Source organism: Dermacentor silvarum, chromosome 7, assembly GCF_013339745.2.
Source record: "Dermacentor silvarum isolate Dsil-2018 chromosome 7, BIME_Dsil_1.4, whole genome shotgun sequence".
Taxonomy (NCBI): domain Eukaryota; kingdom Metazoa; phylum Arthropoda; class Arachnida; order Ixodida; family Ixodidae; genus Dermacentor; species Dermacentor silvarum.
In genome coordinates, this window is record NC_051160.1 from 10559098 (window position 1) to 10690285 (window position 131188).

The 131188-nt window shown below is 46.9% G+C and overlaps 7 protein-coding genes across 9 annotated transcripts; 3 read left to right on the top strand and 4 right to left on the bottom strand.

The window, feature by feature from the left end:
* Positions 1–39804: 39804 nt before the first annotated feature.
* LOC119459414 (peptidoglycan-recognition protein SC2) lies at positions 39805–54442 on the bottom strand. The gene is made up of 4 exons (XM_037721202.2): positions 54361–54442; positions 47339–47536; positions 44998–45203; positions 39805–39978 (listed from the first exon to the last, which is right to left on the bottom strand). The coding sequence occupies exons 1-4, from the start codon at positions 54428–54430 to the stop codon at positions 39805–39807; spliced, it is 648 nt and encodes a 215-aa protein (XP_037577130.1). The 5' UTR covers positions 54431–54442.
* Positions 54443–56691: 2249 nt separating this feature from the next.
* On the bottom strand, positions 56692–65336 carry LOC119458472 (peptidoglycan-recognition protein SC1a/b). Of its 2 annotated transcripts, XM_049670164.1 has the most exons (6): positions 65154–65336; positions 61947–62184; positions 59898–60095; positions 57961–58166; positions 57718–57812; positions 56692–56881 (listed from the first exon to the last, which is right to left on the bottom strand). In XM_049670164.1, the coding sequence occupies exons 2-5, from the start codon at positions 62017–62019 to the stop codon at positions 57759–57761; spliced, it is 531 nt and encodes a 176-aa protein (XP_049526121.1). In that variant the 5' UTR covers positions 62020–62184; positions 65154–65336; the 3' UTR covers positions 56692–56881; positions 57718–57758. The 2 variants fall into 2 exon arrangements, with proteins under 2 accessions (XP_049526121.1, XP_049526120.1); XM_049670163.1 differs by lacking the exon at positions 57718–57812 and having other exon boundaries at positions 65154–65331.
* Positions 65337–71934: 6598 nt separating this feature from the next.
* LOC119459415 (uncharacterized) lies at positions 71935–96512 on the bottom strand. Its single transcript, XM_037721204.2, has 8 exons — positions 94597–96512; positions 91010–91258; positions 85176–85381; positions 83897–84096; positions 76854–76948; positions 75300–75563; positions 73554–73759; positions 71935–72623 (listed from the first exon to the last, which is right to left on the bottom strand). The coding sequence occupies exons 1-8, from the start codon at positions 94658–94660 to the stop codon at positions 72489–72491; spliced, it is 1419 nt and encodes a 472-aa protein (XP_037577132.2). The 5' UTR covers positions 94661–96512; the 3' UTR covers positions 71935–72488.
* A 193-nt stretch (positions 96513–96705) lies between these two features.
* On the top strand, positions 96706–98316 carry LOC119458474 (cullin-3). The gene has a single exon (XM_037720316.1). The coding sequence runs from the start codon at positions 96706–96708 to the stop codon at positions 98314–98316; it is 1611 nt and encodes a 536-aa protein (XP_037576244.1).
* Positions 98317–98359: 43 nt separating this feature from the next.
* On the top strand, positions 98360–98986 carry LOC119458475 (cullin-3-A). The gene has a single exon (XM_037720317.1). It carries the CDS (start codon positions 98360–98362, stop codon positions 98984–98986), a length of 627 nt encoding a protein of 208 aa, XP_037576245.1.
* Positions 98987–102085: 3099 nt separating this feature from the next.
* LOC119457538 (peptidoglycan-recognition protein SD) lies at positions 102086–120410 on the bottom strand. The gene is made up of 4 exons (XM_037719140.2): positions 120251–120410; positions 106071–106334; positions 103686–103891; positions 102086–102338 (listed from the first exon to the last, which is right to left on the bottom strand). The coding sequence occupies exons 1-4, from the start codon at positions 120318–120320 to the stop codon at positions 102168–102170; spliced, it is 711 nt and encodes a 236-aa protein (XP_037575068.1). The 5' UTR covers positions 120321–120410; the 3' UTR covers positions 102086–102167.
* Positions 108630–114176, top strand: LOC125946616 (alpha-(1,3)-fucosyltransferase C-like). Of its 2 annotated transcripts, none has more exons than XM_049670162.1 (2): positions 108630–108840; positions 112247–114176. In XM_049670162.1, the coding sequence occupies exon 2, from the start codon at positions 112308–112310 to the stop codon at positions 113688–113690; it is 1383 nt and encodes a 460-aa protein (XP_049526119.1). In that variant the 5' UTR covers positions 108630–108840; positions 112247–112307; the 3' UTR covers positions 113691–114176. The 2 variants fall into 2 exon arrangements, with proteins under 2 accessions (XP_049526119.1, XP_049526118.1); XM_049670161.1 differs by lacking the exon at positions 108630–108840 and adding an exon at positions 110344–111065.
* Positions 120411–131188: the final 10778 nt, after the last annotated feature.

Genomic DNA, 131188 nt, shown 5'->3' on the forward strand with positions numbered 1-131188 from the left:
AGCCAAGGCACGGTGAGGTCGCGCGTAGTCTATGCATATCCGTTCATGAACAACTTAGCTTTGCCAGCGCAATTCATGCACGCGAGAACGAGGGAATATCTAAATTCATTCAGAATGTTCTGAATTGAGTTTTGCTTCTCTACACAGTTCATAGATGGCCTTTTTTCCCATCATATTTTCCCCCGATGTGTGTGTGCAATGTCCAGAGGGGCATTGCGCACACAAAACTAAAGAAGCAAAGAAGGAAAGGCGAGGTATACAAATTGAAGCCTCTTGAGCGGCGGTGACGTAAGCGTTCTCTCAAAGCGCCACGCGTAACCAGATACGCCGCCGACCCGTCGAACCCGTGTTCCCCCCCCCCCCCCCTTCCTTCCACTCCTATCATTGTCTCTTTCATCACAACCAGCGTCGATGACGTGCTTCTCGCGTCTTCGCGAAAAAAGGCTGTGACACGTCGCTCGGCCTGACGGCTGCAGAAGATGTACTGCCATGGAACTGCCACTTTTTACTGATAGATAGATAGATAGATAGATAGATAGATAGATAGATAGATAGATAGATAGATAGATAGATAGATAGATAGATAGATAGATAGATAGATAGATAGATAGATAGATAGATTGATTGATTGATTGATTGATTGATTGATTGATCGACCTTTCCTCTCTGTATCATGGTAGCGCCAGGTGTCACTTAGACACATGAGAAATAACTGTAACCTATATTTCCTTGCCGGCCCCGCAGATCTATTCTACAGCCTTTTCGCAGCCTCCTAGTACTTTTCTCCAGCTTCTGAGTATCGGTCTTTTCGGCTGCCTTTTAAATCGCGAAGTCTCTGGGATCTCAGAGATTGCCTTCTCTGTTTGGATCTGAAAGGCATCAGACTGTAACGAGGTGCAGCGAACGGTTTTTCCAGTTTTGAAATTCAGCAGCGGCCAGATAGGGCACGACGTCGTGCGCGCGCTCTCATGATCGGCCTCCATCACCAGCATGCGCGCGCTTCCCGACAAAACCTGACGCGCTACCCGCCACGCAAGATTCTGGGATTTCTCCGCCGTTTCTCCCCATTTTCCCCACCCCCTCCTCCTTTTCTCGATCACTCTTTCTCCTCCTGCTGAAAGTTCGCTGTTTCCTATACTCCATCAGGCGCCAACGCTGTGGTCGGCGCGCCGGCTATACCTCCTCTCCCTTCCCCCATCCTTCCTTCTTTCCCGCTTTCACGCGCACTCTCCTTCCCTTTCGACCCACGTTTTCCCTGGCGCTCCCCCCTTTGCCATCCCTTGTCATCGATGGTTTCGCTCGCCGCAACGACGAGAACACCGCCGTCAGCGACGTCGGCAAAGCGGGACAAACCGCCACGTGCCGTTCTTTTAACAAAGCGGACACTCGACACCGAGCGACGCTGCCGAGGATAACGCAGTAGGGAGAAAAGGGGAAGAAGGGATGAAGGGGGGGGGGGGAGAAAGACGACGGCTGTCGGCGCTCTCCCATCGTCGGTGCCCGCCGTACCGTACACCGTCGCCGAAGTGAAGTGAGCGCGGAGCCGCGCCACGCGCGCTGGAGAGCGAGGGAAGAGCGGTTCGGGTAGAACCGCGAGCAGGGAGTTTCGCTCGGCGCCACGCCGGGCCACAGCCAACCGCTTCTTCCCGGTGAAAAAGAAGGAAGCAAGGCTCGCTGTCCCTGCTCCTTTTGTCTCCCTATAACCTTCCCGACGTCCCAACCGTCCGTGGCTGAGCTCCCGCGGAACCTATACCTCCGCTCGTGTGCGTGTGGTTGTGTGCTTGTATATGTACAACGCCGCGTGTCTTTATACCTCGTTTGGGTTTTACATGCTCCGTTCCTGGTTTCGAAGCGTGTACGTACGTTGCAGGGAAGCTAGCGCATGCGGGCCGCAATTAATAGACTGGCGCGTCGCGATGTGGGGACGTCGTCTAGATGGTATATACGCTTTGTGGAGCGAGAGTAATGCTGACACGAGGAAGAAAAAAATATAAATGTGGCGCGTGCGTGAGGTCGCATGGCATAGGAAAGAGAACACGGGCTGATAGGTCGCGTAACCGAATATCCTATAGTTTTAGGAAGTTAAAAAAAATGCCAGTTTTTGTTGCTGCGATTTATTCCTTTCATGCTTTGTCTCTCTTTCGGATGCATTCATCTTTAATCGCTTGGCTCTGTTTCAAAATAATGGGACACTGTAGTTAATGTCTAAGAAACGTTGTCATCTACAAGGCGTGGTTAGCGTTCGTGATTGTCCTTGTGAGTAAGTATAGACGACGTCCCGACGTAGAGGGACACGTGACGCCTCACGTGTCTGGGGCCTCACGCTTGATCGCGTTCCCAAGTCGCTGATACCGGCTGTAAACCGAACTCACGCGCAACATTTTCGTTTCTTATGGAACAGAGGAGTACAACTTCGGGTTTTGTAAGTGTGAAGTTGTCCTACCCATCATTTTGCAGCGAGTCAGTCATTCGTCTCGTCTCACTGCAAAATGATGGACAAGTATTGTCGTACAAGTATTGGAGCGTTTATCAAAGCACGAGTATAGACGTCGGTGTTTCGCGTTTCGAAGACCGATGTCGGTCGGCAATCAGTATCATGCACTTAGCAGTCGATGGCTTGTGTGTCTTATACGCTGACCAGACAGAGTCCTGCACACGACGTACTCTCGCAAAGCTATAAGCAATGTAATTCTCCAACATTGCACGCCACTTCGCAAAGCAGATCACCGTTTCTTGGTGTGAGTTTACATAATTCTAAGCATCTAAATACGGGCAGTAAGTTAAACATTTCGACAGAAAAATCTGTCTGGTTTGAATATGTAAAGTTAATGACTTAAAAGCGAGACTTGTTCAGGCCAACGTAACGGGGCCATCTCGCCTGCTTCCTAAGAGCAGAGCAGAGTTGGTCCCCAAACGCCAGGTTCAATAAGTTCAGATTTTTTGGCTCGATTGGTTATTAATTAACTTCATCAATCCTAATGTGTAGTTCGATGATGCCCCAATTAAATAGTATGTAGACGTATGCTGTAACGTGAATATGCCGCGCCGTGACATGAAAGCTATTTTTACTTCAGTATGCCTTCAAGTACCTAAATACCGAATGCAAGAATGTGCACAAATATTGTTAGTGTTTTAGGTATCACAAGGAGAAACACAGTGATTATGCGAGTGCAGATCACCTTGCATTGAAACCGAGCGTAGCGTGGCGGCGGCAGCGTAAGACAAAGCTCTTATGCAGGGAACTAAACAAGTAACACAATAGTTTGTGAACACCCAGATACGAAATATTCAGGTATGTTCAGGTTGCTCTGGTGTGCCGCGGACGCTCTAGATTACGCAATGCTTTCCACCACGGTGCTCTCTGTATATTGAGCCAGTTCGACGGTATGTGCCCAAACATATATGTGACGGTCATAAGAAGTTATGAGGAAAATTAAAAGAGTAGGGTGCGCTCAGTCTTACAGCGTAACTTATCTAAAAAAAAAAAACTCACAGGTCTTCAGGCATCATTCTAGTGATATTATTCTGATATCATACTGTCACTTATCGTTTGCTAATTATCTATATTAATATCTGCATGACTTCTAGCTCAAGGTCATCCATCTGTCAGTTATTGAGACACTAATCTACTGCTTCTGTAGACCTCCTGTCGTCTATTAGACCTCCTGTCATCTAGCTTAACCAAAACACAACAGGTGAACGGGTGCTTTTTGCTCCTTGCTCTCGAACCCCATACTTATACTGAACAGCTATCGCTGTATGACGTATCATGTAGATGTCGATGTATAAGCCACCGCACAGTGACCGTCTAACCACTGTACGTATAACTATACACGCGTACATATACATATGTGGCGGAGAGCAATGCGCAAAGCAGAGCGTCCGCGCCGCCACTCCTCCCATCACGTGACTCTCTACCTCACACCGCTCCGCTTCCCCTCCTTATCCGCTTCGTCGCCCTCACCGCGTCACTCGCTCTGCCCACGTCACCATGTCATGGAACCACGTCGTAACTCCCTACATCGCTCAAGACCGTGTCTCGATCTTTAATATACTACCGCATTAAAATATTTACTAAGACACATGTGCTGGTATCTGGGTCCACCCACCCAAGCACTTGATTGCGCGGTCTGCGGGAGCACAGTGTGTTACAAACCCGGGCACGATGCCTACGGCCCAGTTTTGATCCGTACTTGGCATCAGCAATGTAATAAGATAAGTAAAGGAACTCGCATACAAAGCGTGTATCCCCTGCTCGAGAATACGCGTGATCAAAGCGGTAGTGGTTTCCTGCTGCGCATTTTGATGCCCTCTGCAAGAACGCCCGTGTACCGTGCATTGAGAGCACGTCAGAGAACCCCAGGTGGTCAAAATAATTCCGGAGCCCCTCACTACGGCGTGCCTCATAATCAAATCGTGGTTTTGGTGCGTGACGGCAGAATTTTAAAAATTTTGATGCGCTCTAGCGAACGCAGTCTGTCGCGCCCGGATTGCGGCCACCCCGAAAACCGCTAATGACTACGTTCGCCTCCCAGCTCTTCGCCCACTGCCTAGGTGCCTAGAGTACGACCGTCCTCTGATCACGACGAAAAGAAGTTTGTCTTTACCTCGCACACAGCGGCGCAAGATTTTTCGCCTTAAGTTATGGTACCTTAAATTTGTCACAATGAAACACGGTTGTTCTCGACAGCCTACACCGGTGCTGCCCATCATTATGTTTCATTGCGGAAATGTACCATCAGTTCAAGGTCAGAGGCCACACTATTCCAAGACCGATCTTGTCCCATATTCATATTTTCCGAGGGCTGTCGAAGATTGCAATGATTCAGCTGCGCAGTTGCTTGATCGAACAGTAGAAATGCATAGGATTGTTTATTTGATGCTTCCCCCGAAAAAATGCCGTAATGACATTCTCGTACTCTGCTTTGAATAGGGCAAATCATGATGTGCTGCGGAATTCCGCAAGGTGGAGAAAGTATCATGAAAGGGAAGAATCGTGATCCACCCGAATGTTGCATGAAGCTCAAAGGTCCTTTGTAGGACACGAAGCTCCTTTCTAGCTTCTTGCTACATTCGGGTGGATGACAATTTTTCTCTTTCATGCTTTGGATAGAGTATAACCACTTCCCTTGTGACGAGATACATAACGGCTGTCGCGAATACACGCAGAAAGTGGATTTAATTATTGCTCAACTTAGCGCGTCAGCCCTGTTGGAGAACCGTTGGTCACTTCGTTGTTGGTCACTTTGCATCACAACTTCCTGAAGTTTGACAGATGCTCGTAAGCACGTGCTTATCACCTCGGAGAAAACTGCGGCGTATAGCATTTATGGAGTCCTTCTTTCGCGTTCAACTGGTTTTAGGAGTTATTTCAAGATTCAAATTATCCTCCGTACTACCAGGATACGAGGAAGAGGTTTACAAAGGTATAATTAGTAATAACGCAGAAAATAAAATGCAGCATTAGCGATAACAAACGAATGAATAAACCGACAAAGGCGATCCAAATTGCTCGTCCAGAACGTTTTATCTTTGCATCGTTAGCTCGCTCGTTTGGTTCGCGGATTGCGGGGGCGCAAAAAAGTGAGAAAGGAAGAAACACTCCAACGAGAATGTACTACAAACGCGAGCAGCAAAGCGCCCTCCAACGCCCAGCCCATCGCAATCGATTGAAAGCCGAGGTGGGTCAGGCACCTAGGCAGCGGGCGAAGAGCTGGGAGGCGAACGTAGCCATTAGCGGTTTTCGCGGTGGCCGGAGAAACAGGGGGGCGATGGGGTGGGGGGGTGTGTGTGGTTGGGTGGCTGCGAAGCAGACACTCGCTGCCACCCCCACCACCGCCCACCTCCCTCGGCTCATCGCGCTCCACTCTCTTTGCGGGCGTGCCACGCCAGGGGACGCGGCAGTTACTTCGCCAAGCGCCGCTTGCGCGCCCGGGTTAAGTGGGTGAGGTCGAGGGTATACGATTGTGGCTGCTTATAATGCGCGCGCGCCCTCTACCCTCAGCTCACGCAAGCCGTCGACGCGCGCCTGCCGGCCATGTTTCCTCGGTTCGAACTCCGTGAAAAAAAGCCTTCGTGCGAAGATTTTGTTGTGTTCTTGCAGTTGTAATGAATGAAAGGGGACATGTCTTATATAACGAAGAGCATTTTGCGTGGTTTTTTTTTTTCTAATGCCTTTTTTATTGGCGATTTCGTTGTCGGCTTCGGTTTCTTACTCGTTTCGCCCTCGTATTTAGAGTAAAGAAGCCTTTTTGCATTCTCTTATACGGCGTGGCATGAATGAAAAGTGTGTTTCGTAAGAAGCTACGACTTCCGTAGTTGTTTGGTAAGGGATTCGTGCAATCGTTGATGCGCATTTCGTTATATATACCCTTTACTGTACGTAAATGTCAAATGTGACAACGCTGTATGTTTCTGGGGCGTAAAAAAGCAATTAAAGGAACAACACGTGTGCTACAAAGCGAGCCGACGGTCCCATCCAAAATATTATTGAGACAGTCTAGAGACTATATATGTTTAGCCAATTACATCAAGTTTTTTAAAAGACGAAATAAAGTAATGAAAGGAATTGGTAGGACCTCAACCCCCCCCCCCCCTTCCCTGACGAACTTCCTGTTATTTTTTTACTTCTTGTTTTTACCCTATATCAGGAGTTAGTGAGAACGAAGGTAGAACAAGGAGGAGTGTTTAAAATAGCCGCGGCCTGAATTATAACCACTCTCTTTGCCTCGGATATTCTCGAATAGAGCCTTCGAACTGCTTCGAAGCATGATCGACCACAAATAGGCCAATACATATACATTTGCTAAAAGATCATTGTAGTTCCTCATTAATTGCGGCACAACGGCTAGCCTGATAGTTGTTATACAGACGAATGCTTTACAAACCCGTAGAAAGGTTGAAATAAAGAATGAGAACCGAAGGAAAGGCGTGGAGGTCAACCAGATTCATATCTTGTTTGTTAACCTAGGCAGGGAAAAGGGGATTAAGAGGAAGCTTCAGCTCGGTACCAACTCCGATGTCGCTATTCAAATTGTAAAACCTCGTTATAACGAAGTTAAAGGGGGAACCAGAATTACGTCGTTATATTCATTACTACGTTCTATACATTATTTTGTGTACTGCACTACGAATCTACATGGGGATGGCAAGGGGAATTTCGCTTACTTCGTTATATTCATTATTTCGTTATATACCGTTTCGTTGTAGCGAGGATTGATATGTAAAACGCAGAAATGCTTTTATGAGACAACCACTCGACCGAGTTTATTGAAATTTGTGACGTTTCAGAGATACAATTATTTTCTAGGGACTTTAGGTGGTAGCATAATTTAGATGTAGGGCCTGCAATGCTTTAGAAAACTTAACAAAAATTGGTAAATATACAAATATATAGAAGCACAAAGTTTACCAAATTCCAATCTCTCTGGCATAAATATTGCACTTCTGTACACTCCATCCGTTACTGCAACAAAACATTAAGCGATGTCATATATATATATATATATATATATATATATATATATATATATATAGCTTACGTGAATTCATTAGGAAGAAGCTGCCTTTTAGTAGGAAGCATTAGCTCATGACTCTATCCGATCTAAATCCATGGGACATAGAGCAATCGTTTTTTTTTTCGGCAGCCACAGCACGGAATTTGATGAAGTTTGTTAATGCGAAAGTAAAAGGTAAAAATCTAGTGACTGTTGCAGTTAGATATTCCTTCATTTGATTTATTTTTGAAGAACATTTTTTGACTATTCTTCGGGAAACGTGCTCTAAACTATATATCACAGTTGCGACATCAATGAGATGCCCTGACGTTCGTTTTGAAAATCATGTTTGCACGAAAGTTGAATAAATGTCCGGCTTCGAACATGTGGTCTTTCGGCTTACTGAAATAATCTCGGCCTTTTTTTTTTATTCATTAATCCGAATGCCATTCCCAGGGGCACCTATTATTGTCTATATATAAATGAATGCATGCAATCCTTCGTTGCATAAGAGTATAGAGGTGGCTTATACAACCTAATGTCCACGTATATAAGTGTTCGTTTGTTTAGTAGGTGTTAGTTATATTCACGCAGTAATCGCAGTCTGGTAGTGTTTTTTTTTTCGTTTTTTTTTCTTCTTCTTTTTCTTTTACTAAATGCAGCGTTAAAATAGCAACCGCGCTGATCGCACTTTAGCATTTTGTTCTGGTTTCATCACCCTGCAGTGTGTGGCGTATTGACGCACCTATACGGCGGCATCAAAAGTGTCCCTCTAGAAGTTTGATTGCAGATCCCGCCATTGATGCTTCCCACCAGCTTGTTATTCTAGTTGTGTCTTCACAACTACTCCACTGGAGCTTTTTTTGTATTGCAATAGGAACCATTGGGCCCCTCGAGGCGCGTTCGAGGCCGTTGCCGTCACCGACGCAGTTAGTAAGAAGTTAGTAAAACTGGAACCACACGATGGGAGGGATCAATTACTTATTAGGTTCCCAGATGAGTGTCACGTGACTGAGCTCTATCGAATGGCGCCTCAGGCAGCTTGTCAGCGGCTTCCTTGTGTGGGGGATGATTCGGCGGCACAGAGGATTGTGTGCGGATTGGACCGGCAATCCGTCACCGCCGCGTGAATCCAGCTTAAGCGAAATGTTTATTTCCAGCTTATACTGTACGTCATAAAGCTTCGTAAAATATTCTAGTACCTTGTTACCGCTGTCAATACTTCTTCCTCTTCGTGAAACTGTGAGCTTTTTTTTTCGATTTAAGAACTTCTTCGAAGCTATCCCATTAAAGCGTTTTGTTCTTTCTTAAGTAATGACCATTGCTTGTTTTTTCGTGTCGACGCTGTCCGCTTATGTAATGTCCTCACGTTTTAACAAGCGACAGTAGAGTACTCGTAATGCACTATGGTATGTGGGAGCAAACTGCCTGTGAAATATTTACCTCCATTCTCAATAGCTTTCGTACGTATCGATGCAACGTATTTAATCAACATCCTTGTGCGCAGGCTATTATAGCTCTCGAAAGTGGGGATAAAGCAGCACAACTCCTGCATGAAGGTGGACAATGCTCTAGTTCTTGGAGCATATATTCAATTACCAATTATAAAGATAAAATTAACCTTTTATGGACATCTTAGAGTTTCGTGGACACATTTGCCTTCTCGATGAATTGACCATTGGCTATAAAAAGTCCATTCATTCTGTCCACATACAAAGTTTTAAAGCGACTCGATAAAATATTATGCGTGTTGTATGTAAAAATTCTATATGCGTTGGTCGACCAAAAAATGTAAGCTCCACAAAGACCTGCAAACAGACGATTTGTAGTCGTCACACAATAACAGTTTGTCTGTCGTACTTCTGCTTTGTCTTGTTTAATCATTCAGTCGTAATTGTATTTAAGGTTTTCGGTCACTGTTTTTCATTAATTTCATTCACCTCACTCGGTCGTATACATCCTATCACTTAGATCGCGTAAATGAAAGGCTAAGAATTTAAGTCCCATGGTAACTTTAAAGCTGCATTGTTAAATAAATCGCACATACATCTCGCAGTGTGAACTCTACAGCCCGACGCAAAGACATGCTCTCGTTCTGTGCCTCTATCGAATCAGTCGACGTCTGTAGCCCTTTATGCGCGGCTCGTTTCATCACTTTCATCGGATGCGACAGTCCTATCGTCCGCGAATAATTCATGGCACTCCAATGGCCCCAAGTAGATTATTTGTTGACAGGCGTGCTCAAATCCTGTACGCTGCTTGCCATGGACGCCAGCCGGATGAGGCTCCTCCCCTACAAACAGCCGCTGGCGACAGAGATACACCCACCCGTAAATCCTGTCGACTGGGCCAAATTGTGTAACACGTCCGCACATAATAAACAGATGCGATACTTTTCTCACGACGTCATCGCTGCGTCTACTTCTTTATTCTCATCCGCCCCTTAGTCTCCATACAAAGGATTCAGTGTTCTCGTTTTTGTTTCGTTTTTAGAAGGTGCGAGCACGATAGAATACACACGCGTAATCCTGTCGACTGCGCCAAATTATGTAACAAGCTCACGCATAAAGAACGGAATACACATCCTAACCGCATTTCTTCACTCTCCTTCGCCGCTCCCCCAGCAGGCACCCCAGTGTATATTCTGTTTTACCCTTCTTCCTCAGTCTCTGAGCATGCTTTCATACTTATTCCGGCACACATACACGCGCACAAACTCTCAAAACACGCACACCAAAATAGCTTAGAGGAACCAGGACCGGATGAAAAGAAAGAATGATAGATAGAGGAAGAGAGAAAGAATAAAAGCACTATACACGTTGCACCAAATAGAGATGCGGCGAGATGTGTACCTAATCAGTGCCGACAGTGCGCCAACGGCACGCAAGACATGACCACGCAAGTGCGGTTCATGGAACCCTCTCCGCATCTCTTCCTGCGAGTTACTCCTCGAGCGTCGTTGGAGCCGCAAAATGCTGGTTGCTTCTTTTTCTTCACCCGGCTGCATATATCACCGTGCTCCGAGCGTCGCTGCAACGCGCTGCATTATGTTTCTGACAACTAGCGAGCTGATTTCTTTCTTTCTTATTCAACGTGGGTTTTCCTTGTTCGTTTCTAAACCCAGTGTGATCTTTTATACTTTCTTCTTTCTTTTATTCAGTCCTTTCCTAGCGAGCAGTGTACACGGATACCTCAGGCAAGCGCCCATCCCGACGACGCCTACGTCGGTGCATTATGCAAATCGCATTATACTATTCTCTTCACACGCGCGCGCGCGCGCATGCAAGAACGCGTGCGCGAGGAACATTTCGTGCCGGGGCGAATCGTGAGGCGAGTATGTTTTGCTATGCGCATACTATAGGCATCTGCGCGTACAACTCTTTCTTTAGACGGTATACCGAGTATTCGCGCTTTCAGTGCCCTGACTGCTTAAGCATGCACGCGCAACCCCTGCGCCTACACGCCCTTTCGTTCGTGTACCTCTCTGTTTCGTATACGCTGTTCCGCGAGTGCCGCCTCAAAGTCCATGCATTCTTTATGTTCATCCCATTCCCGTTCTCGTTTCGCGGTATTGCACGTACACGTTCGCGCACTAGAGGGAGCGCACGACGCGACTTCATCATCCGCCATGATACGAGACAACCGCAAGGTGCTCGTAATAGAGGGCGCTGCTTGCTCCTTTCTTCCCGTATTACGTTATACCCTCCGGGTCCTTCTGTACGTCATCTGACAGTGCCTCCACACACAAAAAAAAGAAGATACCTGCGCGCCGCTTGCGACATGGAATATTAAAACGCCGTAGTGTCGACAAAGCGGTGGATACTCTCGGGCCAATCAGGAGAGAGGGATCGAGAGAGCTAGCGTACGCACTGATCTGCAAGCCTTCGAGTTGTCTGCAGCATGGTGGAGCTACGGCAGACGGTATATGCCGCCGTATTTTCGAATATTTGCGCCTGCGCTTTTCTCTCGCTGTATTTGTTCCTGCGTCGACGTTAATCTAACTCGCTCGCACAACGTCGAACGCGCCTGTGCCGCCATTTTGGTTCTCTCGGCCTGCTCTGATGGAATAGAATATGTCGTGCTCTACACGTCATAGCAGCTTGAGGTCGAACCATCATAGAACATGGCGCAGAGACTTGAGAGTTAAGCACAGAAGTGCGGGAAGCGATTCTATTGTGCCTTTGCTGAGTCGAGTTCTGCATTCATCTAGAAATATGATGAATAGCTACAGCTACAAAGCTTCCGCATTAACGGACAAAATTAATAGTGCCAGAGGTGAGTCTTGGTTGTTGTTGGTCCTTTTTATATAATCGCATCGTCTGCCGTTTTATATAACCGCGCGGAGAAGAGACGCTGCTACGAGATGAAAGCTGGCAGATCAAGTTACTATTTTAAAGGATTTTCTGAGCGTAAGCTTTGAACAGTTCTGTGCAGGACGTATGCAAACGTCGTCAAAGCTATTTTGGTAGGCATATAGCGCGAAACCACAAACAGACACCAGGGCCACAGGACGAGTGCTGCGACCTTCCTGTTTCTTTCTGTGACTTTACGCTAGCCTACACAAAAATTTCATAACACTGCACTGTTCTAAAATGGCCAGATCTTCAGGAGAACCACAACATTTCCTTATATAGATCGTGGATACTTGCAATACTTGTTTGGTTCCCGTCCATGGGATCCGTTATGTGCGAATGAAAGATATTCGTGTCCTCTCATTCTGAAGTCCAAAGCAACAAACACAAACTGGAGATAGCGGCTTAGCATGAATGAATAGACCTTCTCGGAACCGACTCACAAATGCTAGCAGCACCGTTGGCGCAACGGTAGTCGCTATACCTGTACATATGCGACGTACGCACGTGCTGCACGTTGATCACGAGACCGCTGACGTCACTTCTTGCGGACGTCCTGGCCTTCCCTCTCATTGGTCCCAACTGCCTATAGTCACGCCCGCACTGAACCGACAAGGAAGAAAGAGCGATTAGAAAAATAAAATAAATAAAGGGTTGCATTTATTTCGCGGAGAAACGTCGCCCTTAAATCATCTGCCTCAACTCCCATGCATATTTCACCGCTCGACCGGCAGATGGAGCTGCTATGAGTAGAGTGGTGGGGGAGAGATACGGCCCCAGTCGGCGGGTCCTCCTCCAAATCAAGCGACGGTCGTGGCTGGTCTGCACTTTGTGGAAGAGAAGCGTTCTTCTCGTGCATATATGCGTGCCGGGCCTGTCTAGAGGTTGAGTAATGGACTGAATAGAAGGGTGAGATGCTTATGCAAATGCATTGCTCACTCAATTTACTGGTCGCACGCGCCCTCTGGAGGTAGCTTCGTAGTACAACCGCTGTCTGCCTGCCGTGCTTGCGGATTCCTTGGGGACATTGCGCTGCATGCCTCATCGCTCAGTAAAGTACGGTGCAACTTGACTCAGTAGTTATACTAGTTATTCGTGGCGTAACCTGTTATGTTTATTACTCGCGCCAAGTGCTTTCCGCGTTGAAAGGCGAAGCTCTCGTCACACACCCCGAAACTTGGATGCTATATTGCCAGGAAGCGCGAGACGTCGTAGATGGTACATATGGTCGGCGTCAAGAATGATATATTCAGTTTTAACCTCTAACCTTTAGCGATGTTACAAAGCTACAAAACGGACTACGGCGTCACCTTGATTGTAATTTAAAAAAAAAGGAGATCTGGCAACTCCTTTTTGGGGGTGTAAAATTTTGTCACGAATTTTACTCTCTTTTCGAGCCGCCGTGCTCAGCCCCCAAGCGGTGCAAGATACAATTATGAAACCTACGGTGTTCGGTTGCCAGGAGTGCGGCAACCGAAAACTTTAGGCCTTAGGATCGTATCTTGCACCATGCCAGCAGCAGCTTGCCTAACGTTAGCTGGGATGTCCTATATAGACGATTAAGTAAACCCGAAGAAATGCTGTCGAAACCTATCACCTCAAACGTTAGCTATAGCTTCAAAACTTCAACGTGTTGTCACCACCCGTGTTTGTGTTTTGTTGCTGTTTTCGTCTTTTCTGGCGTAACCGCCGTTTACGGTAATGCTGGTTTCTCATATTTTTCAGAAGTGAAACTGTAACTATCGAAATTGTCTTAATATTTCTCTTTAGTGTCTCTTTGAGCACGTCATTTGCAGTCGTCTGTGCCAGCACGCAAAAAAAAAAAAATCTTTCGACATTCCAAACTTGTACGGAACGTGGGCCGGTGTTCACAAAGAGCTCTTAGGCTATAGAATCGCTCACCAGATCGAATTCTAATCAATCCCGACGCTTGGCATATAGCCGTACGCGACCCACAATTGACAAATAGCACTTACTTACGGACGTAAAGCTTTTTTTGAATTCGGCCCGAGATGTCTAATGGCTGGCTTAACGTACTAAATGCAACACTCCTGCTAAATAGGAGAGGTGCCGTGGTGGAGGGCTTTCAAATTATATGTGGCCACATGGGGCTGTTTAACGGGCACCTAAAGCACGGTATGCACAAACGTTTCCGCATTCTGTCGCGTGTAGCCATCTTGGCCGCGAAACAAAGTCACCCTCAATGATGCTTGGAAGCAGAACGCTAGATGGACACTGGTCCATCGTGGCGGACGTGAACGAGATGCCGGCATGTTTAAACGACGCCCGCCTCTATACACCCTGCTTTGCACGCAAGAAGCGACAAACAGAAATATTAAACGTAGCGATTAAAGTCGAACCTCGTTATAACGAAGTCGGCCGACACAAAACTACCTACGTTGTATCCAATTTGCAAGAATGAAATCGCTGCGTGCTGATATTGTTGACATATATGTGCGATTCACTTCGTCATATCCGTCTTCGTTATATCGAGGCACGACTTTTACTATGCCAGCTAGACGCAGCACAGCATCGTGCAGTATTATTTGCTGCAAACGTTCACAATGACGCGCAGTCTGTTGTGGTCGAGCTTTCTTATAAGGAAGCCGCATCTAAAAATATTTTCGTTATACCCATCATTTGTTATAAGTATGTATTCGTTACATTCTGATATTGGCGAAGACAGTTTGTATTTGCTTCGTTATATCCAATAATTCATTATATCTGTGTTTGTTATATGGAGCTTAATTCGACTGTATCGCAATGAAATCATGCGCATTTATAATGATGGATGAGCAGTTTCATGATGATCAACCTCTGTACTTGTAATTCCATCACTCGAAATACTTCAAAGCTGCAGTCTTTCACATGAGATAGCTTTAGCGGACAGCAAAACGCCGTTCATTATTACTTCCAGCGGCTCACTTCATTCAAGCACAGGCGTTATATTCCAACAGACTCTAGCATACATGTCACCTCCTTAGTGTTTAGGGCATTTTCATGTTTCTGCGTTTTTATCGCTGTCGGCGTCGCCGTGATGTCCCGCATATAATTATGGATATGTATACCATATGTTTACCTATCCGCCGTATATTCAAGGTCGGTGCTATAATATTCAACTGACAAAGTCGCTCAAACCAGGTCTTACGTTCTTAATCGAATTATTTCTCAGAATTGTTTTTTTTTATAATTGCAATCCGCAAACAAAAGTAATGCATTACGTTCACTGTGCACGCCTTTTATCTTAAATCTTGTCAGACTATTAAAAAAAGTGCCAAAGCATATCAGTTCTCACAATGTGAAAGTGATGTAATTTCACTCTTTACGATCAGCGCAGTGGCGCTTGTGCGTTGCCATTACGGCCCTGCGTTCCCAGTTTTTATGGGTGACATAAATTTTGGCACACCTGCGCGCATGTTGCATGCGCGTATTGTCGCACACACGTCCGAGGAATTGTAGCAAGGTAGGTAGCAGGTGTAGCGCAACGCTACACCTTGCTACTGCTGTCAATGCTTGTCCTTTGAGCGAAACTGCAAATTCTTTATAAGTTACTTTCGCGAGAACTACCCAATTTGCCGCTCGTTGTTGATTCCCAATTCCATCCAAATAACTAAATCAATCAATAAACACAGATAATACAGCGCACTTTCACATTGTGACGTTGTCTATCTTAAGAAGAGTTCACGCAGACCAGGTTATTAAAGGACTCTGCTCAGACTTAGTTAGGATCTATACTGAAAAGCTCTCTTCTGCGGTCATCGCGTATTTTCCTGATTTCGATGAACAACAGGCGTTCGTGAGAGGTTATAGATTGCGTTGTCGCGGCTCAAATAACCTCGCGCGGCGGTGCTCGCTTTTCCTCTCTCGTTACAAACGAATCCTCAGCGCGATGTCGACGTGCTCTTGTTTCAACCGCTATGCAGCTTTGCGCGAGTAGAATACGGTGAACGGCGCCATGTATATTGCCGCAGTTCATTTTCACTGGATACCTTCTTTCTCGTCTTCCTGCTTCTCATTGCCTGTTCACGTCTCTGCCTTATAAATAGCCTCGGTTCAAGTTCGCTCGCTGCGGTTTCGTATCTCCCTCTCACGCCCTAACTCACCCACTCACTTTACCTCATCCTCACATCGGTGTTACGTTCTCCGCAATAACCGCATCGCCTGCTGCTGCTTGCGACCGCGGCAACCGCACAGGCAGAGAGAAGAAACCACGAAAAACCAATGCCCTCATCTTCCTCTGGTCACCGATGTGTATAGCTTGAGCGCGTGCGCGCGCATTCTGCTGCAAATGAACTTGTTCGGCGCCTCCCCCCTTTCACCTTTTCGCCATCTCACCTCGGAGGTTCTTTCTATTCCACAACGCGGTGTCTGGGAAAGAGGAGAACGCCAGCAATGAGAGGATGCGAAGCAGGGTGAAGGGGAGGGGGAGGTTAACAGACGGTGAGCCGAAATGGATGAGAATTTCGTGCCCGTTCCTAATGAAGTTCTGCGCGACCGACCCACCGCTGCCTTCTTCTGTTTTACTTCTGTTGCACTTCTGTTTTACTTCTGCTTTACTTCGGTTGCACTTCTGCTGCTCTTCTGCTGCTCTTCTGCTGTACTTCTGCTGCTACTTCTGCTTCACCACTGCTGCGTATAGTGGTCGTCTGCAGAGCGCGGCCACTCGCTTGTACGCTGCTCATTCGTTTCATCTTCTCCAAAAGCGCACGCCGCAACTGGATATAGTAGGTTCGTTTCGCGGCGTTGCCCCTGGCGCAGCTCGCTTCTCGGATCTCGCCTTTGCAAGAGTGCGTGCGTGCTTCTGTTTCTCGTTCTTATGGTGGCCTTTGCGTTCCGCAGACGACGCCTCTTGTTACTTCTGTTGCTCCGGTGCTGTTTCTGTAGCCGCACCGCTGAGGTGCATGCAGGCTTCGTTTCGAGGGCAGCGCATATTATACAGTAGGAGGGACTGGAAGAGGGGTTGAAGGTTAGGCAGGCGAGAAAGCGAATGTATAACCATTTTGCGAACTCTCAAAAACTCACGAGGGAGAGAAAGACAGAATGAAGAAGGTTAAGAGCGGCGCGTTCAACATTATACAATCTCCCGGTCTCTTGTTTTGTTCCCTCGACCCTCGCCGGTTTGTGCGCTTGCCTGCATCGTTACATTATCCCGGCGCGTTGCGTGGCCCCGGAACGCTGACCCCCGTGTTCTGCGAACTTGGGCCTGCGGGAGAAGAAATGATTAACAAAGGAACGCAATGCGCCTGGCGCTTTAGCTGTGTCCTCTTTCTTTGGTTTGGTTTCACCTCCTCTCTCTCTCTTTCTCTTTGCCCATTTCTATTCTCGTGGTTCTGCGTAACTCAGATATACCTATGCGAGGGTCGTTTGTCTCTCTGCCTGCTAGGTGTTTTCTTAAGTTTCCGTTTCGAGTGGCGCGCCGGGCGCGATCGCTCTTTTGAAACGGATCCTCCCACCTTTTGAAATGGACGCGTGATTAGGCACAGGAACTCTTATTGCCTGTTCGGCAAATGGAGTTTTGCGCGGCGCATGTTTTCGTCGCCTCCTCTTTCGCTCTGCTGCTGCTGCTGTTGCCGCTGATAATGCGGAGCTGCCGTTGTTGCTGCTGGTTTTTGTGGGGCCTTCGGAGGAATCGTGACGCGTCCGTATATACATGTGCGTGTGCGATGACTGAACGCGTGCTTAGCGCAGTCCACGTGGAAATCGAAGCCGCGATCTGGTCGGAGAAAAGAAAGGCGTATCTCGGCACGTCATATATTCTTCGTTGTTTCCTCTCGTCTCTCTCTTCGTTCTTTTTTTTTTCCTTATCTTCTTTCAACTACAGATGAGTAGAAAGAAAAGGAAGACCCATTGCTCTTAGCCGTCGAAAGACGGCAACGCTGTAGTTAAGCAGCGTGCACATGGTGCCGATTGTGCGAGCTTTGGGAACTTATATTTGCGAGCAGGAAACTTCGCAGTTGTGTAATTGTTCGATGAGCCACCGGAGTCTGTATAGATTAAAGGTTTCCACTGGAAGAAGGTCTAAGCGTATAGTTTGTACCAAACTTTCAAATAGATTTCGATCCTGGAAGACCCCGCTGGAGTTCGTGACGCGCAAGCGTTTGGGCGCGCCCGATCTCCGGCCGCACGCAAAGAAGCAACCCCCGCGACACTAACAGGCACCCGAATTTTAATACTTCAAGAAATAATAAAGGCAATGTTCTTGATTGTTCGCACCCAAGGGAAACAAAGCATACAGCACCGCGAGATTAATTAAATTTGATATTTTTTTTCTGTTCTGCTTTGCTGTTCCCACGCTTCGGAAAATGCGAAACAGTCGCACCTGAAAGTTACACTGATTCAGCACCTGCACCAAGAAAGTAAAAGCGCTGTCAAACTCTGCCGTAGTACTTGGCGCAGCAATACATGCAGAAAAGCTGTTCACATGTAGCTTTTCATTGATTGCTACGGAAACATATCCGCGCGAATGCGAGGACATATTTTCTACAGGTCGTATGAATCAACTCTGCCAGTAACAGTTACGTAGCCAGGAATATTTCTTTTTCTTCGAGAAGAAAGGTGGGGAGGGGGGGGGGGGAAGGAAGGTGAGGTGACACGCCCTGTTTGCCCCCCCCCCCCCCCCCCTGCTTATCAACAAGTAGCGATACATCTAACCTTCGGTGACGTCTAGGACGTTAGAGATACCGCAAATCTTAGACACCCAGCAGAACATGGTGGCCTAGCTCCAGTTTCTATCACATACACTACAGCATAAGGAATGCGGGCCCAAACCTATCCCAACTCGTACAGGCTGCAGCGACGTATATATTGCATCGAATTACAACAATCTTTATAGCCACTGACGATACCTTCTCAGTGTTGCAGTCTTCGTTTCGTATACTCGACTCTGACGCACATGTCTTTGTTAGCACATTTGTTAGTAATTTATAAGGAAAAAAAGAAAGCGTGCGTCCTATAACCGAGTAAATTCGTTACACTCTGCACAAAACTTGCTCCAAACAGCATAACATCATCAAGAAAATCTAAAGAAAAAGGTTTTTTTCTCGAAGTATGAAACAAGACGACTACGTGCAGTCTAAGCCAAAGCTGACACGCGCCGCTCTCCTGAGTTGAATGCGACTATTTTATTGTGGATATTCGCGCTTAGAGCTCGAAAACAGGCTGGCTAAAACCAGATCCGATCACGCTCAAACAGCGTAAAGTATTTCTTTTTTTCTCTCGAAATAACCACTCTCAAAAAAAAATTGACAAAATTCAAAGTGGCGTGCGTACCCCGAGCCTACGGTCTTACAATCTAAAAAAGAAGAAAGAAAACGTTGCCGAAACAGAGACACTCCGTAATTAAACCGCGCGCCTTAATTGCTTTTTACATTTTCTTTTCTAGCACTTCCCGATAACGCAGGCTTTCGGTATGTATAAAAAAGGAATTACTTATGATCTCAAGTTCAGCAATGGGAAATCGACGAAAGAAAAATAAAGCGTACTATAAGGGGGCTGCTTACACGTGAACTGCCTGTAGTATATAAAAGTCCAGGTACATCGATTGAGTCGGAGGCCTGCACCAGAACGTTCGGAAGGCATTCGCGTACCGCCGGTATCTTCGGCTGATTCGGATTTCAGTCTCTCAAATAATAATTGCAGCGCGACTTCCCGTTCGCCTCTGCGCAGTAACTCATTTGCGCGAATGGCCTTTTGCGGTTTGCCTATATGAAAGATATTTGCATTTATTTTTTTTTACTTGTTTTCGCTTCGGGAATCAGGGTGCTCGTGCATATAGCTGTTTCGGCGAAATAGATTGCGTGATGCCGCGCATAAATCTTCGCTGATCAGAAAGCTATAGGTTTCGAAAGTTGCACGCATGGGTCTGAGACCGGTTATTGCACCTACTGTATAGGAACGAGCATTTGTAGAATATTCTGATGTTTTCGGACGATTCTGCGCGAAAACCTTTAAAAAAACAATTCTGGGGCTTTTACTTGCCAGAACCACGAGCTGATTATGAGGCATGCCGTAGTCGGGTACTCCGGAGTAATTTTGACCACCCGGGGATCTTCAGCGTGCTCCTAAATGCAGGGGACACGGGCGTTATTGCATTACAAGTACAGTTACGATGGTAGTGGCACATGCCAACTCTGGGGGATCAGCCGAGAACCGGGTAGTTTGATGTAACAATAAGAAAAACAATTACAAAATAATGTAAAGAAAATTTGGGATCAGGTACGTATATGAGAATTAATAGATAGATTATATCTTATGATTTTAATAGAGTGAAGGAGTAAATGAAAACTAAAAAACAGCTAATCTAATCGATTTTGTAGAGATATAGCGGACCCTAAGCTCTGGTTTTATAGTCGGAATCTTTGTGGCCCCGCAATAAAATCCCGGATTACGATGGTGACGATAGCGACTTCCTCCAAAAATGACACAAGCCCACTGTGCGGGACAGGCTAGGATTTACTAGAACAAAAGCACAAAAGATAATACAAAAGATAATAATAAAATAAGAAATGTGTAGTACAGCTAGGAAAAGAAAGAAATTTATGGGAAAGCCTCAGGAGAGCGTTGTAAATTTTGCGGTCGTTTTCGTTGTAGGATATGCTTATGCGTTTGAGGGTTTATGAATGAATGAATGAATGAATGAATGAATGAATGAATGAATGAATGAATGAATGAATGAATGAATGAATGAATGAATGAATGAATGAATGAATGAATGAATGAATGAATGAATGAATGGGTATCTCGCAGATTTCAAGCTCAATTTTTAAATTTAGTATAAGTGGCATTTAAGATTTAATGCTTTATAAAAGAGACATAAATCGTGGAGATATGGAACAAAGTGGTTAAAATATAGAAACCATAACAAACTATTATTGTCCTTTGCTTCGCAGAAGTAATCATAGATGGCTCAGCAAACATTTCTATGCTAGGGAGTTCAGTTGCGACTACTGTGAGCAAGACTTGCACGTATAAACTCATTTGCTACTGGCTGTTTGTACACCGATGCGGTTCACATATCAAAAAAGCACGTTAAATAACAAGACGACTTCATTCTTATTTTGACAACACTGTGTAGTCTATTTGCTACGACGGCGGCTCCATACAGCTCTTCGCATGGGACCAGGTGCCTTGCGGTGTGCCGCGAACAGTGTGAACAACATTCCCAAGTAAACGGCATGACCATGCCGTTGATGGCCATGCCATTGACAGTGCTGTTGGCTACTTCGAAAACGGCATGATCATGCATACTGGTGGCATCTTTTGACTCTACATGACTTCCGGTCAATGCTGAAGCCGGTGATACAAACTTCTTTTATGAAAAGAATGCGACACGGCTGACTGCACAATAAGTGGAGATTTGATTAACGTGCGATTGCGAGGACTCACGAGAAGTTTCACGTATAGTATCATCCCACCAGCTTGATTCTTTGCAGTGGCGTATACGACGCATTTGGATAATATTATGCCGTGTCAGTCAATCTTAATTCGTGACTCTAGGGAGTATTTTTAATTATCTCAGACAGAGGTCGCCAAACCACGTAGTATAGGGGACGAGCGTTCGCTGCCTCTGAGTAGACATACCAAAATATAACTGAAGCAATGCGCCCTGCATATTGAAAAAAAAAAAAGTTTGTTTTACCTCAGTGCGAATGTCGTCCCAAAGCAAGAGAATTTTATTAAGCTCATTCATTGCCCTGCAGTAAATATTATTCGAGTATTGGAGGAGAAACTTGCTTCTATGGCATCTGCGAACTCTTTAAACAGAGTACGTAACAAAATAAATAATATATAACAATAATGCAATATAATATATATAATATACTATAACGGCACGCACCATTTCTTTTATCGCGGATGCGAGCATTGAATGAAGCCTCTCTAGCATTCGTAGCAACGTATATCTTGAACACTGTCCGAAAGTCTGAGCCACACTCTTAAACCTTGCTGTACCCAGCTGTCGAGGCTTCATTGATCATACACGGGCGAAACTACCACATGTTAAGAGAATTTATTTCGACATAGGGATATATAGCGTACAGAAGTCTAAATGTCTAAATACAAGGGCAAATACAATTGTTCCTGTGCTTGTTTTGCTCCCGCACACAGAAGTCGGGTGCAATTGGAACATCGTGAACAGGGCACAACACCCCATATTGCTCATGGCTATTTAGGTGGTTGCACAAATCAGCTCCGCCGCGCACTCGAAATCACTAAGCTAGCTCGGATGGTGTAAACGACGTCGTACAAATCTCTTCCAATCTTACTGGTTGAGACCGAAGGCGTTGAGCATTGTTCAGCTTAAAGATAAGAGACGTTTACTAATACCAGCAACCGCTGTTGTTGAGATAGCGTACAGACTCATGTAAGGGCCGCACATTCCCTGCCCCCCCCCCCCCCCCCTCCAATTTTGACGAGGTGCGGCCCTTACACGGGGACTGAATCTTTTGATCAAAATAGCGCCAGCGCAGCCTTTACTTGGGCTCACCCTGGATCCCCTGATGTACCAGTGCATAAGAGGTCAACGCTCGGCTCTCGCCATCTAGTAGTGGCACGCGGAAGTACGCAGCGCGCGAAAATTCGCTGATGCGCGCGCGTGGCGTTGGGGCACGGAACGCGATTGCTTCTCCGTTGGAATTTTTTTCCCAAAAAATTATGGGCTGCCAAGTTGGGGATGCAGCCCTTACACGGGTGCGGCCATTACACGAGTATATACGGTATCTACATCTGGGGACTGCTGTGTTAAGAAACGCTTAAACTTGGCCGCCACTTTGTAATATGCTGACGGGCGCTCCACAAGTGGGGTTAATGTTACAATGTGGTAAAAAAAAATTTAGCCAGCCGAACCAAGTCATTGCATTAAATGAGATTTTACACGATATGCCTGGTCGAATGCTGGAGTAAAAACAGCTTTTGGCAGATATCAATGAGCGCACACCTGCCACCGATGGCATGCCCGAGCCTCCGAGTTCGTGAGCCAAGCAGAGACCAGGTCTTTAAACAAGGACTGGTTTCCCAACCCATAAAACGTTTCATGTTAAACCTATCAATTTAACGGCAACTTTTCTAGGCATGACCGTAATTCGTGAGACATAAAACGCATAAGCTGCCGCACGTGCTTTAGCCCCAGAAGCTTTGGCACTTAGAGTGAGTTCTATTCCGTTTTATAAGCCGCAAAGCTAATTTCGGCACCACACTACGCTCGAGGTGACACGCCGGTTGGTTCAAGCAAAACTCCAAGAACTAAACAGACGCGGCGTCTCTTGATTGTGTATCACGGAGACTACCAAATCGCACAGCAAATCTCTCTGATGGATTGAGCACTGCACATGAGATAGCCGCACAGTAGGTGAAATCACTAAAGAAATGTTCGAAACTGTGGGAGTCACGAATAAACAAAGAGGTGTGTGCACAGGCAGACGTATGAACAGCGGCTCTTACAGTTTGATGAAAATCCGTTGTAGAAGAGTATCTAGCGACAAAAACAAACCGCGATGGACGCAAATATGACGAGCTCAATGTGTGAAGCGCATGGAGTCGATTGGAGACGCTGTCCGCTGCAGTCGACAAAATCCAACCACGCAGTCGCCACTGCACATATTTGTAAAGACCACGCACGAAAGCCGCTACCCTCTTCCTAATGACCAAACTTTTTCAATGCGTCGCAGTGTTTGCTTTAACCGCATGAAACTTTTATGTTGACTATATGTTTTATCATATTGCAGTAGCTATTAAGGTTGAATCCAGGCTGTCGTTTAAGGCAACATATTCGAAGGGAACAGCGCTAAAGACGATAGTAGTAGTGATTTTATTCAACGATACACGAGTGTGGAAAACACGCACACATAGCACCATGTGTGTGCGTTCGTGTGTTCGTGTTAAATACATATATGATGCTAGTGTGCGTGCCACCAGCTTGCCCTGTCTCTTGCGCTGTTTCAATCAAAAGAATAGCACTCTCGCTTGTCTTCTTTAACGCACGGTTTTTCACCGAGGACTCCCACAGATTTCCGTCGCACGGAAACTATACGTCCTCACATACTCTGACGTGCCAGAACACGTGAAAAGGCTTAATTTCGAGAGATACCATGATAATAGTGCGAAATAAGCAACGACGTAATTAAAGGCAAACGTCCGGCGCTCTACGTGTCTCGGTACTATTGCTAAATTCTCAAGGACGTAGGCGTGGAAGGCATGAACAAATTTCGACCCTTTCGACTTTCCTTTGGTAGTGAGAGGCACGTCTATAGACGGTGACGTCGATCCAACTAGAACACAATTAGCACAGATGCGCCATCCAGTTAGGTTTGCTTCCTTGCCTGACAACAATTAAGAGGCTTCGTGTGAACACAGGTTTCCTATACAGTTTTGTGGCGCAAGGGCTAATGATGGCGAAAGAGCGCCAAGAAATAGGAGTGTCTTTGTGTCACTGGTTTCAGGATGAAACCTAAACGTTTAGGACAAATTTCATGGGTGGTGTTAATACCACTCTCAGTCATAGCTAATATTTCAGTCTGAAACAGCTAGCTTTTATTTTCCAATTAGCCTAGCATTTATATTAGAAGAGCAAAATGATTAAGCTGCGAGCGGCAGGCTCGGCTCACTTTCAGAGGTGAAGGGTATAGTGCACTGCGTGTTTGTGGAAGGAACTTGGTTGGAATTCTCAGGTTGTCACTGCTTGTCACCGACTATAGCGACCCGTGAAACACTCATTTGCATTCGCAAACACGCGAACGCGTCAGGGCGCCTCCATTATTATAATTAAACACACCGTCGGTGATCAGCCCTGACCACGTGGGAGCTATATATATAAGTCCGATATCTGACTTCGAAGCCGCACAGAGAGGTGCGGGCATTTGCAGCGTTTCTACGTACGATGTGTGCACGCGGAATCAAATAGAACATCGGGCATTTATTGTGCCACTGTCCCCGGTTTCATGCGCAAAGACAAACTCTTTCCTACGCGTTAAAGCGACTGAACGACCGGCTAACGACCGGCAAGTGACATGGGCACTTGCGCACGTGGTGCCATCCGTGCGTGTGCGCGCATTAACCATGTGTTTCCTTCCCTGTCAGTCTCTCATCTTTCTGTTTACCTTCCTTGAGACACCGGATTACACTGTCTCTGGTATCAGGCCAATTTACTTTGGACTCTCTCTGCAGGACCCACTTACTTGGCAAGAAGCTGTTTGTTGAGATGCGTAAAACACGGAGAGAAAAGGCATATAAATTTCACTTGAATTAAGTGAATCAGCGCTTGATTGTGTGCATTTGTTGCACCAATAATGTGTAGGTAACAGCATGTAGTTTCACTGCGCAATTAAGTACAGCACAGACCCGGCCACAAGGCCCATCTGTAGGGCTATAGTTCATATAAGCCGACTTGCTGTACGAGTGGCGCCCTGCGAGTATGAGCTGTCAGGCAAAACAGCAGCGGCAGCAGCAACCATGGTCAGCGAAGACCGGAAGGGTTCACCTAGGAATATTCAATTTATTTCCCAAATTTTGTTGATTTTATAAAGTCCATAGAAGACTTCGCCGCTTGACCAAATCGGATTTTTGTTTTCAAATATAGATGTCAAAACGCAGAACTGCTCACGCTACACAACACCTTAACCGATTTGAATGAAATTCAGTGCATTTTTTAAATAGGAAGCTGAATTCTACCTACCGTCAGAAACATAGATCTGATTGGTGGGGGACGGGGGGGGGGGGGGGGGGGGGGTCGCTAAGTTAAGAATAATCAAGAGCACAATGTTTATCAAGCCGTATACCACTGCACCAAAAATAGATATCACAGGCCCGTAAACTGCATCTGTTCAAGCACATCAAGCAGACAAGTGTGATATGCGGGAACTATATAGACGCGTTAGTTAAGCGCCGAGCCATCGCGCTATAGTCGCGCTGAGCAATTTCAACTGGGTTTTGCGTCCCGCGGTGCAGCACGTGACTTCGAGAGTAGTGGGGCCTGTGCAAGTATTTCGGAAGTAATAGCAGCCAACATACTGTGAAACGAACGGAGGCAATTCGTTTTGCGCATCGCAGTGTTCCTGAAATGGTGGCCGGGTCCACCCTGAGGGCAAGCACTCCTGTCGCACAGATAGCTAGAGTTCACTTGTAGCATAAGACCGTGCACTAATACCCCCGTTTGCCCGCTTCCTTCCCCACAACATTTCCTGGACAGCGTAAGTTCGTCTTCGTACGCTTCGGGCTGGAGCATGTACGCTTCGTACGCTTCGGGCTGCAACGTGTCCTAAGTGCCCGGCTCCCCTGTCTACGACGGACACATACATTTCACCTTTTGTGGATAGGCCTGCTTCTCAACATAATGGGCACAATATGCTCAGGGAGGCCACACTTAAGCCTAAATTTCCGGAGGACTATACCCGTTTGATAACGGACGGCAAATGCGGTAAGTCATTGCTGCAGTTTACCTATATACATCAAGCTGGGCTGCATGCATCTAATTTGATGCCCTTTTTGCTCATCTTTTACTGTGCATGCCTTGCGGACAATCCCCCGAATCAGACAAAAAAAAAAAAAAAGCTTAGAGCCAGAGAAATTGATGAAGTGTGCTTCAATGACAAGTCGGTGAGTCGGAACGGACTCGTTATAAACGCCGCGCAAAGAACGATGCACAAGCTAAGTATTCCCGCTTATTATATGTCAACACCGCCCGTGTGTAAGTCCACCCCAATGTGTGAGTCGGCCACTCATTGCGCTGACAGTAAAATATACTTTTTTTTTCTAAGATGTTCCAAACTGTGGGGTTGATCTGATTCATGGTTATCGCCTTATGTTCTGTTGATGACCAAGCGAGAGGTATGCACGTGCTCTTAATATATTTTGGCAATGGGACTGCATCATTTCACATGCAATTTTTCTCGCGCTCGCACCGAAATAAGTTTTCTTCGGTCGTCAGAGCGCTCCGTTCTTGTCGTTCTTTAGCGCATCGCTTATGATGAAGTCTGCTTATTTTTTCGTCTGCACGCGTCCTTATATTTGCTGTCTTTCCGGCCAGGCTCGAGTGTATGAAACGGTACCTGGCATATGTTCATGTGCAAATATAGATCGGCATTTGTAACGCTTCAAGGGGATAGCCAGCTTTGGCAGGGGCTATATCCTCCTAAGACTTCTCGCGCCTTATATTGCACATTACCTTTAATCTTTTTTTCAAAATTTACGCGGAAGCGATTACTCAAATCATTTTTCCCGGTCCCTTGGTATGAAGTCCGGTGCGTGTGGAACTGTACGGAAGTTGCTTACCCATATTCTTTTCATCCGCTTTCGAGAAATTTGACACTAAAGTGGTCTAGACCTCTGGGTTGTCACAGACGTTGGAAAGCAACCTTGAAAGTCTGTTTAAAATTCCTCGAAATTTCGTGAAAATCACGGATGCAACAGCAACATGGCAGTGTACTGCACGTAGTTCCGTCTTTATTTCTGCGTTTAGGCAATGAAATACATTTTTGCCATAAGTTACTTGTTCCATGTAGATGGGGTGCAGCTTTTGTCATCTAACCGTGGCGTTTAAATAGAGAAATGTCTTTCACATTCGTATAGCATGCCAGTAGACAATAAAAACCACATTGAAAAGCGATTATGACCCGTAGCTGTATTCGGGCCACGGGATACTGGAACCGGCGAAAATAACTAAGGAACAACCGCGTTATAACGATAAGCCCGTTCTTATCGCATGCTAACCGCCAGCGTTCGCTCGCCATTGTTTTGTCTCAGCGGCCCCGTCATCTAATTGGCAGCCCAGCGCGGCTTGCGCAGACAGCTGGCGAGCTGGCATGGAGATTAAGTGCTCATGCTCTAAAATATAGTGTGCGTGAGTAACAAGGTGCTGTTCTGAACATTGTCACATTCCGCCGTATTGTTGAATTCCGTAATAGCGTCGTTCATAAGCCAATCAGAGAGGCCGTATAACAGCCCTCTGGGCCGTCCTTGTCTTTTTCATGCGCTATAAGCCTCGCCTCTGGGCCAATCAGAGCTAACAAGATATGGCGAATTTGACAGTATAACGGAATTTGGCGATGTCCAGCACAGCACCCACAGATTCTGATCCATACCGGAAAAAGGTATTTTGGAAATTTTTGCTAGAAAAACGGGATGTGCGTATCTCAGACGTACATGACACGGCGACTTCGATCATGCGTGGCCAGCTTTATAGTTTCATACAGCGGTTGCATCTGTTGCCGTACAAAAAAAAAGAAAAAAAAACACGTTTATGGCAGCTGATGAAAAGATGGTCATGTTCTGAGCATAGCAGTTGTGTACATAAAGATGTACCAGATGCAGTCGCATACCGGGTAACTCGCAAACGATGATATATTATAAGATACACATTTCGAGGCGAATTCCTTTATAACCACAATCTAGCATGCTGGGTCGCTCCCACCTTTCTATATTTAATATCTCTCCGGAGTTCTTCAAGACAGCGATCAATGTTTCCGTCTCCCTGCTTCCAAATTCTTTTTCAGAGGTGAAGAGATGGAAAGAGCGCTTCCAAACGTCATCGCGTCGTCGTTGTGCACGACGAGGTCACTGCAGCTTCTTGCCGACAGTAACTGTCAGCGCGCCTTATCTCTATACCGTATAGTCCTCGTTGACGTCCGTCCAGAAGCGATTTTCAAAATAGAAGGCCCCCGGTTAACGAGGCAGAAGAAAAAAAAAAAACTTCGTTTGAGAGCATTCGTAGGAGAATATTTTAGAGCAGACGTCGACGAAAAAAAAATAAAAGCAAGAAACTGGGGTTTCGAAATGAGATTGAGGGAACGTCGCAGCATGACCTGACGATGCTACGAAGCTCCGCTGCGTGTTCAAAGCGTTCGCACATTCTCGTCCGCGCAACATAATGTGTATGTACAAGCGCTCGACTGCGAGCGCATATGTTCTCCGTCACCTCCTCCTCGTCGTCGGCGACGTCACGCTCCTCAAAGCGGCCCCGTCGCTAAGCCTAGCTGGCGACGTCGGGGCTTAACGACGTGTGTGCCGCCTAATATTTTCCTTTCCAAATATGCCGCGGCGCTGCTATAGCTGTCCGAATCTCTTTGACGAGGACGCCGGGGACAGACGGGACACCGCCGCGCCGTTGTTGTGTAGTTTCTTTCTGTCACTTGACAGACGTGTTTCGGTTGGCCGGTTTTGTCGGTCGCGTCTGCATACGCTATGCAGACGGCGATACTGGGGAGACTAACGAATGCTGTGTTTGCGTGTTGCCTTCTGTTTTTTTTTTTTTCGTTCTTTCACTTCCTTCATTTATGTATTTAATTGGTTCTGTTTTAACATTCTGCTCGAGCTCGTCAGCGCGAGACTGACAGACGGCTCGCTGTGATGCCGCGTTGACACTGCCTTCTTCGCCGTTTTCATTTATTCCTTCGTTCGCCGCCTTGTCAGCGCCCGCTTCGCTCATTAGCGCTTCGTCTGCCGTACACGTATTTGTACCAGTCCTCAGATGGCCTATCGGCAGTGACCTGTCACACCGAACTCGTCACGCTATTCACACGGGAGTAAAAATAAATTCGATAAAACGAAACTTGCGTGGAGCAGCCTACTTGCTGGACAACCTCGTTCCTCTGCAGATACAGCTCCTCCCCCCACACTCCTCCCCCTCAATGTTTTAGAGACACCTGGCGGAATCAGCAAGGAGGTGTGAGGTGTAGGAGGAGAGGATGTAGAGGAGAGGTTATACCCGGCAAGCGAGTGAGAGCTACATAGTGTCAGGGTGAAGGCGTGGTCTCGACGAACACCGCCCTTCAGTATGCAGTTCGTACTCATATACGTCAAACGTTCGGTGCGTCACGTGACGCGTGCGAATGCTGGCACATCACGTCGCTGCCCGTAGTTTTATATCACGTGTTCTCGCAAATAATTAAGAACGATAGATTCGAGACAATGCTGCATCTCTTGCTGAGCAGGCTTCGAACAGCTGCAGTGGACGTCGGAATTTGCTCGGCCGGTAATCGTCAATACGATTATTAAGTAGCGATATTTCACCGATTAGTTCTTTAAGTATAATGACTTTTCGTGGCATCTCGTAACCATAAAAGCGTATATTTTGCCAGAAAAACTGATGTCGAGAGAGAAACTTCAATGGCAGAAAGGTGAAGAGGTAGAAAGGTGGAGAGATATCAGCCTGAGTGAAGTTCTTCTGGCCTGCTACTCCACGCAGGAGAAGGGGTTAGGGGAGCGGCAGGGTTAGGATGTGAACAGGAAGCAGGGTGATATGATATGAAGCTTATGATGAGAGCTGCAAAGTGTACTGTTTTTGTGCAACCTGCAAGTGCACGCTCCAGAGTACGCGCGTCTTCGAGGGTCGAGGCTACTGCAGCGCAGTCATGATGTCGTCGATATAGCGCGCATTGTTTTTGAATTGAATTGAAATAAATTCAATTTTGTTTCTCGTTCACTCAAGCGAGGGTAGACTGAGACTAAAGGCATAAAGCTTGACAAAGTTCTCAGCCCCCGCAAACGACAGATTTAATCGCAGATTACATACATATGCACAATTTTGCAAGTTACAATAGTGTTGATTTCTGTGAAAATTCATGTAACAATGTCCATTGCGATTAGATTCAAATATCTTCAAATTTATAGAGCAATGCACAGTAACGGATAAGTACAGCTAACCATTTCAGATCCTAATAGTGTACTAAAGTTATACAATTATACGCGGAATAAACGTCAGCAAACTTATAGAGCACTATACAGCAACAACATGCGTAACAAAAAAAAAAAGAAAAACAGCCTAATTGTATGCTGAAATAATAAAAATAATAAAAAACTGGAGACAGGACATGGATGCATTCAAATATATTTGTGTTAATACAAAAACGCCTGTTCGGTCACTGACGCCACTGACGTAAACGCCACTGACGTACTTAAACCAGAAAGTACCGATATTTCACCTCAAAATGGGGTCGCGAAATGCACTGTTGTTCCAGTTAACAGATTCACTTACTACATTCTTTTTACAGCGCGGGAATATTAATAAGTATAACAGTAGTGCATACACAGCATGCAGACACAGCATGCAGGCGCACTGACACGACATTTCTTACTTGTCGTTTGTTGCATTAAGCGACGGTCGTATAGTCCTCGAAACCCCAGAACAAATGCTCGAAAGCGTCAGAGAACCTAATATGATTTACTATAATCGTTTTTCTACTAAGCCACACTTTCGGTTTCGTTTCCTCCCAGGAGCTGTCCGTACCGTGACGTCATGACGCAGAAGATGGTCACGTGGGAGAAGGACATCGCGACGTTTTGGCACTCACTCCGTTTTGCTCGGTAGTCTAACATAATGCTACATCATGGGCCATATATATATAGACAGATGCCTTCGCTTGTCTTGCGCTAGCTGCTTCCAACTTGCCCCTGCAAATTTCCTGATTTCCTCACCCTGCCTCATTTTCTGCCGTCCCCGACTGCGCTTCCCTTCTCTTGGTACTCATTCTGTAACTATAAGGGTTCACGGGTTGTCTGCCCTGCGCATTACATGGCTTGCCCAGCTCCATTTTTTCTCTTAAGAATAACTAGAATATCGGATATCTCCGTTTGCTCTATGATCCACACCATGCACTCTCTTCCTGTCTCTTGACGTTACGCCTGACATTTTCGTTCCATCGCTCTTTGCGTTGTCCTTAATTTGTTCTCGAACGTATTTGTTAACCTCCAAGTTTCTGCCCCATATGCCAGCACCGGTAGATGCAATGACTGTACACTTTTCTTGTCAACGACAGTAGTAAGCTCCCATTCAGGATTTGGTAATGCCTGCCACATTCACTCCAACCCAATTTTATCCTTCTGTAACTTTTCTTCTCATAATCAAGGTCCCCTGTGAGTGATTGACCTAGATAAGCGTACTCCTACACGGACTCTAGATGCTGACTGGCGATCATGAATTCTTGTTCCCTTGCCAGGCTATACTGAACATTACCTTTGTCTTCAATCAACCAAGAGAACTGGCTGGCTTCAGGAAGGGATATTCTGCAATGGGTCACGTCCATGCCATCAATCAGGTAATTGAGAAACCTTCGGAGTACAATCAACCTCTCTATATGACTTTCATAAATTATGAAAATGCATTTGATTCAGCAGAGATGCCAGCAGTCATAGAGACACTGCGTAATCAAGGAGTACAAGAGGCATGCGTGAATGTCTAGAGAAATATCTGCAAAGACTCCACAGCTGCTTAATTCTCCACAAGAAAATTGTGGAAAATTACCTATGAAGAAAAGGTTCAGGCAAGGAGCCGCAATTTCTCCAATGCCATTCACTACTTGCTTAGAAGTATTCAAGCTGTTAGACTAGGAAGGATTAGGACTGAAGATTAACGGCGAATATCTCAACAGCCTTCGGTTTGCATATGGCATTGCCCTGTTCAGCAACACTGGGGATAAATTACAACAAATGATTGAGGACCTTAACCGAGAAAGTGTAAGAGTAGGGTTCAAGATTAAGATGCCAATAAGAAGTCAAGTGGTGCCCTTTGATTCTAGTGGAAATAATCGGGGTGAATATATAAATATATATATATATATATATATATATACTGTAAAGGTGTTTCTTTGGCAGAGCTCGGAGCAGCGCGACGTCAACGGTCAGGGCAGTCGCAGCTTCCAAGAACAAGAGCCGTTGCCGAGCAAGAGCGCTCGACCTACTAGCGTTTTGATCCAGTAGCGCTGAAACAACTAGCGGCCCTCTTCTTCGCTACAATCACCCCCGGGTGATATATATATATATATATATATATATATATATGAGTAGCTTGTACGAATTCTTTCAACTTGCGGTTTGTGTATCCTTAAACAGTACCGGAAGCCTATCAAGGGGTCGAAGTGATAACACAACATCAATCAAATGTGAGACATGAAGGCACCGCTCTTGTCAAGGAAACGCCCTCTGATATGACAGTTAATCGGGTATCTAACACTGATTCAATAGGTGATTACGGATTCGCTTGCGCGGTGATCTGCAAATCTTTGCATTCCTTCTTACTGCAGACTTAACGACTGGCTGCGACGTTTACTCGGTGCTAGCTGTAGCGTACAGGTAGCACTCTGTGAACTTAGTATCGGCTGTGCAGACAGTCTGGACATGCGAGGAGTGTGATACACCGAGGACTGCAAAATGCGTATTGTACATTCACCTGTGATCTGCTCTGGAAAGAGAATGACTGCTCAAATCTCTCGGTGTACTTTGGCCGGATCGTTGTCGCTGAGGTGATGTTGTCGAAGCTGTCGGCAAATGTTTTGCGCGCTGGTTGTCTGGATTTGGGACTTTTTAAAAGTCCTCGGTGTTTACCTCCTACCGGTAACCTTGCCCTCCTCAGAATCGCCATTTTTCATATTGTGTATTTTTGCTCCCGTGAAGTTATCTGCCCCCGTCAAGCACCAAAAGCTTTGTCCTCTCATATGCGATGATTGCGAAAAAAATGCGGGGCTCAGATGAGAGACGTGACACGACTTTCACCAATTGTTCCGCAGGAGTTGTGTATACGATTCCTTTGTCATGTGTACCAACTTGCCAAAAAACGAACGGTTAAACTCTCATTCTCCCTCCCTATAAATATCACTAGTTGGGGGACATTTTGATTCAGGCCGACCTCTGACTATTTCTGTCATTATAAATGTATCTTTATCTCCGTTGCTTCTCGCATGGGCTGCTTGGTGCAATCTGCTTATTTATCGCTAATCACTAGTTTGAAACTAAGTCTTTCTTTCGCTTTTCCAAAGATTTCTCACTGTCTTCGGGGATTCCTCACTCGCTTTCTTCGATTAAGCTTCGCTGTGTGGTTTCTAAGTATTCCGGAATCATCACTGCCCTTGGCGCACCGGTACTCTAAGCAACTAAACTCCTCGTACGTGAAAAAAAGGAAAGCGAAAAGGAAAAAAGAAAAAGATGTGGTGGGGTGGGGGGAGGAATTTTCATAAATTACAGCGAAGAAAAACGAGAAGCCGTGGGGGAAGCGAGAACGTGACGACGCGGGAGACAAACGGTTGTCGCAAAATAGCCCCTCACTATACGTCGCGACACCGACTTCGAGAGCACGGCAGCAAGCCCCGGATGAGCGAACGAGACCCCGGGTGCCGCTTAGACAGGGGCTCTAGCTCTTCAAGCGCGCGCTCAAGAAAGCTGAAAGCTACGCGATTTCGACAGCCTCTCACGACCGACCTTCACAACAGCAGCAAGAAGGCACGGAAGCGCGCGAGCCCCTTCACTCAACAGCTCGAGCGAAAAATAGCTGGTGGGAAGCCGAGCTCTCGTTCCTTGAAAGGGACAACGTATAACAGGACTAAAGCCAGTGACGACCTAAGAATACGGCGGTAAATACACCGCTGTCCAACTATCAAGAGAATTTGTACAAATGCGCGGCGCAGTTACGTCCGCTCGTTTTCATGGCGTCCCGGTGGTGGAGGCAAACTGCTAGTTCGTGTCGGCCTCCCTCCGCGGGAACTATATTTTGCAGGGTGCAGGCAGAGAGGACAGTTGCAGGGTACTTTTGTGGGTGGAGCGCATATTGAATTCTGTCGTTGTCAGCGAATAAAAGTGCCTGCGAGGACCTCGGCCTCGTAAGGCTATAACCCCGTGCTGGATCATGTGCCGTTGTGCCAATGCGAGGGAAATTTCGTGTCATATAGAGTTGCTTACGCTAAGTATATCTTCACCCTGTAGATGACTGTTCTTGTCAGACCAAGTCGAATCGAATCAATTCGCTCTAATCGGAATTTGTTTACCCCAGGAAAGAAAAAGATCATTTTGAAGGACCATAGGAAAAAAGATCACCGATGTGTCACCCGAGAGAGTATTGCATGATAGAGTATCGGCGGGAAAGGACCTCGGTCATCCATGAATATTGTATTACATGAATTAAGACTAAAGGCAGCTACTATGATAATGATGACGTAGACAACCACTTTTACACAAGGTCTCGTCGTCGTCGCTGACGTCGATAACGACAAAACAACGAGGGGAACTCTATGGCGGCGCCAGGACGAAGATGTCGGCAAGGCTGAAGTTACCTTGAAGACTGCATGGGCGTTCGCACGACGCAGACCCACGATTTCGAGTCATGTATAGTAGGCAGAAAGGAAGAAAAATAAGGAAATGATGATGATGATGATGACGGTTGTGATGGCGATGGTGGGGGTAGTCTTTATCTATGGCACTCACCCATTGCAGGGGATATATGCCAACTATATCGAGCTTCCAGGAGGAAGCATAAGACTACCTGCTATTCTCTAAGAAGATGGGGAAAATAAAAAACAGCAAAATGAAGGATGCCAGAAACGAAGCACACCGCGTATTTGAAAAATTAGACTAAGTCAACATAAATTACCAAGGAGGGGTAAAAAGGCTGAGAGCTTCGGGACGGCACAAAGTATTGTGTCGCCGACACTACTACCAAGAAAAATTTAAGGTAAAACGGAACAATGATACGTCCATCAGACGCAAAAAAAAAATAAATAAAAATGGGGTGGAAGTGCTGTAATTGCCGCAGCTGTAAAATGGATGCTGCGACAACAATTAAAAGCTCCACCGTAGCATTTTCACAGCTATAGTGCAAACAGCACATATTTTCCCACTATTTTGCAAGTTTTCTAATGAATGAACGCCCAATTATTTCCACTGCGTGATTACTGCCCCGCTCGGACATCGTACACAGCTCTTCGCAACAGCCGACGCAGGTCCCTGTGTATGGCTCTGGAATACGGCCGGTGAATACAGGAGCATCGGTCGTTGCAGTAAAGCGCCATCTACTTTCAGCAAAGAAAAACGCACCCGCATACTTGTGGCCTCCGAGCGCCGCGCGGCGTCCACGCCCGCCGTCCAATTTCGGAGGTCATAGTATGTTCAAAGGGGCTCCTCCCAGGTGGCAGTAACAACCAAAGTTCGTTAAAAAAAGTGAGAGAAATGGAGACCGTGAACTAGATGCAAAGAATGGAAACAAAAAGGACAATGAAGATATACAAGAATGAGAAGAAAGAAATTAGAAGGGAAAATCTGTACGATAACACAAAGGGCAGTGCCTTGCTGTTTGAGGCTCGAGCCGGTTGCCTAAGGACCAAAACATACCGGAGCAAATATTCGGAACTAGATGAGGCATGTGTATGCTGCAGTAAAGATCCAGAGACGACTCAGCACATCCTGATGGAATGCGACGGGATCCACCCAGCGAGAGCCGTAGGTAACATGCAACTCCCAGAAGCGCTTGGGCTTAAAGTGGAAGGAAACATCAACAGATCAGCCGTAGAGATAAGCAAGAGACGATTAGAGTACTGGTGGAAAAAAAGCAGGGAAAAGATGGATACGACCTTATCTTCTATAATCATAGGTAGCGGTACAAGGTAAATTTTTGAAAAATAAAAAGAATAATGAGAGATATACAAAAATGCTTGATAAATAACATGTCTGGCATACCTGATTAAATCAAGCAGGCTAGGTGACTATTTGTCGCCGCCTCGTTTCAAATGGGATGCCAATAAATCATCATCATCATCATCATCATCGTTAAAGAGAGTTACCTTATATAGCCCCCTTTCAGTTAACCCAGTACATGGAAGAGGGATGTCGCGTGCCTCAGGGGCAGTTTCAGACTTAGAACGTTTCCAAGCTGTTACAGGATGACAAATGCTACACACACACTGGTAACTGTCGCAGAGAATAACGGCAAAACGACATTTAAGTAGACTCCGCTTAAAAACGGAACTCGAAGGAACAGAAAAATGTGTTCCGTTTACCCGAAGTTTCATTTAAGCGATGGACACGATATTCACCGAGAATCGTTTTATTCAAAAAGCGACCGAGCGTTTAAATATTACTGTGGTGAAAAAAGAAAGAAAATAGAAAAGAGATTTTACTGCGCTCTGCTTCTAGTATTGTAGCTTCTTTTGCGCAAGGTTGGGTTCATACACGAAAATAATTCCAATAATTCTGCGCAGTCCTCGCATTCAAAGTAGCGCTGCAGATTTTTAACTGCATCTCTCGCCGTCACGTCGTGAACAGCAACGCGTGATAGATCAATAATATCTATGCCTTTGTCAATCGAATCATAGTCTTCGACACGAACTTCACCGATATATTTTCGAACTGTCGCTTCAAAGCCGGTAACAGCCGGCATCGTCTCGGGTCTCTTATTCCAGGTGGTGTGAACGAAGCAGAAGCCGCAGTTTAACTGCAAGATCCTACTTACTTCGTAGTGCTCTCTTTCTGCTCAGTGATAATTAGAGCTAAGTCCTCGTTATCTAAACACCCTTACAACTTCCACGTCTTTCATTTGCATAATCTTTCCCGCGACTGACTGATTGTTCGGATTATTTAGTTATTATAGCATCAACATTTGACATGTTTGGCGGATTTTGGCTCTTCTATATGCTAATGATGTAGCTGATTATTTGTTCCGCTTAAAGTTCCGTTTAACCCGAGTTTACAAAACGATGGGTTCCTTTTAACCGAAATTTGGAAATATTTAGCCTATGAGCCCCCCAAAAACGTTTAATTCATGTATTTATTTAAAAATACCTTCAATCTCCTAGAGTCATTGAGTAAGCGAGAGGGGGGGGGGGGGGGGTGAGAAGCAATGTGAAGGCACTAATAAAATAAATAGCAGTAGTAGCAATTCAATACATAAATAGTAACAATAAAAGTCAAGTACCCCCAGACTATACATACGGTGTTGCAAAGAACTGTTCACATAAACGCAAGCAAAGCAGTTCGAAACGTAGAAATAATAATAATAATAATAATAATAATAATAATAATAATAATAATAATAATAATAATAATAATAATAATAATAATAATAATAATAATAATAATAAGAAGAAGAAGAAGAAGAAGAAGAAGAAGAAGAAGATACGCGGGTGGGTCACGCACACAGTTGCTACCATTGTTCCGCTTACCCGGCATCTCCGATTAAGCAAGTTTCGTTTATTCGAAGTCCATGGTATTTCGCGCACGTGAAATACTCAAAATGGCGAGAGCAGCTGCTTCACTGACATAATTAGGCGCCCATTTCGGTTGTGCTCAGAATTTACTCTCAGAAGTAACTCTGGATGCTGGCAGTACCATTGCATAATTGATTTGACGAATACAGAATATTCGAACACATCTGCCGGCGCCGTGTAGTAAGAGCATGCATCCATCACAAGCTTGAAATCACGGCGTCTACGAACGAGAAACTAACTTCATTTACAATCGGCTACAAAAGTTTGCTGGATCCAAGATTTGCGAAGACAAGCTGAATTACCGAGAAGCTCTGCCACATATGCTCTCGTTTTTTTTTTTTTTTTAATTTTTTTTTTAGAAGTTTGCTCTACGGCTTAAGAAGTGTGAAGCATGCTTGTTAGAGGTGTGTGCACCGCCGCAAGAACCATTATTTACGCAGCGTTGTTGCACGCGACGATTCTCAATTAACAAAGAACGGTCACTGACCAATCACCTCTGTAGTGATGTCGAGAGTGTTAATTGTTCTAAGATGTCTATACGCCGCGATTACGACAGCAAAGGTCAGTGCTCGATCAGAGATTTTGTAACTCTTCGTAAATCCCATCACAGTGGAACTCTGTCGCACGTTTCTGGTGCTATTTTCAGACGGTTCCGCTAGTGTCGTCTCGCTTTCTGGCATGGAATGGCCGCGGAACATGCAACGCTTTTAGTTAATTAACAGAACTCAATGTGGCCTTTCTGTATAAAATAGCATTAACCTGACCCGAGAAGCCGCTGTGGAACTCAATGACGTCACGGAACTCGCCAAGATATTTAATTGCGTGGTGATCGCCGTAATAGCTCTCCGGTAAATCTATTACCTTGAGTTACCATTTTCAATCAAAACCGAATTGCAGAAAACCAACTCGGCGTAACCTTTCGGTTTTTCAGTTCGGTTTTTCCTTTTCCGGTCACGGGACTTCCGGTATCGCTGTTTCATTCCCACAAATGCCGGACATAATCGAGGCGCGCGAGACGCCTACAGCGCCCTCTCTTGGTGGGCGTCCGCTCAGCTTTGCGTAACTGAACGGGCAGCACCGTTAAAAAGAAACTATAATCTTCATGAAATGCGCAATTTCCAATTTCCAAATGGGATGGATATGTGAAGAAGGTCCATTTTGGAACACATTAAGAAGGTTTGAGCTCTGTAGCGATAAAGCTCTACGTACCTGAGCACCCTTGAGTTAGGCAGCGCAAAATTAAGAAAAGACGGAGGGAAAGAAAACACAGACACAGCGTAGAAAGAGCCCAGATAACTAGTAATGTACCTCAGAAGGGTGGTTTGCTAGGCGAGTTGGTGATGCGTCCTTGACTGAGGCAGCGCGAAATAACAATTTATGAGGTTTGCTTAGGTAGTTGCATGGTTCACTGGCGGTTGGTCCCATTTACCTGCCCAGGTACTTCAGAAGGGTGGTTTGGCGAGGGAGTTGATAATGTATCCTTGACTTAGGTAGCGCGAATTAACATGACGTACTGATGCTGTCTCTCCCCTTCCTCTCCTTTCTTACGACGGATCTTTTAAAAGCGGCACACCGCCACCTCCGAAGAATACCCCCTGAAGAAGGAGCCGAATTGGTTCCGAAACGTCGGGCTAGTAAATTTCCTTATTTGGTTGGAGTCAATCTCTAAGTCTTAATCAATTTTCCCAACCAGACAGGTAATTCTGTCGAAATGTTTAGCTTCATGATGTTATTTCGCGCTACCTGTTAATCAAGGATGCATTACCAACTCACCGAGCAAACTACCCTATACTGAAGTACCTGGGCAGGTAGATGGGACCAACTGCCAGTGAACCAACTACCTAAGGAAACCTCATCTACGGTTTCTTTCCTTCATTATCGGACAGCGATCGAGTCATTCAAGCATAAAAGTAGAACAAAATGTATTGCTGTCAGTGATTCTTCTCAAATACAACAATATTCGTCAAATGTTCCAAGAGAAAAAATGTTCCTGGCGCATTAACAGATTTATTGATGTTTTGGCAGGTCACTGACAGAGGAACCTCCTAAGCAGAGGAACCTCCCAAGCTTGCCCTTGAAGTTGGCCCACGTCTTGATGATGTCGTAGAGAACGTTGCCCGGACAAGTAGTGCAGTTGGCGTCTCGGTGACCATGCAGTGAGTACCCTTTCCGGATCATTCCCTACGTCCAAGAGAGATGGAATCAAGTAAATGATACAAGGGATATTTTTTTTTTTCGTTCAGTTTGAAAAATATACATTTCTGTCACCCCACGTGTGCCTGCCGCAGGCTCGCTTCATGCTGTACTATTGATGCTTCTCTGAAGGAATGCAGGTAGGGAAAGTAGCTCGTAAAATAACGTAAGTTTCAGCAAAGTTCTAGAGCTTCATTGTATGGAAATGCAGGCGTCCAATAGGAAAGAGAAGCCATCTTCATTCTTCACGAAAATGCTCCGAGCACAGACTCACTAAATCCGCGGAGCTAAGCGAAAGTACGCACTACAATAATGGTTTAAAGCGCCGTTAACCAGGCTCCATTTTAAAATTTAATTATACACGGGAAGCTTTAGAGCAACGTCTAAGGGGCGTTTTACAGCAAGAATTTGTCAATTTTATGCATTATTAAAGGAGGTAAGAGAAATGGAAATGTCGCGTCGCCACGTTGACAGGAAGCGAGGTTCACTGCAAACGAGGCAAGCATCCACGGGCGTCTTTCCTTTCCAGCGATATTCCATACCGGAAAAGCGTCACGTTTACGTTGCCATCCCCACTTCTTTCTTTTTCTCCCGTCTATTTCTTTCTTGCCGCGCGGTGCGCTTCCAGTGGCGGTACAGCGGTATAGCGCGTTATGCATTGGTTTACTTTCCGAGGTCACGTACCACAATCAGTGACGTAGCAGGCACTGCGTCTCACGTACAGGCGCTTGCGCGTACGACTCTCTGACTAGAAGCACACAGCCGATTGATATCTTGCAGACACGATTGTTACTGTGTGTGCGGCCCTTGTCTTTTGAAAATGCCCAAACCTGGTGAGCGATCCTTTTAAGGGACCGACAGCCGCTTTTCAAGCATTCCCATGTTTCGGACCCGATGGAAAGCCTACTGCCTGAAACATCTGCACCTGCAACAGTTCACCCAGTAAATGTCAGAAAATCCTTAAAACGTATTTTTTTCCGTCAACGAAGTCTCTTCTACTTACTGGGTACGGACGCCGGCTACAGTGATCACTGACATCAATGGCGACAGAAACTAAGCAATTCGAAATACATGCAGCTAAGGCGGCGGAACAGCTGTTGTATCATACGCTGAGATTGCGGCCTCAACACGACTGCAACAACTTTCTATTACTATAGAGATATCACGGACGCGTCTCTATTTTGCGAAATTTCCTGCCGGCGACAGAATAAAACGTGGCAGCCTCGACGTCATAGCCTTCGAGATCTGTGTTTGTGACTCATAGGGGCATCTCAGAGGTAACCGTCGCTGTACCTATGAGTCCGACCAATCGACGAATGGACCGAGTCGACTGATACGGGCAGCGGTGCACGTTGCACGGCTAGTGTGGTCATCGCTAAAACTCGCTGTCGGCTGGCGTGACTGCACGTCATTGCGGTGCAGTCGGTGCTGTACAGTGACTGGTTTTGTACTTGCGAGAAGCTTGCGAGGCGCTCCGTCAATTAATGGCTCCGCTTCCTTGAGCGCAGGCAGCGCCACTTTTCGATAAAACTATTTGCTCATTACAAGTACACAGACACCCGCCGCGGTTGCTCAGTGGCTATGGTGTTGGGCTGCTCAGCACGAGGTCGCGGGATCGAATCCCGGCCACGGCGGCCGCATTTCGATGGGGGTGAAATGCGAAAACACCTGTGTACTTATATTTAGGTGCACGTTAAAGAACCCCAGGTGGTCGAAATTTCCGGAGTCCCCCACTACGGCGTGCCTCATAATCAGAACTGGTTTCGGCACGTAAAACCCCATAATTTAATTAAATTTAATTAAGTACACAGATAAATAGACATAGTTTGCAATAATAGGAAATAAACATTATTGTGACTTTATAGATAGAGCATTCGAAACCAACTAGGCCTGTACATTTATTAAGAAATGTACACGGTTTTCAAAGCATGATGACCCGTTCCGCCGCAGAATGTCGCCCGCCGTCATTCTTTCGTGAGTTTCAGTGCCGATTTAAAAATATAATTCCTCATTTGAAGGATAAAATTATGCTTGTTCCTATCATTGTGAGTTACGATCTTTCCATCGGCACAATAACCTCACGACACACTCCGGACGGCTGCCGGTCCCTTTAAGAAAATGAGAGACAGACAGTGAAAGGCTGCTGACTTTAGTAGTATGTGACTTTAGAAGGTGAAAGGAATGGATATATAAGTGCAGTGCCGTAACTGTCTCTCGCTAGGAGGTCACCTGAACAGCATTGCATGGTAGAATGGTGTGAGGAATGAAAGAAAGAGAAGTAAAAGGGAGGAACCAACGCCGGTAAGAAGTAGAAGGAGGTAGAAGCGAAACGGGTCTTATAGCCGCGTAAGTCAGTTGTAGTCTTCAAAGAACTCAAGCAAGGCTTAAAGCATTCGTGTTCAGTGAATCGATGTCATCGCAATGAGCTATATATACCAACTCCCCCAGGCTTCCGCACTTACAAGTTAAGTGATTAGCTGCGGGTCGCGTCAGCCTATCAGGAGCGAACATCAGCTGCGTGACTCCGAGAAAGGGAGCGAGCTTGCCCACGGTGCGCTCTAATCCTTCCGTAATCCAGCTCTTCCGTTAAACCGGCATCGCGCACAAGGTGATTAGCGGCGGGCATCGGAGGAGCCTTTCTGATTCTTTTTCTTCGTTGGATGACGCGAAGCTAGAGCGCGTTTCGTGGACTGCACGGAGATGGCGAGGAGGAGCATAATATGAATTGATTGATTCATTTATTGATTAAGACAGCGTAACCCAATGCGCCAAGATATGTTGCGCCACCACCACCACCATCATCATCGTCAGCCTATTTTTATGCCCACTGCAGGACAAAGGCCTCTCGCAGCAATCTTCAATTACCCCTGTCTTGCGCTAGCTTAGTCCAAGTTATTCCTGCAAATTGCCTAATTTCGCCACACCACCCTTGGCACCCATTCTGTAAATCTGATAGAGCACCGGTTGTCTGCCTTGCCCATTACATGTCCTACACAGTTGCATTTTAATGCCAAAGCATTATATGCCCCATGAAGCAGAAAGTCCGGGCCTTGGCGTGACCTCACGATGGTCCAAAAAGGCTACGAACTCTCTACCTTTGGCGGCAGCCGAACCCACGCCACTTGGTGTTAATTAAGGCGAATTTAATTAAGGCACTCGAACCCACGACCTTTGGTGGGAGTCATAACCATGACCTTTAGTGTTAATTAAGGCAAAGTTAATTAAGGTAACAGTTAATTAAGGTACTGGAACCCACGACCTTTGGTGGGAGTCGAACCCCGACCTTGCGTTGTGCGCACCTTGTGACGAACACCGCAATGCTTTCGCATTCATCTACGCAGGGATAACTAAGTGCCCTTTGAATTTTGTTTTCCTCTTAATGTCATCTAGAATGCCGGTAACCACGGTGTGCTCTTTTATTCACACCGCTCTCTTCTAGTTTCTTACCGTTACTCTTAATTTTTTTTTCCCATCACTCGTGGCGTAGCCCTTAACATCTTAAGCTTGTCTGTTAACCTCCAAGTTTCTGCCCCATATGTTAGCACCGGTAGAACGCAATGATTGTACACTTTTCTTTTCAACGAGAGTGGTAAGCTTCCAGTCAGGATTTGGTAGTGCCTGCCGTATATGCTCCAACCAATTTTTATTCCTCTGTAAATTTTCTAATCATGATCATGGTCCCCCTGTGAGTAATTGACCCACAGAAACATAATCTTTTACAGATTCTAGAGGCTGACTGCCAATAATAAATTCTTGTTTTCTTGTCAGGCTATTGAATATCACCTTTGTGATATCACCTCTGTTAGCATATTGATCTTCAACTTTACTATAACACTTTATCGGTTAAGGTACTTAATCATTTGTTGCAATTCATCCCCATCGTTGCTGAACAGGACCATGTCAACGGTAAACCTTAGGTTGCTGAAATATTCGCCGTTGATCCTCGTTAAACCTTCCTAATCTAGTAGCTTGAATACTTCTCATAAGCAAGTAGTGAATAGCATTATACAGATTATATGTCTCCTTGCTTCCACCCTTTCTTGATAGGCTTTTATTCCTCATCTCTTGTGGAGAATTCGGGTATAGTTGCGGATATATTGTAGATATTTGCTAAGATATTCACGTATGCTTCCTTGTACTCTTTGACTGTGCAACGCCTCCATGACTGTTGATATCTCTACTAAATCAAATGCATTTTCGTAATCTATGAAAGCCACGCAGATTGGTTGGTTGGTGTTATGGTGAGGGTACAGCTGAAAATACGGTGCTAATGGATAGGGTGAAAACCTGCCGCGGTAGCTTAGGGACAATGGCGTGGCGCTGCTGAGCTCGTGGCTGCGGGTTTGATCCGGGCCACCTTTTCATGGGGGCGACATGCAAATGCGCTCGTATACTTTGGGTTGTGTGCACGGTAAAGGAACCCCGGGGGCCAAAATTAATCTGGTGTCGTCCACTATACGGCATGCTTCCTATTGTGATACTTATTTTAGCAAGTACAACCAAGGAATTTTTATTTTGCCTCTTCCTGCAGAGTGACAAAGGAGGCACCGTGTGGCATTAACGTCAAGAGCAAACGGACGCAGCAAACTATAGTCGGGTGCAACTTAAGGAGGTAGAAGAGGCCCCACCCAGATAACGGAAGTGCGGCAGCCAATTGCCTCCGCGACTAAAGAAAACGTCCCGATGATGCAACACAGCCCAGCTCGAAGCGCGGGCTGCCATGTTCTCTGTCGGTGGGATCACTGGCCGTCCGGCTCATGACGTCAGTCTAGAGGGCGCGCCCATTGGTGGAGGCTCGTGTGTTTCCGCCTTTGAGGGGCGAATGCCGCTGCCTTCTAAAGTTGTACCCGACTATAAGTTCCTAGCTTTCAAGTTACTGTCTAAGTAAAAAAGACGCACGAGTACAAAAGTATGCATTTACGCACTTCACTTATCGTCTGAATTCCCTAACGACGTATTCGCACATGTGCAAATAGTTGGAAATGCCCTCTACCTATCGCAACGTACCTGTCTGACGCCGCAGGAGATCAGCCTCTTGGCCGCAAGGAGCATCCTTTGGCTTGGCTTGGCCCGGTTGTAGTCTCCCACGAAGGCAATGGCGATGCCCACGCGGTTGTAGCCATGAGTATGGGCGCCCTCGCGTCCGAAGCCACGGCCCTCGTAGACGAGGCCGTCACCGCCCACTAGAAAGTTGTAGCTGATATCTGGCCAGCCTGCGCGCAATATGTAACAGCATCTGATGTCAAGTAACCCAATTATAGTATAAACGCCATGCAAGCGATGTTGCGCGCGACGGCGACAAGCGACGCGAAGGAGATAGATGGCTGTCGCGTTCGCTCGTCGCCTGCAAGTCGAACCCCACGCGAGCGACGACTTTAAGCGACGTCTCCCCGTTGTTGCCGGTATGAGGGCAGCAAATACGTGCCGAAACTGGCGTGACGTATGCTTTATTATTTTAAGTTGTGTTTTACTGCAAGGAGCAGCATAAAATATTACTGAAGGTCTATGCAGTAGGTTCTTATCCTTGCACGTATCAAAATTTAGCCGTTTGCTCGTTCCGTGCGACAATCAGTAGTACTTGACTGGTGTACATCTTGTCCCGGCTTCGTGCTATTGACTAGTCGCTCATAGCACTTCCGGGTGACGAGCGACGAATTCGCGATTTCCAGAACCGAGCGATCGAGTGACAACGAGTGATATGTTCATGCGACGGAGCCGTTTCGTCGCTTAAAGCCGTCGCTCGCCACCTTCGCGAACAGAATCGCTGTCATATGGCTTAGGAGTTAGCGAATAATCGTCAATTTGGAATGGAAGGATCGAAGTGTTGTGTATTTAGTTTTGTTTTCGAAGGGAAAAGCTGCTATATATAATTTCACCCTAAAATATTATAGTTGCAGTCGAAATATAAATATTAATATTCATATTGAAATATGAATATTTTTAATAATTCGTATTAAAAGGGAATACAGGAGTAGATTTGAAACTAACTGGTGTTTTATCCCTGGAATGGAAATACGCACCGAGTCAGTCTAACTATAAACATATTCAAAGCTTTGCATGATGTTCAAAACGACTAGAAAATTATTTTAGAACAATTCCATCATGTGCACTCGTTTTTGGATTCCCAGTTCATGCGCTGCCCTAAGCATACTTATTGCATTTGGTGCCTTCGTGATTCGATTCGTGTTCGATTCAGTGTCGTTATTTCCCAATTTTCATTCGATTCGTGCCATAATTTTGTATTTCTATGTGTTTCTTGCAGTGTCTTCAATTCGTATTGAAAACCGCTATTCGCAAACCTCTACATATTGCAAATTCTAGTAATCGATATTGGTTTTCTTGCGGTTCTTGCGAGAAAGCTAGTACGTTTCATCGATTATCTGCTGTACGCTGGTAGATTAAAACTAAACTCCATCCTAATATAACTGCAAAACGTTAAATATTTCAACAAACAAAACCAGGCACACATTTGCGCAGAAGGACTTGCTAAGTAGACTAAGTAAAATACGTCAGTATATAGTTAATCACAACGATTTAAATATCTCCTTCGGGATACGCAACTTAGTGCTAATTCTTCGGTTAGCATGTGGAATACTCAGAAGTAGTGTCAAAGGAATCTAGGGGAATCTGAAGAGAGCCAAGAGGGCGAAGACTTATTCTGGGCATTATAAGATTCCGCCATATTTTCAGATTCTTCAATGTCGGCGTTTTGAGCCACTCAAACAAGCCGCAGCAGAGCTCCTGGCCAATCAGCTGGCAAAGTTGCTAATTCTACAATATGGCAGAATTTCGCCATGTATAAAGTGTCGTCCACGATGCATACAGATATGTTATGGCATCTTAGGCGAGTCGTTGTAGAGCGCTCCTGCAGCACCATACAGATGTCTTCTACTGTCGAAGCAATAAGCTTTATTGCTAAATAAGCCGGTTTGAATGACGATATCTATCATTCTGGATATCGCTGTGAAGACCTTATATATATATATATATATATATATATATATATATATATATATATATATATATATATATATATATACAGCAAAGAATCACAGGAGCCGGCACAGAAGTAGTTCAAAAATAGAAGCACGTAAGAAAAACATAACAGGACATCCGGCCTTCATCAAGAGTGAGCATATATACGAAGAGTGAGAACAACAAGCGTGGGAGAATATATATATATATATATATATATATATATATATATATATATATATATACAGCAGCTTGAATGCCGTGACTGTATGTTGTACTAACCTTTTTAAGCAAACTTCAATTTCCCTGACACAAGCGTGCGCTGTTTCGTGCAACGCCTTTAAAAAAAAAAAGAAGAAAAAATTAACCTTACGGTTGGTGTCCATGTGGTGTTTCTGTTGACTTCGTACGAGTCGGATGCAACTGGTCTTGTGCTTGCACTGTGGCCCCGTGGTGTGGTGGATGAAGACGTGCTCGGCTCGAGGGTCTTTCATGGCCACCTCTACTCGCGGAGGCCGCGCGCCCCAACTATTGCGGGACACGATCGTGATCCCCGGACACTGCAGGGCACCTGCGGGTTAACACTGGTTAAGAAAGGCTCGTTAAGATGGGGTTTTAGCTCGAGGCCAACTGCGATTTCCCTCCTCGAATACATGTGAAGCATATAAGTGCTCTCGTTAGACGACCGCTGAACAAATTTCAATCGAGTCTGTCGCATTTAAGAGAGTGATCAGAATTCTGCCGTCTGTGTGAAGCAGAATCCATGACGTCATTGTTTTTCGCAAGAATTTCCGGAAACCTTAAAGAGACAACAAAGACAAACAGTAAGTCAGTTTAGAGTGACAAAATATATTATTTCAATACTCGATGTTCATTATTTTCGCGGTAAAAGCTTGATTATTAGAAGAGAAAGGGAAGATTAAAGTTATGTTTTTTCTCAGTTTTGCGCTCAAACCTCACGACCCGGACGTCAGAATAACGTCACGGATTTCACAGTAATCTTTTTTTTTTTTTTTGTCATTGTGGCTCAATAAATGTTATTGAAACTTGGTATGTTTAGGGTTTGACATCTCTAGAATACAACGCCGTCCAAAGTTTAGTGATACAAAGTTTACGAGGCCTGAGCAGACGCCTTAAGAATCCATGAGGTCACGATGATCTGGTGCGGAAACTTCAATGCGGCGTCGCCACCCTTTACTACTGCGAAATTATTTGTTGCAATTTATCCCCAGTGTTGCTGAACGGGACAATGTCATCTGCAAACCGAAGGTTGTTGAGATATTCACCGTTGATCCTGACTCCTAAGCCGTCCCAGCCTAATAGCGTGAATGCTTCTTCAATACATTCAGTGAATAGCATTGGATAGATTGTCTCTTTGCCTGACCTCTTTCTTGATAGGCAATTTTCTACTTTTCTTGTGGAGAAGCAAGGCAGCTGTGGAATATTTGTAGATATTTCCCGAGATATTCACGTATGCCTCCTGTACTCCTTGATTACAGTGCCTCCATGACTGCTGGTATATTTTTATTGAATCATATGCCATTTCATATTCTATGAAAGCCATATACAATCAGTGATATAAGTCATTGAGTCAATATATAAAGCCAATCAAGGCATAAGGGCCCATTCACACTTGCGACTAGGCCAGTATGCGCGACCGATTGCGACTGACGACCAGAAAGCTACTCAAGATGAACACACTGACAAATGCGACCGACGAGTCGCTAAACCGAAATGTCGCGCGGTATGCCGTTCACGTCTGCTTGAAATGTCATCGCCGCGTAAAATAAGCGTCAGCGTATACGGACGTCCTGTTCCTTCGCATCTGATTGGTTCAGCTGTTCTGCGGCTGCGGTCGCGCGACTGAAAAATCGAGCAGTGAGCGACTGGCCCGAAACAGTTGCATTTCGAGAAAAGCGACCATTTGCGACTACTTGCGCTTTGGTCGCGCGACCTCGCCTAGTCGCAAGTGTGAATGGGCCCTAACAGTTTACTGGTAAAAGCGACGCCGAGCCACGAACGGTACTACATGGTCTGTTCATGTCTTGGTAACATAGGCGGTAGATGTAGCTGGATATCCTGAGACGACGAATGTAAACGACAGATGGTGAAAGCCTTCGAGTCCCACATTCACGGGCCTTCAAGCGTAGCCCAGCCGCAGCGTCAGTTCGCGAAAGCGGAATCAAAACACATCGACCGCTTTCAAGTGCGGATCAAACGGCCTTAATCGGTATAGTCATTCCCGCTTACAGTACAGGGTCCTGGAAGTCATTAAAATATATGTCATGTCCCTTGTCATGGCTGCGAGAATAGACCTGCCGAGTTTCTTAGGCCAGTTGTTCGTTGGCTCCGTGGTGCATTGCGTTTTCAATGCTTTGGTGGGCTGTTTTGAAATCGCAGAAAACCGTCCATTGTTGCTTTGGATCTTCGCTGATAAAATCAAGTGCAGCACGGAAGGCAGCAAGTTCTGCGCACGTCGATGTGGTCGGACATGATATCTTCAACTTGGCTTGTTCAGATTTTGCCGGGATGATGATTGCAGTCGCCGAGCTGTTGAGTTTCACCGAGGCATTTGTGTAGACAGTTTGCCGTATTTTGGGCACGTTAAAAGTTTTCTAAGGTTGCTTGCTTCAAAGCTTGCAACGGCGCTCCAGCTTCCTTTCTGATATCCGGAATGGCAAATTTTATTTGCGGCTGGTATAGGCACCACATTTGAACTGATAGTCGTGCAGCAGGCGTGAGTTGTGCGTTGGCAAATAGGCTTGATGTCTTACAATAGGTTTGACAAATGTTGAATGTGGCCTCTTTGCTGGCAGGCAAGCAAGATGGTGTTAGCGAAGCCGAGTCAGGTGTCGGATGTGTGCTCTCAGGACATCTGTTGCCGTGTAGACTGTATTAGGATAACCTCTGACAATGGTCGCTATTGCGATTGAAGATTTATCCTTGGGACACCAAGACACGTTCTGTGTGCTTGGGCTTGCGCAATATGAAGTCTGGGAATCTTCGTCCCGCGAGTATTTCCTAGTTCTGGTAAACTGTACCACGGGAAACCCATAAATAGGGCCTTTACATATAAGGGCTGCTTTAATTATAGCGAAGCTCTCCAGGACTTCCCGCCGAGAAACGCGAGAAGGTCAACAATAGTGGTCGAACGCTTTGTCACGTATGAGACATGAGGGCTCCAAGATGCGTAAGACCCTGTCGAGGGTGACGCCAAGAAATTCGGTGCCTGTTTGGTGCAATTTAGCCATTGATCCGCAAAGTGTAGGGGTCATCACTTTACGAATAAAAGCAACCAGTAGAACAGTCGGGTGAAAGCTCGAGGCCTTGACTTCGTAGATATGTTGAAACTGCCGTCGAAGCCTTCTGAAATCGCCCGCGGACTTGTTCGCGTGTCACTCCTGATGCCCATGCGCAAATGTGGTCCGCATATATCGAGATCTGTGCGGTTTGCGGCAACGAACCCGCGAGGCCAATGACCACCAGGTTGGACAGTGTAGGGCTGAGTGATCCGCCTTGCAATACACCACAAGAGGTTTTAATAGACGGCGTTAGTTCGTCTTCATACAAAATAAAGAAATATCTTTCATTGAAACAGCTCTGTATCCAGCGAAAGCTTGTACACGAATTTTCGTAGGTGCCTTTAACATCAAGGAGTAAGGCAACAGTGAGTCGTTTTAGGTGTTTCGGGGGGTGTTTGACCTATAGAAAGGTCAAACACCGGTCCAGCGCTGGACCGGTGTTTCAAGGTCAAAAGCGCTGTCTATCGATTAGCTTTCGCGTTAAAAGACATGCCATTACCTCTGGATGCACGTTGTGTAATTCCATGTACCACACTAACCATATCAGGATCATTCTCTCCATTACCTTGCCGACGCATCTGGCCAGTGCTATTGCACGGTAAGATGGCAATTTCAAGGTAGATTTGCCAGGCTTGAGGAGTGGGACAACGTGACTGGATTTACACGTAGTAGGGACCAAGCCGTCACGCCATAATGCGTTGCATAGGTCATGTAGTGCATCTATAGGGCTTCTTGACTAATGTTTGCAAGCGCAGAGTATATGGCACAGTTATGGTCTTGGTGACGAAGAACGCCTGCACCCAGCGAGAAGCAAGTGCAGCCTCCACTTAATCCACGGCAAAAGGTGCCTCCATACGCGGATCTCGTGGGCCAGAGTAACAATAGGGACAGTGGTGCAAGGCTGGAAAGTGGGACCCGCGATCCTTCCGTAGCATTCTTCTGCTGCGTCGACTTCTCGGCGTCCTTGATGGGAGCTGGAGATTTAGATGGGCTCCGCTGTTGAGGAGCTGTTCGAAGTGCACGAACTGTTCTCCAGACAACCGACAGAGGCTCACGCGGATCGAGAGATTCATAAAAAGGTTCTCAGCGTTGATATTCCAGCCCAGCAATGCGACGCTGAATTTTCTTTTGAATGCGTCTGGCCTCTATATGGTCGTAAACTGATTTAGTCCGTCTGTATCGTAGCTCAGTTCGCCGGCGGATTACGCGAAGGCGCTGTATTTCCGCCTTAAAATATATGTATTTCGCGTATGACCCAAATGAACGCATAGCATCCTGCGTTGCCTTTGCGATCAGAGTTTTCAGTGTAGGTGAAAAGCCTTCGTTGCATGCGCTTTTCATTAATGATTTAAACACTGATCCAATCTATAGGTAGTTGAAGATTTGATGAAGCCGCCTTGGTGAGATCCTTTAGCTTGAGATAGGTACAAATGTGGTCGCTTCCGACGGTTTCTATATCTTCGAACCAATGGATGCTGCCAGTGGGACATCGTGATACAAAAGCTAAGTCTAAACAGCTGCTTAGACGTCCTGCCGCGCAGAAACGAGGAACTGTCATCGATTAAACAGCAATATTCATGGTCACAGGCAAACGAAACTAGTCTTCTTTCTTTGGAAGTTACCTTGGTGCTTCCCCATAATGAATGATGAGTCCCCAACAACAATGTATGGTCAAGAGGTCCTAGCTAAAATGTATCTCAGTCTCTGCCTGTCGAAATGACTGGATGAAGAAAGGTAAGCGCCCACCAGAGTGAACGCAAGGCTGTGTTTTAAATACGTAAGCATTTCTAAGCCTATATGCCCAACGAGTCAACCCGTCCGTCCATTCATCCGTCCGTCCCCCCCGTCCGTCCATGACGTAAGACGATTGCTTGCAAGACAGTGCCCGCAGCAGCGAGCGAATTGACCTTCGTGCTGCCTCTCGCTTCAACGGGAACTAAGCGGCGTCCCCAACGCAGATCGCTTTCATGATATAGGGCCCGAAGGCCGCGCCATACGCAGCCGCCGCCGAAGTATGGTTGATCACGGTTCATAATGGTTCGACGTGGATGGATAAGGCAGTAAAGAGTGATAACGGCGTATAATGATCGGAACGTCATCAGCGCACCTGGCACCGCCACCTGCAGTGTTTGCTTGCGTCATCAATACACCTTGCGCCGCCGTCCGCAGCAGTTCGTGTCGCCATAGCGCTGTCGTTTATACTTTTCAGATCAAGTTTCATAAATAATGACACCAGGCTGGGTAGAGCTGGGCAAGTGTCACAATGCTTGCGCATACTTATAAAACTCCCAGAGGAGTTTCTCCTTGAATTCTTAAGCAGTCAAACAAACATATTGATTACTGTCATGAGTTCGCACTGCATGAAGAACTCTATAGCTCGTTTTATATGGGGATCATAACGTTGCTAATGTCAATACAAATCGATGACACAAAAGGTTCATAGCCTAAGAGCTAGACAGCGTTCTGTAGGTTTGGTTCACAGACAACGAGAAAGGTAAATTGGTTTTGCGATAACGTATTGGCGAAAGTCAGAAATGCGGGACTTCAGTCCGCGGACATTCCACTGCCAAATAAACGCTTCCTTTACTTGTCTGAGGAACAATTTAGGCGTTAGAGCCACAGTGGTTGCAATTCGAGGCTCGCAAGAACCGGATCCTGGCCGTCCGGTACTTTCAATGCATGCATGTCAGTCATCAACACGCGAACGACTTTCATTAGAGACTTTATGATTTCGATTACTTGCTTGTCTTCACCTTGTTCTAGATCTGTGGCGTCATTGGTGCGTCGGTAATCCACTGTGGGCCATTGTTGCGCTGGAGGGCGTAATGCCGGAAGTGCAGGTCACGCATTTCCAGTAGACGTATGCACTGCGTCACCAGGCACCGTGTTTTCAGCGCCGGTAACCTGCTTGACCGATGCCCTCTTACGACGGCATCAGTATTCTTAAGAGACCGTTTGCGGTGGGCACGACGCTGTCGCACTTTGGCGGTGGCCTCTTTGTGCGTTGAGTTGTCTCTCACCATTTGTTTGAGGGCTTTCAGCTCTTTCTTTCGTGTCGGGCAGTTTTTAGACGAGGCTTCATGGATACTGGAGGAATTGGCACAGTTAAAGTCGACGTTCGTTTGCCGTGCCAACGCACGGCAAACGAACGTCGGCATTGTGCTGCCAACAACATTTTAGGCGCTCGGCCGACTTTTTGCCACTGGACCACCTGATTATCCAAACAGTTACGGCACTGAAGAGGTCTCGGAACGAAAAGCCGCACTGCATGTATGGCGATAACAATCTAACTTCCCCGTGTGACGACATGCTGTCTCCCTTGAAGGCAATTTTCACACAAAGTGATTCTCCTAGGCAACTGACCTGTAAAAAAATTTGCTTCCCCTGTCGATGGTTTTACCACGATAGGGAGGTTCGTGTCGATGATTGAGTCATCGACATCATAAATCATGTTTGAGTAAGTATCGCTGCCATGTGATAGAATGCTGCGCACATTTATAGTGTCCAGTACGTTCACTGCATCCAGGATATCTAACGCTCCTCTGTTCTTGACATCGACTGCGAGAATATTCTCGCAGGTGTTACTTCTCACATCTGTAATCTCACTCGAAACAAGATCCTCTAGTGATACAGATAGGGCTTGCCTGTTTGGGCGTTTCAGGTTGTCGATTGACGCCTCGGAAGTGATGAGGATGAGATGGGCCGTAGCATTATTATTTCGCATTGCCGTCGGTCCTTGTTGAAGGCCAGGAAGCAGTGACAATTCTCCTCTTTTTTTCTTTTTGCCGTATAACACTCAAGTAGTCACCGTCATCCGACACATCTTCTGCAATTAAGCAGAATACAGCAGGGTGTCCTCGATGTCTCCGTCACTCATGAGGTGGTTGCGCTTCCTCGAAGCACTTGTCTGTCTGTCTCGTCTGTCTCGTCCGAACGTCTAGCTGGCTTCACTTCCATCGCCGAAGGTGAGGTTGGCGGTGCCTCCCGAAAGCACCCAAAATTACAATTTAATTGTGAGAAGTAGTAAACGGGGTACCACACAAGACTTACTTCGTCGTTCAAGTGGAACACAAAAAAGAGAGCGAGAGATTACCAGTTTCAACGAGCACGTTCGCAAGCAGCAGGAAGGCGACCACGGCGAGCGCGGTGAGTCCCCATGCCATGGTGGGATCTCCAGGGACCGTCCCTCGATAGCGAAGACTTCTCAGCTGCTGCAGTTGGACGTCGTTCACGGGTACGTGTGCGCCCCTGTGGAACACTGAGCTGCCACGTTTGCACAATGCAGAAATTGCCACGCCAGTTTCCACACTGCCCCCTCCCCCCCCCCCCTTGCCTGGACACAGAGACTTTTCAAGCGGACGCTCGCTTGGAGATAATATGCCTTAATCGGAAATATGCAAAAAATAAGCAAAGGATATACGCCAAGTGTTTGGTGAAGGCCATCGCAGGACGTGCCTCGTTGGTGGTGCCTCGTTGGTGGTGCGTCACAAACAGATCTGTTTGAGATAAATATACTCTATCGTGCAGATTAGGCACGTTGGGCATGTTTATTTGCAAGCATGACGTTAAAAATTACGTAATTGTAATTCGAGGAGGGCAGTGCCTTAAAACTTGGCTGGTAAAGCACTACTAATCTGTAAATGGGCGCACTCTGGGGCACAAACAAAGCGAGCACGTGCAACGTTTCTACGAACTGGCCGTGGTTATCGACAGCCAGAAGCGAAAACTGGGCGAGCTGGTATCTGTTGTGCGCAAGACAACACAGGACAAGACAACACGTGAAATCCCGGAAGCATATCCATATCGCATGGAAAAAGAAAACTCCCTCTGCGTCAGTCAGCCGTCCTTGAGCCTTCTTGAAAAGTAAATTGCCTTCATGCATAAAGATCCATGTTGATGACGCACTGCATAATCTATCACTTCTTACAGCGTTTTAGAGCAAGCTGGTGCACATGGCTGTCCTACGGCTTGTTTACAAATGCGCAGGCGTTTGCGATTGCCCTAATAATCGATATTTCTCGAATAAACCTACAGTTGTCCTACAGTTCTTCGTTATCCAAATACTTTTTTCTTTTGTTGCAGAGTTTATTACGTTACTGCAGAATTTTGTATTCAATAGTCACTCCTGCCTAAGGCCTGAAATAGAGGGTGGCAGCACTTGATAAGTAAAATAAAGTAAAAGTTGTTAGCCACTGCTTGTCCTGTCCGCTCCTCTTTGCCTGAGTAGTGTACGTAGTAGTGCGCGCAGTTTTGTAGCATGTGTCAACAAAATGCGCAAACGAAACTCTGTTTGAGGACAGGGAGATCTTTGCTTGAATAGCGACGCTGAATAGGGCAAGACCAAAAGATTCAAACTGGGCATTAATGATTGCTAGCGCATCACGGCGCGAATGCCTCACTAGCGCTGTGCACAAACTTGTTTCAGATAAGATGATTCGATCCATTACGAGATCGCGGGCTGGATCCCGGCCGTCACGCTGGTGTACCGGGATTCGAGTGCACAGTAAAGAACCCCAAAGTGGTAAAACATAATCCTGAGCCATACCCTATATACGGCGTCCCCGATAAATAGGATTCTGCGTTCTCGGAGCTTACACTTGGACAAATTCGAATGGTGTTTTTCGCAGTTTATTTCTTTTTAAAAGAAATTCGTGGTTTTGTGGCGCGTTTCAAGTTAACTTGAGGTTATATGCCCCAAAATCGGAGTTCTTCGTGTTTCATTTATTCCTTCCCAAACTTAAGCAGCTGTTAACCGAATCATTGCCGAATCATTGTCGCTGCTTACAGTTGTAATATACAGGGTGTCCCAAGCTGTCATGCACCAAGATTGAAAAAAAAATGCATATGCCACGTTGCTGGACAAAACAAGGTAATGTTGTTTGCCATCGCTTGGAGATACTCAGATTATTTATTGTCTAGTCTGAAAGGTCGTCCTAGTACGCATTTGGCAATGCATTGTGAAGAACAACATGCGTGCTCACCTTGCCTTGGAAGCACTGCCATTTTGTTTAGGGCATAGAAATCAAACCGCGAGAGAAATTGTGGAAGCTCACTGGATTGCAAATCAAAAGGAAAAATACACCAGTCATCCTTCTGTTTCATTGTTAGATAAAGACGAATTCGGTCCTGTCATCATATCTTTAACGCATTTTCGTTATGTGCTTGTTTTATGCGCATTGTTGTTTTTATGCTGACCGGGTAGCGCTGATACGGGGCATTCTATCACAAGTGTTGTTATATGCGTTATAGACGTGATCTATTGACTGGATTGCACAGATCTGTGGGTATTTAAGCAGGTGGTTCTTCGAAAAAAAAACAGTTGTTAGAAAGCGCTCGTCCTTGTGTTACCCCTTTTCTTCGTCCCTGTTCGTTTGCGATCAAAACTTTTTAAATGATTCTTAAGCACAACAGCGTTCGTCACATGTTCCAAGAGAAAGATGTTGCTTTTGATTTATTGACATTTTGTGGGTCACTGGCCGCTAGCAGAGGAACCTCCTAAGCTTGCCCTTGAAGTGCGCCCACTTCTTGATGATGGCGTAGAGAGAGTTGCCCGGACATGTGGTGCAGTTGGCGTCTCGGTGACCATGCAGTGAGTACCCTTTGTGGATCTTCCCCTGCGTCCAAGGGAGACAGAAAGAAATAAGATAGAGAAAAATTTATTTAAATAAAAAAGGCACATTTCTGTTGCCATGCGTTGGCTTGCTATATAGACCCTTCGCAATTTCCAACCACAAGCCCTTGATAGCTTCCGCTTTTGCCCACTGACATAACCCGCTAAATCTAGAGGACAGAAATGAGAAGGGTCAGTAGTCTCTTCAATGCAGGGCGACAAAGGAAGCGCTATGAGGTGTTAACGGCAAGGACAAAGGGACACAGCAAACCAAGTTTTTCAAGCCTTCAACGTACGGTCGGATTAGAGCGATGCGCGATTCGAATGGATGCGTTTAAGCGCTTCACTTATCGTCTGAATTCACTTACCACATATTCACACATATGCGAAAAAATCCGGCGTAACTCATCTGACGATGAATGTCGACGCTAAGGCGATTAGCATTGAAGCAACGTATCGCGACACACCTTATCGCCAACGACGAAACGCGTACGCAGCCGGGCTCCGCGCTGGTGCATCCTAATGCACACGCTGCGCTATCTAGCGACGCCGCCGGAAAGTCTGCGCGTGGCGCGGATTCGATTCCGCCGAGCTTCGGAGAAATTTAAATGATCATTTTTGTTATTGTAGACTGGCACATACCTAGTTACCCATGTTGACGTCACAGAGGCTCAGTGGGGAGTGGCAAACACCTACTAGCATATACCCAGTGACCCAAGTTGGTATCAAAGAGGTTCAATTGAAGAGCAGCGCAGTCCGAGCTGCACACACTGAGTGCTCCATGTCGGAGTCAAAAGAGGTTCGTTCAAGAGCGGCACCTAGGTACACAGTGCCACGTACCCATGCAAGTTGGGTCGACGTTTGCTTCCGAGCCCTGTTCCCTAAGCACAACGGCCCGTTGCGCCATCGGATCCATTCGACCACGGGTGACCCAGCTGGGCGGGAAAACGGTTAGAGACATAGACAGATAGACAGATATATACATAGACAGACGGACAGTCTGCCACCGGAAAGTGCCTGAAATACCATAAGAAGGCTAATCGCATTAATAGTTGGAAAAGCTGCCGATCAATCGCAACGTACTTTTCTGACGCCGCAGGAGATCAGCCTCTGGGCCGCACGGAGCATCCTTTGGCTTGGCTTGGCTCGGTTGAAGTCTCCCACAAAGGAGATGGCGATGCCGATGTGATTGTAGCCTCGAGTATGGGCGCCCTCGCGTCCGAAGCCACGGCCTTCGTAGATGCGGCCGTCACCACCCACGAGAAAGTTGTAACCGATATCTGGCCAGCCTGTGTAGTAGTCAATGGCCTCCTAAGTGAAGCAAACCAATAATGTGGTTGCGAAGAGCGGCAATTTCTAATGAAGGATCGAGTGCGTACGCAATTTCGTCTTCGGAGGGGATAGATACTATATGTGATATCACTCTGAAATATCATAGCTGCTGTCCTTTATATATATATATATATATATATATATATATATATATATATATATATAATGCGCACTGAAATGGAATGATTGACGAGCGGATTGAATATGAACTGGCGTTTTATCCGTGGGATAGAAATGCGCTCGCGGCCAGTCTTGACTATAAACGTACTCAAAAGTACTCGGAAGCTTTGCATGATATCAGGAACAATTTTTAAATTATTCGAAAATCATTCCATCCTGTGCACTCGTTTTCCGATTAGTAGTCCCCGAATTGCGAGAATTGATCCTATTCGATTTGGTGTCGTCATGATTCGAATCGGTTTCGGTTCACTGCCATCTTATTCGATTTGTGTTTGATGTAGTACGTATCGTCATCTTTCGATTCGCATTGGGCCATTCTTAATTAATTCAGATGAGATTCTTACAGTGTCATCTTTTATTTGATAAATATTTAACTCTGTTTGAAAATCGCTTTTCGCACACCTCCACATGTGGTAAATTCAGTGGTCAGCCGCATTTTCAGCGGTGCTGGCGGGAAGGCTCGTGTGTTTCATTGATTATCTGCTATCTTCCTGTAGATTAGAACTAAGCTCTATTCTAGTATAACAGCAAAACATGAGCTATTCCAACAAATACGCCAGGCACTGATTGTGTAGAAGAAAAAAGTTGCAGTTTCTCCCGAAAGGCGAAGCATCGATTGCCACAGAAAACTAGTGGACAGCTATACGAAGTAAGGATAGTACCTTTATCGGCCGTATAATCATGTAAACATATGCATACTAGCTAAATTAACAAGCATGGTGTCACGCGCACACCAGCGAACATGAACGCATCTCACTCGAAGACCGCGGAAACTCGCTGTCAAAACGCTGTAGTGAGAAAGCGCGGCGGCAGCAGCGAGCGAATTGACCTTCGTCCCGCCGCTCGCATCAACGCGAACTAAGCCGCGAAAACAGCGCAGGGAGGAAGGACTCTGCCCCCGCTGCAGATGGCTTTCAAAATACAGCCGCCTGGGAGGGCGCGCGCGGCGTCGTACGCGGAGCGCTCCCCCTCCCTACCCTCCCCCGGAGCCTTGCTGCACGGCGGGCGCACGCTGTTGAAGTTGAAGGACACTCGCTCTCTTGTTTCGCCTAGAAACTAGAAAGAAAAAACTTGGGAGACGCTTAAGCTTCGTCTTTAAGAGTAGAACGCTATAACATTAGAGCCCCTGAGTGCTTCTCATGCTTTCCGGCAACTGCAGCTTATACAACCGTAATCTTTACCGGGAAACGCTTGCGGCGAACCCTATGCACGAAGGCGAGCGTTCTGGCTCTTTTTTTTTTTTTTTTTCTATCCCCCGCACGGCCGGCGCTGCAGCGATGCGCGGAGGCGAGCACCCACTGGCGGTACCGCAAGGAACCCGGCGGAGCACGCGGCGCCCGCTGCTCTGTGATTGGCAGAAAATTTTCGCGCACGGTCAACGCCGGCGACGCCGTGCTTTCTGCTTAACGGAGCACTTAAAGCTGTCGCTTTAAAATTTTGAAGCGTACGTAAATTTCGCTGAAGCGAGCATGCGCAGTTCCATGACAACGGCTTTGCGAAAATCTTACGGTTGGCGTCCATGTGATGTTTCTGGTGACTTCGTATGAGTCGGCTGCAACTGGTCTTGTCATTGCACTGCGGGCCTGTGGTGTGGTGGATGAATACGTGTGTGGCTCGAGGAGTTTTCATCGCCACCTGTAATCGCGGTGGCCGCGCGCCCCAACCCTTGCGAGACACGATCTTGACGCCTGGACAACGCAGGGCACCTGCGGTTTAAGACGAGGGTTATATATAGCTCAGCGCCGACTCTGACTTACCTCTTGAAATTCGTGTGAGAAGCAGGAATGCCCTCGTTAGACAACCGCTGAACCGATTTGAATTATGTTTGTCTTATTTATTTATTTATTTATTTATTTATTTATTTATTTATTTATTTATTTATTTAGTTAGTTAGTTAGTTAGTTAGTTAGTTAGTTAGTTAGTTAGTTAGTTAGTAGTTAGTTAGTTAGTTAGTTAGTTAGTTAGTTAGTTAGTTAGTGATACTTCAGGGTCAACAGACATTCCCGAGGGGAGCGGTAAGAAAAATAAAGCAAAAAATAATACGAACAATCTACATTGTCTCTAATTTTATAATTATAGCTATGAAGAGGCACCATTCAACAAGATGTTACAAATCGTTGGTTAATAAAGTCACAAACGTTCATGACCTGAACATTGTCACTAACAATTCGGGAAGATTATTTGAATCATTTCATGTGCGTGGTATGTAGGACTGTAACAATGGTTCGGTTTTACACAACGGAATGTTACCCTTATGAGCATGGTCCAGACGGTGCGAGACGTAATCGGGAGGAAGTATTAGTAAATCCGCAAGGTAGGGATGATGATAAAATTTGTGAAATAGGCTTAAGCGGAGCATCGCACGTCGCGAAGCAAGCCTGGGTAATTTGAGGTTAGCCTTCATTAATGTGATGCTAGTGGTTCGATTGTAACTAGATAGCTATTCAAGAGAGAAATGTGAATTCTACCGAGTGTAGGGTGAGCGAAAGTTTCAGTGAGGTTCTCATGGTTTTTTACAGAAATTGCCCAAAGTGTACGTCACTATAAAATTGAACCAGAAAGTTTACAAATCCGTAACTCTGGACAAAGAAAAAAGAAAACGTCATTGAATTTTTTTTAACTGAATATGCAAGAACATCCATAGCAGACAAATGTCATATGTAATCACGTGGAACTTTTACGCATTTCTTCTTTCTGGGGTTTTACGTGCCAAAACCAGTTCTGATTACGAGGCACGCCGTAGTGGAGGGCTCCGGAATAATTTTGACCACCTGGTGTTTTTTAACGTGCACTGCAACGCAAGCACACGGGCGTTTTTGCATTTCGCCTCCATCGAAACGCGGCCGCCGCGGCCGGGATTCGATCCCGCGACCTCGTGCTCACCAGCGCAACGCCCTAGCCATGGAGCCACCGCGGCGGGCGCGCATTTCGCGTTCTACAAATAAAGCACGTAAACAAATAATTACGCAGGACATAGCGCGCTGATAAAAGACCAAACGCGATGCTTTATAACACAATAAAATGCTTTCTCATCAGAAATCATGCACTTAATTCAAAATTAAAGTTTGTTTAAATGATCTTTTATATAATATGAGGTAAATAATTAGTAAAACAAGGTTGTCCTAATGGCGAAAGTTGACTGATGACCGAACTTGGTAGGTCTTATAATCATATAATGCAGCAGTGCTTTTCTTTAACAGTTTGGCTAACGTTAGCTGATGCAGCTTGTATGAAAACAATACCGTGAAATCCGCATTTGAAAGGAGCTCATGCGTAATACTACCTCAGGGCCGCGACAAAGAAAGAGAATAAATTTATCTTCTCACTCCTCGGTTAAAATACACCTGTTTCTTTTACAATTCTTGGGCAGAAAAAAAAAAGAAAGCAATATATAATTACAGCGCTAAGTACTTTGGCACCAGGGTGTATAACACCAGCAGCAAACTTAACGCGCTGGAAATTCCTAACAACTAGTATCGTACCACTGCTAGATATCACGCATTTCGTTCCCACCATGCGACAAAAATGGGCACGAAAAAAAGACAGCGACATATTACCAGTTTCAACGAGCACGTTCGCCAGTAACAGGAATGTCACCACAACAGAGACCGCCACGAGTGGCCGTGCCATGGTGAGCTCTCCTGGGAGGCTCCTCGACTCGGAGACTTCTCAGCTGTTGCAGTTGGCTGACGCTAGGAGGTACAGGATGCCCCTGTTGAAACTCCGAGAGAGAGACATGAAAGGGAAGGAAAGACAGGGAGGTTAGCCAGTGTAAGTACCGGGCTGGCTACCATCCTGTGCTGGGGAAAGGGTTAAAGGGAATCAAAGGTGATAGAACAAACAAATAAAAAAATAAAGTTAGAAAAATTCACGCAATAAGGAGACGCTACGCGCTACAACTTTCAAAGTCGGTCGCACTATTCACAAGCCCTTAAGATGTTGAACAGCGCACTTAAAACGTTGAGTGCCGAAACCCGTTGGGGACCAGTGTCCTATAGAGTTTACTCCTCTTTCAAGGGGCGATCGTCCAGGTTTTCGAGCGCGGTCGCGAGCACTTTTCTCGCCGCATTGTAACGGGGACCGGCACAGAAGACGTGCTTGCGTTTGCAACGTGCAGGAATGACCTCGCGTGCTGGCACACTGCATGCCCTCCCCCTCGCTCTCTCTGTCTCTCTCTCCCCGTGACACAGAGACAACTCTTAAACCTAACGCTCGCTCGGAGATTTCATGCCTTAATCAGAAATATAGAAAGAATAGACAGAAAGGCATTCGCGACAAGTGTTGGGTGATAGTCATCGCGTGACGTCATGAGCGCTTCGTTGGCGGTGCGTCATGAACGGATCTATCTTGACATAAATGGACTGACTCTATCGTGCAGGTTGGGCACGTTAGGCGTGGTTATTCAAAATATGACGATATGAAAAAAAAATGACGACAGATTAATTAAAGGAGTGCAGCTGCAGCCTGAAACGAGACACTGAAATAAATTGCGCCAGCATGACTCTATCAGGGCCGTGCCTTAAAACGTGGCAGGGAAAGAAAACTACTAATATGTAAATGGTCGCACTCTGGCGCGCAAACAAAGCGAGCATGTGCAATGTTTTCACGAACTGCGCAGTTATCGACAGTGATCGACAAGCGAAAATTTGGCGAGCTGGTATATGTTGTCCACAATTCAGACAACATAAGACTAGACAACACGTGAGATCCTGGAAGCATGGAAAAATTGTCAGTCAATAAAGTATCCTTACAGGATTTGAATGCGAAAGCATGAGGACCTGTCTAAGTTATCACGTTAAATTAAACTCCACGATAATCCACTTCAATCCACCTTAATCCACTATAATCCACCTTAAGCCATCTTAATCAACCCTAATCCAATTTTTTGAGTGGGCTAGATCCGACGCCGTGGCTGGTCACCGTGGGCTTTCGCTGTGCGAGCCAAGGTCCATCTAAATAGGTGGACCTATTAGATGGATATTAGGTAGATAGGTTGACCCTTCGCGAAGGTCGAAAGCTTCTTGCGTGAGATTAACACTCTTATTTCTTACTCCAGTTTCTCCTGTCGATTCCTTCAGTATGTGCGAGACCTTCTGAACGTAAGGATTTAGGATTGTGCTTGTGTGGGAATTTGCTCTGCCTTCTTGCGATTGTTCGGCATTTCCATGGCCGCCAGCAAATGCTCGGCGACGGCTGACAGCGTTCTCCACAGGAAATCATCTTGACGTAGCCTCTGCGCTTGACAGTAGGAGCTGGTGCGACCGGATTTGGCATTGCATCGCTTTGCTAACTTGGAGGCATTTCAAGATGGCAGGAAAAGGGGGGGGGGGGGGGGGGGTAGTTCGCACAGTTAGCTCCCGTGATCACTGGTACAATCTATTGACATATTTCATAACCATGATCTATATTCATTGGAAAGCTAATACACCGTAATTAGTTGCTTCAATTCCTGAGCGAAACCCGTCAATGAAATAGTCAACAAGTTGTTAGTTGCCCGATTCGTTACTGCGAAAAAAAAAAAGAAGAAAAGTTGACGTATCGAAACACTTAGGGTCCGTCGTTTAGAGGCTTGTCATGAGGCTTCTTGTCCTGCCGTTCGAGTTAATGGTCGCTGAGGATCAACTCTAAGCTTGCGCCTATACAGATCCCGTTGTGTTGATAGAAGGTCTGGCGATTTCAAACGAAATTACAATGAAGGTAAAAGCGAGGAGTTTCTGAACAAAACGTTTTGTCATGTTTGTCACGTGTGTTTCTTTCGAACCTGTTGCTGCCGAATCACTCAATCCACTGACTGACTTCTTGGACATGATTATCAAGCATAGAGTAATATAAGTTCTAGACATCAACAGAAGGCATGGCCGTTTACTTGCTGCGGGCGCTCATTTCAGACATCATGAGGCAGCATTCGGGCTTCTAATGAGGCAGTGGCCATTGACGACCAGTACAGCGAAGGAATTCTGCAGATATGATGCCACTATCTGGCCTCCGAAATTTAGCCTCCTGCAGTTGCTTGATTGTTCCTAATCACTAACTCTCGAGCCCCACTTGCCTGCTCGCCTTTGAAACGGGGCGGTGACCATTAGTCACTTAGCCTGCTAGAGTTACTCAGGTATGTTATACATACTTTTTGTTCTAGCATTTCTGTATACATCTGTTTAACTTTTTTTGTCTTTCTTACTCAAAACTTCTCTATCTACCCTGTACCGCTAACTGTGCCTGTAACCTATCAATTTCTTCCCTGCTTTTTTTCCCCACCAATACTCCGAACGTCTTTTGCTTATCTCGACTGCTGACCGGTTTATGCTTGCGTCCGCTTTAAATCCAAGCGCTTCTGGAAGACTACTTTCTGGAAGGTTACGTTCTGGAAGGTGCACTGGGTGGATCCCGCCATCATCCCGGTGCATTCTATTAGGATGTGCTGAATGGTCACAGGATTTTTTCGGTTGGATGAGCTGGTGCAATACCACTCTAGGTGGTGTGGGCTGTTGACGCTCGTGAACTTGTGAAGCTTGTGCAGCGAATGCGATCGTTCACTACTGCTGAACTTAATTGGCCCTGTGTACAGCAGAACGGCACATAATCGTATCTATTAGCCGGGTGCCGTCGCGACTGTTTTTTCAAAGTGAACCGGCCTGGCGATGAGTTCGGTTCGATGACGACAGCGATCAACGACCACCAAGACTGCATCTGTGACGCTTGTACGGCCGTCGGAATGTGGAATTGTGGTTCTGACACCTTGAAGCGAAGCAGGAGCGTGTACTCACGAAATATGCAACGGTACGGGCGGGCGACCTTCCACGTGCAGATGACTTTGTTCATTGTCCGAATCGAACAATGTGGGGGCTCGCCTGGATACCGTGCTGGAAGCCAACGCATACAGCGCGACAGCGCCATGCGTCACAGGAACACTTGGCCTGCCGCCTGTTTAGTAAAGCCTTTAACTGCGACAGAAAAAAATACCGCTTTCGTCATCGTAAAATATATTGTTCATTGTTTGTCGCCGCACGTTGACGGTTTCTCCGTTGGCAGCTAGTGCTCGATTTGTTATTTTACACACATACTTAAATTTTTTTTTAATGTTAGATAATGTTTCGCTCTTAGAAAGCTATGTGTCAGAACACTTTAACCAAGTTTGCATATTTTATTTTGTAGAAGTCGCAGGCAGAAGCAGGCCCTGAGTCGACTTTTGAATACAGGCGTTTATTCCACAACTTGATTGAAGAAGCAATAAAAGATGGCCGAAACGTGAAATCAGTGCGAAGAAAACTTCGCATAGGGCAATGCAAGACGTATGCAGTGAAAGATAAGCAAGGTAATGGCATCAGCAATTTCAATCATATAGTAAAAGCAGCAGAAAATTCTATACTGACCTCTGCAGTATACCAGAGAAGCCATGCTACCTGTGCAGGATACAGAGGCTCCTTCTATAGCTAGCGATGAAGTTAGAAGGGCCTTGCAAGACATTTAAACAGAGATAGAGAAGATATGCTTGAAAAGCTTGCGACCCTTTATACGCAATGCCTTACCACTTCAAGTGTACCAGAGAGCTGGAAGAATGCCAAATATAAAAAGGGAGACGTTAAAGAATTGAAGAATTATAGGCCCATTAGCTTGCTTTCAGTATTGTATAAATATTCGCCAAGAAAATTACCAATAGAATCTGGGCAACGCTTGACTTCAATCAACCAGGAGAACAGGCTGGCTCCAGGAAGAGTTATTCTATAATGGATCACATCCATGTCATGAACTTGAGAAATCTGCGGAGTACAATCAGCCTCTCTATATGGCTTTCATAGATTATGAAAAGGCATTTGCTTCAGTAGAGATACCAGCAGTCATAGAGGCATTGCGTAATCAAGGAGTACAGGAGGCATACGTGAATATCTTCGAAAATATCTACAAAGATTCCACAACCACCTTGTTTCTCCACAAGAAAAGCAGAAATTTACCTATCATGAAAGGTGTCAGGCAAGGAGACACAATCTCTCCAATGCTATTCACCCAATGCTCAGAATATAAGTATTCAAACTATTAGACTGGGAAGATTTAAGAGTGAAGATCAACGGCGAATATCTCAGCAACTTGCGATTTGCAGATGACATTGTCCTGTTCAGTAACACTGGAGACGAATTGCAACAAATGATTGAGGACCTTAACGAGAAAGTGTTAATGTGTTAGGTTGAAGATTAATATACAGAATACAAACGTAATGTTCAGTAGCCTGGCAAGGAAACAAGGATTCATGATCGCTGGTCACCCCCTAGAGTCTGTGCAGGAGTACGTTTATCTAGGTCAGTTACTCACAGGGTGCCCTGATCATGAAAAATAAATTTGCAGAAGAATAAAATTGGGCTGGACTGCATACGGAAGGCATTACTAAATCCTGACTGGGAGCTTACCACTGTCGTTGAAAAGAGAAGTGTACAATCATTGCATTCTACCGGTGCTAACATATGGGGCAGAAACTTGGAGGTTAACAAAGAAGCTCGAGAACAAGTTAAGGACCGCACAAAGAGCGATGGAACGAAAAATGTTAGGTCTAACTTTAAGAGACAGAAAGAGAGCGGTGTGGATCAGAGAACAAACTGGAATAGCCGATATTCTAGTTGACAGTAAGCGGAAAAAATGGAGCTCGGCAGGCCATGTAATGCGTAGGATGGATAACCGGTGGACCATTAGAGTTACAGAATGGATACCAAGAGAAGGGAAGCGCAGTCCAGGACGGCAGAAAACTAGGTGGATTGATGAAGTTAGCAAATTCGCAGGCGCAATTTGGAATCAGCTAGTGCAAGACAAGGGTAATTGGTGATCGCAGGGATAGGCCTTCGTCCTGCAGTGGACATAAATATAGGCTGAGGATAATGATGAAACCACCCTGCTGCTACGCACCCTTGCTGCACACCGCACTTTTCCCAGCAAGCGCCATCTTTGAAAAATCAATGAAAGCGCTTTGCCGTATGGCTACCGCCTCCAAGATCTGCATCTGCAACGCGCCCTCGAACCGCAATTTTGGCGCACTGCCAAATCTCATCGCCCAGAGTTGGTTCAAGAACGTATTCATAGGCGGCGTTCAGGCAGCAACTTGCAGTTTAATCCAGGTGTAATGTACAGTCCGTCCGTCCGTCCGTCCGTCCGTCCGTCCGTCCGTCCGTCCGTCCGTCCGTCCGTCCGTCCGTCTGTCTGTCTGTCTGTCTGTCTGTCTGTCTGTCTGTCTGTCTGTCTGTCTGTCTGTCTGTCTGTCTGTCTGTCTGTCTGTCTGTCTGTCTGTCTGTCTGTCTGTCTGTCTGTCTGTCTGTCTGTCTGTCTGTCTGTCTGTCTGTCTGTCTGTCTGTCTGTCTGTCTGTCTGTCTGTCTGTCTGTCTGTCTGTCTGTCTGTCTGTCTGTCTGTCTGTCTGTCTGTCTGTCTGTCTGTCTGTCTGTCTGTCTGTCTGTCTGTCTGTCTGTCTGTCTGTCTGTCTGTCTGTCTGTCTGTCTGTCTGTCTGTCTGTCTGTCTGTCTGTCTGTCTGTCTGTCTGTCTGTCTGTCTGTCTGTCTGTCTGTCTGTCTGTCTGTCTGTCTGTCTGTCTGTCTGTCTGTCTGTCTGTCTGTCTGTCTGTCTGTCTGTCTGTCTGTCTGTCTGTCTGTCTGTCTGTCTGTCTGTCTGTCTGTCTGTCTGTCTGTCTGTCTGTCTGTCTGTCTGTCTGTCTGTCTGTCTGTCTGTCTGTCTGTCTGTCTGTCTGTCTGTCTGTCTGTCTGTCTGTCTGTCTGTCTGTCTGTCTGTCTGTCTGTCTGTCTGTCTGTCTGTCTGTCTGTCTGTCTGTCTGTCTGTCTGTCTGTCTGTCTGTCTGTCTGTCTGTCTGTCTGTCTGTCTGTCTGTCTGTCTGTCTGTCTGTCTGTCTGTCTGTCTGTCTGTCTGTCTGTCTGTCTGTCTGTCTGTCTGTCTGTCTGTCTGTCTGTCTGTCTGTCTGTCTGTCTGTCTGTCTGTCTGTCTGTCTGTCTGTCTGTCTGTCTGTCTGTCTGTCTGTCTGTCTGTCTGTCTGTCTGTCTGTCTGTCTGTCTGTCTGTCTGTCTGTCTGTCTGTCTGTCTGTCTGTCTGTCTGTCTGTCTGTCTGTCTGTCTGTCTGTCTGTCTGTCTGTCTGTCTGTCTGTCTGTCTGTCTGTCTGTCTGTCTGTCTGTCTGTCTGTCTGTCTGTCTGTCTGTCTGTCTGTCTGTCTGTCTGTCTGTCTGTCTGTCTGTCTGTCTGTCTGTCTGTCTGTCTGTCTGTCTGTCTGTCTGTCTGTCTGTCTGTCTGTCTGTCTGTCTGTCTGTCTGTCTGTCTGTCTGTCTGTCTGTCTGTCTGTCTGTCTGTCTGTCTGTCTGTCTGTCTGTCTGTCTGTCTGTCTGTCTGTCTGTCTGTCTGTCTGTCTGTCTGTCTGTCTGTCTGTCTGTCTGTCTGTCTGTCTGTCTGTCTGTCTGTCTGTCTGTCTGTCTGTCTGTCTGTCTGTCTGTCTGTCTGTCTGTCTGTCTGTCTGTCTGTCTGTCTGTCTGTCTGTCTGTCTGTCTGTCTGTCTGTCTAGTCATGGGCATGACTAAGACTTTCGCCTTAAGGTTTCTTAGGGACTCCTGAGTACTCATGACATGAATGCCATGACATGCGTGTCATGTAGGTCATGAAAGAGCCGCCTACGTCTTGGTGCTCTCATGGTCGTTTCGTTAACTTGGTAGACTCCCGGCACACTGCTTCGCATAACATCGATTCCCACAGGGCGTGGGATCTCCCGGCTTTTTCGGATTGCCGAATTTCCCCTTGGACCGAAAACCGATCAAAAATACTTTGGTTTCACTCCGAAACAAAATAATAAATAACGTTCCGGTCAAAAATATCGCTTTGTTTCGTTTTTAATTCTTGTTTCAGTTTCGCTCCGACTCACTGGTCAAGAGTACAATCGATTACGACAACCATCAATGCAACGCAACAACATCCGTTCATCCTGCAGGCTATGTAAATCAGATATTTGCTTAAAAAGAGAGAGAGAGAGAGAAAAAGTCGCATTTTCGCCCTAAAGGCGAAGCATCGATTGCGATATCAAATTAGTAGACAGCTATACGAAGTAAGGATATTAAGACCGTGTATCATTGCGCGCAAAACGACATGGACAAGGCGTTATTATTTATTATTATTATTATTATTATTATTATTATTATTATTATTATTATTATTATTATTATTATTATTATTATTATTATTATTATTTATTATTTGTTTCGGAGTGAAACCAAAGTATTTTTGATCGGTTTTCGGTCCAAGGGGAAATTCGGCAATCCGAAACAAGCCCAAGTGAAAACCCTAAGGATATTAGTCTTATCGGCCGTATAAACTTGCCAACATTCGCTTACTAACTAAATTGAGCACGGTTTCACGCGCGCACAGGTAATCATGAACAGATTTCGCTCGATGACCGCGGGAACTCGCTGTTTCTAGGAAGCATCTAATTCAGCATTTTCTAAACTCCTGCTTGCTACGTAATCATATTTTCTGCGTCGTAAACAATGTTCGCGAAATGTAAAAGAAATCACGGGACATGCCCGCTAGCACGCTGCGATTAAAGTGCTCTCAAATGCACTGCGTTTGTAACGAGATGTAATTGCCGCCGCAGTCTTTTAGCATGCAATGCAGTCTAAATGTCTCAGTAAAAACTTCTCTAACTTCGAGTTCACTACACAGCCTGCCCCACCCTCGAATAGAAGTGCAGTGGTTCTCGAGATGCCGTAATTTCGTAAAACAGTGCCCTAATTCTTAATGATAATAATGATGATGACGATGATCATTCGTGGCCAATGAACTCTTTGTAACAGATGGGCTCATTATTAGTGTCCGAGCCAAAGAAAGAAAAAAACACTATCGAAAAACTCTTGACAATGCAGCGCCACCTCCCTTGGATAAATGGAAATGCTCCTGCTTTTGTTGTTACCTCCGAGATTCGAACAACAGCGCAGCCTACGATATATGCCGCCCGGTCTCGGAGCCTCAAGGGTAGTTGAAGAAACTCTGTAAAGGCGGCGGTAAGTGGCAAAGTGTGGTTTCAAAGGTAAGGTTTCAAAGTGGAAGGAAACATCAACAGATCAGCCGTAGAGATCAGCAAGAGACGATTGGAGTACTGGTGGAAAAAAAGCAGGGAAAAGATGGGTACGACCTGATCTCTTAAAATCATAGGCAGCGGCACAAGGTAAATTTTTGAAAAAGAAAAATAATAATGAGAGGTATACAAAAATACTAGATAAAGAACCTGTATAGTATACCTGATTAAATCAAGCAGGCTAGGTGACTATTTGTCGCCGCCCCGTTTCAAAGGGGATGCCAATAAATCATCATCATCATCATCATGATCAGTTTCGTTTCGTGAAATCCCAGTTATTTACTGCTGTCACACTGATTCATCGGTTCGCTACAACACGGTTTACTGCGTGCGGCGGGGGAAAACCTGCACCGGTTACATCCAACGGAACTAAATCCAGAGCCAGTTTCTCGATTCTAACTATGAGTACGCAGTGAACATCATTATTTTAAAAATTACACCCTTTCGGCCGTATCTAGACTCCGAACGGCAATCGACATTTGTCTTGCTTGCGTTTCCTTTATTCAAACTCTGCGCTCGTTGCGTTCTTGTGAGGAATGATATGTCCCGATGATAACGCACATCCATACGTGATCCGAAAGTGCCGGGCACGCAAAGTTGAAGAAAGGAAAGGAACGCAAGTTGAATGATCATCATTGTTTTGGGGACAAGATTACGCCCTAGAGGGTGCAGTGTTTTTTTACGGCTATGATTTCTTTTTCGTAGTCCTACCGCGTGTTTCAAGTGCATATGGTTGGTCACCTTCGGTACAGCAATATATAGCTGTCCTTCGACAATAGCGAAATCATTATGAAACCCTATTGATCTGTGACCATCAACCATTACAAGACGCTAAGAGCAAACGAATGTGTGTATAGTCCACTCTGCCAACGTCGTGAACCGATATCAGAGAATAACAAGAAATATGATAGCGAATCCCTCTGGGATTGCTAGCATAACACAAACTCATGGCCACAATGCCCCTAAAGGCATCCTGATCTTTATTAATTGCGCTGCAATGCGGGCTGGTTGGTATGTCATCTTGGAATCTTATCATCACTATCCTCCTCATCAACCTATCTTTATGTCCACTGCAAGACGAAGGCCTCTTCCAGCGATCTTGCAATTGCATCTGCCTTGCACTAGTTTATTCAAAGCTGTGCCCACAAAACTCCTAACTCCTAGACTGCGCTTCTCTTCCATTGGCAGCCATTCTGTAGCTAATCGGTAATCGGCCCTACCCGTCACGTGGCCTGCCCAACTCCATTTCTCCCTCTTAGCTTTGACTATACATATAGAATATCGGCTACCCCCGTTTGTTCTCTAATCCACACCGCCGTCTTACTGTGTCTTGACGTTACGCTTAACTTTACTCTTAGAATACTAGAGCAGGGGCACAAACAAGACGAGGACAACACAAGGGTCCATGAACGCACAGGCAGAGTGCATGCCGTTGCAGTGCAACTGTACAGCTGATTGCCGTGGCAGCAGAGTCTCCCTGCTTGGTGCTTTTTGTTTTCTCCTATACTGCGTCATATTAACCGACGTAGACGGGATCTGACGCCTTCATGGCATCTTGCACCCCACTTAAGAATTGCAGTTAATTTTTGTCTTCCGAACCGGAATTGACGTATTCGTACAGAAAACCACGCTTTTTTTTTTTTTTTTTGCTACGCGTTTCAGAGATAAGTTCAAATTATAAGGCAGCTTGTCATGTTGATAAGCAGGCAGCTGCATAGATAAGAGGGCAAGCTATGGTCGATGGCATTCGGATCGAAATTAAGAGATAAACAATGGTGCGGACTCCGCAAGTCCAGGTCACTGACCCTCTAAGCAGCTGTAATGCCATGCACTTCATCGTCCTGCCGTTGATGCAAAAACTGGATGATGAGGATGACGATGATGATGACGACGATGCTATACCTTTATATTCGCAACGCGTTTCTGGAGGCCAAAATGACAATGGGGACTTCCGTAGTGCCGTCATGTCTATATTTATTTTCTTTCGTTGGATGGGCATGCTGCTAGCAGACGAATTTCTTGAGTCTACCGCCAAAGCGGGCCCACTTCTTGATGATGTCGTAGAGTCGGTTGCCTGGACAGGCAGTGCAGTTTGCGTCGCGGTGACCGTGCAGAGAATATTTCGGGTTGATCTTGCCCTGCGAATCATAGGAAAGATGCGTGCAAGCTACATTGACATAGTGCCGCTCTTTAACGAAAGCTGCTGTAGAGCATGTTTGGCCCGGCGGCTCGCCTAGCCACTGCACTAGATTAATGTGTTAACGTACCACAACGCACACGCATAATATCCACATATTTAAGCATGCACAGTATTTCCTCGTAGGAACGTCAAAAGTGCGTGCTCATCTTGGGGGCTATAGTCAGCTAGAGCTGCGATGTCCCTAAGGCGTCTTGGAATGCCTCCTTAAAATACGCACTAGCTGTCGGCATATGTTAGGTAGTGGCTATATAAATGTTCTATACTGCGTCCGCAGTTAAAGGCACGAACATGTGTTTGCTCGTCATTTTCGTTATGCCGACGCCGACGGCAATCTTCAAGTCACCGTCATTATCGTGTCGTCTTTAAGCCATTTCCTCATCCTCTACTTCGCCCTCGCCACATGGCGAAAAAAAAAAAAAAAACTACTGTCTCTACCTTCCCTCTCCCCTCCCTTAAGTACAACTCGAAGCGCTAAATTGTAAAAACATAGCCAGCCAGCCAGCCAGCCAGCCAGCCAGCCAGCCAGCCAGCCAGCCAGCCAGATAGATAGATAGATAGATAGATAGATAGATAGATAGATAGATAGATAGATAGATAGATAGATAGATAGATAGATAGATAGATAGATAGATAGATAGATAGATAGATAGATAGATAGATAGATAGATAGATAGATAGATAGATAGATAGATAGATAGATAGATAGATAGATAGATAGATAGATAGATAGATAGATAGATAGATAGATAGATAGATAGATGCTCGTTTATAGCGGAGGGGTGTGACCTATAAACTTCTTTTATAGCGTGTCATATCTGCTCCATGACTGGATATATTCTGTGAATACCGACAGGCCAACGCCGCGTACCGCTTTGACGCCGCAGGCAATAAGGTTCTTGGCCGCGTTGAGCATCGCAGTGTTGGGCGTCGACTTCATGAAGTCACCGACGAACGAGATGGCGATGCCGTTGTCGTTGTAGCCTCGGGTGTGAGCTCCTACTCGACCCCAGCCACGGCCCTCGTAGACGCGTCCGTCACCGCCCACGAGGAAATTGTAGCCGATGTCTGCCCAGCCTGCAAACGATGGGACATTCAGTGCCGACCGCATCACCACTGAATATGCCCGAAAAAGTTCCCTTGTCTGGCTCTCTGACACCGAATGTATCATATACGATAGAAGGAACTATTTGATATCTCCTATATCATATCTCCGATATGCACTGCTCACTGAGAAACGCCGTCGGATGCCTTTCTGATGGGGTTTTCAAGAAGCTTACAATTCAGAAGCCACGCGCCTGATAACAATATTTAACAGTTCAAGGTAATTCGGTGCATCGTTACGAAAGAAGACCATTCAAGTGAAGGCCAGCTACGACTAAATTTGTTGCGCATTTTTTTTTTTACATAAATATGGCAAAAATCATTCTTGCATAAAAAGAAGCTTTTAAATGACACCGATAACGTGAGGAGTGGCCTAGACAACGGAATAAACCGGGGCGTGAGCTGTAATTAAGCTTCAGGTATGACAAAAAAAAAATACCAAGGCCTAGTTGTGTCTAATTAATGTTAGATATGGGTGGAATGAAAAAGAATGTTTCGTATGCCTTTTTATTGTTGCCTTCATAAGTAATTAAAGTGTGCGTCAACAATGTTGCGCGGGCTTGCTGGTCAACTCTTCACTTTACCTTTTGACCAGTGGCCGGCAATGGTGCGTAAAAGTAGCGAGCGAAGATTTTGTCTCTGTACCCTCCAAACCTTTCAATTCCTCAATTTTGAATCGTGTACACCCATGTAAAGCGAACACCAAAGATAATAATAATAATAATAATAATAATAATAATAATAATAATAATAATAATAATAATAATAATAATAATAATAATAATAATAATAATTAACTGCGCCCTCAGCGTGTACGTTATTTTGGCATGTCTCTCATGCTAATTATGATGTTCAACGTGCCACTTTTCGTAAAACATATCCGTAATTACTCGTCTTTTGTCCGCATTTTAATCCGCACGCTAGAATACAACAGAACACTTAAGTGCACTAAAGCGCTCCACTTTCCTGAAACGCTACGGTGAACGCTCCCAATAGCTTACGATTAGGCGCGTTAATTACACTGCGTCAGGTTGTAATTCTGCGGGCATCCCCGCTCGCTCCTTTGCTGGAAGACGAGGCGGAAACCATGCAAGCGTGTGCAATGGTTGTGCGTCGGGCTAGTGTCAGCCCATACGAACGTGCACCCTCTAGAGTCACCTCACCCCCACCCGCTGCCACTGGAAAACTTGCATGTACACTGTACTCTTGTGAATAATTCATTTCGTTAATGGCAAAAATTTACATTACTTGTGCATTTGTTTCTGCGTGTCTGTCCAGGTCACTCATTTGGACCTCCAATGGATGATGCCGCGTGCGACCCTCAAAGTGACCCGTGCGATACCTTGAGTACAAGACAGACACGTCTATACAAAGAGCAAAAGCTTCGCCTTGTTTATGTACCATTTTGTCTGCGTAATTGCATTGTTCGTGCTTCACTCAGGCATCATCAACCACTAACACATGTCTCCGTATAATGTCACTCACTGGTGTAATGCGAGAGATAGCCACCCACCGTTCTTGTCCATGTGGTAGTTCTGGTGGCTGCGGATGAGCCTGCTGCATGCGGCCTTGTCCTTGCATTGGGACCCCGTGGTGTGGTGTATGAACACGTACTGGGCTCGGGGGTTCTTCATGGCTTGCCGATTTCGCGGAGCCCTGGCGCCCCAGCCGCTGCGGCTCACGATCTCCACGCCCGGACATCGCTGGGCAGCTGCACTCAAAGGGTGCGGAATTACAGCTTGTCTTCCAATGCTATAACGTAGCGCACTCGTGTCTACTTTTATTTATTTCATACTGTCAGCACGCGTGCCAAAACTGACCCACCGTGGCTGCTTAGGGGCTTTGGCGTTGCGCTGTTGTAGCACGCGGGTCGGGGGATCGAATCCCGGCCACATTTTGATGTGATCGAAATACGAAAACGCCTGTTTACCGTGTATTGGGTGTACATTAAAGAACCCCATTTGGTCGAAATTAATCTGGAGTCCCGTCCCTACGGGGTGCCTCATAATCAGATTGTGGTTCTGCCACGTAAAACCGCGGAATATAATCTAACATGTCAAAGCCAGAGATTCCATTGTTAGCCACAGGGAGGTATTACAGACACAAAATTGTTTCAGCAAACAAAGAAAAAGAAAAAAAAGGAAAAAAAAGTGTGTTCCCGAGCGCGAAAGATGCCCGCGAATACACGCAATGTAGCCTCGAGCGGCCAGTGGCGCGGCAATTTTGCGTGTATTCGCGGGCTTCTTTCACGCTCGCAAAACACTTTTATGTAGCACGTATTGAGCAACAGAAAGCTGTATCGGGAATTTTTCATGTGGCTCTACAATTTTCTCATTGCCACTTTCCATCTAATTAAAATATTTGAGAAGTTGAATATTGAAGACTAATTATGTAATCAGACGGAATGCGAAAAATAATCTGAGTATCTCCAAGCGACGGAAAACAACGTTACATTGGTTGTGTTCAGCTACGTAGCATTTGCGTATTTTTAAATCTTGGTGCGTGATAGTTGGGACACCCTGTATGTCTATTCGCAGTTTCGTTAATAAGGTCTGTATGAACACCGAAAAAAAAACGAAAAAAAAAAAAAACAGGACCGCTATCGTAGCATGCGACACGCGTGTGGCGTTTCCCAACAGGGCCGAGAATTTCCCGTATAACTCAAAGCTGGAATCATGCTTCCAGTGAAATGCGGCTTTCAGGGATTGTCTCGTTGACAAGTAACGACAGTTGTCACGTAAGACGTGTTGCAAGACCTCGTGCTCTGAAGATGTGTGGATGGACTCCGGATTAACTGTGACTACCTTGAGTTCCATCACGTGTACCCAATGCACGATAGACTATAGCGTTTCTGCTTCTTCTGCCGTGCTATAAGCACCTTCTCTCAAGTAAAAAGCAACTGATTTGCCTCTGTAAAACCGCAATTTGCTAATGAAGCTTATGCCAGCTCAAACCTATGCCAGCTGACCGCAGAAGTTTCAAGAACGTTCAGAAAAACCAGTATCAGAAAGGTATCGTGTTTCCCGCGTAAGTGCTGCGCAATATTGTATACACCCATATAACTCACCGATTGTCGCAGCCTGCAGAACAGCTCCAAACGCCGCAAGCGTGAGCAAGCTCTTGGCAGTCCCCACGTAACCGCACTTGAGGAATCGCAGCATTCTCTTCGGCGATCACAAAGATTGGTCCAGCAAGCCTCCACCAGTCCCACGAGCTCGGCGATTGTCTATGCCCGCGGCATGCACCATGACAATCCTCCCGGTCCTGAGCCCACACTACGTCACGTGACAGTTTTTTCCCAACTCCTTTGTCGCGGAGCTACGAGCGTTTATCGCGGCTCTTGCATGCCGCGTCGAAACGCAACTCGACTCGGCTTCCGCTTAGAGGAACTTCTGCGTGTCGGGGCCCCGATCATCCGGCTGCACCCAAACTGTGCACCTGCCTGCATTGCGTATCCGTGTCTTCCACCTCTCAAGTGGCCCACGATGCAGCTGTTCACTGAGCAGAGAGTCTCCACGAAAGGTACATCCATCGTATACGCGGAAACACTGGCCAGAATGACCGTACACTCCGCAATCTGACACTCGATGAGGAATGCGTGGCAGCTAGGGGTTGGCGCAGTCTGTGCTTTCTGAGCGAGCTAACTGTTTCGAGTGTTGCTATTCCGGATGATACGGATGACGTACGGGGAATTTCCGGGCAGACACAGATGCGGTAGGGTGTGACGTGTAGGCGAGGAGAATTACGTCAGAGAGGGCGAGCGTCGCCGAGGGAAAGGGCTTGCTTCTCTGTATATATGTCGTTCCGGTTGATCAACTGCATGCTGCCGCTGGCGGAAAGTCATGCCCATGGGACGGCCGTGGCAGCAATCGTGGTATCAACGGCGTGCAATCATACGCCAGGTGAAACGCGTATACTTAGGCGTCACCGTTACCGCTAAGCCGGAGTGTTTTCATCATTCTTACACAACGTAGCAGCCACTTAATTCATGAATGAGGGTCGCTCAACGTGGGATGTCAATGATGACGCTGTGGGCGGTGCAGATTCAATACCGACGTACAAAGGCTCAATTTTCTGTAATGTGCATACTTACGCCACTTTAAAAATAGGTGCACAATACCATAAAGTTCCTTACAAAATTTCATACCGAGATCTCTGTCGCTAGTGTCTATGGGAAGTGCAAGCACTCGAACAACGTTGAAGTACATGATTTGACTAAACTTCGCCCTTCTGTCTTCAAACGGCTTTGTGACTTTTCAAAGTGATCATTGGTAGCAAAATTGAGAACTCACCACTTCTCAGTGATTTGTGTATGCGCGCAGAGGCTTATTGCCTTCTGCGTTTAGAAAATTCGGATGAAGGCAGATACATCGTAATAAGTAGAGCGACAGGAGCGTCTTAAGCCAAGCGCATGGATCAGAAAACTTCATGGGCTAATCATCGTTCAGAGCGTTCAGAGGATATAGCTTGACGATCGCTTCGCCATAGTTACCTATAGTTACTTCAGTAGGGAACTCTTGCGTAGTATCGCGTAAAAAAAGATGCATTCAACGTTGGATGGAATGCATCACTTTTGATGCACGTGTATCAAACTAAAAAAAAATTATACAGAAATTCTGAGAATTGTCTACTAATGCGTAAGCATTCTTTCGCTCGGCTGTTACTTAGCTTTTGCTCTTGTGCCCCAGTTTCAGTTGGCCCATCCCCAAATTTCAAGTTGGCTCACCCACAAATTTCAGTTGGCCCACCCTAGGCTTCCCGATACATTTTATATGAAGCCCTATGTATCCCTATGGGAAGGTACGTGTCACGCTTTTCTCGTTAAGGATATTATGTTGGTAGCAAAATTGCCGGCATACTCGCCAAAGAATGCTTACGCATTAAAATCATAAAATTGCGCAAATCCAACGCAATGTGGAAATTGATGTTATGTGAATCATTTTGAAGGTATCTGGCTATCCAGCATTGTTTGAGGTTTCCATGAAGCGTTACCATGAGCCGTATTCTGTAACGCTTAGGTTTTCGAAGAACTCGCTTTGCGAGCAGTGACTGGTCACTGCCTGGGTGACGCCCTCGCCTCGCTGGGCGCGCGCACATTATGATGACGTCACGCATATGTCAATCGTGCGGAAACCGAATCCGTCGTCTGCTACGAAGCGCAGTGGCGCGAGGTGCTTCAGCGTGATTCGAAGGCGAATTGTGCCGTGCGCAGAGCCTGTGCGTGCCGTGATCACGGGCGAGATCGGCGTTCAGAGCAAGCGTTCCTAATTTGCTATATTTTCTCTTGGTTTGTGACGTTCACATCCAGAAAAGAACCTGCGCGCCGATTGGCTTCTGTCCTTCTCTTTTGGAACATTTGGGACAGCCCAAATGTAACGCCACCGCCAAAGTAAATTCTTCGCAAACCGAATCGTTACAGAATATGGCTCCAGGTTGACCAACGCGTTTGTGCAAATCGAGTAGTTGCGTGCTTGACGATGGCACCAAGATGACGACGATCGTACGACGGACACGGCACGATTTCTAATCCGTCCGTTCGACGCGAATATATAGGACATGCCGACCGTTGGTTTCTGCATAGGAATTGAACGGGCGCAAGCGAGAGATACACGGATTGTGACGTGGCCTGCGACAAGGTATAGGATCGTCTGTACCTGTGTCTGTTTCAATTGGTCTATGTTAAAACAACGATGGCCTTTGTTTCTCCGGCGAAGAAATGTTAAAACGTGATCAGCCTAGCTGTGCCGATCATGAAGGATGTATAACGTCGCCCAGTTTATACGCGTACCGTTAGCAGATATGAGGAAAGTACTGGGGTAATGTGGGCCCATCTCTCAGACGGGGAGGATGCAGTCTATAGCGTCTCAAAGCGAAGGACTGTCACGAGGAAAGAACACTATGATAAACTGGCACGTGACGCACTCACCAAACATCTCAGAGATGTAGTCGGCTACTGGCTTGAGAGGAGTATATATGATCGCGAACGTGGCCTAATTTTCTTTATGATTAGAGCATTTGGTTTTGTGCAAGAAACGCAAAGGTTCCCGATTCCACTGTCAGTCATGCATTTAATTTTATTACAGAGATCCGGAGAGAGGCGAGACAGGTATCTACCTACCTAGCCTCACCAAGCACAAAGTGCCTGCAAGGTGGTAAAGATTGCTTCGCTTTGATAACGCTCGCCCAAAAAATAAACAAACAACTGAAGTCGGCCTCCTTTGACATTCTATTCGCCGAAGTGGCACAAGTTTTCTCAACTTTGTTTTGCGCAACCAAACAATAAGTCACATCTTAATATTGTATGTATATGGCTGACTCATAGGAATTTACAAAGCGCGCAGGCCTGTTAATAAAACAGTGCGGGATATATTTAAGTGTTTTATTACTTCCAGCAGATTATGCGCTACATACGTGCATCCGCAAACTCGCGGAGTGCAGCAACATTGGCTCTCGCACACTTTAAACAGAGGCTTTCATGTCTTGCAGGAATGCCAGCTCTAGGGATTTATCCCTATAGAACTAGGTTTCGACAGCAGCTTAGGGATTTGGCGTTTTTGTGGCAATATATATATATATATATATATATATATATATATATATATAAGCCTCTATGGCAATATCTAGGCATTTATAAACCGGTAGCAGTTCCTAACGTCAGTTTCATACACCTTTGATCACATTTTTTTTTATTCATTTAAATTCCCACTATTTTGTCCTTCGTCGTTGACTGGGACACCGTAGTCAACGCCCGGTATTGGCAACGTGGCACGCAGGATACGATAAATAAAAAATGAGTCGTTACAAAATGCGACCTCTACGATTGGGTATATATGTAAATACCAACTACGCAAGGAAGTGAAAAATAGCAGGTGACTGGTTCCCATTTTGCTTCTGCATGTTCTAAAACTCTACTGTTCAGAATAATCTCGATAGATAAATTTGTAAATATATCTTGGGCATCAGGTGGAGAGGTTGGAAGGACATGCTCTCTGCTACTTCATTTCGGACATATAGAGGCTGTGAACGGTGACTATAGCTCGAAAGAAATAGTGATTAACACGAAAGAAAAATGTTGGTTATATATGTACTTTGTTGCGCGGAAAGGGCGAAATAAAACGAGTTTCAAGTCATAGTCATGCTCAAGAAGCAAAACATGCGGCCAGCTTGACACTAGCGGTGCCAAGTCTGAAGAAACAGCGGAGCTTGGCGACTTTCCTTAGCCTAAGCCTAGCAGGCCGGGGTCGCTTTCGCGGCGTTGACGCTTGGCTTGATTCTCCCGTTCTCGGTATTCCGGATCGACTCGGCGACGTCGCATATCGGCGGCTTTGTTGGCGAGGTAGGCTGGAACGGCACGAAGACGGCTATTCATTTCCCGCGTGGCTTGAAGGCGCTTCTCTCGTCGGGCAGCGTCTCCTTCCGGCGTCAAGGTGCGCTTAGGTTGAGCAATATCTCGGTAGAGAGGAGAAATGCCCGGGCGTCGCAACGCGCACGCTTACATTAGCGCGGTCACATGACTGCTGAACACGTGCTCGGCGCAGCTGTGACGTCAATGTCCAGGCTCCTCTCTCGCGAGCCAGAGACGTGGCTCCTCCTCGCTCAACCAGTTTTAGCGTTGCACACCGGAATTTTGCCAAGCTTAAACAGCTCCGCTGCTTAAAAAGGACGGTGTCAGCTGACTGGAATACACGTGGTAACCTCTAAGAAAACTTGAGAAATTTTCAGTTCAATGCCGTCAAAAGTAATTTTTCGAGCTAATAGTAATGCAGGAAGAAATCGCCTATTGATAGGCGCTCAGTAGTGGATAATCCACTGCCCAGAAAGAATATTTCAAAAAAATTTATGAAGGGCCGACCTTGGTTGCCATCCAAGAATGCATTTAACATGCTTTTGGAGGTGGTTATTTGTGGCACTATTTATTTATTTATTTATTTATTTATTTATTTATTTATTTATTTATTTATTTATTTATTTATTTATTTATTTATTTATTTGTGGTACTCTCATATCTTTATGAAGCATTGTAGAGGGAAGTGGCTACAAAGTGGTGATACAAGTACAAAATACAGTAGTACAAACTGCATATAAGTACAAAATGACTTATTTAGCGACATTCTAAGAAATTGGAAAATAACACAAAGCAGCTACAATGCTAACAAGGCAAATACAAATACAGTAATACAAAATGAATAAAAAGAGCACACACGTCCAGCAAACATTGTTACAGAATCAAGCAAAAATGCACGTAGTAGAATAAGTTATTAACACAAACTTTCTTGAGAGAAAAGGTTTACATCATGTAATGCTGGCAATTACTGCTTCGAGAAAGTGCTCCACATTAGTGATGTTTACTAATTCGGTAGGCACGTGGTGCCAGTAGCGACTTGTTTTGGGCCGAAATGCGGGGGGGGGGGGGGGGGGGGTAACTGACCGTGTTGTGATGTGGTATGCTGACCGTGTGGCAATGATCGATTCGATGCGAGATGGAAGACGCAGGTCTAATCCAGAGTGACCTAAGATAATCATTACGAAGATATATTTTACGAATAAACCCATTTGGGGATATTTTCCATCGAGCGGCAAGATTGGGAAGGTCTATACGGCAAGTTTCATGCCAGTAACACTGGCAAAGCGATCCAAATTACTTTGGTTAACGTGCTGACCGATCCTGAATTCTTTCGGAACGATTGATTAGGGTGATGTTACCGGCATTCCATATGGAAGATGCATATTCTAAGTTAGATCGGACGTAAGTGACTGAGAATTGTTTTAGGGGCGAAGCTCCTTATAGCGGCACCCGTTCCGTCCCCGTCGTAGTAGTAGTAGTAGTGTGTAACCAGTCTGAGAAAAATGAGAAAAAAATTCCGAAGTTGTGTCCGTAGCGCGGAATCGAACCAGGGACCCCTCGCTTCCGAGCGCGCGGCGTTAGCCCACTACGCCACGAAGCGGACATGGACAAACACACCACGATGGCTATAAATACCCAACATTAACGAAAGGCCGCGTTTCTAGCGCGTTTCTAGTGGGCGAAGCTCCGGAGGGAATCATCGGATCTCCCGCTTAAGGGGGCGCTAGCACAAACGCGTTAGAAACGTGCAGTACTCTCTAGTAAGGGGGAGCGGCCACAGCGTCTTACGCAGCCATTTACACATGCCGGAACGTGCACCGCGTTTGCCGACGCCATCACATGACTGCCGAGAGAGTATACCCCCCGTATTCATAAACGCTCCTCGACTTGAACTTGACTTGCCATGCACCGCCTTGGGCAGCGCGTTCGAAACGCGTTGAAGGTAAGGCGGAGAGGCCACAGCGTCTTACACCAGCTTCTTACACGGGCCGTAACGCGCTAGCACAAACGCGTTAGAAACGCGCTAGAAACGCGGCCTTTCGTTAATGTTGGGTATTTATTGCCATCGTGGTGCGTGTGTCTATGTGCGCTTCGTGGCGTAGTGGGCTAACGCCGCGCGCTCGGAAGCGAGGGGTCCCTGGTTCGATTCCGCGCTACGGACACAACTTCGGAATTTTTTTTCTCATTTTTCTCAGACTGGTTACACACTACTACTACGACGACGGGGACGGAACGGGTGCCGCTATAAGGAGCTTCGCTCCTAAAATTCAGCGGCGATTTAGCGTTAAACGCGATACATTTGTGTTAGCATTTGTCTACCGTTTAACGCCTTAGGATCTAGTTAGTGTCATATACAGCTTATCTGGATTCGCTCGTTCGCACAAGTGCTGATGTAAATGTTCTGTAACTTGTAGCAAACCTTCGAAAAATTTTACAAAGCTTCTCGTGGTGGGTCTCATCGACTTGTGTGTTGTTTGATGAAAACAACGGCGACACACATGCGACTCATTGCAGATAGACTTGCTGGTGCTCCCGCAGATATTATTACCGGATCCGCCACACCAAGCTATACTCAGGGAGTTCACTCGTTCATGTAAACTTGTTTGAAGCCTTTTGTGTGTCATGTGTCTAATGACGCAATATAAAAGACAAAGACTGAAAACGGGGGAGGATCAGTGTCGTCATACTTGCACTTGCAAAGTGCCATTCAGGGAAACATGTGTATGTAAAGGAGTCGTGGCATGGTGCATTGGTGCTATAGTAACGGTGTACTAGCTATACGCGTCTGCGTCGACACACGTTCGGTGGAGGACGACTGCGTAACTGGCGTTTCGCAGATGTACTTCTTAAGCTTCCCGCCGAAGCGCCTCCACCGAGAAATGTAGGCGTACAGGGCTTCCCCGGGACACGTCCTGCAGTTGGCGTCTCTATGGCCGTGCAGTGTGTAGTCAGGACGGATCTTCCCCTGAAAAAAAAAAGGCGATTACAGTGTCTTAACTAGTTTCAACTGCTTCAAGTAAAAATGTATGTGTTTAATATCGAGACCTAACAGCGAGATTATTAGACATTCCGTACTCTTCGCGACGTGCCGTAATACGTGTGCAGCATTGCACTTGAACCCGCCGAGATGGCTTAGCGGCTATGGCGTTCCGTTGTTAAGCACGAGGTCGCGGGATCGAATCCCGGTCCCGGCGTCCCTATTTCGATGGGGGCGAAATGCATGAACGTCCACGTCCCGTGCATTGGGGGCACGTTAAATACCCCCTTAAATGTGGTCAAAATTAATCCAGACTCACCCACTACGGCGTGCCTCGTAATCAAATCTTGGTTTTGGCACGTGAAACCCCAGTATTCAACTCAGCACTGTACTCCGACTATTTTGACGCCAGTGTACTGAAGAGGGCGAAAGCAAGGAGAAGTAAGGAAGGGAGGTCAACCAGGCAAGCCGCACGCCTCGTGCGGCACTCCGCTTTCCCCCTCACCCTTTCACCGTACTCTCCTCCTCCACTTTCCTCCTCATGCTCCCGCTGTTCCCTCCTCCTCCACCTTCCTTCTCGCGCTTTCTTTGTTATTGCCGTCTTTCATCCTCCGCTGCCCTCCGCTCGTTCGTTCTGTAGGTTACGCCGAGGCCAAGGCCGACGCTCAACGCAAGGACGGGCGCCTACGCTCTAAAAGCTTTAATAGCTGGCGTTCGACGGCGAACGCGTCCCCGAAACTTGCTTGCGCGAGAGCATGGCCCCTCTACATCGGCGGGAAGGTCCGACCACCGACCGCTACGACAACGGGCGAAAGAAAAAAAACGAAAAAAAAAATTGGCAGAAACAGTCGCCGATTATAGCCGATATGTAGGCGAGTAGCCCGAATAAAGGAGCAAGTGGGAGAGTGAGTGAGAGAGAGAGCAAACGTTTTCCTTGCCGAGTCCGACCATTGACCAATCACGCCAACGGCCGAAAGAGTAAAACAAAACTGTTTGCTAAAAAAAAAAAAAGAACTCGGAAAGCTTCACAGCGCATTTGCTTTAATTAAACCGCCTGCATACGGTACCAAGGCAACGCCACACTGCAGCAGTCGCATGAGTCCCCTGACTGCCCAGGGAGTCGGCAGGTGGCGCGAGAAGTCGCCGATGAACGCCGCTGCCAGTGCATCGTCGTTGTGGCCCTTGGTGTGGGCGCCGCTGCGGTCCCAGCCCCGGGACACGTACACCCGCCCGTCACCCCCGATGAGGAAGCTGTAGCCGAGGTCGTCCCAACCTGCGAGCGTGCGTCATTGAGGTCCGTATATCAACATATTTAGGCATTTCAAGCGAGCAACTAAGCGAGCGTGGGGCATTAATTACGCGATGATATTTGTGGCGGCAAAGTATTGGGAACACCTATGCAGGCTACAAAAAACTCCCGATCATTCGAGCGAAAGCTCGCCGCACGCCTTTGTTCTGGAGCAGTCAGTCTTGTCGAACATAGAGAGGAAGTCATAATTCTCAGGGACCAAGTCACCTACTACGTCACGAGTCATGCCTGCAGCAATGCGAACAGCTCGGGGATGCCCGTGAGACGCTTAGCACGCAAAATTGTCACACGGAGTGCTATTTTGTACGCTGTCATATTCCTCCATATTGCCAAATGCGCCATCTTGCCTTCTCTGACTGGCTCGCATGGCGGCTATAGTTTATCTGATTGGCTGATACCGACAACATGGCGGTTCTGACAATATATATATATATATATATATATATATATATATATATATATATACGGCGGAATTATACATTGTCTGGAATAACCCCTCGGAAATTTGCCGAGCACGGAAGGGCAGAAAGGGAAACAATAGGAATCAGACCTCGTGACGCACACGTGACGTAGAGCTAGTGCAGGATTTCCCTCAAACAACCAATAATACACTACTGGGGCGTTAGCACCTTGGGGCGCACGCATTTCCGATCGCTTACGCTAGGCAGAGTGTGCCGAACATGATCTCTCGAATAATGCGCGTAAAAGTTACGCATGGTGCTTAAGATTTGAGTTAAGGAGTCATTTGGCTAAAAGACCTACGTCCAGACCGGGATGCAGGCTCTTCTTTTGCAGATCCATTTCATTCTTAGAGATTTCATAGATGTGACTGTGAAAGAGCTACAAGATCGTCAATGCAAGTGGGGAGGTTGCATCATTAGGCATAGAGGTGAAGCTTGCGTAATCACTGGATCCGTTTCCCGTACGGACGCTCTAGGAAAGACCATGCGAGTAATGAAGAAAAATACGTAGAATCTCCTCAGGGAGTTGTCTGAATGTTGCGTAAGCATTTCGTAGTAACGACGTGGTGTTAAATGCTCCCACTGAACACTGCTGGTAATCCTAGCACTGCTCAGCGGCTGCGGTCGTCTTGACGCCATTACGGTAAATGCGACAGCGCTGCGGCGACACGAACTGCCGCGGAAGGCGGCGCAACGTGAACTGATGAGCCAAGCAAACTACTGCAGGTGGCAGCGTCAGATGCGCTGATGACGTTCCGATTCGAAGCCGTTGCTGCTCCACAGTTCTGGCTTACTAAAGGCAGTGTACCTATAATGCGTGCCTATAGTGCGTGCCTGATTACACACGTCATGTGGTCACAGACACGCGCTCATGCCACTGCTCATGCGTTCGTCGTCATCTTGTTCCACAGCTGGCGAAAACATTGCTGCTGGCTCTATCTTGAAAGCAATCGTCTTACGCGAAGGAAGGACGGACGGACAGTTTTCTCGTTGGGCAATCATAGAAATGCAAAATGCAAATGCAAATAGAAAGAAAATAAATAACGGCTATAAACAAACACGATATTACTATTCGATAAGTTACATTCATTGAGACATCTAAAGCGGACAAAGTTGATTCAGTATACACGGTTCGGATATATACCATTAATTTGTGGTGATGACTCCTGCAGAACTTCTGCAACATGTTGAAATAGATAAAGGTGAATTCTAGTGAATCTAGGAAGCGAAATTTCGATTTAAGGCTTGAGATTTAATTTTTTAGAAATTGCCCGAAGTTTATAAGTTTCACAAAAACAGAAGCACGTATTGTAACTCACGTAAGAGTGACAAAATTAATTCATTTATCCGGCGGGTCAAATTAAACACGATTCAGAAAAAACGCCAAGACAGACCGCTGATTCATCTGCCAGTATTTGCCCTATTCCAACATGCCCCCGAATCAAACGCGGGCCCACTTTCTATGTGTCCAAAGTAGAAAACTAACGTATAAATGACATCCTGCTAAACAAAGTAGAAGCCTAAACCGCGTCCGATGTTTTGGCAAGAAACAGTGCAGAACAGTGGTAGTTAGTTTCCTAAAGACAGCTTCGCCACATGCTTTTTTTAAGTTAGCTCCGCCGTAAGACAATCTTGTTATGCGGTAAAGCGCACAACCGTTGGAAGTTGGTTTTGGTTTTGTGAGCGATTGCACCGCAAAGGCAACTTATGGCCCAATTTCATTAAAAAAAAAGAGAGAAATACTTGCGGTAAAATCAGGTAAATACCGTTAACAGACATTGTGAGCTACGGTTATTGCTTGTAAATCTTCCTATGGTGGGCCGAAAATAGCCGTTTTCGACGAGCTTTGACGTGTGTTCACCGCATTCGCTGTCCCCCAAGTTCCACCGGGACAGGCGCTGCCACTAAAGGGCTCGCTATCGGAGTCACTATAGAGGCCAGGCGCGTGCGTGCTCACTGCTCAAGTTCGAATGGTCTGGCTGGATTTTAGGATCAATATAACCAAAGTTTGGACCGATAGAAATGCAAGCTTAGGGGCGCCTGCCGGGACCTTCAGTCGCGATCGAATTAATCGGAAAAAAAAAACGTGCAAGCTTGCACTCGGTCGTGCCAAGCTTAGGCACAGTGAAACTCTCGATCCTCAAGTCTTACTGGCTGCTACTGCTAGGTATTAACTTGGTTGCTGCTAGGATCTGTAACTATAGGGTTGCTGCTAGGTTTGTAAGTAGGTTTTGCTTGGCCTAGTACTTAGCTATCACTTCGCATTACTGGACTTGAGGATCGACAGTTTCGCTGTGCCTAAGCTTTTCACGACCGAGCATGCAAACTTGCCTGTTTTTTTAAACTTATCTACGAATGTAGCGAAGGTATTCTCGATCGATCATTTTCGGAGGTACCTTTCCTTTCGCGACATTTCGCGTGACTAGCGCTGGACGCGTTGGCGCCTACGAGCGACAGCGTTCCTGGCATGCCACAAACGCAGGCAGGCTAACCAAGGTTGGAACAGTGCCAAAAACGCTGTTGCTTGCTGACACCGAACGCGCTGGAGGCTAGCCACTCGATATCTATAGCGAACGTTCACACGACTAGGCGCAGCCCCTTTTATGGCAAACTCCGAGGTCAAGCGCATGCACACTGGGTGTTTACGTCAGATGACGTAGATGGTTGCTAGGCGACACGTACTAGCTATTTTCGTAGCTTCGGCGTGGCGGGAAACGGTTTACCAGCTGCTGCGGTAGCTCGGCGCGGCGGCTGCGCGGAGTGTTCCCGTCGGTGGGCGTGGCTTGGCGGCAGTTACTGCGTTGCTACTGCTTCGGAGCATGCGCGGCTAGGCGAGGTTGGGCCAGGTGGTGCGCAGCTGTGCCTTGGTTGTTGCTAAGCAACGGCGCGGAGTTTTCTGCGGACTTCGGACGTTTCTCCTCCAGCTTTAACAGCTTCGCTGTTAAAATTGAATTAACTGGAGTCGAATTAGCGGAAGTATACTATCTCTCCATTCTAGTCACTGCATGCTTAGAAGAAGTATTGCATTGAAGTATAGACTGGAAAGGCTTAGGAGTGAGGGTCAACGGCGAATATCTCAGAACCTTCGGTTTGCAGGTGACATTGTTCTGTTCAGCAACACTGGGGACGAATTGCAACAAATTATTGAGGACCTCAACTGAGAAAGTGTAAAATTAGGGTTGAAGAATAATGCATATGCAGAATACAAAGGTAATGTTCAGTAGCCTGGCAAGGAAACAAGCATTCATGATAGCCGGTCAGCCTCTAGAATCTGTGTAGGATTGCTTTTATCTAGCTCAGTTGCTTACAGGGGACCCTGATCATGACAGGGAAGTTTACAGAAGAATAAAAATGCATTGGAGTGCATGCGTTAGGCATTACCAAATCCTCATTGGGAGCTTACCAGTCTCATTGAAAAGTTTAGAATCATTGCATTCCACCAGGGCTAACATATGGGGCTGAGACTTGGACGTTGACAAAGAAACTCTAGAACAAGTTAAGGACTGCGCAAAGAGCGATGGAACGAAGAATGTTAAGCGTAACCTTACTACACAGGACGAGAGCGGTGTGGATCAGAGAGCAAACGGGGATAGCCGATATTCTAGTTTACATTAAGAGAAAAAAATGGAGCTGGTCAGACCATGTAATGGGCAGTGTATAATAACCGGTGGACGAATAGAGTTACAGAATGGGTGCCAACGAAGGGAGGCGCTGTCGAGGACAGCAGAAAACTAAGGTGAGGGGGGGGGGGGGTGAAATTAGTAATTTTGCAGGCGCAAGTTGGAATCAACTAGTGCAAGACAGGGGTAATGGGAGATCGCAGAGAGAGGCCTTCGTCCTGCAGTGGAAATAAAAATAGGCTGATGATGATGATGACTATCAAATTTGTTGTCAGCTTCGAATACTCTAACAAAGGTAGTTTAGAGAAGAGCTATGTCTGTCTAGCGGTGCAAAGATAAGGGTTTCTATACTTCTTACTTAAAGATGTTTCATTTTAAGCTTGCCGATTTTCGGCACTGCCTGTAAAGTCTATAAGCCGCAAATCAAAACTTTGCTGCCTGCAGTGGGTTTAGTTCAGAACGTTATCTCAAATATACCCACTGTTCAGATCCGTTCGGTATAGTTATTTATTGAACGCATTTCGGAATCTCTTCTTCTTTATGGGGTTTTACGTGCCAAAACCAGTTCTGATTATGAGGCACGCCGTAGTGAAGGGTTCCGGATTAATTTCGACCACCTGGGGTTCTTTAACGTGCACTACAACGCAAGCACACGGGCGTTTTTGCATTTCGCTTCCATCGAAATGCCGCCGCCGCGGCCGGGATTCGATCCCGCGATCTCGTGCTCTGCAGCGCAACGCAACGCCTTAGGTTTCGGAATCTCACCTGTACAGAGGTTTAGCGAACGCTGAACATTTCAGCGCCAAACCATCATTTCAGCGAATGGCAAACATTACAGTGAGCGACCATTTCGCAGAGCGAATTTAACTGACAGAGAGAACCTGTTTCCTCTGGGAAAAAAAAAAAAAAAACAGACGTGTTTTTGTGTCTCCCGAGCCTCCACGTTCCCGGGTCACCATTTTCACTCGCCTAGTCTCGCTCACGTCTCGCGATGAAAAATATGCTGGAGAAATGGCAGACGCTGGTGAAATTGAAGCAGTTCTTATGTCCTGGATTTAAACAAAAAGGGCCAGGACAAGGATAGGAGAGAGTAGTGAAGAACTCGGAAACCTCCTCCACCTCTTCTAGCTTGAGGAGACCGACTTAAACTGAACTGAGGAGTGTTTCAAAGGTACAGACGGGTGTAAGTTCCAGTGTAAGTAGTCCCCCTGGCTCTTTCTGAATCTCGAGCATCCTCCTTCCATTGTAAATCCATCGACGATTTTTTTTCTTACATGTAATTTTTTTTTCGTGTCCGCCTGAATAATCGATATCCGCGAACGAATGAATAAGCTATCCATAAGAAACAATGGGAGAACACGCCACTCAGAACGAAGGTATCGCCGAACAAGTCTGCCCACGGGACGGATTAAATTCATTCAGCGAAGCACGACTCTATGTAAATATATATAAATCGAGATCGGTTCCGAGCTGAAGCCTTCTCTTAACCCAGGTACCTCCGCCGTACGTACCTCTCGTGTCCATGTGAAAGTTCTGCCAGTGGCGCATCCGCTCCGAGCAGCTCCAGTAGTTGAAGCATTCCGGACCCTCGGTGTGGTGCACGAAGAACCGGGACACCGGCTGGACCTCGAGCCGCTTCTGGTTCTTGGGCTGCCGGGCACCCCACTCGAACCGGGACACGAACCGGATGCCCGAGCAAGCCAACATCACGCGGATTCGATGTATCGGCACCCACGGATGCCACCATGAGCCGGCGCGTCCTGTGGATATACGCGTATATACCACTGTTACAAAAAAAAAACGCCGTTTCGCTCGAAAGGCTAAGCATCGATGGCGATAGCAAATTAGTGAGCAGCTATACGAAGTAAGGATAGTAGTTTTATCGGCCGTATAAACTTGTAAACATAGGCATACTAACTAAATGAACAAGCATGGTGTCACGCGCGCACAAGCAAACATGAACACATCTCACTCGATTCGCTGTCAGAACGCTGGTGTGAGTAAGCGCAGCAGCAGCCAGAGAATTGACCTTCGTGCCGCCGCTCGCTCGACGCGAACTAAGCCGCGAAAACACAGCGCAAAGCGGACTCTGTCCCTGCCGCAGATGGCTTTCCACATATAACGGCCGGGCAGGCGTGCGCGGCGTAGAACGCCCCCCCCCCCCCCCCCCCCCCGGAGCGTTGTGCGCGACAGGAAGACGGTGCGCTTCCTTCACGCTCCCCTCCGTTGCGTGCGCGAGATTGAGCCGCGACCTCCGGCTCACCCTCGCACTCTTTCACTCGCACATGCAGCATACGGCGTGCGGCAACGATTTTATCATCCTTGGACTGTATATAGAACCTCACGGTGACGACGACAGCAACGGCGACGGTCTGGTGTCCATATAATTATTATCGCAATAAAACATGCCAGTCACTCGTATGGAGGTAAGAGCAATAGCGGATAAAACTATCGCCGGTGACAACCTGAGAATTACAAACCAGCTCCACTCACAAAAACGCAGTGCACCTGACCTTCACCTCTGAAAGACAGCCGGGCCTGCTGGAGTCCTCTCACAGCTTAATGACATTGCTCTGCTAATGTAAATACTAGCTTAATAATAAAAGCTAGTTGTTTCAAGCTAAATGTTACCTTTGGCTGAGCAATGATGTCAGGATCCCCCCCCCCCCCCAAATGTTCAGGTTTCATCCTGAAATCAGTGACACGAAGACCGATCTGTTCGGAGAAAACAGTTGTTCCAAAGACGCGAAACTGCTTGACGTCAGGTAAATGGGCGAATCTAATTGGCTGGCGCATATATACAAATTGTTTTTTTCTTTGAGTTCGATAGCCTACAAATTAAATTTTAACTCTTAGGTTGTGACTGTCTACATAGCCTCGTCGTCTGCAGCTGTTAGCTATCTGCGTCGCGAGGACAAAGGTGATGACGGGTTTTGGGGGCTGGTCAAGCTGCTACGAGCAGCTTTTTTCCCCACTTTACCCCCACAAGGCTGTATTTACTTTTTGTGGAAATAAAGCATACATACATACATACATACATACATACATACATACATACATACATACATACATACATACATACATACATACATGCATGCATGCATGCATACATACATACATACATACATACATACATACATACATACATACATACATACATACATACATACATACATACATACATACATACATACATACATACATACATACATACATACATACATACATACATACATACATACATACATACATACATACATACATACATACATACATACATACATACATACATACATACATACATACATACATACATACATACATACATACATACATACATACATACATACATACATACATACATACATACATACATACATACATACATACATACATACATACATACATACATACATACATACATACATACATACATACATACATACATACATACATACATATATGATGCTCCTCGAGAGAGGAATGTTGCGCTGCTGAGCACGAGATCGCGGGATCGAATCCCGGCCGCGGCGGCCGCATTTGCAAAGATTATATTTGGATCATCAAAACAGTGATGCGTTTATTTAGGAATGGCATCGATCCCTTAGCAGCAGCCACAGTCGTGCCCATAGTCGCCACCAGCCCAGCGTGTTCTCCGTTCCAACGGCGGCGGCTAGAAACATGGTACGCGCGAGCGGCGCATGGTGGCACCAGCGGTCGAGCACTGGGCTTAGGCGCAAATAGAAATACGCCACCCGGCGCCTTGCGGCCCGGGCGTGCCCGAAGGTCAGTTCACTCGCTCCCGCGAGTTCCCCCGGTCATCGAGGTAGATGTGTTCATGTTTGCCTGTGCGTGCGTTACACCATGCTTGTTCATTGAGTTAGTGTGCCTATATGTTTACAAATTTATACGGCCGATAAAACTACTATCCTTCCTACTACTATAGCCTACTATAGCCGTTCACTGATTTGCTATCGCAATCGATAGCAAACTGCGACTTCTTAATGACCACTGCAGGATTAAGGCCTCTCCCAGCGATCTCTAGTCACCCCTGTCTTGCGCTAGCTGATTCCAACTTGCGCCTGCAAATTTCGTAATTGCATTCGCCCACCTAATTATCTGTGTCCTCGACAGCGCTTCCCTTCCCTTGGTACCCACTTTGTAACTCTAATATGGTCCACCGGTTATCCATCCTACGCATTACATGGCCGGCCTAACTCCATTTTTTTTTCTCAATGTCAACTGGAATAGCGGCTATCCCCGTTTGCTCTCAGATAGCAGAGAATAAACCACGTCAAAGGATCGAAGAATCTAGAGCGTACATTTATAAACAACACAAGCATGTAGAAATAAAAAGGCGAGGACAAGTTGGGACACCACAAATTGAGTCCATGTACATATACGCGTATGCATCGTTCCAAACACACACAGACGAGGCCGCAGTCCCGTCTGAGATGAGCAGGTGAACAGATGAGGAAGATGCACTTGTGAAATAATACACACACAGAGATACGACAGTCAAATGCGAGCTTCATCACAGAATAAGAATAAAAATAGGCTTTGACACACACAGTATATACCGGATGTTTCAGCGAATTGGCGTTCCACTTACTATATTAACGAAACGTTGCTTTTACGCATAGAAGCGCAAAAGTAACTGGAATGCCAATGCATTTCTCCGCAAAGTTCGGAATTAATGTCTCGAAACTTGTGTCATCCGCAGACTTCGTTCCAAGTGGATCCGCCTTGTGAACTCCACGGCTAGAATTTGCAAATCACAATATGGGCAATAAGGCAGTTAGTTAGAAACTTAATTAGTGAATTTTTGTTAATTAGTTGATAATGCATTTCAATTTTTTAGCAAGTAATGTCTGCTTCTTTGAGTAGACCAGCTCAAGAACTAGAATTGTGCGATCTACCACAGGCAACCTTTAAAAATTTTGATAGTGTTCGCTGAAACACCCTGTATACAAATATGTAAGCGCACATAACTACAAATTGAAGAGGGTTGTGGGGGTTGCATTGTGGTTGCTATTCAGTTCTAGTATACATATTTAACCAGTACTAGAACACGATCAACTCCTCCCTTTCCACTCACCTGGAGCCGCACTCCCGAGAACAACCACAGCGATGACTACCTCTGCGACAAGTCCACGAACCATCACTGAGACGAGCAGGCTCTCCCGAGACAGTTTCACACGCCAGCGAGGCTTCCCGAGACTACGTCATCCCACGCACGCATTTGCGCCCATCTCGTTTGGAAATTGTGCACATGCATGCAGGCCTGTACGTAGACAGTATATTCAGTACAACACAAGTAGTAGCGGCTTGCACCGTGATCGATCGCGCGCTCACCGTTGCTTGTGCGCAACACTGCGCTCTCCGCAAGCGGCTGGAATTCCGCCGCTTCTCTCCCACGCCAAGTTTCACCCCCTTTGTCTATATTCTTCTCTGCCTTTATTATTTTTTTCTATATTGATAAAAAAATATCTAAACAGTACGCTCGTCTCTTCGTTCCATCCTTGGTCTCTTTGCGAAGGCGTCATTGTCACTTTGTTTGCGTCGTTGTTATGCGAATATTTTTGCCTTACGCGATCCGACGTTTTTGCTTTCTTTTTTTACAGGTTCGCCTCGACCAGGAGGATGTGTTTCCGCTGTCAGGCCACGCATCGTTGTCGTTCCTGTTGTGTCACTTCTTCACGAGCGACCTATTTTCCCGAGCAAGGCCGTTTCATTTTCGTTTTACTCCTTCTCTCCCGGTCACGTGCCGGGACGCCACGAGCTCGTGCAGAGTATCTCACAGTCAAGGCCCACGACAAACGGTACGCGTCAGTGCGGTACAAGGAGGTTTGGCAGGGCCGGTACCGCTGGCGTCGCAGAGGTTTTGGTGCCCGTGTTCGTATAAAGCGGGATTCGTGCCACAGGGCGGTTTGTCGATTTCACCAACAGATGAGCATAACGTATGCAGTGTGTCCCAACTATCATGCACCGAGATTTAAAAATATGCAAATGCCACGTAGCTGGACAGAGCCAACGTTATGCTGCTTGCCATCGCTTGGAGATACTCTAATATTTTTTGCATTCTGCCTAATTACATAATTAGTCTTAATTAATAAGCTTCTCAATTATAATAATTACATGAAAAGTGTCAATGGGGAAATTGTAGAGCAAAATGAAAAAAATCAGTAGCCCCTCCCCTGTCGTAGAAATGGGGGTAAGCGAAGCTTGTCCTGTGTTTCTTCGGTGTTCCTCCGAACGAATTGCACTGACGAGTACCACATTGTGCTCGAACCACAACCGGTCACACGCACTGCAGCTGGCTCCGAAGTTCCGGTTGAGAAAATCTCGTTGAAACCTGGCCGTCGCGCCGGGGAAGTTGGCGCTAGCGTTGCCGAGGCGTACACCACTGTTGTCGGGTTCCTGGAGGGCTAGACGACACTGAAGTTTGGCCTCAACATCGCCCTCCCGCAGCTCGGGGTCGGCGGCTCTTCGCTGACGTTTCGCCTGGGCTTCAGAAGCCCCACGCTAGAATCGGCACGTCGACGACGAGCCCTTTCCCGAGCGCGTTCATTCTGGATGGATTTCCATGAAATTTCTTCAAAATTAAATCTGCAGGTTACGGAAGACAATGACTGCATCATACCATCTTAAGCAATCGCCCATACCCCCGTAAACGCAGCCTCCCCATTACGACGACAGAAGAGAAGTGAAATTCTACGCTGGAATGATTAGCGGAAACTCAGCCAGCTGTGGAAGCAGACGACGACGACGAACGCGGGAGCAGTGGCACGAGCGCGTGCCGAGCACGAGCACGAGCCCAAATCGAGGGACGCCAAAGAGCCAGCTGCGGAAGAAGACGACGACGCTCGAGCCAATGCTGATGATGATAATATTGTGCGTACATGGACGCCACCGACATCTGTGAGTTGTAGCAAGCTTGGCTTGAAAAACTCCCGACACAGTGTTCTGTTGCTCAATACGTGCTACATAAAAGTGCTTTTGGGGGGGGGGGGGGGGGGGGGGGGTGGAGATGCCCGTGAATATACACGCAAAATTGCCGCGTGACTGGCCGCTCGAGGCACTTTGTCCTCTTCCTATTCGTTTCTCTTAACCACATGGTCAATCTTCCCCTGTGGGTATGGGCCAGAATCATTCAGGACAACGACAACGACCAGCAAATGGGCCGAGAAAACAACAACCGAATGCCATGGCCGGGCTCTCCGCCGAGGAAAATGCCGAGGTAGTGCGATTCAAGAGAACTGCGCAGCGGACGGACAATCGGCGCACCGAAGACCTCTGGCTGGAACTGCGGAGAGCATTCGACGAGGCTCAGGAGAAGCAAACGACCGGACAGCGCTTCGGCGAACTATACTATGCCGCATACGCCATGGTGGTGCGGAACAAAGGGGCACGCCTCTACAAAGGAGTGCGTGAAGTCGTAACGGAGCACCTTACCAACAAAGTTCGACCGCTCATCTTGGCAAAAATTCACGACGACTTCTTGCAGGTACTAATTCAGGCCTGGAGGGACCACCAGAGGAGCATGAAGATCATCGGCGACATCGTGGCGTACATGGACAACGTATTCGTGCCTCGGAACAACGCTGACAGCGTGTCCAAACTGTCGGTTTCGCTGTTCCGAGACAAGGTGGTGCGGCACGCCGACGTGCAGGACCGCCTCCGTGAAACCTTGCTCGGCCTGGTGAAAGCAGAGCGCGAAGGGAAACGAGTCGACAGAATTTTGATGAAGGAGGCATGCGAGATACTCACAAGTTTGGGACTCGATTCAAGGTCGGTCTACGAAGATTTCGAGAGGCCATTCCTTGCTGAGTCGGCGAAATTCTACGCTTTCCAGGGTCAAACTTACGTCGAGAAGATGGACGCCCTCGAATACATCACCAAAGTGGAGCAGCACATCCACGAAGAGTCGGAACGGGCGAGACAGTGCCTGGACGAGTCGACCGCGGTTCCCATCGTGCATGTCGTGATGGAGCAGCTCGTTGGGAAGCATAAGAAGGCCATCGTGGAGATGGAGGGCTCCGGCGTTGTCCATATGCTCGAGAACCGGATGACGCAGGAGTTGAGGCGGACGTTTCGGCTCCTAAAACGCGTGCAGGGTGGCCTCAAGACATTGCTGGACTGCATGAGCAAGTACTTGCGTGACCTAGGAAGATCCATAGTGAGTGATCACGGCGACTCGGTCAGCCTGGTTCCGAAGGTGATGGAGCTGAAAGACCGGTTTGACTACTTTCTGCAACACTCCTTCGACAGCGAGCCGCTGGTCAAGGAGACGATGGCAACCGACTTTGAGTACATACTCAGCCTGACCCGCAAGTCGCCCGAGCACCTCTCAACTTTTGTGGATGATGTGTTGCGGAATAGGATTAAGTGCATGACAAAGCGGAAGATTGACCTGTTGCTGGACAAGGTTGTGGCCATACTTCGGTTCTTGCAGGAGAAGGACCTTTTTGAGCTCCACTACAGGCAGCGCCTGGCCAACCGGTTGTTGCTAGACGACGGCGTTACCGCCGACGCAGAGAGAAGTATGGTCAACAAGCTCGGAAGCATTTGCGGTTGCCAATTCACCTACAAGATGGAAGCCATGTTCAAGGACCTGCTCATCTCCGGTACCCTGATGAAGCAGTTCAAGGTGGTATTGTCTTCTTGCGATATGGATTTGGATGGAGTCGACCTGAACGTGCGCGTGCTCAAGACGGGCTTTCTGGGCCCTGCCTGCCGCCACGCAGCGAATCAACATTCCAGCCACCCCACGCAGCGCGTTCGAGATGTTCCGACTGTTCTACCTAGCCAAGCATGACGGCCGGCAACTGATCCTGCAGCCACATCTCGGCTGGGCCGAAATGAGTGCCGTGTTCTGCGGGCCGTGGAAGGACGAGGAATCTTCGTCTCGTCAAGCGGTGGCGAACACATCGTCCAACGATACCCGAGCCTACACCATCCAGGTGTCGACGTACCAGATGTGCTTACTGATGCTGTTCAACAGCCGCGACAAGATGTCTTACGATGAGATCGCGTCCGAGACGGAGATCCCCGAGAAAGACCTCATTCGCGCCCTGAGTTCGCTATGCACGGGCAAGGCCTCCGAACGCGTGCTTACCAAGACGCCCGACACGGCGGAGGTTCAGAGGGACAACGTTTTCGCCGTCAATGGCGCCTTCATGTCTAGCCGGCAGATAGTCAAAATTCAGTCGTGTCAAAAGGATTCCGCTGATACGGAGTACGATAAGTCACTAGTGGCCAACCTGGGTCAAGAGCGAAAGTATATGATTGAAGCGGCCATCGTGAGGATAATGAAGACACGCAAGAAATTATCGCACAACGACCTCGTTATCGAGGTCATGAACCAGCTTCGAGCAAGGTTTACTCCCAGTTCCGCTACGCTCAAGAAAGTAGTCGACGACCTCATAGGCAGAGAGTACTTAGAGAGGGCTACCGAGGACCCAGGTGTGTACATCTATATGCCATGAAAAAGCGGCGGTGGTATAATGTTTAGCAGCTCACTGGAAACAACTCCGACCACGAATGTGCAAAATATGTGGCTTACCCCCCCCCCCCCCCCCCTCCCGTCCTCCCAATCACGGCTTGTCAGGAAGTCGTTCCCATTAATGAAAAATTTTACCCCCGATGGTACTGAGTTTGTGCTAGTCGGTGCCGAGATAACTATGCATGCGAGAGGCCCTGCATGCCAGTCAGCCTTTCTCTGTAGACCTTTTTTCACGTGCTAGTTCGCTCAGTATAACCAGATGGCGCTGGCTCCACGCCCATCCATTTGTTGCCTCAAAAGCCACGCTGCGTCGTCTCCGCAGCAGTTTGATTCCCGGTCGCGTCGGGCGCGTTGCGAGTTTGGTGCAATGCAAAAACGCTTCTGTACCTAAAATTATGTGCACATTCAACAACACCAGATCGTCGAAATGAATCCGGAGCCTCAGCTCTACTATGTCCCTCATAACCCACTGTGCACTTTGAGGACGCTAAACCCAACATTTCTTTCTTTCTTTTTTATATTTGTTTTAATCTGCTAAATGTGCTGAACGCGTAAACGCTTGAGTAAGGCCGCTCCGTATTTAGTAGATTGGCAACTATAGCGTTATTCAATGGCTGTTTGTGCTGAAAGCTTATTAGATTCCAGTGCCTTGTGTTCACAATGACGAAACATCGAAAAAAGGTGTACCACTCTTTAGTGGCCTTCTGATAACGCTGCTTTTCTTTATCACGGTCCTGCCAGATTTTTATTCGTCCTTATTTATTCGCACAATAGCCCCGGAATAACATTTGGAACGATCATCTGACTCAAACCACAGGTTCTTGCTCTAGTGAAACAATTTTGCGATTTTTTTTTTTTTTTTTTTGTCAGAGGCAACGTACTCGGGGGGAAAATGTGATATCAGATAACAGCAAAAAAATTTGTAGACACTCACTCGCGTTTGTAAATATTATTTTCCGCTCCCCACTGACATCCAACCCCCATTCACTGAAACACACTGAGACTCGCAATCACGTATTAGATATTAGTGCACTCATTATAGCGAGAGTGCCGACCGGTGAGCGGTTTACATGTTTCACATAAGAATGTTCGAAGCCTTACTTTTCGCCCCCAACCACAGCGTAATCTCATGACGAACGATATTACGTCTTTTATTTAAGCTACTACAAAACTTCAAAACATGGATGTTTTAACCTCAGGCGGCGGCACAAAGCGCCTTGGACACATGCGCGATTACGTTGAAAATAACGTAATCACAACGCACCAAAAATGCTTTGCTGAATCAAACACATGACAACCTGTGGCTGACAAGCCATATGTAGTAAATTTTAAAAAATGAGGCAACGACCGAATTACAATAATCCTGATTTATTACAGCGGCATAATGGATACGTTAAATAGCCTGACAAACGAACAAGAATTCAGGATCGCCAGTCAGCCTCTAGAGTCTGCAAAGGAGTACGTTTATCTAAGTCAATTACTCACAGGGAACCCTGATCATGAGAAAGAAATTTACAGAAGAATAAAATTGGGTTGGAGTGCATACGGCAGGCATTGCCAAATCCTGACTGGGTGCTTACCACTGTCGTTGAAAAGTAAAGTGTACAATCATTGCATTCTACCGGTGCTGACATATGGGGCAGAAACATTTGAGGTTAACAAAGAAGCCCGAGAACAAGTTAAGGACCGCACAAAGAGAGGCGGAACGAAAAATATTAGGCCTAACGTTAAGAGAGAGGAACAGAGCGGTGTTGATCAGAAAGCAAACTGGGATAGTTCATATTCTAGTTGACATTAAGAGGAAAAAAGGAAGCTTGGCAGGCCACGTAATGCGTAGGATGGATAACCGATGGAACATTAGGGTTACAGAATGGATGTCAAGAAAAGGGAAGCGCAGTCGAGGACGGTAGAAAACTAGGTGGGGTGATGAAGTTAGGAATTTTGCAGGCGCAAGTTGGAATCAGCTAGCGCGAGACAGGGGTAATTGAAGATCGCAGGGAGAGGCCTTCGTCCTGCAGTGGACATAAATATAGGCGAGGATGATGATGAAACCACCCTGCTACTACGCACCCTTACTGCACACCGCACTTTTAGGGAGCCTACTTGCGCCTACATACGGTATGTCTATAGGCTCCCTACGCACTTTTGACAGCAAGCGCCATCTCTGAAAAATCAATGAAAGCGCTTTGTCGTATGGCTACTGCCATACGGCAAAGCCAGGGTATGCGAAGACCAGCCACCATCTGCCTTTCGTGGGGGTAAAATCTTTCTCATAGCCATAGAGTTTCTCACTATATTACCTAGAGAGAAATCTGGCGCTGCTGCGCTGTGGTATGGTTGGGAATGCTGGTGGTATATTGTGACTTCGGATTGGCATCATTCTCAGAGAGCCAGGACGCCTTGAAGATGCGCCTGGCTAGCACCGTTCCGTCTGTCGCACTGATTCATTTCCTGCTAAGACATCACGTAAAAAGTTGTTTTAGCTTTATTATTACACAAAAACACGTTTTGTTTAATTTTGAGGACTTATTATTGGAAGTACAATAATGCGAAACGTTAAAGTATCAGCTGGCCGCTAAAGTTGGAGGACATACGACAAGATTCTCGCGCGCTTTGGAACAACTTGTCTGTTCTTGCTTTTCTTCGCTTGATTCTGCATTGTAGGTGAGTAAACTTTATTGAGCGATGTAATATGGGTGAATGAAAGCTCTTTTTTTTTGCAGATTTTATGTTATGAACGCATTATTTGTATAGCCATAACCATGGTCTAGGCGAAGCCTCGTACAACACAAGCGTCGCAGACACATATCCCGTCATTCCCATGACGGCACAGCGCCCTCTAGGAAACTCCCACAGACGGTGGCGTCAGATTGCCCTCTAGGTGTTATAGTGAGAAACTGTTTGTTCATAGCCACAGCATAGTCATACCATAGCCATTTTCATACAATTGGGTCATTGTATATATATAGGCATAGTCGTAGCATAGCAAAGCATAGCTTATAATATAGCCACAGCATTGCCATGGCGTAACCATACCATATACCACAGGCATATCATAGTCGTAAGGGGCCATTGGACTGGCTATGCAACTGAGTTATTTACACGCAGGGCATTCGTAGGTGAACCATCTTCAGCATATGACCAATATTTCCGTCGGGGCCCGCTCAGTGTGGCGCGCTCGGTTCGGTACGCCCAGGCGTCTCGCAGATGTAGTTGTTGACTCTGCCGCCGAAGCGCCTCCACCGAGAGATGTAGGCGTACAGGGCGTCGCCCGGACATGCCCTACAGTTGGCGTCGCGGTGACCATGCACGGTGTAGTCTGCACGGATCTTGCCCTGCGACAAACGCGGCGATGATCAAGAACATGTTGCTTGCTCAGCTGGCGCACAGATAACTACATTATTGCGCAATACAGACGACCACACACATAGACGGGACAGGCGCTCACCATTTATCAGCTGTCTATTCAAAATCTAGAGATCAAACGTCCACAAACACATACAGGGTGTCCCAGCTATCACGCACGAAGCCCTAACGAAAAAAGTCCCATCATTCCACGCGGATGAGACAAAGTGAATGTTGTTCGAAGTCTTGTTGAGAAACCGCCAGTAATGTTTATACGCCTACATTCACTAGTCCATTAAAGGTAATTACCTAAATTTATGATTGTTGTTCGAATTGTCGAGATGTCGATTAGGGAGTTGTAGAGAATCGGAAGACACATAAAAGTGACACGCTTACAGCATAGTAAGCATCGCGTTTATTTTCTTCGCCAGAGAGAATTAATGCCCGCGAAAAAAAAAAAAAAAAAAGACCACGTTACTAGGTGCCCGCGCGCGTGGAATAGCAGCACCCTCAAGCAGACTCAGTCCGTTCGTTCAGATGAGCAGAAACCACTGCGGTGCAGCAGATAGCTGCGCGTTCACTCTTTACAAGACGTGCGAAAAGTTCCCGGCGATTGTTGCGTATACCAAACGTCAACTAAACTCGCTGAGCACTCTGAGCGGCAAGCCTGAGATAAACAGCTTGCTTTCCCACTGTGGCTGTTTGATGGTGCTGCTATGCCGTGCGCCGGGCGCGTAGTCACATGTCTTCATTCTGTGGACTCAGCAATCTCTTTTACCGCAAAAATAATTTTCATGGGTCAATGGTTCTTTAGGGCCCATAATTAGAGCAGAAGATATAAAAAAATTACGAGCTATGTCGAATTAGCCATCCCCCTGTTTCAAAAGACATGCTCACCATATCCATCCATCAGCGATCCCCCTGTTTCAAAAGACATGCTCACCATATCCATCCATCCATCCATCCATCCATCCATCCATCCGTCCGTCCGTCCGTCCGTCCGTCCGTCCGTCCGTCCGTCCGTCCGTCCGTCCATCCGTCCGTCCGTCCGTCCGTCCGTCCGTCCGTCCGTCCGTCCGTCCGTCCGTCCGTCCGTCCGTCCGTCCGTCCATCCATCCGTCCGTCCATCCATCCATCCATCCATCCATCCATCCATCCATCCATCCATCCATCCATCCATCCATCCATCCATCCATCCATCCATCCATCCATCCATCCATCCATAGTTCCGATATTTCGAACAATAATGCACTCTAGGGCCAGGCTGGCACTCTCTAATCTAACCACCAACTCCATATGCCCCGTGATCTTGTACAGCCGCACTTTTGTTTTCTTACCATAGCGACGCCGCACTGCAGGAGCCTACTAAGCGCCTCGATCGCCCGCGGTGTCGGCAGGTGGCGCGAGAAGTCGCCGATGAAGGACACGGCGAGCGCGTCTTCGTTATTCCCTTTGGTGTGGGCGCCGCTCGTATCCCAGCCCCGTGCCACGTACACCCTCCCGTCGCCACCGATGAGGAAGCTGTAGCCGAGGTCGAGCCAGTCTGCGAGACGTTGCGGAATATGTACAGTGATTGATGTTTGAAGGCATGGTCTTTTTAGCCGACTACACGTAGGCTTGGCGTATCTGGGATCTGGCTATCTTGTAACCGCTTCCAGAAAAAATGAACGGTCCATTAGGTGACTTCTAGATGTTGTATTAACATGAAACACGTATCAAGTGATAGGTCTCCATGTCGAGAACAATTAGCAATAGTCGTAAAGTGAGGATCCTCGAACCTCTTTATAACGAAGCTGAAGGGGGAGGCGAAATTGCTTTGTTATATCGGTTACTTCGTTGTAACCATTATTGACATCAACTGCTATATATGTCCAAGGGGGTGCACAATTGTTAACATGGAAATAAGACGGTTCTGCGGCCTGCGGAAGCGCTACACGGCCACGTATAAAATTTGAATAAAGAAACAAAAGAATCTTCGGTGTGTGCAACACGCGACTTATCATCTGACACAAGCAGCCTTTAGATAGCTGCCTTCTGTTCCATTGTGATGGTCTTTCGCGTCTGCTTTGCACTTGCCTCGTGGCGGTCAAGCAGCACGTGGCACACAACACAGAGCTCCGCTGTGTGATCGAGGACTCAAGTGAACTTCGCCGCACCGGCTTGGCTCGCTCTGTTCGTGGCCTCAGAGATTTCGCCGATGCCAATGCGATCTCTGAGGCCCCGCTCAACTGCCAGTCCGCGCCGCAGGGAGTGGTAGAAGTGAATGCACGGCATGGGCGTGACCACCGAGATAGCAGCACGGAGATCTCGGAGGCCACAGCCTGCTTGCGCGGCGCGCCACGCAGAAGCGAATGCACTAACATTTCGCACCGCCGTGCGTAACCGTGCAGCCAGGCACGCGCAAGAGAGAGAGAGAGAGAGAGAGAGAGGGCAGTGGAGAAGTGCGATAGTGAGCTGCTGCTTGTGCGCAGGTGCGCAGCTACGCGGAGAAAGATCAGTGTTGCTCGAATACGTATTCGACGCGAGGACACGGAAGTTTTGATAACTGCCGCGGCGATCTAATTGAATTGAATTCTGGGGTTTTTACGTGCCACAACCATGATTTCATTGTGAGGCACGCCATGGTGGGGGTCACCGTGACCCCAATGCACGGAACACGGTCGTTTTTGCATTTCGCCCCCATCGAGATGCGGCCGCCGCGGCCGGGATTTGATCCAGCCACCTGGTGCCTATAGCAGCGCAACACCCGCCGCTAAGCCACCGCGGCAGGTGAGGCGGCGAGCTAGTGCCGAACCCCGTGAAAAGCGATGTAAGTCGGCGCGCAACGATCGGGTAATTTTTAGTTTCGGCGATGAATGTAGTTCGTTATATCCATTGGCAGGAGAATTTCAGTTTGTTAAAACGAGGTTTTAAATACATGGCTCACTATGGGCATTTCAAGGGGAATTTCATTAATTTCGCTATATCTATTATTTCGTTATGACGAGGTTCGAGTTAGTCAAAAAGGAAGTCTAATTAGCCGGAAATGTTATAGGTGTGGTGGGGTGTGGGTGCCTGTGTCGTTGCTGCCCTCTGCTGTGCAACTGCCCAGTTGCTTATTTGAACAACCTTAAAAGGCCAACTGCAACAATTTTGGGGGAACGCGCAAACAGCTTAGTTGGGATAGTGGAGATGTAGAAGAGCCCCCGTGCAAAATTTTACGTTTGAATTACAATTGGAAACGTCACGAAAAGCTCGAAAAAATTGCAATTTTTTGTTACCGAAACCGACAAAAAAAAAAAAACGTCCATTACCGCTCGCCAGAAGTGGCGCAAGACCTAGAACGCGCGGCTACCCGATTAAAGCGCGCTGAAGTATCTCAGAGGCTGTGTGCTGGGACTTGCGTAAAGCGACAACCACCAGGTGCACGCGTCGTCTGCTTAGGTCGTGTTTAATGGCTGCCAACGAGAAAACTATGCAATTGATATAGCCCTGCGGTTTTGCCAAGATAGCTTTACTGGTGTATGCTGTAATGATCTAGAACAAATTTAGCCAAAGTTAAATTTCCTTGCAGTTGGCGTTTATAAGTGGACAAAAAGAAATACACTAAATAAATTTCGACTAACTTATAGTAGACAATTTCGACTGCGGCAGCTAGCAGGGCATGGTGTAAAAATGAAACTCGTGAAACCGGTCTGTCTCAGGCAACGGTGTCTCTTCGCTTCCGCTAATGTCGCCTATACCTCTGGTGTCCATGTGGAAGTTCTGCCAGTGACGCATCCTCTCCGAGCAGCTCGAATAGTCGAAGCACTCCGGACCCTCGGTGTGATGCACGAACATGCGCGGAACGGGTTGAACCTTGAGCTTCTCCCAGCCTTTGGGCGGTCGGGCGCCCCAGGCCGAGCGGGGCACGAAATCGATGCCCGAACAGGCTAGCATCACGCGGATCTTCCGAGCCGGAAGACAGTGTTGCCACCACCACCACCACCACCCCCCGTCGGCGAGACCTGCAAGTTATAAAGTTATGTTGTGGGATTTAAACATACATTAAACCGAAAAGTAAGTTGAACTGTATACTCATATGGTATGGAAATATGCGGCTGCCCCGACGTACAGCCCATCTAGGAACCAACCGTCGTGTAGTGGGAGGCCCGGCTGACCAGCTCCAAAAAGCATTCTTACGTTTGTATGCTACTGACTGCTGTTAAATGCTAACCTGATAATACTCGTTTGAATGCTAACCGATGTAACGATATATGTGTGTCCTGCCGGTATGTTTATGCATGTAATTGTTGCATGGATCCACAATGGCATGATGCTACGGATCCAGATGTTTATTAACATGTTTTTCTGTATGACCACACTGTGTCAAATGAAAGTTCAAATTTACAAAAATATATATATTCTGATTGACAGGCGAGCCTGGTAGACAGGGCGCGACTACTAAACGCTTAAAAACCGCGATTTTGTCCATACATACATTTCTGCACATGATGAATGTATTCTGTGTACATTTGTTATGTCTGGTCAAGCATGGCGCGAAAAAAAAAACAAGAAAAGCAAGTGGTCACCTAAATCTGCTGTCAGTACGCCTGCATCGCATTCGCGTGACTGATATAGTTTGTAAATGACAGATCTAGCAGGGTTTCAGAGGCATCCGTAATTCTTTTTCGGCGTGTTAATTACATCTTGAGATACAAAAGAAAAGAAAATGTCAAGGCAGATTTTGCTTATTAGCAGTCGATAATACGTTAACATTTAAGTCACTACTAAACATGGCACGTAGTCCAGACAAACAGTACTCGGGAACACATTCAAGGTAATCTAAAACGCGGTAACAGGTCCAGAAGGGTGTCTGTACATGAGGACAGTAATTGTACCCACGTATTTAATCGTTAGACGTTCATAGTGAGGATCAATTTATGAGTATTCCGATGATGTTTTGATAGTAAAGTCGCTTTTTCACACAAATAGCCAGACCACCTCCCCTTCTGTTTTCTCGCGATATCGTATCAATCACAATTATATCCAGAGAAATGCATATCACGGCAGTATCAGGTCTCTGTGAATGCTAAAATGTCGAAATGGCGATCAAATGTATCTAAAAACAGGCAAACACACTCTTGCTTATGTCTTACCCGCCGCGGTGGCTCAGTTAGCTGAGGCATTGCACTGCTGTGCCCTAGGTCGCGGGATCGAATCCCGGCCGCGGCGGCCGCATTTCGATGGAGGCGAAATGCAAAAACGCCCGTGTGCTTGCGTTGTAGTGCACGTTAAAGAACCCCAGGTAGCCAAAATTAATCTAGAGCCCTCCACTACGGCGTACCTCATAATCAGAACTGGTTTTGGCACGTAAAACCCCAGAAAGAAGAATGCTTATGTCTTAAATTTCGCGCGTTTAAATTTAGCACTGAAATAGCTGCTTTACATCCCACGTAGCTTTTATCTGCTGAAAAAAAGTAGCATCATAATAGCCATGCAACCGTGAACATGAAGCCATGAGCTAGGCCGACAGATAAAAACGAGAGAACGAAAAAAAAAAGTAAAGTCGTACAACTTTATGAGCTATCGCACCCTTTCCAGGTCCTCGGCTGTTCTTATTCTAACAATGCGATGACGTGAGCTTCGCCTCATAAACATCTTGCCATCTTAAACCCAAGAAAACTGATAATCCAGTTCGCGGGCTTTACCGACACCACCTAGATAGCACAGGCCTACGCACTCCGATCTATGACGTCATGCTACCTGCCCCGAAATTTCCATTGCCAAGGCTGGCGTGACGAAAGCGGTGACGTCAAAATCACTGTTGCTTACGCGGGAGCATCCCCATTAGATTATATGGCAGTCGGGCCAGATAGCATGACGTCATGATTGGAGTGCGTAGGCCTTGTGCTATCTAGGTGGTGTTGGCTTTACACCCCATGTGCCAAAATAGCTTTTTGTTTTGCGCAGTTTGGTTTTCATTCAAGATCTTCGACTTTGCTTTTCTTCGTGTCGTGTCTTCTTCGTGTGTATGTGTAATTATTTGCGCTATATGTGAAAGTAACATAGCTTTTCTTAGATCGGCTCGCTTTCTGAGCCAGTTATCTCGTGCGAGACGAGATGAAAAGCGTACCAAGATTGGGACGGGCGTTTTGACTTCGTCTTTTCCTGCTCTGATAGCAAGCCCGTGGACGGCTTTTATATCTGACTAGGACAATCTAGGCAGTTCCAAGTCATTAACCAAGATGTTCAGTTTCGTTCATTTGATGCGGCAGCCCATGTATTTCGAAGTTCAGTCGCCTGCTGTACTGGTCTAGATCGTTCATTTCTTGCTTAAGCTTGTCCATTTCCTGTTCTTCTGCCTGCTCCTCAAGCTTTCTTAACCGCGTCTTTAAACAGTCTATGTTGGTATTTTGTTTATTCATTTGGATCACTACTTCATCGTACCTGTCAGATATTGCTTGCACAGACCTTTCAAGGGCATCACCAGTGGTAACAATGCCTTCAAGAGCGTCAACTTTCGCTTTGATTGTGAGTAGCACAGAGAGCTTCTGGTGTATTTGAACATTTTTTGCAACAATATTCTGGCTTCTACTGATTTCTTTTTGTACGCGCTCTCTGTGACACCTGAGCATGAACTAAGATTAAGTTCATAATTGCACTCTGAACAGGATAAATGTAATTTATTGGTTGGGATAAACTGGTGACCAACAACGCAGCTGCTTGCCATTAAGCGTTTACTCAGCGGCACTGGCAACCGTTACTTCGTTAGAGATTGAAACGTAAAAGGACAAGGTCGAACACCAACCTGCAAGTTGGACGATGGTCTCGCTAGGAGCAGGGCGACAGACCATATGATGCCACTACTGTTGAGCATGTGTGAATTTGCGCATGATGTTCGCTGTTTTCGAAGAAGCTCTTTGATGACGTATGTCAGTACGTGGGCCCTTGGTCATCACGTTTTCACCCACGTGACTTCAGTGCCCAACCCTAACTAAAACACTGCTTTAACGCATCACGAATGTTACGACTAAGTGCCGACTAAGTGTCGGAGTACGCTTTCGGAGCTGTTAGTTGAAACGTGTTGAAACTCGGCCGTTATTTTAAAAATTTGCGAAGCATTGTGCCCATTCCGTTACGCTGGGCATCACCGTGAAGTTCCACGTTAATGCCGAAGGGGCAATGTCCAAAACTCCTGGCTATGCAGTTAGTTGGTGGCTCCGAGATTAATTTTTGCCTCGTGGGGTGCTTTAGCGTGTACGCCCATCGCGGTGGCTATGGTCTTGGCGATGGCATTGCGCTGCTGAGTGGGTTCCATCCCGGCTGCAGTTGCCGCATTTCGATGGGGGCGCATTGGAGAAAAGAAAAACGCTCTTGTACTTAGATTTAGGTGCACCTTAAAGCGCCCCAGGTGGTCAGAATCAATCTTCAGTCCCCAACTACGGCGTGTCTCATAAACAAGCCGTGCTTTTGGCCACGTAAAGCCCCACAATTTCATTCATTTCTCGAGGAAAAAGATGCCACGTCCCGCGATGGTACTGCACGCAACCGCACATCCTATACCGACTACGATAAACGTTACGAGAGGTCCATGATCAGTTATGAATTCTAATGCTGCCGTGCATAGGGCAGGGCTCCGCTTATCGAATTCAAACGAGCCAATTAATGGGCGCGTGCCTTTCGCTGTTCGGAATGCCGTCTCATTCCGGTCGTACAGACCAAGCGGCCGGTGCCGGAAGCATTTGTAGGGAGCTGAAACAGCCGCAGCGCCATCGGGCCAGGGCGCGGTGTATATCGGTAAAACTATAATATCGGCAACCAGGCGTTAAATTTCGCATGCCAATAGCAGCGCCGTAACACACAGCCTAAGCGAGTGGTGGAAACAATTTTCAGCAGCACATGCTGTGATTTCGCGTTATCGATTTCACCGCTCAACTTGAAGCACATGTGTCCGGATTCTGACCAGACTGGAAATCGGCGTGCTATAGAACGCTCGCCGGCTGCTAGAACGCGCGCCGGCTGCTAGAACGCACGACATGGTATCGTCCAACATGTCGTACCTAGGGAGCCTACATGCAAGCGCTGTTTTAGCGTTGTTTTAGCCGTATAGCGCTGTTTAGCCGTATAGCGCTGCAAGCGCTGTTTTAGCCGTATAGCGCTTCCTGGCCAGCGCTGGTTCCTCATAAGGAAAATTTTCTACAGTGCCTCAAGAGCTGGCCCTAACACACAGAGCGTAGGAAGCGGTTTTCGCGGCATAGAGAATGTTGCAATATTGCGTCAGAAAATTCACCAGTCATCCTGAGGCACATGTGTCATATTAGCTTCTGACCTCACTGGTCGTTGGCTTGCTAGAACGTATAAAAGCGCATGCGCTCATGCACTCCTCGCAATGCGCATGGCCATGGACAGAACTGCCTAAAGCAGACGCTGACGCAGGCTTTTATGGTTCGAAATGTGGCACTTTCGGGGCTTCTCTAATGGACGGTGTCAGCGCATTTTAGTTGCACTCTCATATACTGCCCTATAGCCAACGCACTGCAGACCTGATCAAACGCAGCTCTGACGTCATATCAATGGCCGCACTTCATACTTACGACATGCGCTCTGTAGATTCTCCGATAACAGTCCACTTTCGTCACAACTGTGCAAAGACTGACACTTCCCTTCGCGTAACAATCACTAGGGTTTGCACGTTGTTTGCGACGACAGGATGCTGCCGCATTCCTAGCAGCTTCGCGACTCTGAAGAAGAAGAACGTAAGTTATTGCCGTCACATTTCAAGCACCGTTTAATGTGCTCTCAGGTGTATAGCTAAAGTATGGAACACTGTATATTTTTTAGCTCGGAGCCTAACGTAGGAGTGCTTTCTTTTTCACCTCCTTCGTCTTCTTTCTTATTAACAGTGGTTTTCGGTTGAAGATGAGCGTCGCGAACTTGATGTAATGTTGCTACGTGTATACGCTTGGAAATGGATGCTTGCACAGTACGTGCAATTTCACTCGAACAAAAGATTTTTACCAGAATTTGACAGTATTTTGCCAGGAATAGAAGCAACCTTAAGTTCCCTCCTTTGTATTTAGGCGCAAGAAGTGCAAACTTAACTGCGGCGTTTCCTTCGGGGAGACTTGTTGGCCCAGTTGATGGTTGCTTACGGGGCATGATCAGTGCTGCGCGAAGACACAACCACGAAGGATCGCACACACGTCACTAGGCACTATACTGTAACAATAACCTACACTAACAATGTGGTCGTTGTGCGTCTGACACGTTTCTGTAATTAAAGCGATGCTTTCATTGGCTCTTCCCGTTCACTTTTCGTGGACGTTAATTGTCCGTGTGGCCGATCGAGTAAGCTGGGCCGAACTCGGTAAAAGTTTTCAGTCAAAAGCGGTGATTTGGCTGTCTGTGGATCCTACACTTTGCGCGATGTGCGTCCTATAGCAAGGGCTTTAACGCCGATTTGTAAGCCCGGGCCTATCCTGGAGCCAGTCCAGCGCCACACCATTCAACGCCTCAAATAATTAACCGTTAGAGCTAACCAATCCTATACGTACGACTACGAGAAACGTTAGCAGAGGTCAATTAGCACATCTGATCAGGTCTATACACCATGGAGCTATCGCTTGACTTTGACAATCATCTTTGTACGATTCCGGCCCGATGTTCTTTGCTGCGTGTGTTGCACCGCACTATAGGTCCTTTTGTTTGCCTTTGCGAATGTTAGCTGACAGACAGCATATGGCAATGCTCGCCGCCACCAACTGAATGAGCTCTGAAACCGCATTGGTTACCTTGTGTCAGCGGAAGTTTTCGTTCTTTCACCCGCCTTATATATTCCTATATGCAGTACGAAGTCACTTGGTTGTCGGTCTTTTACGCGTTTATGCGATGTTGCAAAGAACTTTTTTTTTTCTCTTTTTGTCTGCTTTTGTTATAGCGGTGTCAGGCCAGACGCAGTCCACGCTGTATACCGTCACCACAACTCTGGCGCGACAAGTATGCATCCGGCACCACCTAGCTCCGACGATGACGATGGATCCGACCGGGTCCCGTGGCAACTGCTCATCTCGCATTTCCTGCACAAGCAGTACCGACGGTGTCAACGTATTTTCGTACCTGCGAACATTCTGTTTTGCATCGGCTTGTTGACGGCTTTCGCATTCTCGGTCCTCTTCGAATATGTCGACTACCATTTTTTGGTAAAACCGGCGGTTCCGTTCTCGATGCCGTCGCCACCCTGGACCTTCTGGCGACAACGGAAATACGACAGCGGCATGCCGCGCATCCTACTTTGGAACCGCGTCGCGGGTTGGTCCTCGTGGTACAACGTGACCATCTGCCCACTCAGTGCTGCTGCTGCTGCTGCTGCTGGCGATGAACTCTCTGTAGCGTGCGAGATCACGGACAGTCGTGCCCGGCTTGTATGGAGCGACGCCGTCGTGTTCGAAGCGGAGCGGATCAGTCCCAAAGACATGCCGAGTCGTCGCCTCGAGTTTCAGACGTGGGTCCTCTGGACGCAGAGCCACGTCTCTCCCGTGGGTGGATCGTCGTTCCTCGAATCGCGGGCCGTTGAAACTCGCGGCCACTCTCACCCGGGGATTCGCACGAAGTTCGACTGGACCATGGGTCGCCGGGAACTTGCCGACGTCGTGACGCCTTACAAGTCTTGGCGCTGCAGCGACGCCGCGTCCGGAAGCACGACCACGGTGGCCGAGGCCGCTCGGCGCAACCGTGAAGCTCTCGGCTACACCGGGCGAGCACGGAGAGACGCTGTCTGGATTGTCGGCCAGCGCGAATGGGACATGTACGGAGAAGCCAGTGACGTCGGGCTCGATGGAGCGAGCGGAACGGACTCCGAGCGCGAGTTCGTGGGCGTCGACCTCATTCCCGACTGCGGGCGATCAAGCTGCGGGTCTCGACGGGAGTGCTTGCGAGAGATCGCCTCCAACTATCGCTTCATCGTCGTCACGATGGATCCCGACTGCTTCCACGGTCCGTACGAATTGATCTACGACGCGTTCGAGTACGACCTCGTTCCCGTCCTGCTGGCGTCGCCCCACGCGACGATCAGTGTTCCTTGGCAGTCCGTGGTGTACTCGGCCGAGTTTGAGCGACTCGGCACGTTGGTGGCCTTTCTGCGCTCCTTGGCGATCCGGCGCGTCGACTACGAGCGCTACTTCCGCTGGAAGGAACGCTGCTCCCTGATTCCCGTCGACGACTTTTGTCCGCTCTGCCTCGCTCTCAATGACCGATTCTTTCACGGCCGACATCCACCGGACGCTTGCTACCGGCGGATGCGTCGCTTTGCGGATTTTCGCAAAGCATTCCGGGCGGCGCCCGTATGGTTTGAACTGGGCCTTCTATGGATTCGAACGTACTGATCTTCAATGAAACAAAGTAGGTCTAAAAAAGCAATGTCCTTTAAACCTCCTTGATTAGAACTAAGACGTGCGCCATTGGATGTACGAAAGGTAGTATACAATTCGCAGTTTTGCAGCGCACGCCTCTTTCTGCGTTGAGTGTCGTGTTCGCTTGTTACTATATATGCATGCATATTCTTATATACTCTGCTATATATACATGCGTATATGAAATGAAGCAATAAATGGCTGGGGCTTTGGGACACTGTTGGCTTTTCTTTTCTCGTCATATCGCCATGCCCGCTAATAATCGGCACGGTGAAGCCGCGCCTCCATCAACCACATTTTTCGTGCATTTAGCCTCTTCTTGTTTGTTTTCACTACCATTTTTTGTTTACTGGCGACTGCGCTTCATTCTTGATATTTTACGCAACGAAATGGTCATTTCACTGTAAACGACTACAACTGGTGGCTGAATAAACGTGCCGGCGTTATCTGCGGTTATGCGTAGAGTAGCTCCTTCTATTTTTCTCGACAACATCTGGTTCTGTGTTGGTGTAGTAACGAAGTAGCATTACATGCTGAGAGGGTCAGCAAAGCGAAACGATTGCCTCAGGCTGGAAGATCGTTCGTTGACAACTTTGCCCTTCTTCGACGAAATAAAAAAAAAATCACCGACGATTGCGATACTTCCTAATGCGAAATTTGAGCGCAGCTCTACACTCGCTTTCATTTCGCGATATATTGAGACAAAGAATTTGAGAGAGACATGTAGCAGAGTCAGCGATCGTCGAAAATCTGATGTACGGGTCAAGCGCGTCGGCTTTTATACATGACTCGTCGAAGGTTCCAGTGTAATCGCTGGTGCCCACGTGACTTCCAGAAAGTACTACACAATTCGCGTCGCGCATACAATCAGATTACAGAAAGCTTTGATGACAACAGCCAGCGGAGGAGGATAACATTCGAGAAACTACTGATATATCCAGGCGCGTCGTGCGTCGAGGGATTACATTCTTTAGCCGGTAAGTAGCAATGACCGAAGAAAGATAAAGAAGTCATCGGTGAACAGACTACGGTGCGCTACTCTGGCGCCATCTTGTAGCGGTCGTCGCTGCGACTGCGCTTTTTTTCTCACGCTTTCGCCTTACCCCCGCTCCGCCTCATACTTCCGCTGCACCCTTCTCCCCCGCTTTCCTCCTCGCGCTCTCTTCGCTCTCGCAGCTTTTTTCATCCCCCGCTGCGCTCCGCGTCGCCCTTTCATCCCCTACGCTCGTTCGCTTGGTTACGCCGGGAACGCCGAAGCTCGACGACGGAACGGGTGCCTAAGAGCTGCGCTGTAAAGAAAAAAAATTCACAGCATATCCACGGGGTGAATGATGATGAGTGGGCGAAGCTCCGGAGGGAATCATCGGATCTCCCGCTTAAGGGGACGCTAGCACAAACGAGTTAGAAACGTGCAGTACTCTCTAGTAAGGGGGAGCGGCCACAGCTTCTTACGCAGCCATTTACACATGCCGGAATGTGCACCGCGTTTGCCGACGCCATCACATGACTGCTGATAGAGTATACCCCCCGTATTCATAAACGCTCCTCGACTTGCCACCGCTTTGGGCAGCGCGTTCGAAACGCGTTGAAGGTAAGGTGGAGAGGCCACAGCGTCTTACACCATCTTCTACACGGCCGTAACGCGCGCACAAACGCGTTGAAACGCGCTAGAAACGCGTTCGTTAATGTGGGTATTTATAGCCATCGTGGTGCGTTTGTCCATGTCCGCTTCGTGGTGTAGTGGGCTAACGCCGCGCGCTCGGAAGCGAGGGGTCCCTGGTTCGATTACGCGCTACGGACACAACTTCGGAATTTTTTTCTCATTTTTCTCAGACTGGTTACACACTACTACTACGACGGGGACGGAACGGGTGCCGCTATAAGGAGCTTCGCCCCTAAAAATGGAGGCCTGGGTGCAGCTCATTATAAGGGCTCTAGTTTGAACTTTGGCCACTTAGATTGTTTACCGTGCTGCAGTCGCGATCGTTATGTCCGTGAACACTGCAGCCCCTCCATACACGTTTCCGCCGCTGCGGTGGCACGTGGACGGTTTTGTGAACCGATCGTGTAGGCCGATAGCTAGAGGCTCTTGCGAGTGCACTGCTGTGCAGAATGGCGAGGTGGGCCAGTTGGTTGATCATGTTCATGGTGACAGTAACACTCGGCCCGACAGGGTCAAATACGGACAGAAAAATAAGATAAAAACGCTTTAGTCGTCTTTTACGGTCCATGGTCGCATCCAAGAGGTGGCGCCACTAGCAACTTCAATGGAAGCTTTGCTTGCAGAAGCTTTGATTTTCCTTGCGTTTCTGTCGGTTTCAGTTCGAAGCAGTTCACACTCTTATTTGTTTTTAATTTTGGCATACTTGAGAGTCTTTACATAGCACTATATTTCTTTAGGCCACATGATATTTGTCATAATAGTACCTTGTGGAAAAGGAAGACGGCAACTCTTGGGCAATTTGCTGCCTATCCTAACTCTTTAACCTTTTGTGCAAAGAGGTCGTCGCTGACGGATTTTGCTTGTTTGGAAGGGGCCTTCGAATTTTCCAAATTATCGGGCAATCGTAAAAAAAATTGAAAGAAAATTTTGAATGAAAGGGAGGGTGACCAAATATACGGTTTTATGCCGTGTCGACCTATTGTAAAATTTTGTCTGACAGAAAACAGTGCGCGCATACTACCCAGCTGGGCTAAAAAAAGAAAAACATCAGGCATGCTAACCAGGTTTGTGCCTTTGCTTAGCCAAAATGAATTTTTATATATGGCTGAAATATTTCATTGTTCCACTTTAGTTGTTCCATGCTTCACAGTAGCCTTCTGCGTTTATTATTAACCATCATTACGCCGGCACACATTTATTAAATCAAATCAGGTTTATTTTTTCCATAAAGAAATGGAGGGAGGCCTGAACAAAAAGTGAAAACTAGTTCACTTGACAATCAGGCTCAGGCATATGCTTATGTACAGCTATATAAGGGTGAGCAAAATGAAGATAACAGGGCTGTTGCTGACACAAAGCTTTCATTTGCAAGTACAGCAAGCCATTGTTTCATGCACTTCAATTCATGTGCAACGGCTCGACTTCAGCTGCTTGGCCCTCTGCCGCTTTCCTGCCTTGTCCCAGTTAATTCCTTTCACATAAAAATGCAGACGTGTGACAATGTAAAAACTAATTATTTTAGCTGCATGTGAGGCTAAGAGCGTGCACATTGCAGCCAACTTCGAGGGGAAGCTTACTCTTAACAACTGCCAGCATGTCCATAACGCTGTCAGAGTGTGGCTCACTCTGACAGAAGCATTCTGTGAAAAGATCCTCTAGCTTTTTCACGAAGCCGTACAGCTGACTGGAGGGATAAAGGAGGCCTCCTCGGTCACAGAAGTTTGTTAGCCGGGCAAGTTGAAAACTTTCGCCTGGTGTCATAGTAAGCAGCTTTATGCATTCTTGGCATTTTGTGCTGGAATTGACAATACACTCCCGCGCAACATAACCCGCAATGTGGTAAGTGAGACTCGAGTCGCTTCTGGCCACGTGCTGGTTATGGTCGTTCGAAACCCACAGGCCCGTGCAATGCTGGGGTACCACGTTTTGTGTGGCCTCTGTGGCATTAGCGCTAGCAGCAGTTTGACTGCACTCATTTCGGTCACATGGTGCTTCGAGATAGTCAACTTCTAGTAAGGAGGCAAGTGTACCTTCCTCGCAGTTTCCTTCGCTAACTGACCTAACTAGACCATAAAAAGAAAGACAATTCACAGTGATCAGGAACAGCGGTGGAGTTGAGCACAAAACGTGGCTCGAAATGGAGCTCGCATACTGCGCTCGTGTCGTCCAGGGGAATTGTCAGCTCTGTGGAGGTTTTTTCCCACTCTTTCCGCCTATTTTTATCCTTCGGGACGCAAACCAGGACGACTTCGGCCCATCCTTCACATAAACATAGCCTGTTTGGCACCCAGGCGCGTAACAGTGATTTTTGTCGATGCCGCGGCATGGCTCAGTTACTGGAAAGCATGCTAATCTATTGCAGGCTATGTGCGAAATAAACACTGAAGGAAAAAAAAAAAAACCACGAGACAACGTCCACAAAAAAAAAAAAAAAAAAAGCAACGCAGCTCAGCAACTCCAACTAATATGATTGGGCATTGGGCGGGCACTGGGCAGCTGCGCCGTCGCATCCACGCTCCATTGAAACTGACGCCAGCGCCGCCGCTCGGGCTATCGGAGAAGCTCATATTTGTGACATTCGTGGAGCCGCCGCATCGCATAGCCTCTGCCGGAGAGTAAGCCCACTGCCCCCTTCTAGTACACTGTAACCACGCGAACGCGCTCGTGCCACTGTCCCGCGTTCGTCATCGTCGTCTTCTTCCTCAGCTGGCTCCGTTGCCGCTCATCATTCCAGCGTAGAATTTCCCTTCTCTTCTGTCGTCGTAATGGGGAGGCTGAGTTTATAGAGCTATGAGCCATTCACTGTATTACGTGACGGACAGCTTTAATTTTGAAGAATCACAAGCGGCAATGGGGCAACAACGGCGGAATGCGGGCATAGCGTCAGTGACGTCGTTCTCTCCGTCTCAGCCGAACGAGTGTGTAAGCTCATCAAGAAACACAAAGATGTAACCAATGATTGAGAAAGACTTTAATGAACCGTCGGGATTAATCCAGTCATAAACACCGGGGCCGCACGTTTCAGCTTCGCTAGTTAATAATCTGACGGAGTGCTTCGGAGGGTAATTTTCTTCTTTTTTATTATTATTTTTTGACCCGTTGAGTACTACCTCCACGATGCAGTCTTAGTTTGTAGGTAGGTCTAGCGGAGGAACTCCCGACTCGCGCGTCGTCTGCTTCCCGCACGGCATCATGGAAGCGACAAAACATGTGGTCTCGTGCGCATTCACTTGATGCATGGTCTCGTAGTATAGATTGCAGCAGACGACGCTTTGAGCGCGACTACGGCAGTACATCCGCTAACACTATGGCATACAAACTACAACAGTGCGCTAGCAGCTCTCCAGAGGGCTCTGCGTTGGTCCAGCGGCTAAAGGGCCTTTAAGAGCGGCACGTGGTCCAATGTCAAAATATTCAGTGGCGATTCAGTGGTATATAAATGCGAGATTAATGCGTTAGCATTACGTCTCCCCTCTTTGACGTGCCGGATCCACGAGTTAAAGCCGCGTCCTCCACATTGCAAAGTGTTGTTCAGGAGCTCGCTCGACACACGTCCTGCCTCGTGGGGGAGCGAAGTGCAACTGACAGTGGTCCGGAGCCAAGGAGGTCCGGAGCCGGCCACCATCACTTGTATTATACCGGGTGTTTCAGCGAACACTTTCAGAAATCTTTAAAGGTTGCCCGTGGAAGATAGCACAATTCGAGTTCATGAGCATGGTCTACTCGAAGAGGCGGACATACTTGCATGAAATATTGAAATGCATGATGGACTAATTAACAAAAATTTACGAATTACGTTTTTAACTAATTACCTTAAGGTCCATATTGCAGTTTACAAATTCTAGCCGTGGAGTTCGCAAGGCGAGGATCCACTTGGAACGAATTCTCAGGATGACACCAGTTTCGAAATATTAATTCCCGAAGTTTGCGGAGAAATGCATTGGCGTTCCTCTTATTTTTATGATTCAATGCATAAAACGACATTTTCTTAAGACGCATACACATATTACTTCACGTACTTAATACGTAGTATGTGAAGGAATCCATATCCATTTTGACCACCTTGGGTTATCTTTAACGTGCACATAAATGAAGTATACGACCGATTTTGCATTTCGCCTCTCATGAAAATGCGGCGACCGCGGCGTGGATTCAGACCTGCGACCTCTAGCTCGTCAGCGCGAAACGCCACATTCACTCTGAATAACCGCGCCGGCAAGCGATGCAAAGCTTCATTACTATACAGAACGAAACTGCATGCAAACCTTGAAAGAGTACAATCATTGCATTCTACCGATGCTAACATATGGGAGCAGAAACTTGGAGATTAACAAAGAAGCTCGAGAACAAGTTAAGGACCACAAAAAGAGCGATGGAACGAAAAATGTTAGGCGCAACGTCAAGAGACAGGAAGAGAGCGGTGTGGATCAGAGAACAAACGGGGATAGCCGATATTCTAGTTGACATCATGCGGGGAAAATGGAGCTGGGCAGGCCATGTAATGCGTAGGATGGATAACCGGTGGACCATTAGAGTTACAGAGTGGATATACCAAGAGAAGGGAAGCGCAGTCGAGGACGGCAGAAAACTATAGGTGGGGTGATGTTAGGAAATTTGCAGGCGCAAATGGGAATCAGCTAGCACAAGACAGGGCTAATTAGAGATCACAGGGAGAGGCCTTCGTCCTGCAGTGGGCATAAATATAGGCTGATAATGATGATGATACTTACAGTAGGCGTGCGTTCATCCATGTCTGTCTCCAACCTACACTTCTGACTGCGCGGTATAATCTCGCTTCGCACATGCCTGCAGAACCACGCCAGGTGTTGGCGGACTGTATATACCTCGGCGTCATTTAGCCTGTTCTCACCTGGAGTGGCAGTCATCCCAAGCAGTGCCGCGGTGACTATAACCGTAACAGCGAGACGACGTCGAATCATGTTGATCCACAAGCTTCGCACATCTGTATATAATTATCGACCACGACTTCCAGACTACACGAGATCATATGCTTTGTAGAAACTGCGCTCGGAAACAGTAGCTATATGTATGTGTACGCACGAACGGTTTCTCGCGGTATGATGGATCGCCCCCCGTTGCACTCGTAACAATGTGTGAGCACTGGCATGAAAGCAACGGCGTCCAACAGACTGTTTACCTGTTGAGTATTTTAACCTCTGCCTTTGTCTTCTCTCTGCGACATTGTTCACTTCTTTAAAGCGAAGTTTTCGTTGCCTATACTTACCCCAATTTGGCGTGGCTGCTTGGTGCTGTTGCGTCGGTCGCTGTCTGGGCGTGTACATATATTTCAGCGAAGCTGTATATGCCTAGGCTGAAACACTCGTGGTCCGACCACAGAAACCCTCCGGCGGAAATGAACCTATCGAAAACCTATCAAAAACTCGCGTGTCGTTCACTTGGTAAATACGAAAATTGGCATGGTAGGGTACCAATGTATGACTAACATGACCGAGAGGTCATGACATCAATAACTTCACATGTTCGTCAGTTACGTCACGATTAACGATACTAAAATCCCGTGTGGCACATACCCGCATTGGATACGCGGGTATGAGGCAGGGACAATAAATAAATAAATAAATAAATAAATAAATAAATAAATAAATAAATAAATAAATAAATAAATAAATAAATAAATAAATAAATAAATAAATAAATAAATAAATAAATCACCGTGTGGCTCATACCAGGGGTCGCAAATTTCAGCTTCGCCTGTTTACCATCTGTACGGGGTGCATGGGCGGCGAATTTTCATGTGGGTGTACAATCAAACCCGGATATATCGAATCTGAAGGGGATCACAAAAAAAGTTCGATATATAGGTAATTCGATACATAAAATAGAATTTTCATACAAAAGTTTTCCAGAGGATTTCACTGCTGTTCGTTATACACAATAATTCGTTATATGTGGGTTTGATATATCCGGTCAGGACTGTGTATGCAAACGTCATATGAGAGTAACCGCCATGTATAGCTTTTATAACCCTTGTGTGCTGACCAAGTATGCCCACCTTTGATCTGCATTAGGAAAGGATAACTTTTCTTTTTACCTAAAACCTGAACAGATAATGTCGGCTAGCATGGCGTCTCTATGCACGCCGATCCGTCAGTGGAACGGCGAATTATATTTAACGAATTCTGTAATTAAAGGCATTTTGTAATTAACACGAAACCTTCCGTGCCCGGCCTCTAGTGAAGCATCGGAAGAGAACATCTACTGCAGAAATAAAAGGGGGAAACCATATAACCATGCGGAAACAAAAGAAAAGCAGAAAAAGTTTATCGAGCACGCAAATTTGAACAGTGGAGCTCTCAGTCACGAACACAGTCATGTGACCGCTATCCACCGCTGCGTAGTGCAGCTTGACTTGGCTATAGCACAAACGGAGCAAAGCGCGCCCTCCTCCGTTGCATGTACTGTAGTACCTTGGGAAATGCAGATTTGGAGGAGGCAGAAAAAGTCCCCGCATGTCTCTCACGCGGTTCACGCATGCGCACAACGATCGGGCGAAAGCGAGAAAGGTCACGTGGCTCTCATTCTTTCGCGGCCAGCGCAATCCTCCAACACGGCGTAACGGCGTCTACATGCAAGCTGGTTGCGCCGCAATGCCAACAGATGGCGACACCTCTGCATAGGGTTTATAGACCTCTTGTCCCGCCTGTAGCATCAGCACAAATTGAAACGCCAGCAGGAAACAACTGATCAGAACGCCCGTCAGGCGTAGTTATACTTGGAAGCAGGACGTGCAAACGCTCTGCAGCCGGTTTCTTACCATGCAGAAGTCCCCAAGTGCACATTTTGGAGTGTGAATAATAGGCTGAGGGTGCAAATACAGGTGAATCTGGACCACGCAATAACGAATTGGTGTATTTTCGGAATTGCTCGCTTTTGAATGATGCTTAAACGGTGCGTGTTTTTTTTTTTTTTTTTTTTTTTTTGAAGCTATGCGCCAAATACTGCCTTTTACCGGAATCTATAGTTCCGCTTTGAGGGTTTATGTATAGGAAGTTTTAGTTTGTACGTAAAGCTGTTAAGCTATCAGTTTACTGGCTAGGGCGCTCGGTTGCTGAGGTCAGTGGCGTAGCCAAGGGGTGGCGCACTGGGCACGTGGGCACACGGAGAATACCGGGAACACACATATCGCAGAATGAATAGCATCGCAACAGATACAATGTACAAGAAACTGACGCTATATACACTCAAAAATAAAACAGAAAAAATTGCTCCAAGTTAAGGCGAGCATGCACAAAGTCAGATTCTGAACATTGTCACTATAGACCGTTATGTAAAGTTGATATACGTATAATAGACTATATCAAGAAAAAAATTTAGAACATTGACTGCTTCTTCAAAACCGCAGCTGTTGGTTCGTGAGGAAAATGAACTCCAAGGAGGGTACCGGCGTGGCAAGATTAAAGACGCGGATGGGGGTTCCCTCCCAAATCCGCTTTGGTCCAACATCCCTTCAACAGCGTTATGGGCAGCAATGTCGTAATCCCCAGGCCTTGACTGACGTGGAGGAGGGGGAGGGGGTGTTCGGAAGCCGCGTCCTACATCGCCTCCGTCTTGCAAGCCTGAGGCATATCCACGCAGCAAATGTGAGGTTGTATATATATATATATATATATATATATATATATATATATATATATATATATATATATATATATATATATATATATATATATATATATATATCCGAGGGAGAGGCTGAGCGAAAGTATGTAGTATCGCAACAACGTGGGAAAGGTGCGATAAAACGAGGCTTTCTGTATACGTTCCGTGTACACCTGTACTAGTATAGCAGAGCAGGCTCGCACGCCGTTCACAAGAACGGAGCATTTATCGAGGAACCCCAGCCGAAGGGTCCGAGCCCCTCCCATACATACGCATCGACGAGCTGCCCCCTCTTTTCACTTTCTTTCAATCTTTCTTTTTTGTTGCTCTTACCGGAGCTGAATGCAGCGCTGCCTTCCACTCTAGCGTCCACCTTTGTTATTCGTGTTTTTTTATTTTTTATTTTTCAATGACGCGGCAACTTCTGGGTGGTTCTTGAGAGCTGCCGTCTGCTCCCTTCCTCACTTTTCTGTCGTTTGCACAAAAGCTCCGCGCGTCCTTTGAATCGTCGTCTGGGCGCCTTCTGTTGTTTGCCTATGGGCGGCCTCTCCTTTTTTTCTCCCGCTGCACGGCACGTTCCTTGGCTTTGAAAGAGTGTTGGCTTTGAAATTGGGGAAGATCGCGCGTCACCGGCAGCTGGTCACTGCTGGGGAAACGGCGTCCAGCACAGTGGTCGAGGTGACGTTACGGCTGTAGGCGTCATTATACGTGCTACTGAAACAGCGAGCCCCGATCATTCTGACGGTAGCAGCAGACGAACTCAGTCAGCACATCGTTGAATGCAGAATTCTTCAGTGATACGTCGTGAAATTCCCCACAGGCTCGCGTTTCAAATCCCGGACACAGTCATTGGTAAACTGTCTGGGGGAGGGGAAGAGGGGGGAAGGGGTAGCCTGCTGGCTGTTGCGCCACCTGCAGACAACAAAACTAACTATAACTCCTTGAATACTTTAGCGCAACGAGAAAGTTATAATCTCGGCACGCACTGCAAGCCATTACAAACCCAGTGGCTGAGCAAGACTTTCCTACCTACCCCGCGGTGGTTCAGTTCTGCTGCTGAGCACTCTAGGTCGTGGGTTCGATTCCCTGCCACATTGCAGTGATAGATACGGCATGAAAAAAAAAAAAAGAACGAACGAACGAAAGAAAGTTACACAGATTTCACGCACCGTAAAATGGCACTGTGGGAAAGCGCTATAGCTGCAGGCCACGAGAGAAGAATGCGAGAAATTGGCGCGCGACGCACTCAGCGGACGTCTCAAGGAGGTGTATAGACTGCTTTGGCACAAGAGAAGTGAGCGAGCGATCGTGGCCTAATGGTTTGAACATCGGGCTGCTGTGCAGGGATTCCGAGGTTCAAGCCCTCCTTTGGCCACGCATTTCGTTTTATTGAAGAGGTCCGATGCGAGGCGAGAGAGGAACTTACCTACCGCGATGTGCATGAAATGAGGCAAAGAACACTTCGCTTCTAAACTTTCTTGTATAGTTCGACATGTAGCTTTTCAACTGCCGTAGTTTCAGGACGCCCTACGTAAAGTCTCACTTGCCCGCGGTGCTTCCATTGTGGCGCACGAGGATCTTGAACCTGCAAAGTCTGGCCCGGCCGGTGGAAGCGAAGATGTAATATATATAAGAAGAAAACAATGGTGGGCGGGCCCGTGTGGCTGGTTCGGCGTCACGAGGAAAGAGCGAGACGGCGACTTTACGAAGAAGAAAAGAAAACGGAAAGGCCCTTCGGAGAGAAGGAATCGTTACGCGTCGCAGCGCGCTCGTTCCTTTCGCAGCGATTTTGCGCTCGAAGTCGGCCGCCCGGAACAGACGCATTGTCCCCGGGCCCCGCACGGGTCACAACGGAGGACCAATGGCCGGTCGCCGACAGGTCTGCTGATAATAGAGCAAAACAGCGTATCGTGGTGGTCGGGCTTTTGTTTTTAATCCGTGTTTCAGCACCTTTAAGCCGCGCGAGACCTGCATGCGTGCAGTGCAATATGGACTTCTTCAGTCGCACTTCTATCGTGATGACGGAAGATACGAGCCTTCATCGAGAGAACCTGAGCGTATAGCAAGGGAACCAAAGGCACACGTGGATACTATGACTCCTGTTTGTAGTGCAGTTGCGAAATTATCCACACACCCACGTTGCAGATCTATAGAGCCTATGGAGCGGGGCTGCTGACGGTTGCGCCACCTATTGACAACAATATTAACTATAAATCTGTAAATACTTTTGCGCAACGACGAAGCGAAATTCTGGCACGCTCCGCAAGACCTTACGAATGCGCAACGCTGCGGAAACTATATATAGAAACTCATATAAAGTATCACTCTGCGCATGTCGCATGTACTGCCGTATAGCTTTTAATCTACGACGCGTTCTGCGGAATGGCAGACTACGTATGTCACAACTACATCTCCTGTACGCAAGGATACGTCAATCACGCGTCAGCAGTGCTATAAGCATACAACTTTAGAGGATGAGTGGAAGCATTTCCGAGTGGAGCAGAGAACGTCACCTCTCTTAGCTTACCGCGATGCACGAGTGTCTCGGCTATGCAACGCCACCGCTCCTCCGAGATCGTGGACGTGGCTTCTCACAATTGCAATCTCGGAGGGCATGAGGAGGAGGAGGAGTTGTCTCCTGCTCTTCCGGGTTGTCATGGCTACCACGGCTACGCACCACAAATTACGGCTGGCTTAAACAGCTTCGCTGTTAAAACAACTGGCCGCAGGTGGGGAACGCTCCCACGTCTTCGCATTACGCGTGCGATGCTCTTACCATTGAGCTACCGTGGCGCCGGTTTCCCATCCACTCTCTGCAGGGTATAGCGCATATATATCGTAGAAGCGTATATACTTATGTTTCTACTTTTCGCTTGCTGAGAATTTCGCTTACTTCGTTATATCTATTATTCCGTTATGTCCCGTTTCGTTATAACGAGGTTTGACTACAACCACTACGGGCTCGCTCTTGAAAGACAGTGATCTGCGCGCCTAGCTTTGGTTGAGCGCGACATGCATAATGTACTGATTAAACTCGACTTATTTTTCTTTTTAATGTTCCTTTAATACTGACACGATTACATTTAAGGCGTTTACATGAAACCAACAAAAACGGCTCGAGTCGGCTTGTCGGGCTGAGACAACTGCCTGTCGCGCTCATGTAAACGCTAGCCGCGGTCGGGTTGAAGGCTCATTCACACTAGGCGGACACGACAGCGATTTTGGTCGGCCGACTGTCGGCGACAGCGTTTTCCTTCCTTTAAACCGTTGGCCACAGCGTTTTCCGTCCTGTAAACAGCTGTCGCGAACAGTCGGCAGACCGAAATCAGTGTCGTGACGGCCTAGTGTGAATGAGCCTTAAGCGAGCGTCGAGTCGGGTTGAGACAACTCCGACTGCACGGAGTAAGTTTACTCAGCCCGAACCATTCGAAGCAAACATGCAAACGCTTACGGGTCGAGTTGGTGGTTCGCATCCAGCAGCGATCGACCGGACGCGTTGTCTTATCTCCTGCCTCAACACAGCTAGGCTGTCCCAACAATCTCGACACGTCATGTATGCAAAGAGATCACGTAAACAGAGTCGAGTCGGACTGTCTGAGCCCGACTTCCTGACTCGACGCGCTCCTGTCGGGTTCATGTTCACCTATAAAGCCATATTTTTGAGCAAGCGTAGCTTCTTGCCTCGCTACGATAGCTTTACCATCATCATCATCATCATCATCAGCCTATATTTATGTCCACTGCAGGACGAAGGCCTCTCCCTGCGATCTCCAATTACCCCTGTCTTGCGCTGTATCTGATTCCAACTTGCGCCTGCAAAGTTCCTAACTTCGTCACTCCACCTAGTTTTCTGCCGTCCTCGACTGCGCTTCCCTTCTCTTGGTATCCATTCTGTTCACCATAGTGGAGGCCTTATTGTACTTCTTGGACGAAAACCCAAGCTGGTCGAAATTTGGTAAAGCGTTCCGAGGCGATGACAGACGGCACACCATCACTTGCGTTACAGTGCCTAGAATACTTCTAGACACTGTACTTGCGTCGAGCACGCCTCTTCACACTGCGTCCCCCACTGATATAATGTGAGGCTCGCCACGTCGACATGGAGATTTCCGGTTCCTGTTTCTCCAACAGCGAGCGAATGGACTCCGACCAACGACTACACCGTCGTGAAAAGCAAGTGAGCGAGGAATAAATACCGCAAGACAACCAAAGACGTGAGTGAGCAGGGCCTACTCCCACTTACAGGATTGTTTTTATGCCTCTCGACGTCTCTAAGAATTTAAATTCTGTAAACAGGCAGATTCTTAACACCTACCTTGGTGATGTGGCTCAGAATAAGGAATTAACGAAGTACATTTCAAAAGAAAGAAAGAAGCGTGGTCACAGTGGAAGCGACGCAGGCTGCCCTAGAAAAAATTCTTCCTTCTTTTTTACGTGCCAAAACTAGTTCTGATAATGAGGCACGCCGTAGTGGAGGGCTCCAGATAAATTTTGACCACCTGGGGTTCTTTAACGTGTGCTACAACGCAAGCAACCGAGAAAAACTGAAAACCGTGCGCGTACTATAGGACACATAGAAGTCCGGTCGTTCAATGTGCATGGTGGTCGCACTAGGGCAGGCGTTATTTCCGAGGTCGTGATTGATACCAGCGACGAAGAGTTGCAAAGGCTTCGACAGTCAAGGTCATCGACTTTCATCACTTCGGTCGCTCGACGAGCCTCAAGCTTCTTTTTGGGGGACACACGCTGCCTGATCATGTCAAGGTAGGCTATACCTAAGACACCCGGTTCGTCCTTATGTGCGCCGACCACTGCAATGTCACAAGTGCCTAAACCTAGGCCACGTCAGCGCTGTCTGCACATGTAGCCTGGACGGAATGCCTCTGCTGCGCCGGCAGCCATGACATATATTCGTGTACAGTAAACGAAATGAAGTGCTCGAATTGCGATGGACCCCACGAGACCAATTCCAAGGATTGTTCTCAACAGAAAAAGGAGAAAAAATGAGCAAGACAAGTATATGTCCCACAGAGAGGCGGCAGCGTCAGCGCAACACCAGAGGAGACGATCGCGTCGTCGACGTGAACAAGCTGTAGGTCCAAACGAGAGCTCCCTAGCTCCAATTCCGCAGGTTCCAACAGAAGGTAGTTGAATCGGCATCCATAGATCTCTTCGAACCATTGCTTCAAGCGAGCCGCGCAAGCCCGGAATCGAATGAAGGGCACGCTTGCCGCCTGCGCACACGGGCCTTATAGACTGTCAGCGCCACCAAGGACAATGGACTGAAAAATCTCCATCAGACTCAGTCATCAAAGCCATGCTGCGACAAATAATCGACGCCCTGCAACTGTTATTGTCTGGTTCAGATACGCCAATGGCGCTAACAGCTACAAAAGTTACGAAAGCTATAGACAGTCTTCTAGCTACACTGCGGTAACTTCTACCTCTGCCCGCGCGAAGATGACTGCGCTGTGCCGTGAAGTGTGCACGTACTCTTCGCACAGAAATGGTATGCTATGCAGCCCTCATCATAGCGTTCACCGCGTTGATGTCAATGGCAGTTTACCGAATTTACACGGCAACTCCAACTGTCATCGACATATCAACGATCGTTGGCCTCAACGGAGGTAGAGGGTCTCAGTTGACAGTCCCTGAACTACAGTGGCTAGTACCTGAACAACGGAGACGGGAAGATGGCAGCCTCCGTGAATGAAAACGTGCCACCCGCAGCTGCCGATGCTGCGAAGCGTTTCGTGTGGACAAGGTCCATGACGGACATGTTGCTGCACGTGTCTCGCCAACGGAAAAATCTAACGGCTCCGACTGTATTGTCTTAGATTCGCGTTTAATTTTTTCCCGCTAGGTATGTTTTGCAGTCAAAAAAGAGAAAAGTTACAGCGCAATAATAGATAAAACAGATTTTAAAGAGAACCATGCAAAAGTAGCGAGGAAATATGCAATAATCTATCGCATATTACTCTCGATTCAGCGCGCTCACGTGATAGCAAAATTTAACCCAAAAGTCCGTGTAAGCGCAGTTAACAGTCATTCGCTTCAATGCCAGTTTGAAAGTTCAACTGTCGTTGATTTCGATGGTCGTTCAGGGTGACCGTGTAAAGAGGGTATTATTCCCCTTCCCCAGCGTGCATGCAGTAGCAGGCTATAGGCACTTCACTCAGGCCGACATCTCCACCTTTCTGCTATTAAAATTATCTCTCTCTAAAGCCATATTTTTGCTTATCTTTTACCGGTCGGTGACCAGTTCGGCTAACTTATGCTATACGAAGTTCTCGCTCGGCAAAAGAAGTTCCTTTGTGTGTGGAAGCTTTCTCGAATGTATACTCGCTGATTAATGAAAGAATCTTGTCTAATCAGATCGCGTGCTCGGCGCGAATAGTGGTGTACATTCAGGAACGTACGCGACTACGAGAGATTACGCTGGAATGTACATACGTATATGACGTGGGGTTTTACGTGCCAAAACCACGATCTGATTATGAGGCGCGCCGTAGTGGGGGACTCCGGAAATTTGGACCACCTGGGGTTCTTTAGCGTGCACCCACTTCGCCCCCATCGAAATGCGGCCGCCGTGGCCGGAATTCGATCCCGCGACCTCGTGCTCAACAGCCCAACACCATAGCCACTGAGCAACCACGGCGGGTTATGACGAGCAATGCGTAATTAGAATATGACGCGTATATATGTTTTTTGAGTCCCGATATCGTTGTTCTTCTAAACACAATTAAGTTCGGCCAACAAAGATTCCTTCTGTGACTCACAGTTTCGGCGCTGATTGGTGCTCCACCGTCACTGCAGCGTGACAATATTTAATTCTCTTGTGGGTTTCTTTAAACGAGCGGATCAAGGGGCATATCGACGAGCTAGTTGGCGCGCATTCTTAATAAGTTTTACCACAAACAGGACGACACAAGGTGACGAGGCAAATTAAGGCGCTACTCCCAAGTTGCACATTCATACTGCGCCACACCCATATACTTATTAAAAAACCGGAACGCGCATTACATCAGGAAGGCCAAGAGACTGATATAAAAAACAAATATAAGAGCGCTTTGAGATCATAATGTGTCATTGTTGTGTCTGCTGCAACACTGAATTGTGTTCTAGAATCTTTTGTCTTAATTTTACCGTTCTCTCGATATTTTTGATGTCATTATGGCTTCTTTGCGCATGCTCATATGAGTTAATGAGAATGAGTGCGACGCAATGAATGCGTCACGTGAGGAGCGCATTGTCCTGCCTTCCTTTGTCTTCCTGTTTGTGCAAAAGTTTATTGAAAATAGCCGATCAATGTGAGGCTTTTGACAGTTGCCCATATAGCACCGTGCGAACTTTTACTGTTGGAGAGTCCCTGGAGCGAGACGGGCTTGGACGCTCGTCTCAATAGGACACGTGTGACGTATTTGTGACGTGAATGGGACGCAAATATGACGCAAACGTGCGGCTGTGCGAATAATACGAGCAAATGTACTTGCGCCGCGATTGTGCTCAGTATATGGACGTACTTCCATGGGTACAGCGCGTCTACCCTCGAACGTGTCTTTAACGTGCACCGAAATTTAAGTATAGACGCGCGTCTTGCATTCTTTCCCAATCGGAATACGGCCGCCGTTGACCGGAAGTCGACCCCGCGACCTCGCAATTCGATTCCCGGCTGCTGCATTTGGATGGGGGCGAAATAAACGGGGATTGGGGGGGGGGGGGGGGAGAGAAAAAAAAAAGAAAAGTTCTCGTGTACTTCCATATGTAATCCGGGGCCCCATCACTACGGTGCGTCTCTCAATAGCCTCTGTGTTTCAGTGGGCCGTTAACCCTCCCCCGGGTCAAACGATTCTCGCCGAAAAGTCAGTACTGAGGAATGTAACGGCAGCGCCGCGCTGCGCATGTTCATGACGTCACACTCCGCATCTTGTCGTCACACGCTTCCATTGAGAGATAGAGAGAAAGCACTTGACAGCACCGCTAGCATGCACGGACAGCAAGGAAATGTCGAACCAGTGTCCTGTCAGTTGCAACTAGGCAGTCAGTTCAAAGCCGAGGGCAGATCCAGCGCTCGAGCGAGGGCACACTGACGCTATATAAGCGTGGTCGTTCGCCCTTTCCTTCGAACGAAACTTTGACGAGCATCTCTCGCCCGCCTATTCTTTTT

Bases quoted from the DNA above. Each gene is read 5' to 3' on its own strand.
- LOC119459414 (XM_037721202.2), bottom strand. From the start codon at position 54,430: ATGGCATGGGGACTCACCGCGCTCGCCGTGGTCGCCTTCCTGCTGCTT. The intron at 45,204-47,338 runs GTAAGGTTAATT...TATTGCGCGCAG, and splicing joins ACACCACATGGACACCAACC to GCTGGCCAGATATCAGCTAC. The intron at 39,979-44,997 runs GTACGTTGCGAT...TCTTGGACGTAG, and splicing joins TCTCCTGCGGCGTCAGACAG to GGAATGATCCGGAAAGGGTA.
- LOC119458475 (XM_037720317.1), top strand. From the start codon at position 98,360: ATGAGTGCCGTGTTCTGCGGGCCGTGGAAGGACGAGGAATCTTCGTCT.
- LOC119458474 (XM_037720316.1), top strand. From the start codon at position 96,706: ATGGCCGGGCTCTCCGCCGAGGAAAATGCCGAGGTAGTGCGATTCAAG.
- LOC119459415 (XM_037721204.2), bottom strand. From the start codon at position 94,660: ATGGTTCGTGGACTTGTCGCAGAGGTAGTCATCGCTGTGGTTGTTCTC. The intron at 85,382-91,009 runs GTACGTACGGCG...GCACGCTCGCAG, and splicing joins CTTTCACATGGACACGAGAG to GTTGGGACGACCTCGGCTAC. The intron at 76,949-83,896 runs GTTACTATAGCA...ATCGCCGAAGAG, and splicing joins ACGCGTATAGCTAGTACACC to AATGCTGCGATTCCTCAAGT.
- LOC125946616 (XM_049670162.1), top strand. From the start codon at position 112,308: ATGCATCCGGCACCACCTAGCTCCGACGATGACGATGGATCCGACCGG.
- LOC119457538 (XM_037719140.2), bottom strand. From the start codon at position 120,320: ATGATTCGACGTCGTCTCGCTGTTACGGTTATAGTCACCGCGGCACTG. The intron at 106,335-120,250 runs GTGAGAACAGGC...TATAACTTGCAG, and splicing joins TGGGATGACTGCCACTCCAG to GTCTCGCCGACGGGGGGTGG. The intron at 103,892-106,070 runs GTATAGGCGACA...AACGTCTCGCAG, and splicing joins CTTCCACATGGACACCAGAG to ACTGGCTCGACCTCGGCTAC.
- LOC119458472 (XM_049670163.1), bottom strand. From the start codon at position 62,019: ATGGCACGGCCACTCGTGGCGGTCTCTGTTGTGGTGACATTCCTGTTA. The intron at 58,167-59,897 runs GTAAGATTTTCG...ACTACTACACAG, and splicing joins ACATCACATGGACGCCAACC to GCTGGCCAGATATCGGTTAC. The intron at 56,882-57,960 runs GTACGTTGCGAT...CCTTGGACGCAG, and splicing joins TCTCCTGCGGCGTCAGAAAA to GGGAAGATCCACAAAGGGTA.